At 42.6% G+C, this 143661-nt stretch overlaps 3 protein-coding genes across 5 annotated transcripts; 1 reads left to right on the top strand and 2 right to left on the bottom strand.

Annotated features, from left to right (window-relative positions):
- Positions 1 to 52382: 52382 nt before the first annotated feature.
- On the bottom strand, positions 52383 to 55469 carry SPMIP10 (sperm microtubule inner protein 10). 2 transcript variants are annotated; one of them, XM_058737554.1, is made up of 3 exons: positions 55339 to 55469; positions 54693 to 54810; positions 52383 to 52621 (listed from the first exon to the last, which is right to left on the bottom strand). In XM_058737554.1, the coding sequence occupies exons 1-3, from the start codon at positions 55449 to 55451 to the stop codon at positions 52412 to 52414; spliced, it is 441 nt and encodes a 146-aa protein (XP_058593537.1). In that variant the 5' UTR covers positions 55452 to 55469; the 3' UTR covers positions 52383 to 52411. The 2 variants fall into 2 exon arrangements, with proteins under 2 accessions (XP_058593537.1, XP_058593547.1); XM_058737564.1 differs by lacking the exon at positions 55339 to 55469 and adding an exon at positions 55199 to 55323.
- Positions 55470 to 59414: 3945 nt separating this feature from the next.
- Positions 59415 to 73299, bottom strand: PHAX (phosphorylated adaptor for RNA export). 2 transcript variants are annotated; one of them, XM_058737535.1, is made up of 5 exons: positions 73117 to 73299; positions 70336 to 70955; positions 67592 to 67712; positions 65784 to 65867; positions 59415 to 60398 (listed from the first exon to the last, which is right to left on the bottom strand). In XM_058737535.1, exons 1-5 carry the CDS (start codon positions 73210 to 73212, stop codon positions 60129 to 60131), a joined length of 1191 nt encoding a protein of 396 aa, XP_058593518.1. In that variant the 5' UTR covers positions 73213 to 73299; the 3' UTR covers positions 59415 to 60128. The 2 variants fall into 2 exon arrangements, with proteins under 2 accessions (XP_058593518.1, XP_058593527.1); XM_058737544.1 differs by having other exon boundaries at positions 70336 to 70949; positions 73117 to 73295.
- A 5066-nt stretch (positions 73300 to 78365) lies between these two features.
- On the top strand, positions 78366 to 120426 carry ALDH7A1 (aldehyde dehydrogenase 7 family member A1). The gene is made up of 18 exons (XM_058737579.1): positions 78366 to 78596; positions 80319 to 80372; positions 81551 to 81616; positions 86521 to 86601; positions 87158 to 87281; positions 92211 to 92343; positions 93441 to 93485; positions 96963 to 97040; positions 99699 to 99796; positions 105050 to 105091; positions 106109 to 106203; positions 108061 to 108145; positions 109562 to 109668; positions 112538 to 112654; positions 113412 to 113509; positions 113967 to 114040; positions 117520 to 117595; positions 118598 to 120426. Exons 1-18 carry the CDS (start codon positions 78405 to 78407, stop codon positions 118650 to 118652), a joined length of 1620 nt encoding a protein of 539 aa, XP_058593562.1. The 5' UTR covers positions 78366 to 78404; the 3' UTR covers positions 118653 to 120426.
- The last annotated feature ends 23235 nt before the right edge of the window (positions 120427 to 143661 follow it).

Below are 143661 nucleotides of genomic sequence, written 5' to 3' on the forward strand. Positions count from 1 at the left end.
TTCAAAATGCAAAAAGCAAAACACATTCCCATCTAACTCTAAATGTAAAGCCCAGAAGGGATTTTCCTTGGCCTGACTTGGGTTGCGTGCCTTTGCTTACTAAAGCCAGATAAATGGGATATTAGGAATGTCTGGAATGTTCTGTGCCCACGGAGCAGGGACCCAGTTTAGCAGCCCCACCAAAAATCACACGATTGTACTGCTGTGGGGGAGAACCAATTCCCCAAAGGAAGAGGAGCTATGCAAGCAACGTCAAAAGACATTCCGGAAGATTCCAAACCTACACTTTGAATCTGCGCTTACCTCTTGGTTCAGCCATGTTCCACTGAATGTTTGACTAATATGGTTAATATTTTTGGCTTCGTGGTTCTTCAACTGTAACTTGTACCAGAAACATCTGGAGGGCTTGTTAAAACACAGATTGTTCGGACGCACCCCACAGTTTCTGTTTCAGAAACTTTGAGTATCTAAGTGATGCTGCTGGTCGGATAACCATACTTTGAGACACTGTACTGGAATTTTATTTTTTAAATTGTTGAAGAGCTTCTTATTCGTATTAATATCATTCCTGGATATACTTCACAGGTAAAAGTTTTCTAGGGTTCAGGAACACATCATTCTGATGCTGATTAACATTGTGGTCTTGGGCAAGTTACTTAACCACTCTGCCAATTTTTTTCTTGTGTAAAATGGGAATAATGGTACTTACTTCATATGGTTGTTGCAGAGATTAAATGAACTAATATATAATATTAATATACATAATACACACTGCATACATACCCTACATTACACTTAGAAGTACATAAAATGTGGGATGCCTGGGTGACTCAGTCAGTTAAGCATCCAACTCTTGATTTTGGCTCCAGTCACGATATCTCACAGTTTGTGGGATCCAGCCTTGGGGCATCTTCTTGCTTACAGCATGGAGCCTGCTTGGGATTTTCTCCCTCCCTCTCTCTCTGCCCCTCCCCCACTTGTGCTCTCTCTTTGTCTCAAAATTAATAACTAAATTTAAAAAAAAGAAGTAAATGGTATATAATATAGAAACATTTGCAAGTGTTTAAACTGCTCCAAAAAATAGAGAGGGAAGGGGCACTTGGGTGGCTCATTTGGTTGAGTGTTTGACTTCAGCTCAGCTCATGATCTCACTATTCGTGAGTATGAGCCCCGGGTCGGGCTCTGTGCCGACACCTCAGAGCCTGGAGCCTACTTTGAATTCTGTGTCTCCCTCTCTCTCTGCCTCTCTCTCTCTCTTTCTCTCTCAAATAAAAATAAAACATTAGAAAAATAGAAAAATTGTCCAAAGTATTTTATAATGAATCAAAATATCAATATCAAGTCCTAAAAAGGATTATGTACACCTATGTCCCCGACCATGAAAATCCTAAATAAAATAGCGGCCAATGGAATCCAACCATATGTTCAAATGTTCAAAAAATACAATATCACAACCCAGAGGCTTTTATCCCAACAACGGGAAGATGGTTCAACTCAATCTACAAATTTAGTTCCTATAGCAATAGGCCTGAAGCATAAAATCATATGGTCGTTTCAAATGCTGAAAGGGTAAACATTATCGACTCCTGGGGAAATATTTTAATAAAGTCAGAATAGATGGGTAGTAGACTTCGTCATTTCTATTTGTGACTATCCAGCATCAGCATCTGATTATGGGATACGGAGTTGTGTCCGTCTTGGTGGGATATGGGGAACCACTCGAAGAGACCCCGGGAGCCGCAGTGCAAGCACCAGCCAAACCCGATCACCCAGGACGCTGCCTCAGGAGTGGTAATGCAGAGAAGTAAGGGTGAATTAGAACTGAGTCTGGTGACAGCAGAGGTGGCACAATCTCCAAGGGTGGCAGAGACATCTCAACCTAACTTGTTTTGGGGAACAACTTTGGCTACAGTCTGGATTCCCAGCTTTTTATCTTTTATGAGGTAAAGTTCAAGGGGCACCTGGGTGGCTCAGTGGGTTGAGTGTCAGATCTCAGCTCAGGTCGTGATCTCACAGTTCGTGAGTTGGAACCCCGCATCGGGCTCTCAATTGTCAGTGCAGACCCCACCTGAGATCCTCTGTCCCCCTCCCCAACTGGTGCTCTCTGAAAAATAAAATAAACATTTTTTTAAAAAGGGAAAAAGAGAAATTTTGAATTTATTTTTAAAATTTTTTAATGTTTATTTATTTTTTGGGAGACACGGAGTGTGAGCAGGGGAGGGGCAGAGACAGAGAGGGAGACCCAGAATCCAAAGCAGGCTCCAGGCTCCGAGCTGTCAGCACAGAGCCCGATTGGGAGCTTGAAATCACAAGCTGTGAGATCATGATGTGAGCCGAAGTCAGCTGCTTAACTGACTGAGCTACCCAGGCGCCCCTGATTTTATTTTTAAAAGATCAGTCTGATTGTGTCTTATGAAAAATGGTAAAAAAGCAAGGTAGGCAGGGAAAAAAAATGCATTAGGTTTGTTCTGATGACCTAAGGGATAAAAAGAGAAACATTGGGTAAATGCTACAGGAAGTCAAAGGAAATTAGCAAGACCTTTACTGGCATTTACACATATCTGATGGGTCACCGCTTGGTAGGAACCTTGTAGCAAAGACTCAATTATCAGAAGAGGTAGTTGAACCCGATGATTTCAGATTTGCAAGCCTGAGATTACTGGATGCTTCCCATGAGATACCAAGACATAAGCAATAATCCAAAACTTCAAGGGAATTCCCAGTTTCATGATTACCAGTCTTTCTTGTTTTTATAGATTACATTTAGATCTTCAGCCTTCCCAGAGATTCCATGAGTGATCAAACAGCCTTCCAAAATGTTCTTCTGGGACGTTACCCTGATTCTGTTTCTGATGGGAAAGAACCTCAAAACCAAGAATTTTCACTAGAGCAAAATGAATATCACCTTGACCTGATTTTAAGAGTGTATATCTTAAACCAAACACCAACATTATATTTAATGGTGAAACACCAGAAACCCATTAATGCCAGCAATAAAACAAGTGTAATCTCTATGATCATCCACCATAGAAGTCTCTAGTTGTGTCTGTCTGTCTGTCTGTCTGTCTGTTTTAAGTAGAGGGTGGTAGGGAACAACTTTTCTATCACCCAAGCCGTGCAAACAAGTGTGGGCAACATAAACTGAGTGGCCAGTAGAATGCCTGAATCCAGTCAAGGAGAGATTTCCAGAAATCAGGCAAAAGGAGCTGTAGCAGGGGAACTTGATAATATGTCCAAAAATGTTTAGGGGCGCCTGGGTGGCGCAGTCGGTTAAGCGTCCGACTTCAGCCAGGTCACGATCTCGCGGTCCGTGAGTTCGAGCCCCGCGTCGGGCTCTGGGCTGATGGCCCGGAGCCTGGAGCCTGTTTCCGATTCTGTGTCTCCCTCTCTCTCTGCCCCTCCCCCGTTCATGCTCTGTCTCTCTCTGTCCCAAAAATAAATAAAAAACGTTGAAAAAAAAAATTAAAAAAAACAAAACAAAACAAAACAAAACAAAACAAAAATGTTTAACAAATATTCACTCCCTCTCTCAGCAGTTTACTTCTGGGGATTCAGCCTAAGAAAACAATCAGGGCTGAGAACAAAGACTTGTGTGTAAAGGGCAGAAAATTTGCACCTGGCCACAAGAGATGACAGTCTCTTTTAAGGAGGAAACCAATTTCTTTTTCTTCTCCTTGTCCCTCCTCACTTTCCTTCCCCTTCTTTCTACTTTCTTCTTGTCCACCCCCACTTTCCCTCCAGTTCTTGGACCTCTTCCTTGTCATCCTCCTCTTCTTCCTCCTCCTTTCTGTCTCTGTCTCTTTAGCTTTCTACCTTAATTTGCCTTTTCATCGTAAGAGAGAAGGTCCTGGGCTAGTCTAAAGGGTTAAGTTGGAAAAAAAAGTAAGGTCAGTGCTTCTGAGGACAGATACACTGAGGTATGAGGAAAAACTATAATCCTAAAGACATTTCTAAAGAACAAGGAGATAACTAGTCACTATAGAAGACTAGTCCCTAAATTACTGTGTCTATACTATCCTACACGACCTTATTCTATGATTTTAGCATAAAGCATTCTGTGTGGGTATTTCCCACTTGTACTTGGGAATCTTAGGATTTTCAGCTCCTGGACCTTCTTGAGAGGCATGTGGTTTATAACCACAATTTATTGAAGGCTCATTATTTTCTAAAAATCTTCTACTTATGTGGATCACTTCATTTAATTTGCACAAGTGCCCAGTGAGGTAAATGCTATTATGATCCGTAATGGAAGGATGAGGAAGCAGAGGCTTCAAGAAGTAATGACTGAATCCAGGCAGATGGGCACCTCCCACTCCTTTTTTTTTCCCCATTAAGTTGTAAGAATTTATTTAAAAAAAAAAAACTTAAAAAAAAGTAAAAAAATTAAAAAAGTAAAGCTTTTTAATGTTTATTTATTTTTGAGAGAGACAGAGTGTGAGTGGAGGAGGGGCAGAGAGAGAGGGAGACCCAGAATACGAGGCAGGCTCCAGGCTCTGAGCTGTCAGCACAGAGCCTGACGTGGGGCTCCAACTCAGGAACCACAAGATCATGACCTGAGCTACAGTCGGACACTTAATTGGCTGAGCCACCCAGGCACCTTGTAAGAATGTATATTAAATAACCTATGGTTGATTGAAAGGGAATTCATGACACAAATAGAAGATACTTGAGGAAAGATGTGCGAAGTGGACTCTGCACACAGGGTAAATTGACACTGCCTCGAAAACTAATGATTATGGCAAAGAAAGTCTTCACATTAAAATTCTGCTTTTTATGACTTTTTTTTTCTTCATTTCTTCACACAATTACAAAAGAAAGAATAAAAGTCCTAAATTCTTGACTATTTTTCCTTTCTTGGACCAAATACTCATTTTCCTCTAAATTATTGACCTGTGGAACTTTTTACACAATAAAATCTTTCAAGGGAAGGACTGGGTTTCAAATGAAAAAGATGGATATCTGAAGGGTACAAAGAATGCTCAGAACAAAGGATGATGAGAAAATGGCTTCAGTCACTGATTATTTCATTATCCTTAGACTCAATCACCCTTCATCCCTCCCCAGCCACAATCTACACAATCTTTAAGATCAAGAAAAAGGTGTAAACAGTTTAAAATAACTAAAAGGAAATAAAAATTCACATTTAAAAAGCAACACTCCAGTCAGGAAATATTTTCCCATCATGCTTTTCTGTGACCAGGTCAGAACCCCCACTCCTAATCGTTAAGCTACAATACCCACGTTAGCTAGTAAATCCAGAATAAACTTGGAAACTAGGCGTTTGGGTCAAAGTGGCTCCCATTCTCCAAAGCGGGTTTGGTAAAATGACATGGGAATCCTTGTCCTTTTCAGGAGCCAAACTTCACGGGAATGCATCAAGTCTTTCCACATTTCTCGACTATGTCTCTCTCCCGGCTGCCCACTATAGCGTACAGAGGTTAAGCTTTGGAGGCATACAGACCAAACCAGCTTGCACCCTGGGGGCTCGCTACAATGACTGGGTCTAAAAGGTTGTCTGGGTGGTAGTCCAGGCCCTGTGACAGACAAGAGCAGGTACCTCGCAGAGCAGCCAAGAGGGTGAGACAGATCTGTGTTAGCGAGACCATTTCAGCCATGTTTCCTTGAACAGGGCAAGCAATGTCACGTGACAGACAGATGTAAGTAGAGAATTTCTTTGATTATACAGGTTTCAGATGGATACCCGACTTCCTCCTTCTGGAGGAAGCAACAGCAGGATAGAGGCTCCTTCTGATCTACAGCAACTTCTGGGTGCCTAGGTGGCTCAGTCTGTTAAGCATCCAACTTTGGCTCAGGTCATGATCTCATGGTTCATGGGTCTGAGGCCTGCAAGGACTCTGCACTGACAGCTCAGAGCCTGGAGCCTGCTTCAGATTCTGTGTCTGCCTCGCTCTCTGCCCCTCCCCGCTCACGCTCTCTGTCTCTCTCTCTGTCTCAAAACCAAAATAAACGTTTAGAGCAACTTCTTTAGATGTAGATGGTCCGTAAGGCAGGAGTGAGAAGGGTAGAGGTGTCCTAAATACATTGGGTGTGGGGATGGGGGAAATGGGATAGACACTAAACTTGCAGATCGTCTGAGGATGTGCACGTAAGAGGCATCCCTTGCACTGAAAATTATCATATGGGACGGGCACCTGGGGGGCTCAGTCGGTTAAGCACCAGACTTTGGCTTAGGTCATGATCCTTTGGCTTAGGTCATGATCTCTCGGCTCATGAGTTCAAGCCCTGCATCTGGCTCAGAGCCTGGAGTCTGCTTTGGATTCTGTGTCTCCCTCTCTCTCTGTCCCTCCCTTGCTCATGCTCTCTCTCTCTCTCTCTCTCTCTCTCCTATCCCTTAAAAATAAATAAAATGCTAACAAAAATTTTTTTTAATTATCATGCAGGATACCTCAGTTACATTTTGAAGAGAACAGAACATTTATACTGTTGCTGTGAAGTTCTGAAATCTTCATATTGGGTGCTGGAGATGACTTTAAAGATTGTCTCATTAACAGCCCACCCAATATTTAAATCTCCTTGCCAAGAATTGTCCAGCCTATTTCGACAGATCTCGAGACTGAGGTCCACTTTTTTTTTTTTTCCCAAGCCCCTCATCCTGTGTTTGGGAAACATTAATAAAATGGTATTTTGGAAATTTTGTCACAATGTATCTCCCTGCAAGGTTCAAACTTTGGTCAAGATTCCACATCCAGAGGCAATATGGGCTAGGTCTAATCAAACAGTCTTCCACAAATCACCTTTCATAACTGTAAAAGCTGGGGCTTTTATGTAAATAAAACCTCTTATAAATGTAAAAGCCTAAGTGGCTCAGTTGGTTGGGTGTCTGACTTTGGCTCAGGTCATGATCTCATGGTTTGTAAGTTCAAGCCCCACGTTGGGCTCTGGGTGGAAAGCTCAGAGGCTGGAGCCAGCTTTGGATTCTGTGTCTCCCTCCCTCTCTCTGTCCCTCACCACTTGGGCTCTGTTTCTCTCTCTTTCAAAAAATGAATAAATGTTAAAAAAATTTTTAATAAAAAAAAAAAAAAGTAAAGGCAGCCAGAGTCAGAGAGACAACTCTCTCCAAAGCTACACATGCTCAAGTTAGTTTGTGCAACTCTTCCTCGTGTGACATGTGTCAAGGCCCTTCACACTCCTGATTTCTCTCCATGAGAACTTGACAGCGGTCTCTTTTGCTTACAAGATACGACATCCAGAATTAAATGTCACACTTCTGAAGAAGGGAGCAACTGTCAACTATGCTTTCCTATTAATGCAGACTAAGAGCACACTGGCTTTTTTTTTTTTTTTTTTTTTGGTAAAAACCTCAAAATGGGTGGAAATTGCTAGAACGGCTGGCTACATTCCCTAAATCATTTTCACATGAGTTGTTTCTAAACCCTGCTTTTGCTTTGCTCAAGGCAGCTGCTGTACTCTTGTGAGACTCAAACGCCCTCAGGGGTAAGTTCCAGCAACAAAAGCAATAGTCCGTCCAATATTATTAAATCTGTGTTTCCAGGTTCAAGACAGTCTCATGTTTTCAGTCACACATTGTATCTTTTCATAAACGAATGATTTAGTATCTCTTAAAATGCCAGAGAGGGTGCCTGATTCCCTAATGTTTTAGCCATCATGCTTTGCGATGCAGATGTGGAAACAGCCTCGGGATTTATAGGCACTTTTGGGTGTTCTGATAAAATTTAGCTTTCGTTTAGAAATATCTTTTCTATTCCACTTCTAAAACGGTGGATTCTTAGGACAATGCACCAGTATTGGCATGCAGCTTAAGGACTCCTCTTTCAGACTGCAGGGAAACCGCTACTTTTACCGTCACAAAGCGCAACCTTTTTTTTTTTTTTTTTAATCTTTATATTTGAGAGACAGAGAGACAGAGCACGAGCAGGGGAGAGGCAGAGAGAGAGGGAGACACAGAATCCGAAGCAGGCTCCAGGCTCTGAGCTGTCAGCCCAGAGCCTGACGGCGAGGCTCGAACTCACGGACCGTGAGATCGTGACCTGAGCTGAAGTCGGACACTCAACCGACTGAGCCACCCAGGCGCCCCAAGCGCAACTCTTAAAATATAAAATGATAACTCGCTTTTCAGTCTCCAAGGGTTCGAAAAAAGATCAAAACTAAAGTAAGTGTTAGCGATTGTTAGGCACCCTTAAAGGATTTTTCAAGCACTAGATCGTTGCCCTTTTATCCAAGGTTAGTTTAGATAAGTACTTAAAGCCTCAGAAATCAATGTTATGCAAGCAGAGTGTCCGTGCAAGATTACTGTGCTTGGGACTGCCGGCTCGCTTCCTATCTGCCTAGCATAGCAAGTGGGATTGGTCAAGTTCTGACAAGTGTGTGAGTCTCTAGGTTTTTCCAAAACAATATTTGGGTCATTAAAGAAAAAAACTCTTACAGATAATTCAGCTGAAACTAGTTTATTAGTTCAAAACAAATGACTTCATACTTCGTCATTCTTTGGAATTGTATGTATTTTAAATCACATTTGGCGGGGGCACCGGGGTGGCTCGGTTGGTTCAGTGTCCAGCTCTTGGTTTCGGTTCAGGTCATGATCTCACGGCTCGTGGATGCAGGCCCTGCATTGAGCTCTGCTGACAGTGTGGAGCCTGCTTGGGATTCTCTGTCTCCTCTCTCTCTGCCCCTTCCCTGCTCACTCTCTTTCTAATTAAATAAATAAACATTTAAAATAAATTAATAAATCGCATTTGGCCTCCAGCGGTTCATGGCCTTATTCAATATGTAATGCTACATAAAGGGAAAAGTATGGAATATATTTGACCAACTTTGGTGTTAATAATCTTGAAATATTTAATCTTTTTTTTTTTATTTTTTTTTTAACGTTTATTTATTTTTGAGACAGAGAGAGACAGAGCATGAACGGGGGAGGGGCAGAGAGAGAGGGAGACACAGAATCTGAAACAGGCTCCAGGCTCCGAGCCATGAGCCCAGAGCCCGACGCGGGGCTCGAACTCACAGACCGCGGAGTTGAAGTCGGAGGCTTAACCGACTGAGCCACCCAGGCGCCCCTAATCTTTTTTTTTTTTTAATGTTTATTCATTTTGAGGAGAGAGAGACAGAGTACGAGCAGGGAAGTGGCAGAAAGAGACAGAGAGACACAGAATCCCAAGCAGGCTCCAGGCTCTGAGCTGTCAGCACAGAGCCTGATGCGGGACTTGAACTCGCAAACCGTGAGATCATGACCTGAGCTGACTGAGTCTGAGTCAGACGCTTAACCAACTGAGCCACCCAGGTACTCCGAAATATTTAATGTTTCTAGAAGTAATGAAAGGCAACGTGTTTCATTTGAAAACTTACTGAAAAAAATACCGAATAAAAGAATAAAACTATTCATGTTAATGTAGTCACCCTGCAAAAAGACAACTGTTTTACTCCCTGGTGTGCAGATGGCCAAAGTTACAGACACGACTGGCTCTCCTTCTTCACCTTTCCCAGAGTCCAGGGTCTGGATGGAATTCCCAGAGGCGGGGGTGGTGTTCCGGGAACAACACAGCAGAAACATCCTCACCTGACTGGAGACTAGATGGACTCTAAGAAGCAGACCCACCACAGACACTGGCTCTCCTGGCCTTTCTCCACCCCCTTCTCCCTGTGTGGTCTCTCTCCTCTTCTATCCTTTCCTATGGAAACTTAACTTGGTTGGAGGTGAGGAGGGGTGGGTGGGGAGAGGAGGGTGGGGAGCTGGAAATGTGAATCTGAATTTTTCAGTCTTCACCTAGACTTCACCAGTGGCTTTATAACCTCAAGATGCCAATAATGGAACCCATCTCTTAAAGCAAAGAATGACTCATATCTAGTTCACCCGGGAAAAGCCCTCGGGTGCAAGGGAAGAATTACAGTGAGAGCAGGGTGGGCGGGAAGCTGTCAAGATTACACACTATTTATCTTTTGAAGTTTTCTACCTCCAAATGACTTTAGAGAGAATGGCAGTGGATAACCTGCAATTAACAACAAACTAAAAATATTTACATGAGGAGTTCTTCTAGGTTCAGCATATACGCGAGATGATAGAAAAACCATAAAAATAAAAATACATCTTGAATGAAAATATGTGCAATTCTTGGGAAAAGTAATGTTGGCTGAGTGTTTGTAATATTTACCATTATATTTTTTTAAAGATTTTATTTTTAAGAACTCTCTACACCTAGGAATGGGAACTGGTACAGCCACTCTGGAAAACGGTATTGAGGTTCCTCAAAAAATTAAAAATAGGGGTGCCTGGGTGGCGCAGTCGGTTAAGCGTCCGACTTCAGCCAGGTCACGATCTCGCGGTCTGTGAGTTCGAGGCCCGCGTCAGGCTCTGGGCTGATGGCTCAGAGCCTGGAGCCTGTTTCCGATTCTGTGTCTCCCTCTCTCTCTGCCCCTCCCCCGTTCATGCTCTGTCTCTCTCTGTCCCAAAAATAAATTAAAAACGTTGAAAAAAAAAATTTAAAAATAGAACTACCCTACGACCCAGCAATTGCTAGGCATTTATCCACGGGATACAGGTGTGCTGTTTCGAAGGGGCACATGCACCCCAATGTTTATAGCAGCACTATCAACAATAGCCAAAGTATGGAAAGAGCCCAAATGTCCATCGATGGGTGAATGGATAAAGAAGATGTGGTATAGGAACGCCTGAGTGACTCGGTTAAGCGTGTGACCTCAGCCCAGGTCATGATCTCGCAGCTTGTGGGTTCAAGCCCCTCACTGGGCTCTGTGCTGACAGCTCAGAGCCTGGAGCTTCCTTCCGATTCTGTGTCTCTGTCTCCCTCTCTCTTTGCCCCTCTCCAGGTTGTGCTCTCTCTCTCTCAAAAATCAATAAATGTTAGGGGCGCCTGGGTGGCTCGGTAGGTTAAGCTTCTGACTTTGGCTCAGGTCATGATCTCACGGTCTGTGAGTTCGAGCCCCGCGTCGGGCTCTGTGCTGACAGCTCAGAGCCTGGAGCCTGTTTCAGATCCTGTGTCTCCCTCTCTCTCTGCTCCTTCCCTGTTCATGCTCTGTCTCTCTCTGTCTCAAAAATAAATAAACGTTAAAAAAAAATTAAAAAAAAATGTTCTGTCTTTAAAAAAAAATCAATAAATGTTAAAAAAAAAAGATGTGGTACACACACACACACACACACACACTGGAGTATTACTTAGCAATCAAAAAGAATGAAATCTTGCCATTTGCAACTATGTGGATGAAACTAGAGGGTATTATGCTAAGCAAAATTAGTCAGAGAAAGACAAATATGACTTCACTCATATGAGGACTTTAAGACACAGAACAGATGAACATAAGGGAAGGGAAGCAAAAATAATACAAGAACAGGGAGGGGGACAAACCATGAGAGACTCAAAAATATGGAGAACAAACAGAGGGTTACTGGAGGGATTGTGGGAGGGGGGATGGGCTAAATGGGTAAGAGGCACTAAGGAATCGACTCCTGAAATCACTGTTGCAGTATATGCTAAATGACTTGGATGTAAATTTAAAAAAAATAATAAATTAAAGGGCAAGATGTTATATTTACTAACAAAGTAATAAAAATAGTTTGAATTGATTTAAAAAAAAAAGATATTTCCCAGTTCTTTTGCCATGAGAGTTTCACTCAGCAGACTGTACTTCATACGTCGCAGCTTCACACAGGAAACCAAATCTCCTGGAATCTATAGTGGTGGAGATATCTGGTTACCTGGGGTAGCTTTTTTTTTTTTTTTTTTTAAACGTTTATTTATTTTTGAGACAGAGAGACAGAGCATGAACGGGGGAGGGTCACAGAGAGAGGGAGACACAGGATCTGAAACGGGCTCCAGGCTCTGAGCTGTCAGCACAGAGCCCGACGCGGGGCTCGAACCCACGGACCGTGAGATCATGACCTGAGCCGAAGTCGGACGCTTAACCCACCGAGCCACCCAGGCGCCCCATCCTGGGGTAGCTTTAATGCAGGTTCCACCCTGCCCTTGGATGTGCCAAACAGCAGATGGCGTCGGCAGTGGATTTCACCGAGAGCAGTCCATGTGTGGCGCAGAGCTTCTCTTTATATAATCGTTCTTGACTGTGTGGCATGCAAGCCTCAGCCCCTGACCTTCTCCAGGAGTCAGCATGAAACTAAATATTTTTAAATAGTTTGCTGTTGTCATCATAAATCCTGACCAATAAAATACTTGTCTACATAAAAAAAAAAAAAAATTCTCTACACCCAACATGGGGCTCGAACTCAGAGCCCTGAGATCAAGAGCCACATAATCTACGGACTGAGCCAGCCAGGTATCTGGATCTATTCTTAATTTCTGTTGTAGAAGGAAATTGTTCTTCTCCAGGGTCATCAAAGAGCCCATGTTGCCAAATAATCACTTTTTATCCTATTTTGTGTGTGTGTGTGTGTGTGGGGGGGTGGTGGTGGTGGTCATTCAACACAATTGACCACACTTTTGAAAAAGAATTTTTTTTTTTACATTTATTTATTTTTGAGAAACAGAGTGAGACAAAGCGTGAGTGGGGGAGGGGCAGAGAGAGAAGGAGATACAGAACCCAAAGCAAGCTCCAGGCCCCGAGCTGTCAGCACCGAGCCTGATGCAGGGCTCAAACCCACAAACTGTGAGATCATGACCTGAGCTAAAGTCGGACACTCAACCAACTGAGCCATCCAGGCGCTCCCACACTTTTTTTGTTTTTTACCAAAAATTATATATACACGGTATAAAGAGTCAAACGATTCCATAAGGCTTATTAAAAAAAAAAAAGAAATTAAAAAAATGTTTTAATCTCAGCTGTTTTACCCTCCAACCTGTCACCCTACTCACATCTTGTCGCCATTTCCCATTTCCCAGAGCTTTGAACTATTTTTTGTCATTATTTCAATACTTACCTCCAAGTCTCTAAATAATGTGTTTATACTACCACTTCTTTAATTTCCTATTTTAGGCATTACCTACTGATTTCATACTATGGGTGGTGAGGAATTAATATGGGTTTGGTTGGTCTGTCTGTCTGTCCTCTCTCTTACACACCGCCCCCCCCCCCCCCGCCCCCGGCTCCACACACACCACATACACTGCATTTGGCAACAAGCATACTTTTCATCCTCTTGACTCCAAATAGAGTTACATTACAAAAGTGTTTATTTTTTTTATGTTTATTTGTTTATTTTGAGAGAGAGCGAGAAAGGGGAGGGGGCAGAGAGAACGGAGAGAGAGAGTCCGAAGCAGGCTCCCTACGAACAGCTGGATCCCATGAACCATGAGATCATGACCTGAGCAGAAATCAAGAGCCAGATGTTTAACTGACTGAGCCACCCAGGTGCCCCTCATTATCGAAGTATTTAGATAAATGTCCAGTATTTCGTTGTTATGACTATGTAAATGCTAGCCAAGTGGTATACCTGAATATCCCCTTTTCTGTATGTCATATCTCCCTGCCTCAACTCTAGTTTTCAACCCTAGATTTAATCATTACTTCCCTCGCATTTGCTCAATCTTCTCCCTATAGAGCTTCTTACTGGGTCACCCCTGTCTTACTGCATTCGCGCTGCTGGAACAAAATCCCACAGACTGGGTAGCTTATAAACCGCAGAAAGTTCTCACAGTTCTGAAGGCTGGAGGTCCAAGATCAGAATGCCAGCACGGTCCAGTCGGGTCCTCTTCCAGACTGTAGACTTCTCATTGTACCCTCACGTGGCTGAAGGGGCTGGGAAGCTCTGTGGGGTCTGTCCTTATAAAGGTACTAATCCCATCCATGAAGGCCTCGTGACCTAATCACCCCAAAGGCCCCACCTACTGATACCATCACCATTGGGAGTTAGGATTTTAACATATAAATTTGGGAGGGGACACAAACATCCAGACCATAGCCAACCCTAAACTTTCCCTCGGTTTTGAAATTCTTTTCTCAGTAAGATCAGATACGTTAGGTATTTAGTCAGTTCCCTGTGCAGCGATCCCTCCTGGAGCTTCCCAGGGGGTTCCAGTAGGAATCAGTGGCCCTCCAGGCCTGGTGAACAGCTCTTGCTCTGGGACCTCTCTCCTTCGTTGTTCTGGAGAATCCTTTCATCTTTCCATTGCATTGGAATCTTGTTTTCTCAGAACCTATGTCTTTATCTTGGTTTAGTCCCTTAATTAAAGCCACATTGTCTGGTAGCCTCCTGAGAAAAAAATACATGAGTGATTCATCCTTTTTCATTGCTGTATGGTTGTCCACGGTGCAAACATACCACAGTTTGCTTTTTCCATTTTGCTGTTGATAGACATTTGGATTGCTTCCTTTTGAGGACTATCACAAATAGTGCCGCCATAAAAATTCTGGTGCATGTTTTTTGGTGATTTATGTAAGAATTTTTGTTGCATATATACTTAGGAGTGAAATTTTTGGTATAGGAGATGCACTATGTTCAGACTGAATAGATATCACCAAACATTTTCCAGAGTTGTTGGACTGACTTACACTCTTGACAGGACTGTCTGAGAATCCCAGTTCCTCTACAGCCTTGCCAACACTTGATATTTTCTGCCTTGTTAATATTACCCTTTTGGTGGGGGTGCCTGGGTGGCTCAGTCAGTTGAGCATCCAACTCTTGGTTTCACCTCAGGTCATGGGATCAAGCACCCACATTGGGCTTTGTGCTGAGTGTGGAGATTGCTTAAGATTCTCTCTCTTTCTCTCTCTCTCTCTGCCCCTCTTCCCCATTCATTCTCTCTCTGTCTGTCTGTCTCTCTCTCTCTCTCTCTCTCAAAAAAAAAAAAAAAGATAGCCTTTTTTGTGAGTTTTAATGGTATCTTACTGTGGTTTGAATTTGCATTTTCCTGACTACTAATAAAATTGAATGGCTTTTCATATGCTTGTTGTCTATTCAGACATCCTCCTATTTGGTGTCACTGTTTAAATCATGTCCCTATTTTCTTTTGGGATTATTTGTCCTTTTTCCTATCGATCTGTAGAAGTTATTATATATTCTAGATATAAGTCTTTATTAGATACATGTTTACCGAATATCTTCTCTCACTCTGTGAATTGCTTTTATAATCTTTTAATGGTATCTTTTGATGAACTAAAAATTCAAATATTAATAGAGTCCATTTTATAATTTTTCCTTTTATGGTTAGTGTATTTTACATCCTGTTTAAGAATTCTTTCCCTCTTCTAAGATCAAGAAGATATTCTCATATTTTTTCTTCTAAAAGCTTTACTGTTTTACCTTTCATCTGGAATTGCATCTGGAAAAAATTTTCTGCACATGTTGAAATGTTTCAATATGGTGAAATACTCTAACACATTGTCCCCTGTTGGCTCAACCTTGCAAATCCGGACTCAACCCAAATGGACTGCGAGATATTATCTTTGTTATATACTCCTGAATTCATTTGCAAATACTTTGCTTGGCATTTTTATTATCTTTATGTTAATGAGTGAGGTTAAATTGTATCCTTCTCTTATATGTCTTTTGGTATCAAGTTATGCTAGCTTATTAAAATGATTTGGGAAGGGTTTATTCTTTATCTATGGTTGATAATAAGATTGCCATTAGCTGACACTTGAATTTTTGGTAAAACTTGCTTGTAAAATTATTCAGACCAAATTGTTTGGTTTATTTTGCAGGGAAAGCTTTTAAACCTATTAATTCAATTTATTTATATGTTGTTTCTGTATTTCATCTTGATCTATTACATAAATTTATTTCATGAAATCTTTGAAACAGGTTCCTAATTTTTTCCTTTCTTATTAATCTGTCCTGCCCATGTACACAGAGAGAGAGAGAGAGAGACAGAGAGAGAAAGAGATCCCCCGTTCTCCCCCCCCCCCGCCCCCGCTGTCTCTACCCCCTCTCTCACTACCCCCTCTCGCTACCTCCCTTCGAATGAGAGGGAGAGGGAGAGAGAGAGAGGAGAGGGAGAGTGAGCGAGAGAGGGGAGAGAGGGTAGAAAGATCCCCCCCGCCCCCGTCTCCACCCCCAACCCCCCCCCCCCCCACCCTTGCTCTCGCTCTCTCCTCAAGCGGTGCTCGCAGCCTAAAACTCCTGAACTGTGAGATCATGGAGAGAGAGACAGAGAGAGAGAGAGGAAGAGAGAGAGAGAGAGGGGGGAGAGCGAGAGCGAGAGAGCGAGCGCCAGCCCCCGCAGTACTGATTGGCGGGCAGCGGGCACCTGCGCAGGTCGTGATCTCACAGTTCAGGAGTTTTAGCCTGAGGGCACGGTTTTAGCCTCTTGCTCTCCCTCTCCCTCTCCCTCCTGTCTCAGGACCTAGAAATTTATTAGTTTTTAAAATATTTCAGTGAAATTTATAGTGTTACAGAGACTGTGATCCTTTTTTTGGATGGTTCTGTGCTATATTTTGTGGCCTACCACGTAAATAAATCTTAAAAATGTTCCATATGTGCTTGACAGGAATGTATCTGATTATATGTCCATTAGATCTGGCTTGTTAATCATGTTGTCTAAATCTTTTTTTTTTTTAATGTTTATTTATTTTTAAGAGAGAGACAGAGCATGAGCATGAGCAGAGGGAGGGGCAGAATGAGCGAGGGAGACACAGAATCCGAAGCAGGCTCCAGGCTCTGAGCTCTCAGCACAGAGCCCTACATGAGGCTTGAACTCATGAATCCTGAGATCATGACCTGAGCTGAAGTCTGATGCCCAACCAATCAAGCCACCCAGGTGCCCCTTGTTTAAATCTTTAATACCCCTGCTGATTTTTTTTTTCTTCTGCTTAAGGATCATTTACTGAGAGAGATACATTAAAATCTCCTTCTTGGATAAGGAATTATCCCATTTCCTCTCAAAGTGCTCATAAATTTTGCTTTCTAGATTTGGTGCTATGTTGGTAAATTCATAAAAGTTTACAACATGTATATATCTTCTACCTAATTGAGCCTCATATTACTATGTAGTGATCCTTTTTAACTCAAATAATGCTTTTTTTCCCTTATAGCCTATTATTATAGCCTGATATTATTATAGTCTTCTCTGTTTTACACATTATTTGTATATATTTTTTCATGTTTGAAATGCAGGGAACTTTAAATCATGTCTTACTAGGAAAAAACTTTTGGGGTGCCTGGCTGGCTCTGTCTGTGAGAGCATTTCACTCTTGATTTCAGGGTCATGAGTTTGAGCCCCATGTTGGGGGTAGAGGTTACTTTAAAAAAATCATATGTATACACACACACACACACACACATTTATAATTTTCTTTTTGGTTTTTAGCAGTTTCATTGAGATATAATTTATATACCATGAATGTGACCCACTTAAAGTATACAATTCATTGGTTTTCACAGAGTTGTGCTATCAACACTATATAATATTGGAACATTTTTGTCACTCCAAAAAGACCATACCCATTAGCAGTCACTCCCCATTTTCCACCTCTCCTCTTGCTCTCCTGCGACCCCTTGTAACCACTAATCTACTTTCTTTCTCTATGAATTTGACTGTTCTAGCTATCTCATATAAATGGAATCTTATAGTATTTGTCCTTTTGGGTCTGGCTTATTTCACTTAACATATTTTCAAGGTTCATCCAAGTTAGAGCACGTACTTCATTCCTTTTCACTGATGAATATTTTATTGTCCACACATACCACATTTGTTTATGGATTCATCAGGTGATGGACATTTGAGTTATTCCTGTTTTTTTAACTATCATGAATAATGCTGTTATGAGTGTTCATGAACAAGTTTCATAAGTACATATGCTTTCCACACGTATGTTTCTTTTGGGGACTTGCCTAGGAGGGGAATTACTGAGTCTTAAAGGAAGTGTATATTTAACATTTTGAGGAATGGGCAGACTGTTTTCTAAGCAGCTTACGTCATTTTACAGTCCCACCAGCAATGTATGAGGATTTTAATTTCTCTATGTCTTCAACAATACGTGTAATGATTCATCTTTCCAATTAGAGCTATTCAAGAGTGTATTAGGTCGGGTCACCATAACGCAATCCCACAGACCAAATGGCTTAAATAACGGAAAGATTTCTCATGGTTCTAGAGGGTGGGAAGCCAAGATCATGGTGCCAGCCACTTTGGTTCCTGGTGAGACTCTATTCCTGGCTTGTAGGGAGACACCATCTTGCTGTGTGCTAACGTCGTGACTTCTTTGTATGTGTGAAGAAAGAGAGACCTATGGTCTCTCTTCTTCTTATAAGAACACTAATCCTATTGGATTAGGGTCCTGCCCTTATGACTTCAACTAACTTAGTTACCTCCATAAGGGTCCTGACTCCAAATACAGTCGCATAGGAAGTTAGGGCTTCAACATACAAATTTTGGAAGGTTACAAACATTCAGGCCAGGAGTTAGAAAATACAAAGTACTGTCTCATTGTGGGTTTGATTTGCATTTGCCTAATAATAACTACTTGAGCATCTTTTCATATGTTTTATTATCCATTCACATATCTCCTTCGGGGAAGTGTTTATTCAAATCTTCTGTCCATTTTTAAATTGGGTTTTGTCTTTAGTATTGAATTGTGAGAATTTTTTAACAAATTCTGGATACAATCCCTTTATCAGATATATGATTTGCAAAAGCATATATTTCCTAAAGTAAACATTTTAAATTATAAAATCAACAAAAATGGGGGTGCCTGCTGGCTCAGTCAGTAGAACATGCAACTCTTGATCTCGGGGTGGTGAGTCTGAGCCCCATGTGGGGTGTAGAGCTTACTTAAAAATAAAATCTTTAAAAAAGAAGTCACCAAAAATGCAAAAAAAAAAAAAAATCAGAATTATCGAAAGAACAAAAACAAATTATATCACAAAAGAATTTTAGAATTATCAAAACAAAGTATCTTTTAAAATGACATAAAAAAAGATCAAATATGGGTGTCTCTGTTGGTTGAGCATCTTACTCTTGACTTCAGCTCAGATCATGATCCCAGGATCTCAGGATCCAGCCCCATGTCAGGCTCTGCACTGAGCGTGAAAACTGCTTAGGATTCTCTCTCTGTCTCCCATTGCCCCTCTCCCTCCTTGTGCACTCCCCCCACCTCTAAAATAAATAAGTGAGGGGCGCCTGGGTGGCTCAGTCGGTTAAGCATCCGACTTCAGCTCAGGTCATGATCTTGTGGTCCGTGAGTTCGAGCCCCGCGTCGGGCTCTGTGCTAACAGCTCAGAGCCTGGAGCCTGTTTCGGATTCTGTGTCTCCCTCTCTCTCTGACCCTCCCCCATTCATGCTCTCTCTCTGTCTCAAAAATAAATAAACATTAAAAAAAATTTAATAAAAAAAGAAAAATAAAATAAATAAGTGAGCAAATAAGTAAACAAATAAATAAATAATTTTTTAAAAATCAAATATCCCTGCCACATAAAAAAAAAAAAATGAAAATGTGCTTATGCACCTTTTAGAAATAAACAGATTTTCAGATTAGATCACAAAGCAGAAACCAAACTTTATAGTATGTAAAAGAAATACACCTAAAACAAAATGATTCACAAAGGTTGAAAATAAAAGAATGGGCAAAAGTAAACTGGGCAAATGCACATTAAAAGAAAGCAGGAATTGGTATCTTAATATCAGGCAATAGGAATTCATGCCAAACACACATAAAATGAGACCAAGTGGTGCTACTTACAATATTAATTGATATGATTTACAAAGTCAGGGATAGACAGGCTCTGAAAGCACAGTGGCAATAGTCAAAGAGCAGATATTACAAAAGATACACCAGAATTAGATACACTTACCTTAGGAGACTTTAATTGCATCTCGGGGTCCAGAGCAGATCACATAGACTTTTCAAAAAGGATGTGAGGATATGGACAACACAAACAACATGATAAGGTAGAACTGGTCAATGTTATCACATCTCTTTGAATGTAAGATGTCATCAGCTGTAAAACCTATCACTTTTTTGGTAGCCCTGAGAGAAGGAATGTTATCATTCACAAGTGTGACACAAGGGGGCGCCTGGGTGACTCGGTTCGGTTAAGCGTCCTACTCTTGACTTCTGCTCAGGTCGTGATCGCAAGAGAGATCAAGCCCTGCAAGGAGCTCTGCAATGATAGTGCGGGAGCCTGCTTGAGATTCTTTCTCTTCCTCTCTCTCTGCCCCTCCCCTACTCGTTCTCTCTCTCTCTCTCTCTCTCTCTCAAAATAAATAAGTGAACTGGAAAAAATAATAAAGTGTGACACAATGCCTTAATTGTAGCCTGCAAAATGCACGAAAAAGAACATCAACTGCGTGTTGTGAAATTTATTTCAGCTCTTTTGAGGGACTTGGCAATTTCTCCTAAATTCGTTTGCTCTCTCTGGTGTGCAACAAGTATACTCCTGCACATATCTCAGGAACAAAATGTCACACAGATCCATCCACTCATACCTCACTGTCATTTATTATTTGAAGGTTCTACCAAGTCTTTGGTTATTTTTGCAAGAAAATGTGGAATTACAGCAATTCTTCCATCAACAATATTTGCTCTGCTAATATCAAGTTTATACCTTTCAGCTTTATTTCCAAGCTTTGCTCTGTGCCCAGTAACTTTTAGTTTCAGGGCCAAAACATATACTATAATCTTTTCGCCCATATTTAAAATGGTAATTAAACCCAACATGTATAGAGCCAGCAATGCAAACATAGCTCAGCTGAAATGTAATGATATAAACAGCTGTGACCACGTTTGTCCATGTGCCAGCAATAGCAACCACATTACAAGTGCCATCTGGCCAAAAGGAATTATAAGATGCCAAAAATTGAAAGATGAATCCGAATCAGGGATTTTAAAATGTAAAAGAAAGACATTGTGACTCAGATGCAATAAAACCCGGTATACCGTGTTCCCTTAAAGTCGATAATATATCTGCATTTCAAGGGCCCTTTGAACCCTAACCATATCTGGGTCCCCAAAAAAGCCTGAACAGAGTTCAAACAGTGGATGCAATTCAAGCCACACTCTGCAATCACAATTCAAGAAAGCTAGACTTACACACATTATCAGAAAAGAAAGGCCCTTCCATCCAAACATGTAAAGAAAACATATTCTCTTATATCTTGAATCAAGAGGGATGTACTGGGGCCACATGGGTGGCTCAGTCGGTTAAGTGTCCAACTTCGGCTCAGGTCATGAACTCACAGTCCGTGGTTTCGAGCCCTGCATCGGGCTCTGTGCTGACAGCTCAGAGCCTGGAGCCTGCTTCAGATTCCGTGCCTCCCTCTTTCTCTGCTCCTCCCTCGCTCTCGCTCTCGCTCTCTCTCTCTCTCTCTCTCTCTCTCAAAAATAAACAAATCATAGATTTGTTTTCTTCTAGGAGTTTTACGGTCTCACATCTTGGGTTTGAGTCTTCAATCCAGTTTGAGTTTATTTTTGTGTATGGTGTAGGATAGGAGGTCCACTTTCATTCTTCTTCTTCTTCTTTTTTAAGTTTATCCTATTTATTTTGAGACAGAGAAAGAGAGCACACAGGAGGGGCAGAGAGAGAGAGGGGATGAGAGAGAGAGAGAGAGAGAGAGAGAGAATCCCAAGCAGGCTCTGCACTGCCAGCACAGAGCCCAATGAGGGCCTTGAACTCACGAACCACGAGATCATGACCTGAACCAAAATCAAGAGTCAGACGCATAACTGACTGAGTCACCCAGGCGCCCCTCCAGTTTCATTCTTCTGTATGTGGCTGTCCAGTTTTCCCAACACTATCTATTGAATAGATAGTCCTTTCCCCCACTGTATATTCTTGGCTTCTTTGTCCTAGGTTAATTGGCCATGTAAGCTTTTGCAGGTTTATTTTGTTCCACTGATAAGATGTGACTGTTGTGGGTTTTTTTGCCAAAACCACTGTTTTGATCCCAGATTGGATTAAGCCCCACCCAAAAGGCCTCCTTTTAGCTTAATCACCTCTGTAAAGGTTCTGTCTCCAAATACAGTCACATTCTGGGGTCCTGGAGGTCAGGGCTTCAATATATGAATTCTGAGGGGACACAACTCAGCCTGTAACAAAATTCGTAATAAAATATTATGTAATTGTTCCGTATTTCAATATATCAACCATAGCGTATGGCTCCATTACCTCAGTGCCTCTCAAAAGTTAGATGCACTTAGGAATGCCCTGGCAATCTTGTCAAAAGTGCAGACTGTGATTCATTAGCTCTGGGAGGGATGTGGATTCTGCGATTCCATCGAGCTTCTAGTGAGACTGATGCTCTCACTGATATCCACACTTTGGACCACAAAATGGACCACGCTTTGGATAGTAGTAAAACACTGCAAGACAGGAAGCAGGCAGATTCTTGTACGCATTGTAATCAAAAGGATTGGATTTGAGGGGCACGTGGGTGGCTCAGTCACTTAAGCATCTGACTTTGGCACAGGTCATTATCTCCCAGTTTGTGGGTTTCAGTCCAGCATCCGGTTCTGTGCTGACAGCTCAGAACCTGGAGCCTGCTTCAGATTTGGTGTCTCCCTCTCTCTCTCTGCCCCTCCCTCACACTGTCTCTCTCTCTCTCTCTCAAAAAGAAATAAAAACATTAAAAAAAAAAAAAAAAAGGATTGGATTTGAGATATAACAGGACCAGAAGATACTCCATGGGAGAAAAACAGAAAAATTAAACAGCAGAGGAACAAATGTGATTCATATTTGAGGATGACAAGAGAAAGCGATTCAAATAAATTAATGATAACATGCCAAGACAACACACTGTCTTCGTGGAGAAGATGAGAAGGTACCATATCCCTGCCAAATGAAGACGTGAATAGTGTTAATGTACCCCATCAGGGCTGTCCGATTTCTAAAACTGCGAATTCGCAAAACACTTTTTTATGCCACTGCATAATTTCAACAATACTACAAGTGATACAACGGGAGGCTTACCATATATCATCAGTGATAACAGATACATTTTTAAAATGGGAAATTATTCAATCAGCACTAACAGCTCCCTTTCCAATTTATTTACTGCCAATTTTTTTTTTTTTTTTTTTTTTAGTATTTATAATCATGCATCACATACAGAGGAATCTCAGACTTAGTAAATTATTCAGAGACTATGTCTTTAATTCATTTGGGTTTCCTTGTCCATACCACCTTCTCCAAAATTACAGGGATTTTTTTGTAACTTTTCTTAAAACAACAACAGGGGCGCCTGGGTGGCTCAGTCGGTTGAGCGTCGGACTTCGGCTCAGGTCACGATCTCGCGGTCCATGAGTTCGAGCCCCGCGTCGGGCTCTGGGCTGATGGCTCAGAGCCTGGAGCCTGCTTCCGATTCTGTGTCTCCCTCTCTCTCCGCCCCTCCCCTGTTCATGCTCTGTCTCTCTCTGTCTCAAAAATAAATAAACGTAAAAAAAAAAAATTTTAAAAACAACAACAACAACAACAATAAACTCTTCATTATTGGGGCGCCTGGGTGGCTCAGTCAGTTAAGTGTCCAACTTTGACTTAGGGCATGATCTCGCAGTTCACAAGTTTGAGCCCCGCATCAGGCTCTGTGCTGACAGCTCAGAGCCTGGAACCTGCTTCAAACTCTGTGTCTCCCTCTCTTTCTTTGTCCCCCTCGCCCACCCCCACCATGCTCTGTTTCTCTCTCTCTCAAAAAAACAAAAAACAAAAAACAAAACAAAACAAACTCTTCACTATTAAAACATATCAAATTACCATCGATTTATATTTGTAGCACGTTGATGCTGGTGGAAGACAGGCAAATCATACAAACTGAAGGTAACTTTCAGTTGTGAGACATTCCCACACCCTACAGAAGGTTTAGCATTCCTGGTTCCCGCTCACTATAAATACTGGTGTTGAATCTTCCAATCCTTGTGAGGGATACAAAGATCTCAACAGATGGCCAAAGCTTATGAGGATGTTGACCGTCACCACATAGATCATCAACTAGACTACACTTTACATCTTGAAGATTTAGTGCAATTGCCAAATGCCTGACTTAAAAACCAAAACATCAAAAATACCAAAGCAGTAAATGCTTCACAGCTATCTTGTAATCCAAAAGTTTCATGCAGAAAGGCCAAGCCCCAGAAAAGCCTGACATATTCACTCAGGGTTTATGAGTGCAAACCTCAGGTAGTTAGTTGGCTAGCCAGTGAGCTCTGAAAGTTCTTCCCTTATAACCAGAAATACAAGAACAACAGCTTCCACTCTTTTTGTAACCTGTTTTACCCGGCTGTGAGCCTCTTTCACTCAGCTGAAAACAACATACCTGGAGACACTTTGTTTAAATTCACCGGCCTGCCAGACTTTGTAGCATATCTTATGGAAAGATAGGGCCGTATTTCATAACATAATTTCCATGCTTAATTACCCTGCCCTGAATGAGGTAACTTCAGGGGACCATCTGTTCAGAAAATAACTGGATGAACACTTCAGAGAAAATATGTGAAAGGGTAATTAATGTGGCAAGCTAAACAACAATAAGACATACAAAAACATATTTGGTTCATTTGGAAGATCTCATCTGACACTTCTTTTTCCATAGCATCTGTATACAATCATGTGATGTCTGTATCAGGCCCTCTAATTTGCAAAGCTGTGGTCTCGCCAACAAGTTAGTAAACTCTGGCTTATTTGTCCACGTGGATATTTGACCCTGAGATCAAAAGCTGGATTGATTAGTAGCATCAATAAGTTAACTCCTCATAGCCTGAGTAAATTATGAAAAAAATATTCTAGCAGTGACTTCCTAGATTCACAAGATGCCCTTGTTTTTTAAGTTCATTTATCTATTTTGAGAGACAGAGAGAGGGTTGGGGAGGGGCAGAGACAGAGGGAGAGAGGGAGAGAGTGAGAGAGAGAGAGAGAGAGAGAGAGAGAGAATTTCAAGCAGGCTGTGCACTGTCAGCACAGAGTCTGATCTGGAGCTCAATCTCACGAAACCCTGAGATCATGACTTGATCCAAAATCAAGAGTCAGACGCTTAACTGACAGAGTCACCTGGGTGCCTCACAAGATGCTCTTTTTTAATGTAAGTTAAAGCCGTGTAATTTTACAATGACTGTCACCAACAGACTTCAGTTTACTCCAGACATTAAAGTAAAAGGGTCACATTTTAATTGTTTGCTACGTCTGATTGTAAGATATCCACCTGTGCCCTGTATATGTAGAATAAAATCTGTAGGACTAAGCCACAATATGCTGATAGTACTTGTCTCTAGAAGCTCGGATTACATGTAGTCTTTGTTCTTTCTATTTTGCTGGTTTTTTTCTAAAATATTTTCAATACGCACATTTTACTTTTATAATCAGAAATACATGAGGGGCGCCTGAGTAGCTCGGTCAGTTGAGCATCCGACTTCAGCCCAGGTGGTGATCTCACGGTTAGTGGGTTTGAGCCCCATGTCGGGTTCACTGCTGTCACTGCAGAGCCTGCTTTGGATCCTCTGTCCCCCTCTGTCTCTGCCCCTCCCCCACTCATACACGCTCTCTCTCTCTCTCTCCCAAAAATTAGCATTAAAATAATAATAATAAAAAAAGAAATACATGAAGAACAATTACTTTAAAAAATATAATGCATTACCAGCAGAATGTTGACCAAGCTGGTTGTTTAAACATGTTTTACTGAATGGAAATAAATACACCCTGTAACAGGAAGTGCTGAGAACATAATGCATTGGAAAGATTAAAACCACAGACAATGCCAAGCATTACCTGGGAAAATGAAGGGCTTAGATATTGGGCAGATAAAGTATCTGGCGTGGCACCTAGGTGGCTCAGTCGGTTAAGCACCTGACTTCGGCTCAGGTCATGATCTCACAGTTTGTGAGTTGGAGCCCCATGTCAGGCTCTGTGCTGACAGCTCGAAGCCTAGAGCCTGCTTCGGATTCTGTGTCTCCCTCTCTCTGTCGCTCCCTGACTTGCGCTCTGTTTCTCTCTCTCTCAAAAAAAAAAAAATAAAAAAATAAATAAACATAAAAAAATATATATCTGGCAATAAAAGTCATAATGCAGCATTTAAACAAAACCTTTACTATTACGAATTAAGTTTAGGAGTGCCTGGCTAGCTCAGTTGGTAAAGCATGTGATGCTTGATATCAAGGTTGTGACTTCAAGCCCCATGTTGGGTACAGAGATTATTAAAAATAAAAATCTTAAAAAAAACGAATTAAGCTGAAAACTGAAGGGGAACGGGGGTGCTGAAGGAACCTAAGGACCCTCTGCGATGAGACAGAAGCTCCAATGTCAGATTCAACTCCTTAGAATGCTACCGACCTTCAAAGACCATTTTAAACGAGGCTTTCGGTCCCAGCCTCCTGTACTTTCAGAGTAGGGTACTGGCATCTTGCTTACCCCACCTACGTTATCCTATTTAGTTATTCTGGAACAAATTCAAAGGTTTTCCTCCCTGATTCCCCCTTCAGGGCTCAGGAACCCATGGCCCTGCTGTTGGAAACATTGACAACAATTGGCATCAGCTGCTGGGAGCTGCCTCTCCCAAGATTACGGCCCTCCCAGATGGTAGCCCCGGGCCAACGACTGGATACTGAGGTTTCCTTGCCTCAGCTGGGGACAATGCAGAAGAATTAAACCAGCTCCGGAGTCCCCCACACAACTGCAGGGCAGGCCAAGGCTTCGGCTGCAACTTACGAGGTGGGTCATCTCCCTCTAGTCGACGCTGCCTTCTCTGCTCCCCGGCAGGCGTTTCTCCTGAGAGCACTCCCTAGTAAACCTTCTGCACTCATTTTTGTCTCAGTGTCTATTTCCAGAAAACCGCATCCAAAATTGTTGGCAAACGGCCACCTGGGTGGCTGGGTCGGTTGAGCGTCTGACTCTTGATTTCGGCTCCGGTCATGATCCCAGGGTTGTGGGATGGCACCCCAAGTTGGGCTCTGTGCTAAGCATGCAGCCTGCTTGGGATTCTCTCTCTCTCTCTCTCTCTCTCTCTCTCTCTCTCTCTTTCTCTCTCTCTCTCTCTCTCCCAATGCCCCTCTCCCTACCACTTATATGCTTTGGGTCTCTTTCTCTCATAAATGAGTAAATAAATAAATAAAATTGTTGCTTAAAAAGCTCCTTCCCACAATTATTCTCCAGCCACCCACTTGCTTTCCAAAGGCAATCACATTTATTAGTTTGCCATACGTACTGGCAGAGATATTTCACGTAGTTATAAATATACATGCATATGATAGCTTAAAAAACAAACCATTCTTCACTTTGCTTTTTTCTTTTAATGATATATTTATCTCTTAATAGTATGTTTTGCAAGGCTGCCTTATTATTTTTAATGGATGCTTCCTATGGAGTTACCACAATTTATTTAACCATTACTCTATTATTATTGCAGATAGAAATTGTGTCCAATTTTTTTTAATACATGCCACACTGTAACATACAACTCTGTGTGTGTATCTTTTCATAAATATGTGATTACATGTCTAACATACAGAGCCAGAAGTCAAATTGCTTGGTCAGAGATACGCATTTAAAATATTGATTGATATTGCTAAATTTGCCCTTCATAGAAGTTGATTCTGAGAAGGTTTATTCTCTGAGTTATTTACGTTCTTGATCTTTATCAATCTGGTAAGGAGGAAATCATCTAATGATAGCTTTAACTTGCTATTATGAGTCATATTGAGTGTCTTACGTTTAAAAAGCATCTAGAGGGGGCTCTTTTTTCATGAACTGTCTGTTCTTATCCATTGTCAATTTTTCTTTTGGGTTTTTATCATTGTTTCTCATCTTTTTGTAGGAGCTCTTTGACTATTAGGAAACAGTATTATAGTATGAGCTACAAATACGATTTCATGGTTTGTCACTTGCATTTGACTTTGCTTTTGGTGGTTTCTGTCATGCTAATTTTTAAAATGTAGTTTAATATCACTTGTGTATGGTTTCTGAGAAAGCCTCTGAGATAAAACCCAGGGTGTGCTAACAAGGAACATTCTCATTAAAACTGTGGATGAGACCAAAACTATTTGCCATTATCGCCAAAATTTCTCCAAAGAAGACAGGCAGATGGCCAACAGACACATGAAAAATGCTCATCATCACTTACCACCAGGGAAATGAGAATCAAAACTGGAATGAGGGGCACCTGGGTGGCTCAGTCGGTTAAGCATCTAACTTAGGCTCAGGTCGTGCTCTCACCATTCATGAGTTCGAGTCCTACACCGGGTGAGCTTAAGCCCTGCTTCAGTTTCTCTCTCTCTCTCTCTCTCTCTCTCTCTCTCTCTCTCTCCCTCTCTCTCTCTGTCCCTCACTCACTTGCACCCTCTCCCTCTCTAAAAAAAAAAACAAAAACAAAAAACACTGCAATAAACTATCACCTCACGTCTGTCAGAATGGCTAAAATTAACGACTCAGGAAACAACAGATATTGGCCAGATGTGGAGAAAAGGGAACCTTTGTACCTTTGTGCCCTGTTGGCAGGAATGCAAGCCAGTGCAGCCAATCTCAGTATGGAGATTCCACAAAAAAGTTAAAAATAGAACTGCCCTACAACCTAGTAGTTGTGCTACTAGGTATTTACCCAAACCAAAAACACTAATTCAAAGGGATATATACACCCTTATGTTTTTTTGTAGCATTATTTACTATAGCCACACTACAGAAACAGTCCAAGTGTCCATCGACAGATGAATGGATAAAGAAGATGTGGTGTATATATACAATGAAATATTGTTCAGACATAAAAAAGAATGAAATCTTGCAGTTTGCAATGACGTGGATGGGGCTAGATAGTATGGTGCTGAGAAGTAAGTCCGAGTAAGACAAATACTACATATTTCATTCATATGTGGAATATAAGAAACAAAACAAATGAGCAAAGAAAAAACAAAGAGATAAACACATCCCACATTCAACCCGTCAGCAGTTCTTATTCTTATTTATTTACTTATGTTTATTTATTTTTGAGAGAGAGAGACACTCAGTGCGAGTGGGGGAGGCACATAGAGAGGGAGACACAGAATCCGAAGCAGGTTCCAGGCTCTGAGCTGTCAGCACAGAGCCTGATGTGGGGCTCGAACCCACAAACCGTGAGATCAAGACCTGATCTAAAGCTGGGCACTTAATCGACTGAGCCACCCAGGCACTCCAGGAGCTCTATTTTTAAAAAATCTCTAGAATCTGACCTCTTTTCAAAACCTTCACCATTATGCTGGTCCAAGTCACCATCATAGTTTATCACAAAGGCTCCTAAATGGTTTCCCTGCTTCTACCCTGGCCTGCACAGTTTACTTTCAAGTAGTTAGATCTTTTAAAAATATAGCAGAGATCACTGACCCCCTCTACTCAGTGCCCTGCATTGTCTCCAGCTATTTGGTTTAGGGTAGAAGCCAAAGTCTTTCCAACGGCTTTTGGTCTACTAAGACCCTCCAACCTTGTCTCCTCCCACACAGTGCCTGACTCACTCTGTAATCTTTGCTATTTATTACTAGAACACTATAAGTTCCTGCCTCAGGGCCTTTGCAGGCCTTGTGACTATCTTTAGAATGCTCAGTAGCAGCCACAAGTTCATTTTCATCCCTTTTAGTATTTTGCTCAAATGTCACTTTCTCAGTGGGACCTTCTGTGATCACCATGTTTCAACTCCCCCCCCGCCTTTCCAACCACTTCTGATATTCCTCTGATATTCCCCTTCCTACTCCATAGTTCACATCTCATATGACACTCTAAATATGTTCCTTATTTATTTATGTATTTATTTAATATCTTTATACCCTAGCACTGCCACCTCCCATTTAAGCTCCATGAGGGCAGGAACCTATTCCTGTTGGGTTCAATTTTACACCCTTTACCATAGAACAGTGTCTGTCAGATATGTATGATGGGACGGGTCTTGAATTGTACCTGAGGGATTCCATTTCCTAATTTGATTCCACAACAGCGTACTGCAAAGTAGCTATGTGGATGATGGCTCTGCATTTGGAGCAGTAGGAAAAAACAAAAAGCAAAAACAAAACAAACCCAGACCCTACTCATAGGGAAAAAGTTTCAAAGAAGAATCAAGGCAGAGTATTAAAAAAGGCACATATGTAAGAAAGCTTAAGTTTTCTCAGGTAGTTAGTTATATTTGAGTTGGATGTGTGAAATAGATACTGGGAAGTTAAAGCTGGTAAATGCAAATTTGAGCTTCGTTTTAAGAGATTCTGGGGTTGGGTTGTGCGGATTTAGACGTGCAAATGCAATAGGAAACCATGGTCAAGAATTGAGCAGAACTCGATATGATGGGAAATGGGCTTTAAATGCTTCATCTGGGGCGCCTGGGTGGCGCAGTCGGTTAAGCGTCCGACTTCAGCCAGGTCACGATCTCGCGGTCCGTGAGTTCGAGCCCCGCGTCAGGCTCTGGGCTGATGGCTGGGAGCCTGGAGCCTGTTTCCGATTCTGTGTCTCCCTCTCTCTCTGCCCCTCCCCCATTCATGCTCTGTCTCTCTCTGTCCCAAAAATAAATTAAAAACGTTGAAAAAAAAAAAAAAGAAAATGTAAATGCTTCATCTGCCAGTATGTCTAAGATGGGGCTGAAAGACTGTAGTCTCACGCTACCGTGTCAGTGACAGGGCCTGAGGTCAGTGATGGTGGCCTTAGAATGGAATGACATGAGAAACCCTGTGTATGTTGAATAATCGTAAACTTGCACATGATTGGCTATAGAAGGTAAAAGGGGGTGGGGGTCAGATGGTGCTGAGATTTTAAGCCCAGGTGATGCTTAAAGCATGTTCTAGAAGCTTTATGGAACCAGGTCTTGGATCCTTCAACACGTCCTTTAGTGGTGTGGTGTATTTGTATGTACTGAAACTTGTGATTACTCCATAGGCCCTCAATGGAGAAAGCCAGCAATGCCTTACGTCCAGGTGCTTAAGGAAATAGCTGTGCCCTTTATACTAGTAACAGGAGTGTAAGGAATAAACAGCCCAACACAGGGAAGCCAGGTCTGTAGAGGGTTGAGTAGTGCCAAACCCTTGGTAAAGAGGCTGAGAAGATCGTCTGCCTTTTCTTTTCCTTTAAGTGTTTTCATGGAATGTCATTGCTCGAGCCATAGTGAACCCCTAGAATGGGACACAATTTACCTCTTGGGGAAAGTGTAATCCCAAGCATGAATTGAATCCAGCCTCCAACCTCTGAGGATTGGTACTCATCCTCACCTGTGGGAAAATCAGCCGCATGAGAATCTGCATATTATGCAAAAGGTAAGACAAAGGCAGTCTAATAAAAGGTGAGAGAAAGCCCCAGATATTTTCCGACACCTTCCTTATATATGCTTGGCCTAAGTTTCTTACACAAACATCAAGAGACTAAATGCCCCGCCCAATACAAAAATTTAAAAAAAAAAAAAAAAAGAAGAGAAAGAAAAAGAAAATCTATGTGATTCAGAGACACAGAATGTTAGAAGACTTTTTAAGTTTTATTTATTTATTTTGGGAGAGACAGAGACAGCGTGGGGGGAGGAGGGGTAGAGAGAGAGGGAGAGAGAGAATCCCAAGCAGACTCTGCACTGTCAGTGCAGAGCCCAGTGCAGGGCTCGAATCCACGAAACCATGAGAGCTGGACGCTTAACCGCCTGAGCCACCCAGCCACCCCAGAAGACTTTATTTTTTTATGTTTATTTATTTTTGAGAGAGAGAGACACAGAGTGCGAGTGGGAGAGGGGCAGAGAGAGAGGGAGACACAGACTCTGAAGCCGGCTCCAGGCCCTGAGCTATAAGCACAGGGCTCAAACTCAAGAGCCATGAGATCATGACGTGAGCCAAAGTCAGACGCTTAGCCAACTGAGCCACCCAGGTGCCCCCAGAATGTTAGAAGACTTTATATTTACCAGGATAAAAGATTTATCTGTAATTCCTTGTGGAAATTTTTCTTTAATAATTTTGTGCCTTCTAAATGACTTTTTTTAGGTTTGTTATATTTTTAAAAAATGATTACTGAAACCTGTAAACAAAATCCTATTGGAACATAGCCATGCCTATTTGTTTATAAAGGAAACAAATCTTCATTCAGCCTATAAGCTTAACGTTGGATTAATTCTCAACATGGGCCTATATGTCATTGCCACGGTCATGGCCGAGTGCCCTGGAGTGTTTCTCGGCCTTGCCAAATACGGCCATTTCCCATTGGACTCACTTGGCCCTGTTTCCCCCTGCTCTGAAACAAATCTTCCCCAATTATGCCTTAATTGAATGGAGTATTTGAGCTATTTGAGACAACTTGACTACCTAGAGCCAAAAGCGAAGAACCTAGTGTCTTTGACTCAACTCCAAATTTTGAAGTCCAATAATAAAAGACACTCTGTGATTAAAAAGTTTATTATAGGTTAAGTTTAATGCAGTATTAATGCACTAAAGTCCTGTGCTCCCACTCCGCCCCCGGCTTATAAAAAGCTGACGCTGTATATTTCTTGAAGAGATTTGATTTTAATACAATATAGAGGATCAGTAAATATAAGCGCTAGAAGGGATCTAAGAGGTCATATTGTACATTTAATATTTAATTTGTATTTTTCAGATGATGAAACTGAGGTTTGGAGAGGTAAAGCCATATTTTACAGGACTCTGTCACAGGCTGGGAGAGGAGCTTGGAACTGGAATCCAGTTCATCTGATCCAGTGATTTTGAACTTTACCATGTTTACTACAGAATAATTAAGGGATACTGTTCAATAAAGTAAACCTCAAGTGAAATAACTCATCATGCAGCCATTTTTCAAGGAAATGTACCAGAGAATCTGTAACAGAATTGACCTTGGAAACATCCAGTTCAACGTCCTAGTATTTCAGGAATCCCCTTAGAGTTCACAGGTAAAGAGTATATTAGAATAATGCCAGCTGCTATAATGAAACAACCCACAAAGTTTAATGGCTGAACAGAATTAAAGTTTACTTCTCATTTAACAATATAAGTATGACTAATTGGGGGCAGTCTTCCACAAGGTAACTCGGATACCCAGACCCCTTGGATCTGATGGCCTCCCTACTGTAGGGTCATCTACGTGCCGGAGGAGGATGAGGGAAAGAAGAAACAGAAAAGACATCTTAATCTTGGTCTTGAGAGAATATGCCTTACCTCCTCTCACATTCCATCGGTTAGAGCCCTTCATATGGGGGTGCCTGAGTGTCTCAGTCTGGCAGGCACCCGACTCTTGGTTTCAGCTCAGCTCATAATCTCACGGTTTCTGTGTAGGTTCCAGCCCCAGGTCAGGCTCTGTGCTGTCAGTGCGGAGCCTACTTGGGAATCTCTCTCTCTCTCTCTCTCTCTCTCTCTCTGTCCCTCCCCCACTCTAAATAAATAAATAAATAAATCTTCATATGGCCCCGTCTAGTTGCAAGACAGGCTGGGAAATGTAGTCCATGGCTGGACAGCACCTCTGTGTACTGTAGAAGTGGGAGTATAGATGTTTAGAGAACCTCCCTGAAGTGAAAGGTCTGGGCCTATATTTCTGCATCAGTCAGTAAGTCATTGACTCCAGGCAATACCTTGGGTGGGAAGTGGCTTAACCTCCCAGCCATCTGTGACTTAGACAGTTTCCTTCAGCCAAATGCAAGTCTTGGGGCAGAGCATAGGTGTGAGGCATTAGCAGCCAACACTGGCACTCCAGCCTGTAAAGGGGATTTAAAGTTCTTTTTTTTTTTTTTTTTTGAGAGAGAGAGAGAGAGAGAGAGTACGTGTGTGCAGGAGGGGGAGGGGCAGAAGAGAGAAAACGAGAGGGCGCATGCACACATGCGGAGGGGGAGGGGCAGAGAGGGGGAGAGAGAGAATACCGGTGTGTACGCTCAGGAGGGGAAGGGGCACAGAGAAAGAATCCCAAGCAGGCTTCACACCATGAGCACAGAGCCCAGGGTGGGGGGTGGGGGGGCGCCAAACCCATGAACTGTGGGATCAGAACCTGAGCCGAAATCAAGAGTCAACCGACTGAGCCACCCAGATGCCGCTGTAAAGGGGATTTAACAAGACACCGGGAGCATCTGCTCCGCTCCACCCTTTGTACCACTCAGAGCCGATTGTTCCCCATGTTAATGTCACTCTGTTTGGTTGCAGGTCCTGCAGGATTCTGGCTCGTACGGTTTCTGGTTACTTATATAAGGAGGCTTTCTGGAACATACTACCGCCCTAACTGTAGTACGTGGTCCACAGTTGATGATAAATACAATTATGCGCAGGATGAATTGTTGTTCTTTCTAACATGAAGGGGGTCTGATAGGATCATTTAGCCACCAAGTAGCTGGGTGGTTTTCTCGAGGGGTTGTACCGTGTGGAGAGCTCCAGTGCTCTTTATTTCTGGTGGGTGGCTATGTGGCAGTGGCAATAGCTAGATCAGCCTTGAGGGGAGGCAGCCCACGCTGTTGAACTCACCCGTAAACCCCACTGCTGCCACCACGGCTCCCCTGTTCATAAGCCAGTTGTGCAAGGGCTTGTGTGGCTGAGGATGGAAGCTCTCTGGCATCTGCTGAGTGAGTCTTCCTGTCGCTTGGTCAGTTACTGCCTTGTCTGTAATAGATAAGATCTGGTGAACATTCGCTAGCACTTCTCGCCCCCTCCCGCTGATTCATTCGCATGCTTGCCTCTAGACCTACTTCTTCATGATTTTTTTTTTTAAGTTTGTTTGTTTATTTAGAGAGAGCATGAATGAGGGAAGGGCAGAGAGAAGGAGAGAGAGAAAATCCCAAGCAGGCTCTGCACTGTCAGTGTGGAGCCCAGTGCAGGACCCCAATCCACAAACCACAAGATCACGGACCTGAGCTGAAACCAAGAGTTGGAGGCTTAACCAGCTGAGCCACCCAGGTGCTCCTTCATGATTTTCTAATCTTGCTCTTTGCTAGGCCACTACCTGACCCACCAGGCCGTTTGCCCCTGCCCGTGAATTTCCACATAAACTTTTGGGGGGGGTGCATTTTCTCTCCATACAAAGTAGGTGACCGGGAGCACCAAAGCAGATACCTGCTGGCAGAATTTGTTTCCACCCCCGTCTTTTAGCCCAGATGGGCTGTAGTAGTAGCTGTCTATTTTCAACCCGTGTTAACATGCCAAGATGAGGATTTGTCCTCCTCCATCCATTGGTCTTGCGGAAACTTCAAGAAGCTATGAGCTTAAGGAAAAGTCCACGTAAGAGAAGCGAGAGGTATGCCATCTGAAGTACTCGTTGGTACAGCTTACCTACAATTTGGGGACCTGCGTGAGTCCTGTCTCAACACACACTGTTTCCTTCTTATAATGGAATGCTGCTGGGGTCCCCGGTCTTATGTCGGAACAAGCTTTGCCCAGGGTGGGCAGCTCTCATTGCGTAATTGCCTGATGTCTTGTAATTAAGAGCCTCTTCCGGGTCCCAACAGTGTGTCAGAAGCTCCCATTTGAAGCTTCTCAGAGAAGTGCGTAGTTCTCTGCTGCAGGTGGCATGGCCTTGCCCAAGTACCCTGCAACGGTCACCTTTGGGCTTCCTGAGTATTTCACACAGCATTTTTATTTACCACGGATCAACCTCATACCCTAGAATCCTTTGGGTCATATGGCCCAGGCAGCACTGTTTCTTATACTCTAACCTGGATCCACGACAGGGCTCTCTTCTGCTCTGAGTCCCAGTTAAACTGGTGCTAGACCAGAGCAGTGTTTCCCAGATGTGATAAATACTGCCTCCAAAATGCCTGTATGTTCTGTGCCTTTTTTAGTGGCAAGAGGCACAAGGTGCAATTTCTTATCCTTCAGCAAAGAAAAGATGTCCTGGTAAGCCCCAGAAGGCTATGCCTCTAAAAATGTTTACTTTGTGGGGGCGCCTGGGTAGCTCAGTCGGTGAAACGACTGACTTGATTTTGGCTCAGGTCATGATCTCACAGTCCATGAGTTCGAGGCCCACATCGGGGTCTGTGCTGACAGTTTGGAGCCTGCTCGGGATTCTCCTTCTCTCTGCCCCTCCACCACTCGCTCTCACTCCCTCTCTAAAAATAAATAATCAAGCTTAAAAAAAAAAAGTTTATTTTGTGGCAGACTTCTTCATCTTTTTTAGTTTTTATCTTCCAGCCTCTGAAGGGCTTGTGTCTTGCCAGCATTCCCGACCACTTGCCATTTCCTTGTTATCAGATTCACTTAACACGCTATCGATATGACTGACCAGTGTGATATTCTGTGGACCATCCACATGATCGAGGTCCCTTTGGATTACATTATGACAGAGCCTAGGTGCAATAAAATTGGCCTGAGGCAAAGTTGCAGGTGTATACTATGATCCACTCCTTCTAAATGCCAACTCTTTCTGACCCACCTTTCTGATGGGCATAGAAAAGAAGTATTTGCCACACCACATACCAAAAGCTATATTAATTTGTTTTAGTAAAGGTACCACATTCAGTCAAGCAACTTTGATTGGGGCTGCTATTTGCTTGAGTTTCTGGTAATCCAAGTCATGGGCCACAATTCATTTACTTTTCGGAGGGGACAAGCTATTGAATTGCATGGCAGTTACGTGGGAACTGTTGTCTCCGTATCTCTTACCTCCTTGAGGATGCTACTGACCCCTACCATTTCACCTAGGATACAGTGTTGTTTTCACATTATGGCAGTTTATTTCCTTGCTTTTAATTTATTTTTATTTAAAAAAATTTTTTTGAAAGTTTTATTTATTTATTTTTGAGAGAGAGGCAGAGAGAGTGAGTGGAGGAGGGGCAGAGAGAGAGGGAGACAGAGAATCCCAAGCAGGCTCTGTGCTATCAGCACGGAGCCCGATGTAGGGCTCGAACTCACACACCGTGAGATCATGACCTGAGCTGAAACTAAGAGTTGGACTCTTAACCAACTGAGCCACCCAGTGCCCTGCTTGCTTTTTATTTTTAACTTTTGATTTTGAAATAACTACAGACTCAGAAGTTGCAAAAATAATACAAGCAGTCCTGTGTCCCAAGCCTCTCCTGTTTTCCCCAAACATGTTAAACATTTGCAAGCATCCTTGCACAACTGAACTCATTCTCTTCTACCTGTATTTTGTCCCAGTTGCTACAGGTAAAAATCTCAGCAAAGGCCCCGCTCCAGCAAGTTAAAGGCTAACGTTTTTTTTACCCACTGACAATGATGGGGTTTCACACTGCCATCTAGTGGTTGATTTTCCCAATCCCAAATTCTAGATCTACTCCTCTTCTGCACCAACTAGCTTAGATTATGTTCCCGGTGAACAGAGCCAAGGGTGGGAATTCCCGTTTCAGTGATCTTAAGGAGAGTGGGAAAAGTAGCATACAGCAGGGGATGAAGTTTGGCAATTACACGTCCTCAGGAAGGAGTCTAGTCTCAGCCTGATCCCATGGGAAGCCCTGAATCATGAACTACACCAAAAAGCTGTCCCACCCAGAGGTGAGGAGGCTGGTGTCCCTCCATCACTTGGCCACGTCCCTCCCCTGGGTGGGAGGATGTAATCTTCAGCCATCGTCTCCAGGACCACCACTAGGTGAGGAGGCTCCTGTCAGCCAGGGGCAATCTTTCATAAAAGAACAAAGCCCTGAGTCTTGAGCAGCCAACACCCACAGCATCTGGGGGATGAACACACAGCCCGTTAAGAGGGATATGGGCAGACCACCCAACAGCATCCACTGTACCTCCCTAAGAAGAGGAGAGTCACTTTATGGGGTGCCTAGATGGCTCAGTCGGTTAAGCATCCGATTCTTGATTTCGGCTCAGGTCATGATCTCACGGTTTTGTGAGTTTGAGCCCCCTATGGGGCTCCATGCTGACAGGGTGGAGCCTGCTTGGGATTTTCCCTCTCTCCCTCTCTCTCTCTGCCCCTCCCCCAATCACACTGTTTCTGTCTCTCAAAATAAATAACCTAGAAAGAAAGAAAGAAAGAAAGAAAGAAAGAAAGAAAGAAAGAAAGAAACAGAGGATTGTCTCTTTAAAAACTGAATAATGAGAAGGAGTGAGCCGTGTGAATCTCTTGGGAAGAGCATCCCAGGTAGTTCTGAGATGGGGGCCAACTTGGCATGTTTGAAATACAGAAAGAAACCCCATGTGAGCAGAGTGTGGTAACAGACGCGGGGAAGGGAGAGACGGTGCTTGCACATCTCCCAGAGCAGCTGGACAAAGGGTTTTTACTCTGATTACTGCTTCCTTGAGACACGTCATATCTCTGAAGCGTGGTGGTAACTTACTTGTTTTCTGATAAATAAATAACTCGCTCCAGGAATGACTTCTTTTTAATAACTGGAGAAGTGACAGCTGAGTGATTCTCAATGAGGAAATCGGAGCTAGCAACACCGTTAGAAAGGTTTTTCCTGCTTTCATTAAAAACGCACACTCACACATCACCTCAGACCTTTTTTCCAATGCATCAGATCTTAGATATCTCCCCCTTCATGAATTTTCATAAGGTAACAAAGCGGGTCGGATCTTGACCTTGGGTGCCTTATCTATTCCTTCCTAATTAAGCTATATTTAAATGAACCGTCTCTGAAAGGGAAAACAGATTAGTCACGCTATATGGCTTTTAAAAAAATACTTCACCATTAAAAAAAGCACTTTTTGCTGCTTCCTATACCACACGTTGATTTTTTTCCTCTCTGTATGACCTGTTTTCCTCTCTGTGTTATTATCTGTTTTTTTAATTTTACAACTTTTTGTGGAGGTTAAAATGGCTCTCCCTAATACTGCCTTACCGACCTCATTTATAAAGGTAACTACTAAGTGCAACGAAACTCTTCCTGTACAGGTCTATCCTGTCTCCACGTGCACAAGCCTCTCTTGTGCACATGATTCACACTAATAATAATCTGTCCAGAGGGAGCCCCCTATTTTCCATGCACATTGCTTTGATCCTAATCTGGGCCTTCGCACCTGGATGTATTTCCAAACAAATGTCCTTATTCTCTTAATCTCCCATCCATCCTTGGAACTATTGACAGATTCATTTTTCTAAAACCCTATTTTGATCATTAACATAACTCTCCATAGTAATCTATTTTACTCACTTGTTTGAGGATTTAAAGTCCTCAATAAGCTGAATCCCTTTTCCTACGATTACCTTCTTTTATTTCCCAAGAGAAAACTCCTGCTCTGCCCAGGATATTCTCACCATCCTGCAAACACAATGGCTTTTTCCTTCCTTGTTGCCTCTGTTCATATTTCCCCACATGTAGAAACTTCTTTCCAGTACTTATCTGCTCACATCTCACCCATGATTCAAACCCTCTGCATCTCCTGTAAGCAGAAACAGTTAGGGGTGCCCAGAAAAAGAAGCTTTCTTGCAACGAGACAAGTCATTTTAGGGGCATTGGGTGGCTCAGTTGGTTAAATGTCCAACTTCGGCTCAGGTCATAATCTCATGGCTCATGGGTTTAAGCCCCGCATCAGGCTCTGTGCTGTGCCTGGAGCCTGCTTTGGATTCTGTGTCTCCCTCGCTCTGTGCTCCTCCTCTGCTCACACTCTGTGTCTCTCTCAAAACTAAATAAGCATTAAAAAATTTTTTTAAAACGTCATTTTAGGCTGCCAGCCATCATGTGAAAGAATGTAAGAACCGTGACCTTGACCTGGACCCAGACACCTTAAAATGCCTTTTGCCCCATTTCCATGCTGCATTCTCCATTGTGCAAGTTCCTTCGTGAATCTATATGCAACTTTAGCTTAAAACTTCCCCAGTTGTGTTGTTCGGGGGGATGCTGCTTTGGGAAAGATATCTGGTGTTCTCCTTTACTAACTGGTGAACCCAAACCCTTCCTTTTCCTATTCCTTGCCGAGATTGTGTCTTTTGGCTCTACACTCACCAAGTGGCAATCCCAATTTTGGGTAACACTCCTGGAATTTGTCCTGATTCCTTTCACTCTCTAAAGCTTCTCTCTCCTCTGAAAGGTAGCATGAGTCAAGGACTGGTCACCTAGCAATCAGGATAAAATGCACATGCAATTGTTCAGGAAGATTCCAGGGCAACCATGATCTTTGCCTTCCAATATCAGGATGGCAACAAGCCTTGCTGTGGTCACCCATAATTATTTTAACTCCCCAGGCAGACCAAAAGGATGAACAAGTTTGTTATTCCGAGCAACCAAAGAACAGAATACTCACAACTCATTGCTGGGGGAATCAAGCATGTTCTAGGTGACTCCACAGCAAGAAGACTCCTGGAAGCTGATGCCAACTGTCCCTGGACTTCACACCATGTGCCTTCTCCCCTCGCTGATGTTGGTTGCTTCTGTCTTTCTATTGTAGTAAATCACAGCTGTGAGTATAACTATACACTGAGTTTTGTGAGTCCCTCCTAATGAAGCCCTGGACTTGTAAGTGCTCTGGGGACCCTCCAGCATGCAAGTCAAAGGACAGTTACTGGAAGAATGGACAAACAAATTATGGTAGATCCATATGGTGGAATACTCTTCAGCAGTAAAGAACAATAAACTACTGATACGTGCAAAACATTGGATGGATCTCAACAGTATTACACCTAGAAAAGCCGATGTCAAAGGGTTGCACACTGTAGGATTCTATTACTATGACATTCATGAAGTGGCAAAATTATAGTGTTGGAACACAGATCAATAGTAGTAGATCCAGGGGAAAGACGTGACTATCAATAGGTGACGTGAGAGAGTTTCTTTGTGGTAATGAAACCGCCCTGCGTGCTAGTGGGTCATGATGGTGAGTTGAATCTACACTTTTGATAACATTTCACAGAGCTATATACTCCTCCCTGCCCCCCAAAAAAGAGTGCATGTAAGAACTGGTGAAGTCCTAATAAATTCTGTATCTCTGCACCTGAATTAATAGTGTTTTAACAAAACACTATTTTTTTCCTGGTTTTGACCAATTACTATGGTTATATAAGATACTATCATCGGGGAAGCCGAGTAAAGAATGCATGGGAACTCTTTGTCCTATTTTTACAAATTCTTGTGAGCCTCGATAATGTCAAAATAGAAACGTATTAACAGAAAAGAGAGACTGTGCGTGCGTGTGTGCGTGTGATTTGCCCAAGACTTGCCAGAGGAGACGAGAAGATTGTAGAGAATAAAGAGCATGCTTTTTCCTCACGCTGCCAGAGAGCAGAGAAGACTCCCTTTTGTTTAACACCTGTTTGTCTTTGGTCCATTTAAAAAAATGAACTGCTAATTAAGGGTAGCAGAATATGCCATTCCCAGATATGTCAGTTTGGCATAAGGATTATTTTGAGCTAAGGGCAATTGAAAAGATGCAGATACAAGAAAAGCTCTCTGCCTTCCCACTACTTGCCTAAAACAGGAAATCATTTGTTGTGTTTTTTTTAAGTTTATTTATTTATTTGAGGGGGGGATGAAGAGGGGAGGGACAGAGAGAGAGGGAGAGAGAGAATCCCATGCAGGATCCCATGCTATTGCTGTGGAGCCTCATTGGACTGGATCCCACAAACCATGAGATCATGACCTGAGCCACAATCTAGAGTCAGATGCTTAATCGACTGAACCACCCAGGCAATGCAGGAAATCCACTTGTGAAGTTGTCCCCAACTTCCATCTCTACCAAGGAAAACAGAAGTTAATCATCAGAGACAACTCTACACCCTTATCAGCCCAGGGGAATCTATATAACAAATCTTTTTTTTTTAAATTTTTTAAATGTTTATTTATTTTTGAGAGAGAGAGAGAGAGAGAGAGAGAGAGAGAACCAGGGGGGTGGGGCAGAGAGAGAGGGACACACAGAATCCGAAGCAGGCTCCAGGCTCTGAGCTGTCAGCACAGAGCCCGAGGCGGGGCTCGAACCCACAGACCATGAAATCATGACTCAAACTGAGTTGGACGCTAACAGACTGAGCCACCCAGGCACCCCCTCTATATAACAAATCTTGCTTAAATTGGCCCTTATCTACCAATGGTTTCTCCAAATACCACCCTCTTCAATCTGCAACCTCTGTAAGCTCAAAGCCCTTTTGTTTTGTCAACTCTCTAGAAAATTGTCATTCTTTTGTTAAGATGCTATAAAACTCAAGTTCCAACATTGTTTTGAGTTACTCATCACTGCATACTCCCATTTGTATGCATGTTGCATGTAGTAACAAACTTCTGTTTGTTTTCTCTTTTTTTTTTTTAATTTTTTTTTTAACGTTTATTTATTTTTGAGACAGAGAGAGACAGAGCATGAACGGGGGAGGGTCAGAGAGAGGGAGACACAGAATCTGAAACAGGCTCCAGGCTCTGAGCCGTCAGCACAGAGCCTGACGCGGGGCTCGAACCCACGGACAGTGAGATCGTGACCTGAGCCGAAGTCGGACGCTTAGCCTACTGAGCCACCCAGGCGCCCCTGTTTTTCTCTTTTTAATCAGTCCTTTGTTAGTCTACTTTACAGGGGCCCAGAAGAAGAACCTGGGAAGATACGTGAAAAAAGTTAAAAATGTCCTTCCCTACACTCATCTGTTTCCTATTATTTGAAGAAGCTCTTTACACTTTCTGAATGAAGGTCTTCGGATTTATGTATTTCATTTTCTACCAATCTGTGACTCTCTCCTTGTCCACTCTCTTAATGGAGTCTTATGATGAAAAGTTGTTTTTTTTAAATTTTTTAAAACCGATTTATTTATTTTTTGAGAGACAGAGCATGAGTGGGGGAGGGCCAGAGAAAGAGGAGGACACAGATTCCGAAGCCAGCTCCAGGCTCTGAGCTGTCACCACAGAGCCCAACGTGGGGCTCGACCTCACGAACCGCAAGATCATGACCTGAGCTGAAGTTGGACACTCAACCCACTGAGCCACCCAGGTGCCCCATGAAAATAAGTTTTTAATTTTAATGAAGTCCAACATTTCAATATTCCCTTTATGGTTAGTGCTTTCATATCCAGTTTAAGCCATCTTTGCTCCCTTCAAGTTCTTCAAGTCAATGTTGTCTCTGTTTGCCCCAGAATATACTCTCCGTGACCAGCTTCTGGTCCACTACTCAAGACTCAGCACTCCATATCTGGTAGGGAAGGATGGCTCTTCTCTCACTGTTCCTAGTACGTCCTATTTTCAAAAGACAGGTCTGAACTCTCTGGGAGGGGATGGTAATGACAATAACTTACACACCGTATGGCACTAACACCTATCCATCAGAATGCTTCCTGATGGTAAATGCCCTGAAGTAGCAGCAGCAGAAACATCATCACTGCTTCTAGGGAGTGAACACCACTTACCCATAGTCCAGATTCTCTAAGTCTGTATTAGCTGTGGGGGCTGTGGCTTTCAATGCCTTTGGACAAACTATCACGTTTAAGGAAGGACTGGCCACAGTAGGCTTCTTGCATAGCAGCCCTTTCTACAAAGATGCACTGTTACTTAGAGTCTGGTCTACACATAAACCTCACCTGGCAGTGTGTTAAAAGTGCAAATTCTTGGGCTGCCTGCATGGCTCAGTTCATTGAGTGTCTGACCCTTAATCTCAGCTCAGGTCATGATCTCATAGTTTGTGAGATTGAGCCCCTCATCGGGCTCTGCCCTGATGGTGTGGAGCCTGCTTGGGATTCTGTCTTTGTCTCTGTCCCTCCCCTGCTTTCTCTCTCTCTCTCTCTCTCTCTCTCTCTCTCAAAATAAAAAAGCAAATAAATAAATGAATAAATAAATGTATAAATAAATGCAAATTCTTGGGCCCCATCTCAGACCTACTGAATTAGAATCTCTGGATGTGGGGCCCATAAATCTGTGCTTTAATAAAATTTCCAGGCAATTCTGATGTACACTAAATTTCAAGAACCACTACAGAATAAAATTCCTTATAGAAATAGACCAGAGAGGTGCCTGGGTGGCCCAGTCGGTTAAGTGTCCGACTTCGGCTCAGGTCATGATCTCGCGGTCCGTGGGTTCGAGCCCCGCGTCGGGCTCTGTACTGACAGCTCAGAGCCTGGAGCCTGCTTCAGATTCTGTGTCTCCCTCTTTCTCTGCCCCTTCCCAACTTGCACTCTGTCTGTCTGTCTGTCTCTCTCTCTCTCTCAAAAATAAACCTTAAGAAAATTAAAAAAAAAAGAAATAATCCAGAAACTTGAAATTCATTTCCCAGATTAAGTATCTGACACCTTATATATAATAATTTATTATATTTATATTTTTAATAATTTTTAATAATAAATGTTTGATGAACAAAAACAAGAGTGCATGAATGAATGTGGGAAACTGAATAAAAGACACTAACCATACTTAATCTTATTGCACTCCATCTACATTCAGTTGTCAACATGTGTCCCCTATTCTCTCCTTAAAACTTAAAGCAAAAACATCTGTGAAAAGAGTAAGTCCAGTTCACTTGTGATTAATCCTTTTTAAAAGAATGAACTACATTTTTGAAGTTATGATAGTTGGTTATTTTGTTTTAAGCAGGGTTCATGCCCAGTGCAGAGCCCATTGTGGGGCTTGAACTCATGACCCTGAGATCGAGACCTAAGCTGAGATCAAGAGTTCGACGCCTAACCAACTGAGCCATCCAGGCACCCCTGGTTGGAACATTTTAAGGTCTTTGTGAGAAAAACCCTGTTTTCTGAAATAAAGAATTCACATTTGTATTAGATAAAGGGTCCAGTCCTCAGTTGTGATCAAAGCTCTTTGTTTTGTGGTTTTGTTTTCTTGCCATGTAAGTTAAATTTTTTCCTTATGTAAAAACGGTCCTCTTTGGGGTGCCTGGGTGGCTTAGTCAGTTAAGCATCTGACTTCAGCTCAGGTCATGATCTCACAGCTTGTGAGTTCAAGCCCCGTATCAGGCTCTATGCTGACAGCTCAGAGCCTGGAGCCTGCTTCAGATTCTGTGTCTGCCTCTCTCTCTGTGCCTCCCCTGCTCACACTCTGTCCCTCTCTCTTTCAAAAATAAATAAACATTAAAAAAAATTTTTTAAAGGTCCTCTTTTCCACTACAGTTAGGAAGTCCAGAGTCCACTATTAACCCAGACAAATCATTTACAATGAAGTTGTATCTTTACAATGGAGATTGAGACATAATACTAACTTCTGGCCTGAGGCAAAGTTATATTATGCACAAGCACACATTCTTCCAAGGTTACTTTCCTGGAAGGTAAAATATTGTTCAGCAACAGTTTATTGAAAAGATAATGATGAATAGATGTGTACAATTGTATCAACATTAGTTGACTATCTTACAAATTATGTCCTTAGACCATTCAATAGTAAAGAACTGTCAGGGCACCCAATGTGTATGTAGAATGAGAAATACAGAGTATTCCTTTCCTACAGTAGGTGTTATGGGAATCTAAGGAAGATCAACTGTTAATCCACTCCATTTTGGCCCCACAATTAACATGAAATTTCGTTATTTGGAATTTCGTGGCTGAGATGAAGCAGAAAAAAACCAAAATTCCAAAAAATAGCAAAATAAAATGTATTGCATGAAAGCACATACTTTGAATACTTTGGGGCAGTTATTGGGCGTTGGGTGCTTAGAGTCAGGCATGGTGCAAAGCTCTACAAAGATCCCAGGTGCCCTTTCCAATTCCTCCTTTTGTCTCTCGCCTCAGTCATTCAATAAACATTCACTGAAAAGTCTCCTCTGTGCCAAGCACCAAAGTCAAAGCAAGGGGAAATATCAGGAGGATTAAGGAATGGTCTCAGAATTTCAGAAGATTTATACAGTCAGAATAGCAATATAAAAGTGCCATGGGAGCCCAGAAAAAGGGAGGATTACTCCCAACATGACAGATGGAAGACTGAATGCTTCGTGGACAAAACAGGGTTGAGCTGTACTTTGAATGCATAGATCAGTGCATGGTAATATTAGAGAGGTTGAGGTGGGGGAAAAGAGGCCAAACTGAGGACAAAGCACAGGCCATGCCCAGTGACCATGGAGGGAAGTGATCTCCAAGAAAGGACAGTGAGGGGGCGCCTGGGTGGCTCAGTCGGTTGAGCGTTTGCTTTTGGCTCAGGTCGTGATCTCACGGTTCATGGGTTTGAGCTCCATGTCAGGCTCTGTGCTGACAGCTCAGAACCTGGAGCCTGTTTCGGATTCTGTGTCTCCTTCTCTCTGCCCCTCCCCCACTCACGCTCTCTCTCTCTCTCCTTCAAAAATAAATAAACATAAAAAATTTAAAAAAAAAAAAAAAAAGAAAGCACAGTGAAGGCAAGCATGTGGGGGTGGTAGTATGCGTGTCATGGGCAGTAAGATAACCACCAATGCCCCTTTCACTGTCCCGGATGCCAGACACCGTCCTAATGAAGATGACTGGGCTTGGATGGTGATGGCCCTTATATAACATTATGCTCTCCTCTTTGGATCATTGACAGGTTTTTGTGTGTGTATGTGTGTATGTGCGGTAAAGCAGACATATCAGAAAACTTACCATTTTAACCCTGTTAACGTGTATAGTTGCAGTGGCATTGAGTAATTCACATGGTCGTGCAACCAACACCACCATCCGACTCTGGAACTTTCTACGAATGATTTTTGAGCAGGAGAATGAAGGTAGCACAGAGGGCGTTAGCAAAATTACTCTAGTAGCAGCATGCGGGACGGGCTGAGCTGCCCCCAAATATCTATGGGGGAAGGTGAGAGAGGGGGCAGAGAGCAGATCAGGAGAGTACAAATAACTTGGTGCAAGGAGGAGAGTAGCTCCCTACAGGGATAGCTGTGTCTCCACCCCTGTCCACCTGCAAGGACAGATGTGATTGAACGGTTTTGTCAGAGAAGGGAGCACAAAAAGTCCAAAGTGATTTCTGAGACCCAGAAAACTGAGAATATGGGGCATTATTAATTGATGGTATCTACCAATAGTAGATAATTTTAGGAATATGCAAGTCAGGAGGGAAAAAAAAGCAGGTCTGAAAGGAAGAAAAGAGCGGGAAGATGAGCTCATCTGATGAATTTGAGACTCTTAGCGAGACAGTTGTTTGAAACAGGCAGCTTGGAGTAGAAATTCCAGCCTAGCCTGTAAAAGAGACTAGAGATGTCAATTTTTTGGTTTTCTCTTAGGCAGGAATATTTGAAGCCGAAATGGCAGAGGAAAAATGTTCCCGTTCTTGGGGTGCCTGGGTGGCTCAGTTGGTTAAGCATTGGACTTCAGCTCACTCAGGTCATGATCTGATGGTTGGTGAGTTCGAGCCCCGCTTCCAGCGCTGAGCTCATGGTGCAGAACCTGCTTGGGATTCGCTCTCTCCCTCTCTGCCCCTCCCCAACTCACTCACGTGCACACCTCTGTGCATACGCACATTCTCTCTCTTAAAATAAACTTTAAATTGAAATAAGTCAGAGAAGGACAGGTATCATATGTTTTTACTCATATGTGGATCTTGAGAAACTTAACAGAAGACCATGGGGGAAGGGAAAGGGGAAAAGTAGTTACAGAGAGAGAGGGAGGCAAACCATAAGAGACGCTTAAAATACAGAGAACAAACTGAGGGGGGATGGAGGGGGTGGGGGAGAGGGGAAAATGGGTGATGGGCACTGAGGAGGGCACTTGTTGGGATGAGCACTGGGTGTTGTATGTAAGCCAATTTGACAATAAATTATATCAAAAAAAATTTTTAACTTTAAAAGAAAGAAAGAAAAATGTTCCTCTTCTCATTTTCAAGGACTTACTATTTCCTGAATTCACTATATTCTTCCTCTCCGAAAAAGCTACTTTGTAACTAAGTCAGCCATGGTATGGCTAAAATTTGACTGGTAACCTAACCCATATGCCCATCCACAGGCCTAAGAATATGCCAAGCGGTTTACATGTTATGTAATAGACTATACACAACCACGTTCTGAATTAGCTATCGCTAGCCCCATTTTCCAGATGGGAAAGTGAGGGAGAGGCGTTGGGTATGTGAAGCTTGCTTCAAGCCACACAGTAAACAGTGGAGTCAAAATTTTACCCAATTCAGCCTATCTATAAAGCCCATACTCTCTGAAGCCCTTCACTGATGGTTTTTGATTTGTCCCTCGAAAAGCTATGTTTTCCTGTTTAAATACATTCTTCCTTGTTTTCTCTTTTTCTACTTTCAATTTTTTACATATCAGATGAAATTCGTTTGTGACTCTATAAAGTGCTAGGTACTAATGGGGGTAGTCCTAAGGGTTCAAACTCCCCTTTGTTGATAAAATACTATTGGATAATTTGTTAGGTACAGAGGCACTGAAAAACTTTTCTCTCGAACTTCTGTAACACCATACCTTCAACAGGTAAAGGCAAAATTTTCCTTAATTAAATAAATATTTTTTAAAAAAACTGTTTTTGGGGGGCACCTGGCTGGCTCAGTTGGTTAAGCATCTTGCTCTTGATTTTGGCTCAGGTTATGATCTCATGGTTTTGAGTTCGAGCCCCACATCCGGCTCTCTGCTTTCAGTGCAAAGCCTGCTTCAGATCAGATCAGATCAGATGCTCTGTGCCCCTCTCTTTCTGCCCTCCCCTTCTCGTGCTCTCTACGTCTCTCCTTCTCTCTCAAAAATAAATAAGCGTGGATATAAAATTAAATTAAATTAAATTAAATTAAATTAAAAATAATAAATTTTTGTTCTTGGGCAATGCAATGGAGACCTCTTCTGGTCAAGAAGCAGAAGTCTTAGGCTGAGAACTGACCTGAAAAAAGTTAGGGTGGGAAGAAGTGGCAAAGGAAAAGATGGAATATGAAACAGGTTTAGTAAAAGAGTTGACAGTGGCATTAAGTGAGGAATTCTGACAAGCAGAGCAGAGAGAGGGGTGATCCCACACATGGGGAGCAGTGTGTGCAGATAATTTATAAAGGTATAAGGATGTAAATAAGACTCATTCATAACTCGACCATCCGGAAATTACATTATAAACATTTTGATCCACTGGCTTCCGGCATTGTTTTCCGGTGACATACATTCTCTTTTATGCGCAAAACTGGGTAAATCCGGGTTTTTTCATTCAGTGTTTTATCACACTTCTTTTTCCATATTCTTTTTTTTTTTTAATGTTTATTTATTTGAGGGAGACAGAGCCTGAGTGGGGGAGGGGCAGAGAGAGAGGGAGACTCAGAACCTGAAGCAGGTTCCCGGCTCCGAGCTGTCAGCATAGAGCCCCCACACGGGGCTTGAACCCACGAACCATGAGATCATGACCTGAGTGGAAGTCGGACGCTTAACCCACTGAACCACCCATGCACTCATCAGTGAGTACTTTTATACTGGTGTCTATACCGCCAGGGCCCCAGTCAGTGCACTGACACACACACAGCATGGTGAGCAGGGTGCTGGCCACATTCCAGCTGCTGCTCAATTTCTTTGCCGGACTCTCCTCTGCCAGACCTGCTCTTGGTGGCCCTTTGGCCCGCCAGGAAGCTAACTAGTAAAGATCAAGTATGATCACCAATGTTCTCAGTACGTGAAAACACATCAACTGGCATTTTTGACTTTGGAAAAGTCACATCAACTGGCATTTTTGACTTTGGAAATCCCAGAGATTTCTTGTCCAGGATGGAACTGTTCCTGTCCAGGATGTCATGTCAGCACACGGAAATGCTCTTCTTGGTCAGAAACACAGTATATCCAGCCAATCTTCAAGGCCAAGCCAACCATGGATTATATACTTACTTCCTTATTTCTTATTCTTTTTTTTTTTTTAATGTTTATTTATTTTTGAGACAGAGAGATCACATGCAGGGGAGGGGCAGAGAGAAACGGAGGGGCAGAGGGAGACAGAGAATCCAAAGCAGGCTCCAGGCTCCGAGCTGTCAGCATAGAGCCCGACGCAGACCTCAAACTCACGAACTGTGAGATCATGACCTGAGCTGACCTGAGCTGAAGTCGGATGCTTAGCTGACTCAGCCACCCAGGCACCCCCCCCCCCTTGTTTCTTATTCTTTATCCTATACAAGCTTCTTGCCTTCTGTCCCATTCTGTAGTTCTCAGGGAAGGCAGTCCACCTAAAGTATTAGAGTTTTTTGTATCACCTAAATTCTCTTCTTTAATAATTTTTTAATATCCGTTATATATATATTTATCTTTATTATATGTATATATATTTATATATATATTTACTGATCTTTAAGTTGGTGCTAAGTGGACATCTATATCCTTTTTTATGATAATTTCCTTCATATGGTAATCAGATGTGAACACTGCCTGAATGAAGCATAGTTTAGACTCACTATGATCTTTTTTAAAAAAACTGAGGTGCGGGGCACCTGGCTGGCTCACTTGGCATAACATGTGACTCCTGATCTCAGGGTGGTGGGTTCAAGCCCAATACTGGGTGTAGAGATTACTGAAAAACATAAAGAAAATCTTGGGACGTCTGAGTGACTCAGTCAGTTAAGCGTCCAACTCTTGATTTCGGCTTAGGTCAGGATCTCACGGTTCGTGGGACTGAGCCACGTTGTCAGATTGGATCCGGCTCGGGATTCTCTCTCCTCTCTCTGCTCCTGTCCTGCTTGTTCTCTCTCTCTGTCTCAATGAAAAATAAGTAGTGCCTGGGTGGCTCAGTCAGTTGAATGTCTGACTTCAGCTCAGGTCATGATCTCATGGTTCACGGGTTTAAGCCCCGCATTGGGCTCCCTGCTATCAGCACACAGCCCACTTCAGATCCTCTGTCCCTTCTCTCTCTGCCCCTCCCCTGCCCACGCTGTCTCTCAAAAACAAATAAAGTCATTAAAAAATAAAAATAAAAACATTTAGCAATGAGTAAGTAAACTTTAAACAATAAAGTAAGAAGAAAATCTTTAAAAAGTTTGCGGTAAAATGTACAATTCAGTGGCAGTAACTACGTTCACCTTGTTGGGCAACCATCCACTTCCAGAACTTTTTCACCATGTCAAACTGAAACTCTGTACTCATTAGACAGTGACCCTATTCTCTCCTCCTCTGTAGCCTTTGGGACTGCTATTTCTTCCTTTCTCTAGGAATTTGACTATTCTAGGTATCTAGGTATCTCATACAAGAGAAATTATACAATGTTTGTCCTTTTGTGTCTGGCTTATTCATTAGCATATTTTCAAGATTCCTCCATGTTGTAGTATGTATCAAACTTTTACTACATTTCGTGGCTGAGTAATATTCCATTGCATGCATATACTGCATTTTATTTATATATTCATCTGTTAGTGGACATTTAAATTGTTTCCCTGTTTTGGCTACTGTGAATACTACTACTATGAACATTGACAGACAAATACCTATTTGAGTCCCTGCTTTCAATTCTTTTTTTCTTTTTTTAACTTATTTAGCTTATTTTGAGAAAGAGAGAGAGAGAGAGAGAGAGAGAGAGAACACGGGAGGGGGCATAGAGGGAATCCGAAGGAGGCTCCATACTGTCAGCGTGGAGACTGATGTGGGGCTCGAACTCACCAACCAGGAGATAATGACCTGAGCCAAAATCAAGAGTCAGGCGCCTAACCGACTGAGCCACCCAGGCATCCCAATTCTTTTTTTAAAGACTTAAAAATAATTTTTTAACATTTATTTTTGAGAGAGAGAGAGAGAGACAGAGTGTGAACAAGAGAGGAGCAGAGAGAGAGAGAGAGAGAGAGAGAGAGAGAGAGAGAGAGAGAGAGAGAGATACACAATCCGAAGCAGAGCCTGATGCAGGGCTGGAACTCACAGACCACAAAATCATGACCTGAGCCGAAGCCGGATGCATAACTGACTGAGCCACCCAGTCGCCCCTTTAAGACTTTTTAAAGTTATCTCTACACCCAATGTGGGGCTCAAACACACAACCCCAAGATTAAGAGTTGAAAGATCTACAGACTGGGCCAGGCGCGTGCCCCCCTGCCTTCAGTTCTTTTAGGCATATACCCAGAGGTGGAAATGCTGGATCATGAGGTAATTCTTCTATGTTTAACTGCCTGAGAAACCACTACACCGTCTTCCACAGTGGTGTACCATTTGCATACGGTCGTCTTTACGTTTTTAAATTATGTTTATCCATTCTTTGCTATAGGAAATTGATACTTAGATACAGTGAACCGGTAGAAAATCATGCGGTGCGTCAAAGAGGTATCTGCCAAACACTGCTAGTTACCATGGTGATGAGTTACCAGGATGCAGAGACTTGGTGGGGGGAAGTGTGTTGGCGAGGTGGGGCAGGAACATGGCGTTGGGGCAGTCAGAAAAGTAGGCAAAACAATCCCACGTCCTGCCACTCTGTTTCAACTTGGCTCATCTGAGGCTGAGTTTTGGAGGGGATGAACAATGAAGGGGTGAGGACAAGACAAAGAGGAACACGGTGGGGATAGATGGTTGGATTGGATGCATCCTCGGGTTCTTCACTATTTGGCGTGAAATTAATTTCAGGGAGAGTTTGCCTTGCCTCCCTACTTTATCTTAGATGTTCCCAGAGCCTATCTCCTTTCAAAAGCCTTTATAAAGTAGACAGGCTCTTGGGTGGGTCAGAAGGTCCGACTTCAGCTCAGGTCATGATCTCACGGTTCGTGAGTTCAAGCCCCACATTGAGCTCTCTGCTCTCAGCACAGAGCCCGCTTGGGATCCTCTGTCTCCCTCTCTCTCTGCCCCTTCCTCGTTCGCATGCTTTCTTCCTCTCTCAAAAATAAATAAACATTAAAAAAAAGCTTTCGTAATGTATAAAGTGTACAACTGACTTATAGCCTTTAAACAAATGGAACCTGTAGGTGAAATACAATTGTACGATGGCCTTCAACATTCACGGGGAAAGGAAGAGATTGAGATTGAAACACCTCGGCACTTTATTCTTTCATCAGACCAGACGCCTCCTGACGCCGTGGGAAATCACAGTGCTTTGGTATTTGGAGAGCGGTGAATGAAGAGGCATATCTGCAATTTTTATTTCTGGTGGGTCTTTCTTTAAGACAACTTCACGATCTTCCCCATGACAAAGCCTTTCGCTGTGATTCAAAAACAGAGAGTCTTCGAAAGGGCCAGCGTGGATCCCACACACTTCTGCGTGCTAAGGGGGAAAAAATCTGCTATAATTCACACCAAACAGCATTTCATTAGATAAAGATGGAGATTCCCCGATAGTTTTTCTAACTAACCCCGCTAAGGAGGAAGGTCTAAGGGACAGAGCAACCTAACATCCCCGCCTTTTTTTTAAAGCATGCTCTCTGGCTGGTGTCTGGACCATCCACAAGAGCAGTGTGGACTGCTGACTACTTATGTACTTACTTACTCACTGCTTATGACCGTGTACAAGTCATTTGCCCTGCTGTGAGACTCGATTTTCCCAAATATAAAATGGTCATTTTTTTAAATGTTTATTTATTTTTGAGAGAGAGTGCGAGTAGGGGAGAGGCAGAGAGAGAGGGAGACACAGAATCGGAAGCAGGCTCCAGGCTCTGAGCCGTCAGTACAGAGTCCACCGTGGGGCTCGAACTCACAAGAGATCCCGACCTGAGCTGAAGTTGGACACCTAACTAACTGAGCCACCCGGGCGCCCCTAGGAATCCTAATTTGAAATCTCCTATTATAGTCTGATTATTACAATAGATTCTATTCCCCTTCAAAGAAACAACTTATCTTTTCACAAGTGATCAGCTCATCTGAATTTGGAAAATGCTTTGAAAATACTGAATAGCAGCAGTGAATGGGCAGTGACTCTTATCTGTAAATCTAGCCAAACTGTTCCTGTAGCTCTCAACCCACATATGCAGGACAGCTTTAAAAATTCATGCTCTGTACCACATCTTTAATATTAATGACATACTTCATTAATATTAATTAGGTCCATTCTTTTTTTTTTTTTTTTTTTTTTTTTTAATTTTCTTTAATGTTTATTAGTTTTTGAGAGACAGAGAGAGACAGCACTTGAGTGGGGGAGGGACAGAGAGAGAGAGAGGGAGACACAGAATCGGAAGCAGGCTCCAGGCTCTGAGCTGTCAGCACAGAGCCCGACACGGGGCTCGAACCCACAGCCACGAGATCATGACCTGAGCCAAAGTCAGACGCTTAACTGACTGAGCCACCAAGGCGCCCCTTAATTTTCTTTAATGTTTATTAGTTTTTGAGAGACAGAGAGAGACAGCGCTTGAGTGGGGGAGGGACAGAGAGAGAGAGAGGGAGACACAGAATCGGAAGCAGGCTCTAGGCTCTGAGCTGTCTGCACAGTGACATCAGGACCTGAGCTGAAGTCGGATGCTCAACCGATTGAGCCACCCTGGCGCCCCTAATTAAGTCCGTTCTTAACTGTGAGTTGGCATTATGTGGACAGAAAGGTAGACAGAGAGCTCTGAAATCTTTTGGAATATCTATTTTAAGTTCATCTTTGGGTTATTTGAATAGATAATGCTATTTAACTCTTCCTTGCAAGTTCACATGAAAGTACATCAAATAGTTTTTGCCAGACAGGAGAATGGTGGTTGCCAGGAGGGAGGGGGACTGGGGAGACACAAGTCAAAGGGCACAAACTTTCCCTTATAAGAATAAGAAGGTCTGAAGATCTCATTTCAGCATGGTAACTGAATACTGTTAATAACACAGTATTGCATACTTGAAAGTTGCAGAGAGTGGATCTTATGTTCACCAGGAGAAAAAAAGAGTTAACTATGTGAGGTGATGAATGTGTTAATTATCTTGAGCCTGGTAATGATTCCACAGTGTGTATGTTTATTAAGTCATCACACTGTCCATTTAAAAAAATGTATATTTCTGTATTATTCCCTATAAAGCTGGAAAAAATAAATATGAATTTAAAAATAGCTTTTGTAGGGGTGCCTGGGTGGTTCCATTGGTTAAGTGTCTGACTCCTGATTTTGGCTCAGGTCATGATCTCAGGGTTTGTGAGTTCGAGTCCCTTGTTGGGCTCTGTGCAGACAGCGTGGAGCCTGCTTGGGATTCTCTCTCTCTCTCTCTCTCTCTCTCTCTCTCTCTCTCCATCTCTGCCCCTCTCCCACTCTCTCTCAAAATAAATAAATAAGCTTAAAAAATAGCTTTTGTATAGTTATAGATATGTCTATTCATAGATATATTAAATTATACTATAACTATGAATTTTTTTATTATGAACATTTATAGGAAAATACCTTCAGATTCATGTTCCTGAATTTCATATTTTCTTTCCAAGGCATAACATAACGTCTTGGGATCATCCCGTGCTTTACTGAAAATCGTGACAAATGAACCCCAGCATTTGGAGCACACCTGGAGATTGGGAAGGCAGGAAGGAAGGATATCTCGTGAGTTAAATATAATTGTTTTAGCATTTTTGCTGCATCCATGATGTGTGGATCTCCATAGCTTCAGGACACAGAGCTATGGCACTGTTTGAGGCTCATCTAATAATGAACCCACTAAATCTCCAAGTATCACCAAGAGCCAGAGTCCGGGCTGGATATCTGAGCCTCCAACTTCACTCTGTCCTTTACAATCTGCTCTCAGTTTTCATTTAACCTGATAGTAAGGGAAAAGGCAGCAGATTCAATGATTTTCCCCAGGCCTACAAGAAGTCTCTGACCAGCCACAAAAACCGGCTTCTGAATTTAGTATCTGCTTTACACTCACGTCAGACTTGCTTTCTCCCTGCATATACATTGTTTCCCTCTGAGACGCAAAGTCTTCCATACAGATGCCAAAGGAAGCACAAAATGTTTGTCCTTATCTTTGTAGGTCCGGGATTGCAAACAAAACAAGGAATAAACCCCCCTCAATCCAGAACGCCCAGGTCCTCACTCATTAGAAGGCTTATATGAACTCTCATCAGTGCAGCTGTTGGCAATCTTAGGTAAGATAGGACACGTGTCCTTGCCCGGAGCCATCACCTCCAGGAGGGACAGAATTCTCATCTAGAACTTCACTAACTCACTCATGTAATTATGATGACATTGCTGCCTCAGACATCACACTGTTTTGCTAACTTCATAGCAACCCACAGCAGTTACATCAGCAGTTGATTAAGAATGTGGAGTTTTCAGGGGCGCCTGGGTGGTTCAGTCGGTTGAGCATCCGGACTTTGGCTCAGGTCATGATCTCGCGGTCTGTGAGTTCGAGCCCTGCATCGGGCTCTGTGCTGACAGCTCAGAGCCTGGAGCCTGCTTCTGATTCTGTGTCTCCCCTCTCTCTGCTCCTCCCCCACCCATGCTCTTTCTCTTTCTTTCAAAAATAAATAAAAACATTTTAAAAAAGTTAAAGAATTACATGTTTGACATTTCAAAAAAAAAAAAAAGAATGCGGAGTTTTCAGCCATTTTTAGTCATGTTATAGCTGCATGACTAAAACGTTCCCATCATGAACAATTTTTCAAAAATGAGGATGCTTCCGGACATAGTACAAATTTGACACACGCATTCTAGACGACACTCTGGACTGTATCATTATTATTCACAAAGAAGCCCTCCATGTTCACATTCTTTATTTGCCCTTAGCTTATTTTCTTACTTATGCATGGTGGTTGTGTGTCATTTATGTTTGCTACCAACTGCTTACACACACACTTTATGAGTGGGAGTCAAATATGTTTTGATCCAAACCAATTCAAGCCATTTTACCCCTGAAGATCTGAGATATATAGATCTGAGATATATTGCAGAATATTGGAGATTATAAAAACTCATTTTATCACAGCAACTGTGTCTTACAGGAATGACACTTAAATCACCAAGAGAGGTGGAGGGTTATTAGTAGGTGGAAGGTTATTAGGATCGATCCCATAGCCAGCAAGTAAGAAGTTAGGCTGAGTGGCACCTGGATGGCTCAGTCAGTTAAGCATCTGACTTCGGCTCAGCTCATCATCTCACACTTTGTGAGTTCGAGCCCGACATCAGGCTCTGTGCTGACAGCTCAGAGCCTGGAGCCTGCTTCAGAGTCTGGGTCTCCCTCTCTCTCTGCCCCTCCCCTGCTCACGCTCTGTGTCTCTGTCTCAAAAATAAATAAATGTTAAAAAAAGATTAAAAAAAAAAAAAAAGCCTGAGCATAAGAATTACGGCCAGTTTGGTGAGAGTATTCACTGAATATATACCTGGCAATAGTTTGGATAGACATTTCTTTCTTATTTATTTATTTATTTATTTAATTTGAGAAGGGGTGGGTGAAGGGGCAGAGAGAATAGGAGAGAGAGAATCCCAAGCAGGCTCCACACTGTCAGCGCAGAACTGGACCTGGGGCTCGAACTCACAAACCATGAAATCACGACCTGAGCTGAAATGAAGAGTCAGACTCTTAACCGACTGGGCCACCTAGGCACCCCTCTTTTTTCTTTTTCTTTTCTTTCTTTTTTTTTTTTAAAGTAATCTCCTCACCAAACATGGGGCTCAAACTCACAACCCCAGGACCAAGAGTTGCGTTCTCTACCAACCGAGCCAGCCAGAAGCTTCTGGATGGTTAGACATTTCTAGATTTGAATGGGCAGAAAGGTTCAGAGAAGAGTAATTTTAATAGGTAAAAATATAAAGAACCTTCAACGTTGGGCACCCTGGCTTGTGCCCCAGTAGGACCCTCACTCCATTCTGACCAGGTCATCTTGCTTCTGGAGCAGGTCTGGGAGCAGAAGAGCTCGACGAACCCCCAAACTCTGCACTTTCCAGAGGGCATACCGCCTTCCCCAGCAGGACGCAGGTGTTCACCGTCAGTGGTGTGAATCATCAGGCACAAATGAACAAAAGCAGACACAGAGGTGCAGACACAGAGGTGGAGAAATTCCTTCAGGAGAATCTGGCCGTGGATGTACATCTCCGCGGGGAGCTGATGGTGAGGATTCCAGGCAGCAACAACAGGTGCTTTGAGGTGAGCGAGGAGCAGATGGGTAGATCCTCGACTGAGGTAGTGGCCACGATGCTATTTTACTTATTATTACTATTTTTTAAATGTTTATTATTGAGAGGGAGAGAATACGCAAGCAGGGGAGGGGCAAAGAGAGGGGCAGACAGAAGTTCCGAAGCAGGCTCCGCGCGGTCAGCACAGAGCTCAACTCGGGGCTCAAACCCACGAACCGCGAGATGATGCCCTGAGCTGAAGACGCTGAACTGACCGAGCCACCCGGGGCTCAAGATGCTATTTTAAAGAGGAAGGATCACAGTAAGAGTCTTTTTCATACATGTACTCAGTCCTGGGGTGACCTGGACATGAAAAGAAGGCTTATGGGGCTGTTAGAGCCATCAGCCAACAGCAGTATCCCCATCTTGGGGCTTCTTCTTCCAGAGGCTGCTTTCGGTGGAGTTCACAGGGCTCCATGTGGTACCTTTGTTCCCTAACTTGAACTTGCCACCCATTATACTGAACCTGAATTGCATCTCTTTTGTGAGGTTAAGGCAGTTCTTTCACACTAATGAATAAACCGATCTGGGACACGTCAAAAATCCTGCTGAACATTTGGCATCAATTCCCTCAGCGTATGGCTGCAATGGGTATTTGTAGAATTCCAGGAAGTCACAGTTTCTATACAGAGGTACCAGTGAACACCAATTGATATCCTTCGCTGGGTCATTTCAGAAAGATTTTGCAGTGGGGCACCTGAGTGGCTCAGTCGGTTGAGCGTCCGACTTCAACTCAGGTCGTGATCTCACTGTTGGTGAGTTCGAGCCCCGCATCAGGCTCACTGCTGTCACCCTGTCAGTGCAGAGCCTGCTTCTGATCCTGTCCCCCTCTCTCTGCCCCCTTACCCACTTGTGCTCTCCCAAAAATATTTTTTAAAAAGGAAAGATTTTGCAGAATTATTTTGACAGGTTTGTTCGTTTTTTTCGAACCTTCAGTACCTTGTGGCAGAAGTACAGGGTAAGAATCCAAGATGAAATAATAATAATATGGAATGGATTCCTAAAAAACGAAACACCTCAACTGTTGGTTTGCATTTAACGTTAGGGTTTAATCCATACCAGAAACCCGTACAGTTTCCAGATAGTAAGGTAACAACTGTTGGTGAAAATGAACCAGGATGGTCCATTTAGTGAAGATGAACTAGACTGTAATGTTAACGCTCGTCAACAAGTGTAACTAGAAATATTAGTATTTACATGAACGTGTGGCATATAAACTAGCACTTAACTGGATGTTATTTTTCCCAAAGTATCACACGTTTCTTATTATTTTTAAAGTTTATTTATTTATTTTTGAGGCAGGGGTGAAGGGGCAGAGAGAGAGGGAGACAGGGAACCCCAAGAAGGCGCCACACTGTCAGCACAGAGCCCGATGCAGGGCTTGAATTCCCGAACCGGGAGATCACGCCCTGAGCCGAAATCGAGTCCGACGCTCAAATGACTGAGCCACTCCGGCGCCCTATCCCAACGTAACATACCTTTAAGATCACCTCTCATAAAGAATCTCAGAAACAATATTCAGTTACGTATTTAAAATATTTTTCTTCCCTTGGTTATAGCAATTTTATGAAAGCATGTCTGAGGTTTCAAAAACAGTCACTTGAGGGGCACCTGGCTGAGAGGTGCCTGAGTCTCTTGAACTCACAACGCCGAGTTTGAGCCCCATGCTGGGTATAGACACTACATAAATAAATAAATCTTAAAAAAAAAAAAAAAAAGTCACTGTCCAAAATCTAGTTTTATTTTTGTGTTCGTTATGAATAAAAAGCAACCGATAACCATTTTCCTCTTCTTTTCCCACTTGTATCCTTAGATCCAACTTCAATGACTATGTATTCCAGGAACTAAAGAAAAACATCAAGTACTATCTGTAAAGAAGAGTTTACAATTGCTTCTTACATATTTTTGCCTAATCTATTTTGTAGACTAAAGTCAACCCTTGGAACACCTTAACTACTTTTATTTCCTTCAATAAGAATGAGTAATTTGACACTTCAGGCAGATGTAACATTTTTAATACCCAATTTCCTTAACATAAGGTAAAGCAGTCTTAGGCAGGCAACCACCGGGAATTTTTTAAATGTACATGGTAATTACACAGGTATGGATCACATTCAGTATTCAGTGTAAGATCGAGTTAATTTAAAGGAAGTCAAAAAAAAGTTAAGAATGAATACTTCTTTGAAAAGCTTCTGATGTTAATTTACTTCCTGACAAATAAGTTTATACTGATGAGTATAAACCTATTTTGTCTCTGTCCTTAAAATTGCTTGAAAGTTCTCAGAACATAAAAAAAACTAAATTTGAATGCATCTGTAACAGTTTAACAATTTATGTGCCTTATTAAGATCTTTTTACGGAATGTTTTGAAACCAATCATAATTCGCTACAAAGATAAATCAAAAAAAGAAAACAACTTTTTGAATGGCATGTTACAATGACCTAGACAAAAGTAATTATCAACTAGTAATAACTAACACATGCAACAGATTGAGAAATTAAATCTCTGCTATATACTTTTAAATATTTTGACATGAGAAATGTGTCTATCAATAACATTCATCTTCCCACAAATTCAACATTATTTTCAACAAGAAAACAGTTCTTTCTGTCCAGATTTTTAGGTTTATCAGTGCAAAGTAAAACGAAGCAATCTCAGTAGAAATGGCTTATTACAAGGTTATTCTAGAAAGGCTTAATCCTCAAAATGTACTAAAAGATGTCCAAGTCGTGAGAATGATCGACCTCGATGGCTTCCTCTGCATCCAACTTGGTCTCTCCGTGGCCTTCCTGCGGCTCGTCAAGAGAGGCCAGGGCCTCGTTGGTATCACTTGCGAAAGTTTCTCGTGATGTGTCATCATCTTCTTGAAAATTTAGATTTTTAATAGCTTGTTTCATCTTTTTCCCCAACACTTGTGTTCTTCTCTTCCTAGCAGCCTTTTTATTTTCATACTCCTTTTGATTTTCAATGTAGAAAATGTCCTACGATAAAGGAACAACCTTAGGAGGAAGTACCGTTTATTAAATGTTTGGTACAAGGAGGACCCTTCGTGATCCCCATCTCTCACAAAAAACAAGGAAATATTATTAGACTCGTAAATGACGCACAGAGTCTAGGACAGTAGGGGAGTCCCCACTGCAGACAGAGGATGAAGCTGTAATTCCAGCTCAACCCCATGTTCACTCCAGGGCCCACGCTCATTCAACCATAACATACCATCATAGCTACAGGTTTCCTACGTGGGACGACACAGCAGGAAAATCACGTCATTCAGGAGTTAAATAAAATCTAATGTGTCACAAGAAAAACACAAGTCTTTGAAATAAAGCGTACTAACTTTGAAATTGTCATAAAAACCATACGTGACTGCGCATGCTAAGAAACCAAGCAACGCCTGAAATGTGTGACTAAGTACGATCACGTAACCTACACAATGGAAAAAATCCATTCCTTAAAAAATGTCACTGTAATTAACGTGGGCACATAAATCTGTCAAAAACTTAGACCACAAGGCATAAACACAATATAGTCAGCACTGGGATATATTCCAGGAAGTTACAGAAAAGGGATTTTATAACACAAAAATACGAGATTGTTAGTCCAGGGCCCTTCACCTTGGCGACCGCTGTGGCAGATTGCCACGCGCACTGCAAGGTGTTCCGCAGCATGCCTGGCCTCTACCCACTAGCATATATCCACCCATCCCCAAACTGTGACAACCAAACACTTCTCCAGGCATTGCCAAACATCCTCACCTCCTCCAAGAGGCAAAACTGCCAGCAGATGAGAGCTGAAGTGGAAAATGCATTTTATTAAACTATTACACGGAAAAACGTTACAATAGCCTCTGGGAACCTTGATACAGATGGAGAAGTGTAGATTCAGAGGGTACAAAAGAAAGAAAAGTAGGTCAGGGATCTGAAGAGAAGGCCAAAAATGACTGCTAAGACAGAGCAGGTTCAAAGGTTTAAAATAGAAGGTAGGATGGGCACCCTATTATCTTCTGGGAAGGGATTATTAAAAGCTGTAACCAAGTCAGTCTCTATTATGTTCTTAATGTGCACAAATCACAAATCCCTCCTTGTTTATAAAAACCACTGTGGAAGACGGTGAAATAAAGGGGGCCCTCTCCAAAAATTTATGCTAAGTAGTTACAAGCAGCACACAGAATTAGCAGAGGAAGGAGTAAGGAACTCTCAAATTAAGGCGACAAGGGAAACCTTCAGAAGATGAACGCTTTGGTGGACAGGAGGACTAAAAGTATTTGCTAGAGAAAGGACAAGGGATTGGAGGTGGAGAAGGAGGGTACGCGTGTTAAGAAGTGGAGGAAAGACACAAGAAAGTGACGAGAGGAAAATGAGGCTGGCAACCATTTACTGAACAGGCACATTTACATGCCAGGCATGTGCTAAGAACTGTTCATTCTCACCAGAAGCTCATGGAGTGGGTATTATCCTTTTCTGACGAGGAAAGGGAGAGTGCCCGCATCGGCAGCACATACATTAAAATCCGAGGAGGAAAGTGAGGCACAAGACGGCAGAGCCAACAGGTGAAGGTATAAAAAGTTAGCTCATCTAGTAGCTCTCCAAATTCACATTCTTAAAACCGATTGCGTTGCCTTCACAGAAGAGGGACAATTCACAATCTTTTAAAGAGTCTGCTTAACCTTCAAGCGGAGAGAGAAAGAGAAGCATTTCCGTTTCATGGGAAAGCACATCTGAGCATGTTGATAACAACAATTCTAAGTAGTACAATGCTTGGCAACACTCAGTAAAATTATAAAGTTGCCCTTTTCACTCCAAATACATCAAGGCTTTTTAAAAGGAACTGCATTCCATGGGTTATGAATGTGATAGAACAAACTGGGAAACGGCCCAAAGAAATGTTGTAACCTGTTGTTAGTGTTGTTATGACAAATGCAGACAAGAGATAATCTGAGGGCAGTTTTTTCCTACATATATGTAATTAATTTTACAAGTTAAGAACCTCAACTGTATGCTATTTGCACAGGGAGACCATTACAGTCAAACTTTTAAAAAATATAGCAACTAAGGGGTGCCCGGGTGGCTCAGTCAGTTAAGTGTCTTGACTCCTGATTTTGGCTCAGGTCATGGTCTCCTGGTTTGCGGGATCGAGCCCTGCATTGGCCTCTGTGCTGACAGCACAGAGCTTGCTTGGGATTCTCTCTCCCCCTCTGTCTCTGTCCCTCCTCTGCTCATTTACATGTGCACATGTTCTCGGTTTCAAAATAAATAAATAGACATTTAAAAAAAAAGTGTGTGTGTGTGTGCATGTATATATATATAGCAAATTAATTTATTTTTAACTACTCATTCTTTTTTTTCTCTCAAACTTTATACTTTCCAAAACAAAACTTAATTACAAACCAAAACAAAATGGTACGTCACATACCAAAACACAATCAAATTTTAAAAAGGCAAAAAGACCCACTCAATTCAGCTCCCGCTTCCTTCCGAATTCTACAGACTGAGTGTTAGCATTATAGTGATCAAAGAACAATTATAACATTATCATTTGATGACACTTAAAATGACCTATGATGAAATACTATTTGCTTTAGGTTTTTTCCTCTAATAACAAAACTACTCAAGCCATGCACCATGGATAAAATTTGGAAAAACAAAGGAAAACCTTAAAAGCCAAAACATTTAAAACCCCCTTGAGTAGACCAAATCATTGGTAACTTTTTGCTATTCTACATATCAATTAATTGTCCCATGCCTCTTTTTCATTATAAATTTGTACTTTGCCTTTCAAAAAACTTGAATAATACTGCATTTTTCTCCTTTTCTTAAAAATGCTGTGAAAAGGGGTGCTTTGGGGGGGGGCTCAGCTGGTTGGGCGTCCAACTTTGGCTCATGATCTTGCCATTCTTGGGTTTGAGCCCTGTGTGGGGCTCTGTGCTGACAGCCCGGGACCTGGAGCCTGCTTCTGATTCTGTGTCTCCCTCTCTCTCTGCCCCTCCCCGATGCATGCTCTTTCTCTCCCTCTCAAAAAATAAACTAAATGTCGGGAAAAAAAAAAAATGTTTTTTAATGCTTCACAAAAATAGAGGCTAAAGGGCAGTCCTTTTAAAAATGTCCCTCTTGGGGTATGCCTGGCTGGCTTAGAAGAACATGCAACTCTTGATCTCAGGGTTGTGAGTTCAAGCCCCACAGTGGATGCAGAGATTACTTAAAATAAATAAACTTCAAAAAATGTCCCTCTTGGTCAACATTCTTTAATTATTAGGTATTCCAAATGTTTCTACCATTTGTTGTTACAACGCAATGTTTCTGGTAGTTTAACATAACCTACTAACATTAAAATCTCTTTCTCCACAATGAGTTAGAACGGAATTTCAAAGACATGTGATTCAGTGAAAAAAACCTGTTTCAAGTCAGTAGTCTGTGCAATCCCAGGCTAATCATTTTTATTACTCGTCCTGTGCATAACACAGGAACATCTACTTTGACAGAACGGGGTGCAGATTAAATCCTATAAATAAGTGGCCCAGTGCTGCAGACATGGTGAATAAATGTTATTTTCTTCTCTTCTGCTTGTGGAAACTGTCTGTCCAAAGTTTGGTTACCTAGAAGAATCTTCTCCAGATACCACTTTCTTTAATCCTTTCAGAGCTCTATTCAATAGGGCAGGGCACTTATTACAGTCCCCACTTCATAGATGACAAAATTAAGGCTGAGAGAAAGTAAGTGGTCTGTTTGTATTCATGTAATCACTAAATGGCCAAATTAAGATTAAAACCCAGATTTTGAGTGTTAGAGAATTATTTTTATCTCACCTTGCTATTTCTCTGTAAACAGGGACATTCTGCTATGAAACAATGTTTAATGTTCCTCAGAAGAACGCTCCTTGTCAGTGCACACCTTTTGTCAGGGATTACAGTGTGGGAGGAGGGAAAATGCAAGCAGTGAAGCCCAGCTCTACTACTCAGTAGGCGTGTTCCTCAGGAAAATGACATTGTTACAAATCTACCAGTCATTGTTTCAGGAGGAAAAAAAGGCAGTATGGACAAGAGATTTCAAGTGTGCGGTAACAGTAACATTTCCTGTAGCAATTTCAATAGCAGATTTAAAAAAAATGACTGGAAGTGGACAGCCAGAAAAGAGGGGAAACAAACTAACATTGAGGGGCGCCTGGGTGGCTCAGTTGGTTAAGCGTCTGACAAGATCTTGATCTCGGATCAGGACATGATCTCACGGTTCCTTGGGATCGAGTCCCAAGTCTGGCTCTGTGCTGACGGTGCGTTAGCTCAAGAGAAGTGGCTTTTATTTACCTGTCATCATTAGCATTATAAACGGCTAAACCACAATGCTGTGACATGTGCTATCCAGTTATAATAAAGAGAACACAAAGCTGATCCAATACACCATCTGTGTCCCATGTCCATCACCTCTTTCCTATGCAAGAAGCAAGTTCTTAATCTTGATTGTATCTGCTAAATGTAATCATGTTCCTTAATTAACAAATTAAAAGATAAATGCTGAGCCATGAAAAACTCACACTGCAGAAGAACGCCCAAAGAGGACATTCTAGTAACGTACAAATGATTAATAGTGAAGAGGCTAGCTTTTGTTCATAAGAACTAATGGAGACAGAGGAATGAAATGAAACAAATCCACAAGGAGACAATGACCACAATGTGGTACATTCTATTAGACAATCATCTCAGACTCTTCAAAATGTCTAAATCATGGAAGAAAATGTGGAGTTAAAGAGAGCTAAAGAGATACAATAAATGAAATGTGAAAATCTAGATGGGACCCGAGTTTGAGGGAGGGAAAAAAGGTAGAAAATACATTCTGGGGACAATTCAGGAAATTGGAATACGGTCAATACCTGATACTAAGAAATTGTTTTTCTTTCTCTTAGGTGATACAATGTAAGACAGTGTCCTTATTATTAACAGTTGCTTCCTACAATAATTAGGGCTGAGTGTCATGATGTTTGTTACTTTTTTCCAACTGGTACAGAAGAACAACTGTAAAGTAAGAATCTCAAAATATTAACAACCCCGAATCTTAAGTGCAGGAAATTCATCCCGTTATTATTTCATCTATTCTCCATGTTTGAAATCTTTCATTAGTAAAAGGCTGTAGGAGGCTAGAAAAAATAATCACATGCTAAACGACCAGGAAAATGGCCATAAAGGAAACTGTGATGCTGCTCAGCAAGGGAAGAAAACGAAGAGGAAGAGTTTATAAAGACACATGTTTTACTTGAAATGAGACAATGACAAAATTGGTCAATTTAAGGCAAAACAGGTGATGGGAATTAAAAGAAGCTGAGGAGAAGTCAAATTATGATGGGTCTTTAAAGTCAAGGGCACTATAGTTTTTATTTACCTTAATTTGTTCCTCGCTGATACTAGGAGTATTTTTCAGGAGATTCAGGAAGACCCCACCTGGTGTTCTTCTTCGACTACCGTTCTACAAAAAAAAGCAGAAATATGATACTGTATACACTCTTTCCACGAATGGCCAAAGGGTCTTTTAAACAGACAGGTACCAGGTGCCTGGGTAGCTCAGTCAGTCAGGTGTCCAACTCTTGATTTCAGCTCAGGTCATGATCTCACGGTTCGTGAGTTCAAGCCCGTGTCTGTGCTATCAGCAGCGTCCAGAGCCTGCTTCAGATTCTGTGTCTCTCCTCTCTCTCTATCCCTCCCATGCTCACGCTCTATCTCTATCAATAATAAATAAATGCTTAAAACAATTTTTTTTAATAAAATATTAATGAATCTATAACTTTGTGTTCAGCTATTAGCAGTGACACAAAAAGGGGTGCCAATACATTCATGACTGTTTTTTTTTTTAAGTTTATTTATCTATTTTGAGAGAGAAAAAGAGAGAGAACACAAGCAGGGGATCCCCAACAGGCTCCATGCTGCCAGCATAGAGCCCGATGCGGGGCTGGAACTCATCAACCTAGAAATCATGACCTGGGCTGAACCCAGGAGTCAGATGTTTACCAACTGAACGACCCAAGCGCTCTTCGTGACTATTATAACTTGTCTTGTTGTTAACTTCTATAATCTATGCTCACAGGCTATTTCCTTAGCCATTGCTATCTATTCTAATGGGTTTCTTTCCTATTTATAAAGTATAATATTGACTCACTTTCACGTGATGTTACTTTCCAAATTCATGAAGGGCAAATAAGAAAGAAGCCATTCAGACTTCATCGTCTCCCAGTGTGAAAGCTGAATTAAACGTTATCTGCAAAACCATTATATAGGATAAACTGCCACTGCGTGTGATCTGGCCTAAGCAAAAATAGTGTCTTTCTGCCACTCTCAAATGGTGGTGTTTCTCACTTCATACCTGTCAGAATGGCTAGCATCAAAAAGATAAGAAATAACAACTGCTGGTGACAATGCAGGGAAAGGGGGATTTTTGTACGCTGTTGGTGGGAATGTAAATTGGTGCAGCCACTATAAAAACCAGCATGGAGGTCCCTCAAAAAATTAAAAATAGGAATACCATATCGGGGGCACCTGGGTGGCTCAGTTAGCTAAGTGTCAGACTTTGGCTCAGGTCATGATCTCACCGTTCGTGGGTACGGTCCCCGGGATGACAGCTCAGAGCCTGGAGCCTGCTTCAGATTCTGTGTCTCCTTTTCTCTCTGCCCCTCCCGTGCTCGCACTCTGTCTCTCTCAGTCTCTCAAAAATGAATAAACATTAAAGGGGCGCCTGGGTGGCTCAGTTGGTTGAGTGTCCAACTTCGGCTCAGGCCATGATCTCACGGTTCGTGGGTTTGAGCCCTGCGTCGGGCTCTGTGCTGACAGTGCAGAGCCTGCTTGGGATTCTCTCTCGCCCTGTCTGTGTTTCTCCCCTACTTGTGCTCTCTCTCAAAATAAATAAACTTAAAAAAACATTAAAAAAAAAAAATGTTAGCCCCTACTTTCAACAAACACTGTAAGAGATGTGTTGTTGACCACACACTAACAGGATACAATTTATGGATGGTTTTTGTAAGAAAAGTAATAAACGCAAAAACCAACGATACGGAATTTTTAAATTCAGTTTTTTAAAATCTGAAACACACGGCAATAAATTGGTAAGTAAGAGATCGAAGAATCAGAGATAAGTTTATTTTGTAAAATAATCACATGAAACACAATATAAAATGGAAACAACAAAGTAGTTAGTCTTACCATTATGAAAAGGCCGCCGTTTTGTTCAACTTCAGCTGTTTCCATCAGAAGTTCAATTGCCTTTTTGTTCCCAATTATCCTCACTACTCGAGCTATCAGATCTTTCTTTGGTTCCTGCAACCTGATAAGGAACAAACAGAGTAATATTAACCTCTTTATTTGTTGTAGAAAGTTGAAGAAATCTACCTTAGTCTCCTGTGTTAGTGCCCAAGTAGGATCAAAATCGTATTCTGCTAACATCTGTGTTTTGAAATATTCAATATTTAACCTTAGAATCACTGATAGGGAAACGCTGCTACCTTGGGTTACCCAAGAAGACAGTAACCTCAAGGTTCCACCTCAAGTCTCATAACTCGCCTCCTCATTTTGCCTTCATGGATTATGGTGGTTTCAAAATAAATGTACCCATCCAGCAAAGGGAATTCAAGCCTAAAAGCAAAAGAAGGTAAGTCCACTCTTTTCAAAACAATTAAAAAACATACACTATGCTTTCAATTATTATGCCTAAAAGTCCCAGAGACGTCTGGGAGCTTTAAAATGGATAGCACCTTCCTCTTAGTCTCTCTGCCTCAGAACAAAGGCTATGGCTAATATTTACTGACTTACTATGGGATGCGCACAATCCTCAAAATTTTGTAGGCGTTATCCCAGCTAACTGTGTCAACAACCTTATGAAACAGGTACTTATCCTCATCCTACTACTGAGAGGTAAAAAGAGAGGAAGCCTAAGTAACACTTCTAACGTCAGAGTCCATACTCCATAGAGATAAAGGATTAATATGGGAGTTTTACCAGTTCTCTAACCAGACCTGGCTTCCTTGCTCCTTCTCAGCAAGAGGCACTGTATTACTGTGGAAAGAGCACTAGACTAGGAACAAAGGGACCAAGGTTTAGTTCCGGCTCTCTGACACAACCGTGACTTTGAGAAGTCATATGAACTACTGGGTCTCAGTGTCCTGATCTGTAAAGTGATGTCTTTGGTTTATAAAAATCTCTAAATTCCTTTCCAACGCTCAAATTCCAAACTTTCTCTGCAGGTTAAAAATCCAGTACTAACATTGACAGGCTTGCCTGGAAGGTAAATACTTGTTTTCCTACCACCAATATTACTCTTGAACCATATCTGTTTTCAAGTGACATTATTCATTAATGACTTAGAGCAAATAAAAAGCTAAACAAAATTTGAGCTTGTTAAAAAAATGAAATATCAATTTACTATACACCAAGAAATTCTATTCTAGGTATTTACCCGACAGAAATTAAAATGTTTCCAAATATCTGTATGTCAAAGCTCATAGAGCATTATTCATAATAGCCAAGAATTGGAACAGCAATTCAATATGGATGTTTGTATATGTATATAAATTAAAAAGGTGTTGATTCCTGCTACAACATGGACAATCTCAAAAATATTACATTAAGTGAAATAAATCTAGCACAAGAGAATACACACTGTATGAGTCCAACAATATGAAATGTCCAGAAAATGCAAATTTATGCCAACAGAAAGTAGACTGGCAGTTATTTGGGATAGGAACAAAGAATAGCTTTAAATGGGCATATGGTTATGATGGATCTTATTGGGGCAATGGAAATGTCTTAAAAGTGGTTTATGGTTATTGTTGTAAACTGATAAATTTGCTAAAAAATCAACACCCAAAATGGGTGAATTTTATCATGTGTACAATATGCCTCAATGAAATTATAAAAGAAAGGTGATGAGTATTTGAAAACACTAAAGAACAGGAGGGCCTGGGGCGCCTGGGTGGCGCAGTCGGTTAAGCGGCCGACTTCAGCCAGGTCACGATCTCGCGTCTGTGAGTTCGAGCCCCGCGTCGGGCTCTGTGCTGACAGCTCGGAGCCTGGAGCCTGTTTCCAATTCTGTGTCTCCCTCTCTCTCTGCCCCTCCCCCGTTCATGCTCTGTGTCTCTCTGTCCCAAAAATAAATAAAAAACATTGAAAAAAAAAATTTAAAAAAAATAAATAAATAAAAAAAAAGAACAGGAGGGCCTGAGTGACTCACTCAGTTAAGTGTTCGACTTTCGGCTCAGGTCATGGTATTACGGTTTGTGGGTTTGAGTCCCATGTTGGGCTCTGTACTGACAGCATGGAGCCTGGAACCTGTGGGGTTCTGTGTCTCCCTCTCTCTCTGCCCCTCCCTTACTCACTCTTTGTCTCTCAAAAATGAATAAACATTACAAAAAACTAAAAAAAAAAAAAAAAAAAAAAGAACGCTAAAGAACAAAACAAAACCCCACAATGTGAAAAGATAAGCTTTTAAAAAGATAAGCACTAAATGGGAAGAGCTGCTCAAAGTTCCTAAAAGCTTGCAAAATTATTTTATCAGGCCTGTCCAAATTTAAGGAAACACAGATATAGTCCTATAACCAAGTAAGCCCAGAGTCCATCCTTCAAATTTAAAAATCTCAAAAGAGGGGCACCTTGGTGGCTCAGTTGGTTAAGCACTCAACTCTTGGTTTCAGCTCAGGTCACACTCTCACAGTTCCTGGAATCGAGCCTGGCATGGGGCAATGACAGCACGGAGCCTGCTTGGGATCCACCGTCTCCCTCTCTCTGCCCCTTCCCTGATCACTTACACGCACGCGCGCGCACGCACGCTCCCAAAATAAATAAAAATTTTTTCAACCTTAAAAAGAAACATTCTTAAAGTACCTAGATTCATTTCCAATAAACGGAAGATTGTTGGCCAAGCACTCATTTGTAGGCCAAATTTTAATGCTCACCTGAAAGAAATTTCATCAGCTACTTTCTCTTGCGAATCATCCTCTGTGATCTCATACCGGCCTTTATAGTTCATTTCTAGTCTGTCCCCTAGTCGGTCTCTGACAGGTCGTTTTCGTTTGAGATGACCTTGCCCGTTTTCCTCTTCCTTTGATTCCATTCTTTTGCCACCGTGCATATAGTCATCTAGCTCTTTGTCTAATTCTTTTGTATGTTCTTGAGATTCCCTCTTAAGTTTCTTCGCAAGCAAATAGTTGTAAGTTTCGGACTGTCTGCTTTTGTCAATAGTACCCTCCATTCCCAAGATACCAAGTTCAGTGGCCACTGCATCTTGATTCTGTTCTTGTAGCACAGCACCCCATATGTTGTTAACCTTCTTTCCTCCAGGAACAGGTAGTTTCTGGCTGCTCTGGCCAAACTGAAAAGGCTCTGGCTTGGGAGGAGGATTAAAACATTTCTGTCGCTTGCGTTTCCAAAGGGAGCTATCATCATCGGAATCAGAGAAACTCTCCTCACTGGAATCCACACTTTTAACAGTCCGATAATGTGACACTGGTGCACAAGGCGTTGCAGTACCCTGGAAGGGCCTCACTATGCTGTCCCCACCTAGTGTCTTCTGCAACTGAAAACAAATGGAATCAATTCGCAGGAAACACATCAGCTGCACCCAGCATGCCCCAGTTTTAAACAAGTTATTTTGGGATTCAGCGGGACCACCATGAAGCAGAACAATCCTCAATGAATCTCTGAAACCGATCCAGTCCCTACTTTTCTAAAGTTCTACACGGAATCTTCCCATTTTAAAACCACAAACTCTTATTTGTAAAGCTAATACAGCACTTAGTTCTAAGGCTTTTTTCTAAAAACTTACCAAAGCTCTTAATTGCCACCTTGGAAGATTTTCTCTATTTTCAGTTATCGTCAGAATGTTCGAAAATGACATACGCCATAATTTTTAGTACCAGTTGTGAAAATTAATAAAAGGAAACCTCACTAAACTAGGGTCAGCAGGCTAGAAGAGGGAGTTCTCCTGCCCTATCATCAGGAAAAGACCATAACTTGCACCTAACACAGAAAGATGCCTATACCTTACTAACCCAGCAAGCGGAAGCTTTTCTTGTAGCCTGGCAACAGCCCAGCCACTGAGAGACTGTCCCAACTCAACCAATGAAAAGCCACTACACTTTAAACTCCCAGCTTATTCCCTCCCAACTCTTCCCCCTCCTCTATAAAGGAGCATTCCTCTTCATTATTCCCACTTGCCTACGGTTTTGCCCTAGCAACGCTTGTTCAGAGTTGTGATTCTCTGCTGTTTCAGAGTAAATCCCATTTTTGCTGGTAAAATAATTGACAAGTTTTATTTTAGGGTGAACACAGTTATGACAGAATTTTTCTTTGTTTCAAAACACGCCGTTCTTGCGCTTAGATAAATCAACTTCCTTTGTAGGGTTTTGTGACCATATTCTTTTGATATTGGATTGTAAACTCCTACACATAGGAAGCCCTGACTACTTCTAAAACTCTATTAAGCTTACCGAGTCATAGGTCAATCTATGTAAAACAACTTGGAAAAGACTGAAAACCAAAACTGAAACCTTTGTATCAATTTCCTAAGACATCATTCAAAAGGGAACAACTGTGTGTTTGTACTAAACACAAGTATGTGCTAGAAATGGCAGGCAGGGGGCGCCTGGGTGGCTCAGTCGGTTAAGCGTCCGACTTCGGCTCAGGTCATGATCTCGCGGTCCGTGAGTTCGAGCCCCGCGTGGGGCTCTGTGCTGACAGCTCAGAGCCTGGAGCCTGCTTCAGATTCTGTGTCTCCCTCTCTCTCTGACCCTCCCCCGTTCATGCTCTGTCTCTCTCTGTCTCAAAAATAAATAAACATTAGAAAAAATTAAAAAAAAAAAAAAAAGAAATGGCAGGCAGGAAGGGGAGCCAGTTTTCCCTTGTTCAAGTAAGTAAAGCATCTAAGATTCGTCAGGCATTGCTGTGCACTGTATGACTCACTAAATCCCTAACTAATACCCTATCAGCGGCGTATTCTTATCATTCCCATTACACAAATTGGGGCACGAGGCTAAATACCTTGGCACTGGTCACACAGTAGAGGCGCCAGTTTTCGAAGGCAAGCAGCCTAGCACAAAGCTCGCTCAAAGTGCTTGCTACTTAGCAGGCAATCAACACACACTCCCATTTAAAAAACGGGGAGGTTAATACAAAACCGGGTGTCACATTATTGCACGGCGAAGCGGCGTCGGTTGGGACTATGGAAAACCAGGCCCCCGTGCAGACGATGAATTTCATTCCCGGTCCTCAGTCTCCTTACTTGCCCAAGGCGAAAAGGAGTGCCACAGGCTGTTTCTGGCCGCTGTCCCCAGCTCATACATTTTTGGCAACATCTGCCGGGCCGAGACAACCTACTCGCGCCGCGGCAGGCAAACTCCGTAAATTCGGGAAACCCAGAGCACCGCAGGGCAGGCGAAGCGACCGCCGCACGCCAGTCTCCAGGAGGCCGAAAGCCACGCGATCCCGCCTGGCAACGAAATGCCGCGCCAGGGTTCGGACGGCCCGCTGTCGCGTCCCCGCCCAGCGCCTCTCCCCGCCGCCAGGGCCCGCGTACCGGGCCGGGGACGCCCGCCCGACGCTCAGCCACACCGCCGCGCGTCCCTTGTGCAGTCCGGGCTCCGCGCGCCCGCCCCTCACCCACACCGCCGCCCGTGCCTCCTCGCAGCCCGGGCTGCGCGCTCCCGGTTCCGAATTACCCGCCCGCCTTTCACACTCACAGGCACCTGCAGCGGCCTGTCGCTGGGTGCGACCGTCATGTCGGAATCCGAGTCCGAAAGCTGCCCATCTTCCATGTCGCCGGCGTCCTGCGCCATCTTCCCGCGGCGTGGCGCGGCGGGTCAGGAGAGCACTTCCGGCGGGGCGGCGGGAAGGTCCAGACGGCGGCGGCTGCTCGGGCGCCCCCGCGAGGGGCCGGCTCCCGTTTTGACCTTGCGCGCGGCCTACTCCGGATACCTGGGTCAACGCTGGCGGATATGCACAATCATTGCAAACTGTGCACCACTAGCGCCGCGCCGTGGAAAATCAATCTCCTGTTTCCCCAACAGTTTGGCACGTTTTCTCTCAAACTTTGTTTTCGTGCAAACATAAGGTTGTGCATGGACAGCGGCCGTCGGGGATTCCTACCTTGGCCTCACATCCCTCACCAGGATGCTCCACGCAAGGCGTCTTACTTCCATTCTTGCTCCTGCTCAATCCACTCTTCTCGTAGCTTCTTGGGGAGACTTTCAGACAGTGCGTGAGGTAGCTCTCCAAGCGCGCTGGGCTCAGTGCACATTGTCCCTCAAGCATCCTTTGTTGTTCACGGTTCAAGGCAATTGCAGTTGCTGTGGCCTCTGCCTTGCGGACCCTTGACACTTCCATTCTTTGCGCAGGTTGTTCTCTTCCATGATTCAGTTTTCTGATTAAATGCTGCCTTCTCAGGGAGGCCACCTTCAAACGCCTTAACTAAAACAAGATCCTCTGCTCTCACTCTTGAACAAACGTTTGTTTTTCTTCATGACATCAATAGCCATGTGTATTTGTTTTCATTTTGTTTTCTTCTCCCCCACCTGGAAAGTCTGTTTTATTTACTGTTGTTTCTCTCCAGTGTTCAGTTCCCCAAGTGGTGGGGCCGATCTAGACACTGGGTTTGAACCCACCAGCTGTGAGATCATGACCTCAACCCTTAAGTGGTCGCTGAACAGACTGAGCCACTCCCCAAGCTGAAGCATGCTACTCTTGATCTTGGCATTGTGAGTTCCAACTTCATGTTAGGGGGTAGATTGTACTTTTAAAAAAACTTTACAAAATTTAGGGGAGCTTGGGTGGCTCAGTGGGTTAAGCCTCTTACTCTTGATTTCAGATCAGGTCATGATCTCCCAGTTGGTAAGTTTGAGGCCCACATACAGCTCAGTGCTGACAGCATGGATCCTAGTTCAGATTCTCACTCTCCCTCTTTCTCTGCCCCTCTACCCCCCCCCCCCAATAAATAAACTTAAAAAAATTTTTAAAAACTAAAAAAAGAAAATACAGCAATTTATCCTGTATACTTTTTAATGTCTACCTAGTATTCCCTTGCTTGGAGATACCATCATTACCATACTTTTATAAACTTGTTTTATTATTTCCTTGGAATAAATGTCTAGACTGTATGGAATGGAATGAATGTAAATTTGTGAAATGTGAATTTAAAACCTATAAAGCAGGGCACCTGGGTGGCTCAGTCAGTTGAGGGTTTGACTTCGGCACAGGTCATGATCTCACAGCTCTATGAGTTCGAGATCGGGCTCTGTGCGGACGGCTCAGAGCCTGGAGCCTGCTTTGGATTCTGTGTCTCCCTCTCTCTCTGCCCCTAACCCACTCGCATTCTGTCTCTGTCTCTCTCAAAAATAAATAAACATTAAAAAAATTTTTTTAAACCTATAAAGGAATTTGGAAATCACCTGGTCCAATTCCTTATTTTGACAATGAAAAGAGATTGCAGCCATGCTATATAAGAGCTGAGTCTTCACTCCAGGTCTCCTAACTCTTAGACAACTTTATGGCTTTATCTTTCCTACCTAAAATTACAATCCCCCTGGAATTGCTTGTGTATGGTGTGAGGTAGGAGTCAAATTTCATGCTAGAATTAACATTTTCCTATGTAGTATGAGCTGCAGCTAAATATCATAAAATGCATAGAATAGGTCCCTTTCTAAAGATTTTCTCCATTGTTTTCCTCTAGAAGTTTTACAGTTCTCGTTCTTACTTTTAGGTCCCTGGCCCATTTGGGGTTAAGTACGGTATATGATATGAAGTGAAAGTCAAGGTTCATTTTTTTTGGGGGGGCATGTGAATATCTAATATAGCACCTTTTGTTGAAAAGACTATCCTTTCCCCATTGAATTTCCTTGACACCTTTATTGAAAATTGACTATATATATGAGAGTCTATTTCTGGGTTCTCTATTCTGTTCCATTAACCTTGATGTCTATCTTTATACCAACGTGACACTGTCTTGACTACTTAGGTTTATAATAATTGTACAACTGTATAATAATTGTTAGAATTAGGTAATGTAAATTTGTTCATTTTCCCTAGGATTGTTCAATCCTTTCCATTTAAACTTTAGATCAGCTAGCCAAATGTGGTATTGTGATTGGGACTGCATTGAATCTATCATTTAATTTGGACTCTGGGGAAACTATCTTAGCCTGATGCCATTAAATGCTGGCGTCATATTGCTAATCAATAACGCTTCTGATTCTGGGCTTGTTAAATAAATAGGTTTTGTATCCTGGGAGAGAATGCAGTGATCATAGGATGTGAATTGTTGGTCCTTTCTGAAGATAATTTTCCCAAAAAATAATATGCCAGCTTTCTAGTTGGAGCATCATTTCTTTGTGAGCTTGATTAATGAGTTTGCCCAGAGCAACGGTATCACTCACCAATGCTCTGACAAATCAGGTTTTGAGTTTGCAAAACTGAAATTGTATCCCAAGTGGTGGTGATTTCTCTAATTTATCGCTGCCTTGGGGCAAGCATTCATGTTCAGGTCACATCCCTCTGCCTCCTGGCTAGCTCTCCTTGAGGAACGAAGACTTCTAGCATTCACTGAGGACATCATAAGCACTGTTCATGTGACTCCAGAGTCCTTGTTTTAATCACCATCGTACAATGCCTTTCAGAAAGATATTTGGAAAGCAGGATTGGCCATTTGCAGACGGCCACTTCTACTACAGAATGCTTTCAAGGTGTCCTGAGTTCAGTCTGTACATTTACATTTCTGTAGGGCTTTGCAGTTTTTATATATGCTTGCATATGTGATTCATTTCATTCTCTTTCATCTATGAAATGTACTCTTCTGATACATTTAATTGTCTCTTCCTGTTCTGCTCCATCAAAATTCATTGCTTATAATTTTTCCTGACCTCCTATTGGGCAGGGCTAAGTCAGTTTTGAAAAATGGAGGTAAAAGAGAGATGCAATCTCTGTTTTCAATGTAGGCAGTTACTGGTGTCTCTTTTCCTAGAACTGGTTTAGAGAGACAGTTAGGAACTTCTCTACTTGACATAGTGGACAGAAAGAATCTGACATTCCTTGAGAACATTACGTATTGCTCCTAAAATTTAGTACATCTGGGGGCGCCTGGGTGGCTCAGGCAGTTAAGCGTCCGACTTCAACTCAGGTCATGATCTCGCGGTTTGTAAGTTCAAGTGTCGCGTCAGGCTCTGTGTTGACAGCTTGGAGTCTGGAGCCTGCTTCAGATTCTGTCTCCTCCTCTCTCTGCCCCTTGCCTGCTCATGCTGTGTCTCTCTCTATCTCTCAATAATAAATGAACATTTAAAAAAAATTTAAAATTTAGTACATCTGTGAATGTCTTGTGAATTAAATAGAGGAGAAGAAAAGGAAGACTGGGGTGTTGGGATACATGTATAAGGAATCTTACTATCTCAGCCAGAAAGTGAGGAGAATTAAATTCTCGGTTAAAATGACTGAGAAAAAAAATGAGAGTTAGAATGAAGGAAATTAGTGCTTCAGTCCTAGGGGTAGATGAAGATAGTAGCTGGGCTGTTGATAGATTACCAGTGCTGGACAAAGTATCCATGCCTACTACACCTACCGTGTATTCACGGATTCATTTGTTCATTCGTTCATGTAAGCGCACATAAGCCTGTTCAATGCTGGGAATTGTGGAGCCCTGCAAGGGTCAGTTAGAGATGATCCCTGCCTGAATAGGTACAAGTGTAACATATACAAACAGAAACACCATTTGTGTATATGCAGCACTTACATTGTAGTTTCTGGTAGTTGTTTGATACATGCAGAGTGATTTTGAAATTATTTGAGCCACAGGTTGGAACAGATAAAGGTCAATCTTGAATGCAGAAAAGGAAGGAAGAGTTTTACAGGTGGGGAGAATAGTAAGGGCAAAAGCACGGTGGGAAGAAAACAGGCTTGTATAGAAACAAAGGGACTTAGTATGTCTGGCTGCAATGTGGAAGGCCACCTCCAGTTAGAAGTAATATTTTGAAAAGGTAGGTTGGGAATCACTGAGGGAACTATTAATTGATTCAACAGTGCATGCCTATTTTTAACTCTTGGAGAAGTTAGTATTTTCCGTACACAATGTAGACCCAGTCACTGTGGAGTAAGATGGGAGATGGTAAGCGCCGGGGAGGTGGAGAGTGAGTGGAAAGGCTATTGCAGGAAAATCGAAGAAATGGGAGAATGAAGAGACTTGATCAAAATTGTCTTTGTTCTTCAAAAGCAAGAATATACACTGGCAGGGTATTTAGAAAGAAGTGTCATCATTTAACACTTTTCATTAATTAGAAAACTCTAATTTGTAATTTAACAAAGCAGTGAAAACCCTCTGCCTCCCTCCATCAAAAACCTCCTCTGGCTACTCCCGGACAACAGAGCCACCATCATTTGGGAGCTGATTAGAAACCGCGGCGGCTTTCAGACCCCAGCCCAGGGCCAGCGAATCAGAATGTGCATTTCAAAACAACAACAACAACAACAACAGAAAAAGAAAAAAAAGAAATGGTACGGGGGGGGGGGGGGCGCCTGAGTCGGTTGGGTGACCCACTTCGGCTCAGGCCGTGATCTCGCGCTTCGTGGGTTCGAGCCCCGCGTGGGGCTCTGTGCTGAACGCTTGCTCTGCTCGGAGCCTGGAACCTGCTTCGGATTCTGTGTCTCCTCTCTCTGCCCCTCTCTCGCTTGTGCTCTGTCTCACTCAGTCTCTCAAAAACAAATGAATGTAAAAAAAAAAAAGTGCATTTCTAGCTGAAGTCGCGTTCCCGGCGTCTTTCACCAGATGGCACCAGCCTGCCTTCTCGCTTCCTCCCTGTGGCACGCGCTCCGTTCTAGGCGGGCGCGAGCTCCGCGCGTCCCCGGAAGACCCAGGCCGGCCGGGCGGCGCGGCAGGGGCGAGCTCCAGGGGCGGGGCCCGTTCTGCCCAATAGGCTTCCCCGGGCGGGGGGCGGGGCGCTATTTCAGCCGCTCCCCCGGCCGCAGGCGCGCTGAGAGTCCGGGTCTCATTATGTGGCGTGTGCCCCGCCAGCTGTGTGCGCACCTCTTGAGGGGAAGCAAGCTCTCGGACGCTTGGAACAGGCCTGCCGCCTTCATGTCCACTTTGCTCATCAATCAGGCCCAGTACGCTTGGCTGAAGGAGCTGGGGCTCCGCGAGGAAAACGAGGGCGTGTATAATGGAAGTTGGGGAGGCCGGGGAGAGGTATGCGGGCGTCCCGGGAATCTGTGCGGCCTCAGTGCGCTCCGGGAGGCCGCGCGGGCACTGCCCCCGCCCGACCCCCCGCTGCAGCTGTGGACCGTTGTACTGGGTGGGAGGTTTTGAAACCACACAGTAGAAGTGCCCTTGTGTAGCGTGCCTTAAAAAATGCCCCTAGATTTCTCGGTTTTTGTATGCTGTGGAGAAGCAGTGTCATTTGGGAGCTGCTAGGGCCTGAACTTTGCATGCATGCTTACAGCCTTAGCGGCAGAGTTCTGCAATGGGTAGTGAGAAATGCCACACGCTTTAGCGGTGGGAAACTCCCTCAATTTTGTGTTTGGCTCCTCTGATGTGACACGCGCCCCAGGTAATGTGCTGCTTTAGTTTTCCACTGTCTTTTCTGCAGTCTTTTGTTGGAGTTTGCAAGCTCAGACTTGCTGGAATCCTGTTCTGTTTTCGTGGCCAGGCAGCATGACTGGCACCCAGTTAAAGCTCAATGAAATGTTTTCTAGAATACAGTGGAAAGGTAGGGTTATTATCAATCAGATGTTTTGAAAGCCGCATGCAAAAGACAGGTTTAACAAGATAATGCTACATAGGGGTGCCTGGTTGGCTCAGTTGGTTAAGCGTCAGGCTTGGGCTGAGACCATGATCTGGCGGTTAGTGAGTTCGAGCTCGCCTCTGGCTCTGTGTTGACAGCTCAGAGCCTGGAGCCTGCTTCGGATTCTGTGTCGCCCTCTGTCTCTGCCCCTCCTCCACTCACGCTTTGTCCCTGTCTCTGAAAAACGAATAAATCTTAAAAAAACAAAACAAAAACTAAACATAAAAAAAGTTACATAACATGCCACAAAGTTTGTTATGTGTGATATAATGAACTTGCTCTGTTACAGGAAACATCTTTTTGGTTTTCTGTGACTGTAGGAAATGCAGGTGTTTTAAATTATTTCCCTAATCCCCAGTCCTCTTCGGTTGGTAGTTTGAACCTGTTTTTCCTGTGGCATCGAATCATTAGGCTCCTCGATACATTAATCTCTCCTGAAGATCTTTTAGCTATGTCTTGATTTTTTTCTTTCTAATCTCTGCAGTTTGGGTGGACATAGCCCTTTCCCATAGTTGTCCATTGTTGACTATTTCACCTTCTGACCAGGGCAAAGTAAGAGAGAAGAGTAAGTAAAACTCGTCAGTTTTGTCTGTTATTAATAGAAAAAGTGGCAAAGTAATTAAGTCAGGCTATTGCTTTTAAACCTAACATTCAGAAGGCAAGGGTGGGTTTTGCAAAAAGTGCTTCTGAATGTTCAGGTCAAGAATGAAAGCTCTATAGGTGGCCTATTTGTCATAGAAGTTAGTGTAAAAATTCCCAGTTTGGGTGTGGTATCTTTTTTCCCCCTTTCTCCTCTTTTTTTTCCCTATTTGATCTTTTCTGCCAGTTTGGAAAGAATTGCATTTTCTTTTTTTTTTTTTTTTTTAAATTTTTTTTTTTTCAACGTTTTTTTATTTATTTTTGGGACAGAGAGAGACAGAGCATGAACGGGGGAGGGGCAGAGAGAGAGGGAGACACAGAATCGGAAACAGGCTCCAGGCTCCGAGCCATCAGCCCAGAGCCTGACGCGGGGCTCGAACTCACGGACCGCGAGATCGTGACCTGGCTGAAGCCGGACGCTTAACCGACTGCGCCACCCAGGCGCCCCGAGAATTGCATTTTCTAAGTCATCTTGTTTTTGTTTTAAGGTTATCACGACTTATTGTCCTGCTAACAACGAACCAATAGCAAGAGTCCGACAGGTAAGTTTTTTTTTGTGTGAGTTTGAGTCCTGAGTTGGGCTCTGTGCTGACAGTTCAGAGCCTGGAGCCCGCTTCGGATTCTGTGTCTCATTCTCTTTTTGCCCCTACCCTGCTTGTGCTCTGTCTCTGTCTCTGTGTCTCAAAAATAAATTAATGTTAGGGGCGCCTGGGTGGCTCAGTCGGTTAAGCGTCCGACTTCAGCTCAAGTCATGATCTCATGGTCTGTGAGTTCGAGCCCCGCATCGGGCTCTGTGCTGGCAGCTTAGAGCCTGGAGCCTGCTTCAGATTCTGTGTCTCCCTCTCTTTCTACCCCTCCCCTGCTCATGCTCTGTCTCTCTCTGTCTCAAAAATAAATAAAAAACAAAAAACAAAGAACAAAAAAAAAAATAAATTAATGTTAAAAAAAAAAAAAAAGCAACATGAAATTTCAAAGTCCGAGAATAATGTGTTTCTTTTTCATTTCACTTTTAAGAGTGTCTGGGAGAGACTGCCCACTCTTTGGGTCGGGTGCCTTAGAAAAGGTGGAAGGGAAAAGTCGTGAGGGTGTGTCCCTTTGAGGCCATTTTTCAGAATCCTCTCCTCTTTGAAAGAAGGTTCTGACCTGTGGAGTCTGGGATGGAGCCCATGTGTCTGAATTTCTGATAACATGTCAGGTGTTGTCCCCAGATGAGGCTAATGGACCTTGCTTCAAGAAGCAGTGTTGTAGAGGGGGACAAAACATAAGAGACTCATAAATATAGAGAACAAACAGAGGGTTACTGAAGAGGGTGTGGGGGGGGGATGGGCTAAATGGGTAAGGGGCATTAAGGAATCTACTCCTGAAATCATTGTTGCACTATATGCTAACTAATTTGGATGTAAATTAAAAATAAAATAAAATAAAAAAGAAATGTAAAAAAAAAAAAAAACCTTTCAAATGCTGCTGATGGAAGGAAATAAACCAAATGCATTTTATATATATAAAAAGAGCAATGTTGTAAAAAGCACAGCTAAATTTGAAGTTGTCTTACTGGGTTCTCATGAGTGGATACATAGGCTGTGAAAATCATTGGAATCTACGAATCTGAGGGTCACCCAGAGAGATTCCAGTCCTTTTGCAAAAATCTTGTAGCTTCTCACAAGGGGATCATTGCTTCCTTCTCTTTTTCCGTTGGTCTCCCCCCTAATTGTTAATTTAGGCCAGTGTGGCTGACTATGAAGAAACTGTGAAGAAAGCAAGGGAAGCATGGAGAATCTGGGCAGAGGTGAGTATGAAGGTCACAGCATCATGATCTGTTGTAACTGCAGGGAGATATAGAGAAATCGGATGAGGAGTCGTCTCCCTAAAATGGGAGTTCCTTGGGGGTTGTGATAATCTCCTCTGCTGTAGACCTGGGATTGTGCCTTTTCCATATTTGGCTTTCAGTAAATGGGTGATTTAAAATGGATTAAAAGTCTGTAGTGATGTAGTGTAAACTTCAGCTCTGAATACTCTATTTTCCAAATGAAGTTTCTTAAATTTCTTTTATTTTTTTGAAATTTATTAAATTTCTAATTGAACAAAAAGAAAAGAATATGTATGCTAGAAACACCCTTTTTATCGCTGTTTCTTCCCACTCCCCCTGCCAGCTTTATGCAAGGTGGGGATGTGGGAGTGTGGGAAGGAGTGTCTCACATATTCCTGGTTCAGAGGACAGGGGCTTGAGTTCCTCCACCATCTGATTAGGCCTGGAAGCAAGTTGTGCCTCCTCCGTCACTGTCTCCACCAGGGATAATATGAGCGGCTCTAGGGGCTGTGACTGGCCTGGGCTGGGTCACAGGGAGCTGTCACTAGGTGAGGGCCAGGCTCTGGAGAAGAGAGGGAAGAACTGGGGTGGCCTGGATTTCCCAGTCCTCCCTCTCCTTTCCCACCTTGAATATCCCTTTTGATCTACCACCAAAGGTTATAGGCCTGAGGCTGGAGGAATATGGGGATGGTTTAACCCAGCTCTCCCCCCTCTGTTTTGTCTTGTTAATAGAGGAGACTCAGAATTCCTCCTCCATTCCTGCAGTTTTGGTGAGGTTTAAACGAGTTACTAATTGGAATTGCTTACTGGAGAACGTGGCCTTTGCCAACCTCTGTACCTGAGTTACAGATCCCAGTGCTGCCAAGTTGCAGGCTGCTGAGCCCGTGTTTTCTCTGAATCAAAGATTGCTAGGGTGACTTGGGGAGGGGCAGGCTCTCCCAGAGAGCCCTGAATTGGATGCTCCTTAGCTGTCAGCCAGGGGACCCCCTCTGTGCAAAGCGGGAGAAACATCTTGACTTTAAATGGGGCTATAAATTGGCTCAGGGTTCCATTATGTGCTATCAGAATATCCTTGAGCAGTGAAATACCACTTCCAAAAGTAAATACAGTGGTAACTAAAGTTCACCGTACCTAAGAGAAGAGTGTCCAAAGCAGTACCAATTTATTGTTTTAAAAATAATTATTTTGAGGGCTCCTGGGTGGCTCATTTGGTTGAGCATTGGACTCTTGATTTCGGCTCAGGTCATGATCTTATGGTTTGTGGGTTCGAGCCCAGTGTCCATTCCATGCTGACATCTTCCAGACCCTGCTTGAGATTCACTATCTCAAAGTGATAGTGAAGATTCACTATCTTTCCAAATAAATACATTAAATTTTTTTTCTTTTTGATCATAAAGGTAATATCTATTCCTTACTAAAAAAATGGATAATGCACTAAATGAGATAATTAAATTTAATACCCTTACCTCTTCTAGTTTGATACAGAATGTTTGTTAGAGTTATGTTTTGGTGCATTTTCTTCCAGGCTTTTTTTATTTATTTTTTTTATTTTTCAGGGAGAGAGAGAGAGGCAAAGTATGAGCAGGGGAGAAGTAGAGAGAGAAGGAGACATGGGATCCGAAGCAGGCTGCAGGCTCTGAGCTGTCAGCACAGAGCCCGACTCGGGGCTCAAACTCACGGACCGCAAGATCATGACCTGAGCCAAAGTCAGACGCTCAACTGACTAAGCCACCCAGGCATCCCGATATATATATATATATATTTTTTGGCTTGTTTTAAGTTTATTTGAGAGCAAGAGAAAGCACGGGTGGGAGAGGGGCAGAGAGAGAGGAGAGAGCAAGAACCAAGCAGGTTCTACACTGTCAGCTCAGAGCCTGACTCAGAAACCCTGAGATCAATACCTGAGCTGAAGTCAGAGCCCCCCAAGTGACCCTCCTTCCAGTCTTTTATGTATTTCATAGTTGTGATTATTATACCTACTTCCTATGTACATGGCATGTGTAAAAGTTTGTGACCTGTCATCGTACTGAATACAAGTTTAAAGTTACTGCATAATTTTTTAAAGTCATTGTTTCTCTGTACATAAGCTATTTACAAAAATTTAATTACAGTTTATTTTTTAGAGCAGTTTTAGTTTATAGTAGTATAGAGTGATGAGGTTTTTTGAGGTCATAATGGGGTTCACGGGGTCCAGACCCAACGGCCAAGAAAATTCTTAAAGACATCTTTGGTGCAAAAAGGTGATTTTACTAAAGCACAGGGACAGGACCTGTGGGCAGAAAGAGCTGCCCCAGGACCATGAGGAAAGACTGGTTATATACTATGGAGTGGGGGGGTGGGGGTGGTAAAGTCCAGTGGAAGTTTCCAGTGAGATTTTCATATGCTAAAGAGGACTGTCGGGATACTGGAGGCCTAGCTATTGTTGAGCTAAGGTGGTTTTCCCTCTAGCAAAGCATTAGCATTAAGACCCTAGGAAGTTCCTGGAGAAGCTTTTTACTCTCCTGGCCTTATGTATTCATCAATGGGCTGCGGATTATAAGGATATTTAATTTTATCTGCCATTTCCTTCTGCCTTTGTTTCCCACATCATAGAGGAGGAAAAATTTTTTGTTTTCACTTTTGTGTATTGTGGCTGGTCTAATACCGGACATAAAACAGATTAATAGGAGGCCCTGGGTCTTAGTAGGTTAAATGACCAACCCTTGATTTCGGCTCAGGTCATGTCATGATCTCATGCTTCGGCTCCTGAGATCTGGACCCTCTCTGCCCGTTCCCTGGCATGTGCTTACTCTCTGTGTCTCTCTTAAAATAAATAAACTTAAAAAAAAAACCAACAAAAAACACTAACAGGAGAAAAACAAATTTAATTTCTTATGTGGGGCGGGTAAGGATGATGATGGTGAGCAAGATCGAGACCCAAGACTAGCCAGGCATCTAGGCTTATATACACCCAGAGCTCTGGGCCCTCATGGAGGAAGAAGGCAATTCACAGGAAGGTGAAAGGAGCAGATGTTCAGTACAGAAATGTTTTCCCTTCCATACACTAGGTCTCTCTTTATAAAAGTTCTCTTTTTTTTTAATTTTTTAAAAATTTTTATTTTTTTACATTTATTTATTTTTGTGAGACAGAGCATGAGCGGGGGAGGGGCAGAAAGAGAGGGAGACACAGAATCTGAAGAGGCTCTGGGCTCTGAGCCATCAGCAAAGAGCCCGAGGTGGGGCTCGAACTCACAAACTGTGAGATCCTGACCTGAGCTGAAGTCAGATGCTCAACCAACTGAGCCACCCAGGCACCCCTGTAAAAGTTATCTTTGGTGAGGCACCTAGATGGCTCATTTGGTTAAGCATCCAACTCTTGATCTCACTCCAGGTCACGATCTCAGGATCCTGAGTACAAGCTTGGCATTGGGCTCAGTGCTGGGTGTGAAGCCTACTTAAAAAATAAAATAAAATTGGGGTGCCTGAGTGGCTCAGTGGGTTAAGCGTCTGACTTCAGCTCACGTCACCATCTCGCGGTTTGTGAGTTCGAGCCCCGCATCGGGCACTGTGCTCACAGCTTGGAGCTTGGAGCCTGCTTCAGATTCTCTGGCTCCCCTCTCTCTGCCTCTCCCCTGCTTGTGTTCTGTCTCTATCTCTCTCTCAAAAATAAATAAAAAACATTAAAAAAAAACTATAAAAAACTAAATAAAATAAATAATAAAAGTTTACTTTATTTATTTAAATTTTTAAAATGTTTTTATTTATTTTCGAGACAGAGAGAGCACGAGCAGGGGAGGGGCAGAGAGAGAGGGAGACACAGAATCCGAAGCAGGCTCCAGGCTCTGAGCGGTCAGCACAGAGCCCGACACGGGGCTCGAACCCACAGACTGTGAGATCATGACCTGAGCTGAAGTCGGACACTCAACTGACTGAGCCACCCAGGCGCCCCAAAAGTTTACTTTGATAATAAGAGTAGTGAGATAATAATATAATACATGTTAATAATAAAGATAAAAAATAATAAAAATAATAACAGACTTCTTGGCATAGGTCCCCTTTGTAAGTTCTTTACAAAGGGGTTGAAAGCTTTCCTGAGTCTGTTTGGCCTTTGCCTTCTGCTCAAAATAATCCTCATGCCAAAGTGGCATAGTCTGGAGTGGCTTATTCTGACCCACCATCAACAAAAAGATAAGCAGAAAGTAGGGAGTTCGTGTACTTTATCACACTTTTCATGTTTCCCTCTTAACGTCATCTTGTGTTAACCCCATACATTTGTTACAGTTGGAGAGCCAATTTGGATAAATCATAATTTACCAAAGTGCACAATTTATATTAGGATTGACTGTGTGCATGCACTATTTTAAATGCCAGTGAAACTTTTGACCAGAAACCTTTAATTTATGTGTGTATTTACCCAGGTGTGTGTGAATTCAGGATCTTTCTTTTCCTGAACGGGTTTTAAAAAATTTTTTTTAACTTTATTTATTTTGACAGCAAGAGAGAGAGAGAGCATGTGTTTTGGGGAGGAAATGAGAGAATGCCAAGCAGGCTCTGTGGTGTAGTGCAGTTTGACCCATAAGAAAACGTTTCTGGGTATCATAAAGGTTTAGGGGTGTTTAAGGTATTTTAAGCCTTTTCTAAAGTCATTCCAGAGGTGTGTTCAGTCTCTGAATTTCTCTGTGCATATGGCACAGTCCCTTGCTCTCCAGGAACCAGTCATCTGGATGTTTTCTGGGTCTCTTGGTATCCGTTTACGGGATGTGTGATAACAACGTTCTTGATGTGATTAGGAAGTCATCTGATGGGTTTGTAGTTAGTTCTCTCACAGCACATTGGTCTAATACTGTGTTAGAGATGTGAGTTCACACTTTGAATCAGACACTAAGATTCCATTCTCTCCTTAGGTTCCTGCTCCGAAGAGAGGAGAAGTAGTGAGACAGATTGGGGATGCCTTGCGGGAGAAGATCCAAGTACTAGGAAGTTTGGTAAAGTATTTTTGTAGTAAATACACAGTCCTTTGAGTGGGGCATAAGACTATTGTGCATCTGTGTTTAAGATTGTGATGCTTAAGGAAAACAATTCGTACATTTAAAATCTTTTTAGGGGAAAGATGGACAAGAGGAACAAAGAAAAATAAAGACAGTTCTTGGGTTTTTTTTTTTTTTTTTTTATGTTTATTTTTGAAAGAGAGAATGGGAGACAGTGCATGATTTGGGGAGGGGTAGAGAGAGAGGGAGACACAGGATCCGAAGCAGACTCCAGGCTCTGAGCTGTTAGCACAGAGCCTGACGTGGGACTCGAACCCACGAACTGTGAGGTCATGACTTGTGCCGAAGTCGGACGTTTAACTGACGGCCACCCAGGCACCCTATTTTTGGTTTTTTAAATTGTTAAGATAATAACAGACTTTTTTAAGATCACTACCTTCACAAAAGAGACCCAAAATATGGTTTGCTTTCCTGCCCGACCTCCTCGCCCCATAAATTTAGTAATTAAACTGAATTGTGTTGGAAAAATGCTTCTTGGCTTTTTGTTTTTTAGGTGTCTTTGGAGATGGGGAAAATCTTAGTGGAAGGTGTAGGAGAAGTTCAAGAGTACGTGGATATTTGTGATTATGCTGTTGGCTTATCACGGATGATTGGGGGACCCATCTTGCCTTCTGAAAGTAAGCAATGAAGTCAGTTAAACTAAGTTTTTGACTCTTAGAGCTCCAAAACGTGCTGGCTGTGAACAGTTTGCAAAAGAGAAATTGCATATATTACATAAAAATATGAAAATGTCTTTAATCTCTGCATGAACAAATGTAAATTACAATAGGTGAGAACATCAGATGAAGATCCTTCTTAAAATTTTCTATTTTTAAAGATTAGACTGTTTTGGCAAGTCCATGGGTGAGACAGCTGTTCTTTTATGGGGACTTTTGGTAACATGAATCACTAGTCCATCAGGAAAACAATTCAAAAATATATGCAAACGGCCTGAAATATTTAATACCAGTTTCAAGAATCTAATTTGAGTAAATTCCCTGAAATGTGACAAATGTTTATATGTAAAGATGTTCCTTGTAGTGTCAATAGGAAACATTTGAAATGATCTAGGGCAGCTGGTTGGCTAGTTGGTTGGGTGTCCAACTTCAGCTCTGGTCATGATCTTGTGGTCTGTGAGTTTGAGCCCTGTGTTGGGCTCTGTGCTAACAGCTCATAGCCTGGGACCTACCTTGGGTTCTGTGTCTCCTCTCTTTGCCCGTCCCCCACTAGTGTTCAGTCTCTCTTGTCTCTTACAAATGAATAAATATTTAAAAAATATTTTTGGGGCGCCTGGGTGGCTCAGTCGGTTAAGCGTCCGACTTCAGCTCAGGTCACGATCTCGTGGTCCGTGAGTTCGAGCCCCGCATCAGGCTCTGGGCTGATGGCTCAGAGCCTGGAGCCTGTTTCCGATTCTGTGTCTCCCTCTCTCTCTGCCCCTTCCCTGTTCATGCTCTGTTTCTCTCTGTCTCAAAAATAAATAAACGTTAAAAAAAAAAAAATTAAAAAAAAATATTTTTAATGATCTGAGTGCCATTTTATATGACAAAGGTTAAGCTAATTTTGGTAGTTTGTTGGTATATATGTGTGTGTGTATATATATATTATTTTCTTTTTATTTATTTATTTATTTTGACAGAGTGTGAGCACAGGAGGGGCAGAGAGAGAGGGAGAGAGAGAATCACACGCAGGCTCCTGCACAGAGCCCAACGTGAGACACAAACACATAAACCGTGAGATCATGACCTGAGCAGAAATGAAGAGTCAGGCGTTTGGGGCACCTGGGTGGCTCAGTCGGTTAAACGTCTGACTTCAGCTCAGGTCATGATCTCACGGTCCATGAGTTTGAGCCCCACGTCAGGCTTTGTGCTGACAGCTCAGAGCCTGGAGCCTGCTTCGGATTCTGTGTCTCCCTCTCTCTCTCTGCCTCTCCCCTGCTCATGCTCTGTCTCTGTCTCAAAAATAAATAAAAACATTAAAATAAAAATATAAAAATATAACCATTCTCCTTTAAAAAAAAAAAAAAAGTCAGATGCTTAATTGAGCCACCCTGGTGCCCCAGTCTATTAGAATATATTAAAAGTCATACTTGGGAAGATTGTTTCCCACAACTGCACACTTTTATGGGAAAGTTGTGTTTACTTTTAAGTTGTTCTAGGTTTTTTTTTTCCTTTTTTTCTTAAGAGGTGATAAATTTATATCACAAAATTGAAAAAGAATGAAATGATAAAGGATGAAAAGTTATTTTCTTACCCTCCTGGATGCTCCTAAATATCCCCATGGAAGTAGTGAATGTTTCTGGTTTCTTGTATATCTTTTTAGAGCTTTTGTTTTGGGGTGGGCAAATATGTGTCTTTTGGCACACAAACATGACCAAGCTATATGTTCTATTCTGTACTTAACTTTTTACTTAAGGTGTCTCAGAGATTGTTGCTTATCATTCCAGGAGGGGACTTCCTTCATCTTTTTTTATTAGTCTGTTGGTTGTCAGGACACTGAGTGTTTTAGCCAGTTCCCAAATAATGGATACGTGGGGTATTTTTTCAGTTTTTTGCTGAAAATGACTATGTTGCAATGACTGACCTTGTACTCTGAGGAGGTTTCAACAGTGAGGATAAGGGTTTATGTGATTTGGAAAGTTTGCATTGTTGATGGAGCAAAACAGGTGACTGCACGTCTGTGTAGAAAGTACCTGGGAATGGAAGTTGGCCAAAGCAGTCCCAGTGGTTGTCTGTGTGTAGCAGAATTACTGATGGCTGCTATTGTCGTCCTTCCTCCCTCCCTGTCTTTCCTTTGTTTCTTTTAAATATTTATTTATAAGTTTTGAGAGAGAGATGTGGGGAGTGGGAGAGGGGCAGAGAGAGAGGGAGAGAGAGAGAATCCCAAGCACAGGGCTCAAACTCATGAAGTGTGAGATCATGACCTGAGCTGAAATCAAGAGTTAGACACTTAACCAGCTGAGCCACCCAGGCACCCCTGTTTCTTTTTCTTTTTATGTTTGTTTGTTTACTTTGAGAGGGAGAGAGCGAGAGCGAGCAAGCACGAGCAGGAGAGGGGCAGAGAGAGCAGGAGACAGAGAATCCCAAGCATGTTCTGTGCTTACAGTGCAGAGCCCGACATGGAGCTCAACCTTAGGAACTGCGAGATCATGACCTGAGACAAAGCCAAGAATTGGATGCTTAGCTGACTGAGCCACCCAGATGCCCCTTATTGATGATTTTTAATAGGCTTTTCTAGTTTGAAAAGTTAGTAAATTTCCAGTTTGGAGAAATATACATCTGCAAACAGGAACTTCTTTGATTTATACCTGCTGAGATGTCTGCCTCACCAATTAAAACCTTTTTCAGTTGTTTTACACATATTTTAGGAGAGTAGATTTATTCACCTCTACAGAGGCTTTGCAGGTAACTTTGACTTCATTGATGTAGTAGATGCTTACTGAGTGTCTAGCAGGTGCCAGGTGAACTGATAGGTGATACTTGATCAATAAGGCGTTGTCCTTGCCCTAAAGGAATTTATAAGGTTGAAGATTCTTCATGTTTTAGAGTGGGAGGCAAGTAATGGACAAGTAATGGGAGGAGTGTAACAGCATGGTAAGTCCTGTGGTGGGGTGCAGGGGAGGGTGGGGCCCTGAGCCAGCCTTGCAGGGGTCAGGAGAGGCCCCTGGGAGACAGTAATCCAAGGCAAGGCCTCAGGGGTGAGAGGGGTGGGGCAGGATGGTCTTAACGCTGGGCCAAAGCCCACATGAAATAAGCTGGGAGAGGGGCGCCTGGGTGGCTCAGTTGGTTGAGCGTCCGACTTTGGCTCAGGTCATGATCTCACGGTTCGTGGGTTCGAGCCCCTCGTCGGGCTCTGTGCTGACAGCTTAGAGCCTGGAGCCCGCTTCGGATTCTGTGTCTCCCCCTCTCTCTGCCCTTCCCCTGCAGATGCTCTGTCTCTCTCTGTCTCAAAAATAAATAAAAAATTCAAAAAAAAAAAAAAAAAAAGCTGGGAGAATGTGGCTTATTTGGGCAACTGCCTTGGTTGCACACAGCTTGCAGGCACCATCTGAGTGGGGAGGCAGGGTGGAGAGGGAGCCCCGGAAAGGCACTTGTCCTGTTGAAGAATTCGGACTTTGTCCTGAGGGCAGTTACGGTAGTGATCCAGATACCACAGAGTTGTAAGCAGGGGAGGGAGGTGATCAGGGCTGCACTGGCCTCTGTGGGGGGAAGGACAAAGAGGGGAGGGCAGGAGAGGAGGAGACAGGCTCTGCCAGGAAGAGTGTGTCAGCACATCATCTCAGGGAGGGGAGGAGGATTGAGGTGTGTCGAGGAAAGGGAGGGCAGCTGCTCCTGGGCACCCTGTTCCCACAGGGTGAGTGTGGCCAGAAAGATGGACGGCTGGGAGCATCACCTTCCAGTCGGTGTGTGGTTTTAACTCCATTTGTGAACTGTCCACCTCCTTGCTCCAGTTCACTGCTCCATCTGCCTTTGATTAAAATAGGCCCTTTGAGGCGCCTAGGTGGCTCAGTTGGTTAAACTCTTGCTTTTGGTTTGGGTCATGATCTCATGTTTTGTGGGAGTTTGAGCCCTGCCTAGCCTTGGGCTCTGTGCTGACAGTGTGGAGCCTGCTTGGGATTCTCTGTCTCCATCCCTCCTTCTCTCCCTCTGTCTCCCTCTCTCTTCTTTTTTTTTTTTTTTTTTTTCAACGTTTTTTATTTATTTTTGGGACAGAGAGAGACAGAGCATGAACGGGGGAGGGGCAGAGAGAGAGGGAGACACAGAATCGGAAACAGGCTCCAGGCTCCGAGCCATCGGCCCAGAGCCTGACACGGGGCTCGAACTCACGGACCGCGAGATTGTGACCTGGCTGAAGTCGGACGCTTAACCGACTGCGCCACCCAGGCGCCCCTCTCCCTCTCTCTTCTTCCCTCTCTGTCCCTCCCCTACTCATGCTTTCTCTCAAAAATAAATAAGTAAACTTTAAATAAATAAGTAAACATTAAAAAAAATAGGTCCTTTGTGGGGCGGTGGGTGATGTTACATGTAAAATTTGTATATAGCGAACACATGGTGTCTTTGTAGTTCCCATTTTTCTGTATGAATGTGAAGCCTTGTGCCGGTCATTCATTTAACGCGTATGTAATTCTTAGAACTGTTCTTGTTCCTTGTGAGTGTCGTTGTCTTCATATGGAGAGGTTGGCCAAGGGCTTTATAGGCAATATAAAGAATAGGAGTCACAACTCCTGTGTTCTGCCCTTTGCATTCACCTCACCCAGGGCACCTCTCATCACCTCTTTGAGCTTTCCTCGTCTCCTGGATGGTGCTGATGCTGCCCGGATCCACACGGAGTTCCTGTGAGCTTCAGAGGCATAATGGTATCCTTATAGTTTATAAGGTAGTGCAGTAATAGCAGCTTTTATGGTATGCCGATTAGCTGTGTAAAGTGAACCACTGCGAGATACCTGGAATCCCCTCTTGGTCTCATGCACCTTAGTTCTGAAAATGAATGATTTCAGGCTTTGTTATTATTACCATCATGTGCATTAAATCAGTATGCTTAAGCACGGTCCACTCCTTCCCTGTCCTCAGGACCTGGCCATGCCCTCATTGAACAGTGGAATCCTGTAGGCCTGGTTGGCATCATCACTGCGTTCAACTTCCCTGTGGCAGTGTATGGCTGGAACAATGCCATTGCCATGATCTGTGGGAATGTCTGCCTTTGGTAAGACCTGCTTACTTTCTTCATTTTTTTTCTTTCCTTTCTTTTTTTTTTTAAATATTTATTTATTTTTGAGAGAGAAAGACAGCATGGCGGGGGGGGGAGCAGACAAAGAGGGAGACAGAATCCAGAGCAGGCTCCAGACTCTGAGCTGTCAGCACAGAGCCCAGTGCGGGGCTTGAACGCATGAACTGTGATGTCATGACCTGAGCTGAAGTTGGACGCTTAACCAGCTGAGCCACTCAGGCACCCAAGACTGGATATATTCTTTATACCACATTCTGCAAATAGAAAACCCAGTTAGAAAGTTGGAGAAAAAAGAACTTGGGGAGAGTCCCAATCCTCTTTGTGAAACTTGACTTTTTTCCCATTCAGTAAAAATTTCATACTGAATTCCCAAGTGATTCTGCAACCCTTGACCATTGTGCCCATTGATACATTAACTTTTACCTCTCTGGAAAATATGGGATAGTAGATGTTAGTTGGGAGAATGTCTGTATTTTGTAGATGACAAAACAGTTGCTTGTTTTTAACTTCTGTGTTGAATGGGAGAAGTTAGATTAGGAAAGCCAGGACAGTTGTCTTTGCCCATTTGGCATCTGTTCCACTGGTAATTAACTAAACGTTAATGTTGTGTTCGGTTGAATGCTTTCACAGACTCTCTACAAAGGCCAGGCATCGGTGGGAGATTGATGATTTGGCACCATGTTGCCAAAGGGACCCATGCCTTTTAGTGTTTTAATCCATAAGGACTAGTCATGTGGTTTTTTTCCAGCCCCTTGAGCCTTCTAAGGAACTTGTAAAGTTCATGTTGATAGATTGCCATTTCCGTCATTGACAGAGGTTAATGTAACAGTTCCCGTGATCAGTGCAGCAAGCAGGTTCAAAATTGCTTGGTGCCATTTTTATGTTTTTCAAAGTTTTATAGTACCTGAGCTCCCAAAGACGCAAAGCTCATGGACAAATGTTGATATCACTTATTAGGCTCTGTGGTTTAATTGGACAGAACTTCTCAGAAAGACTTGTTTCTGCTTGACAATAAAAGGTATTTATGATTTCCACCAAATTAAGTTGCTTTTTTTTTTTTTGATCCTCTCAAGGAAAGGAGCTCCAACAACTTCCCTCATTAGTGTAGCTGTCACAAAGTAAGTATGTGTGGCTTTCTTTTCCTGAGTATTGAATAATCGGAAAAGGTGATCGGTAAGCACTGGCTTTTAATCCAGTGTGGAATGGTCATATTTGTTAAGCATGGAACTTGGGTAACCTTTTTTTTCTCCTTGGCTTGTAATCAGATTTTTTTTTTTTTTAATGTTTGAGAAGGAGAGAGAGAGAGGCGGCGGTGGGGGGTAGGGGTACGAGGAGGGGAGAGGGGGGATCTAGCAAGGGAGGGGCAGAGAGACAGGGAGACCAAGGATCCTAAGGAGACTCCATGCTAACAGCACAGAGCCCAATACAGGGCCTGAACTCACAATGGGCAGTTCATGACCTGAGTTGAAGTCGGCTTCTTGACTGACTGAGGCATCCAGCTGCCCCTGTAATAACTTTTACACCATTTTACGATATATGGAGCTCTTGCAGAGCCGTGTAATTGAACTCTTTGGAAACAAGCCAGATATTGATAAAGGTATTGAAATTGGGCTCTTCAAAACTTTTATGTCTTTTGGGAAATAACACCAAATCCAGTGGAAAGGAACTATCCTTACAATTTACGGACTGTATTTAGTAACTTCTAAACATGTTCATGGTTTTGATTTTTACCCAGGTGATAGTTTCCTGGCTTTTGTTTAATAGGTGGTTGGCAAAACAAAGAAATGGTTATTATACTGTTCTATTGACTCTTTTGACACTATCTAAAATGTATTTCATCTTTTGTTGACAAGAATTTTTTTAATCATTTTAGAGAACTTGACAACTCTGATTAGGTCATAAAATCAGTATTACTGGTTTATCCTTGTGACATTTAGAGTCTGTATAGAACAGGATGTCTTCCCATGTAGAGTGGTGACCGTTCTTGCTGTTCCTTTGGCTGCATGGTCCTTTCTCTGATTTAAGAATTGCTGGTAGAAAGCCTGTGGAATCTTTATGGAAGAGGGTCCTTGAGGTTAGAAGTCCATTGAGGAACAGTGGCTTAGGAATTGACACGTGGGCTGAAAGAGAGAGTAGTATGTGTTAGTATTTACTTGAAAGGAATACATAATATTGAGGAAACTCTATCCTCCAAGGCAAGATAATTAAATTTAACAATTAGATAACTACTGACTTATTTATAATAATTAAAATTTATGATTATCATTATACTTAAATTATAATTAAGTATCAAAGACAACTCTAATCTGCACGACACATGAGACAAATCACATGTATAAATATGAGATTCCTGGGCAGTTTTTAAAAATAAACCTTAAAAAACAAACCCAAAACAGTTAATGTCGACAGAGTGAACAGACTTACCGATTGTTATTAGGCAGCTTTTTTTTTTTTTTTCAAGTTCATTTTTTTATTTTGGGGGAGAGAGAGGGAGAGAGAATCCCAAGCAGGCTCTGCACTGGCAACACAGGGCCCGACCATGAGATCATGACCTGAGCTGTAATCAAGAGTGGGACACTTAACCGACTGAGCACCCAGGTGCCCCATCAGCTGGTTTAAAATATTTATTTTGATAATAGTTTCACATGTTCTATGTGATTGCTCCTTTGATCTCATTTATTTGCTCTAAATAGTTTGAAGGATTTGAAATGTTCCTATGGGAGTGTGGCTGATTTTTTAGGTAATTGAGAATGTTAGCCGATTCTGTTAGAGAAGACAGTAAATAAAATGATGCTAGATTTTGCTGGAGTTAACTAAAGGTGCTGCAGAATCAGCTAAACGTTCAGATTCCTAGATGAACACTGGCTACGCGTTGTCCCTTTTTCTATTCATAAAGATGTAGGAAAGGTCATAGTTTGCCAGGAGGGATAGCATCCAGTATTTCTCTTTATTCTGTGTCTTTGTAACATTTTATGCAGGAATACGGAGGTGAGATCTGCTTTGGAAAGGTGTGGGGGTTGCTCTGACTCACAAGCCTGCTGACTCACAAGAAGCAGAATGTCTTAGAAAAATTCCATAGGCACAGCTTTCAGGTACCCATAAGGGACATGAAGTTACAAAAGTCCCTGTGCTCGGGGAAGAGCAGAAAGCCTGAGGTTCCCATTTACAGTTCTCACGTTGTTATGCCAGTCCAGATGGAGTTCACCAGTCAGGGGTTGTTTCTACCGTAAGTCATGCTGTGTGTCTGTAGCACTGGTGACGCCCTGACATTGACCAGGTCACCTGGGCAACAGAACGAGAGACGTAACCCAAAGTCAGAGGCTCATGCAATAGGGAAAAGTGTTTTGTAAACCCACAGACACAGAGCAAAATCCTGACCCTTCAAAAACAATCCGCCTCCTTCTGCAGACAGTGTATATACCCCGAGTCTGTGGAAGAAATTGTATGACCTGAAATCTAGGTTCAGACATTACAACTGCATGTATGATCCTTGGTGGGCAGGAAAAAAGAAAACCACTATAAAGGACAGCTTCGGGGACAGTTAAAGAATTTATGTTTAACAGCGGTCCCTTTTTTTATGGAAGTGTTTGTTTTTTTAATTTGGATTTTTAAAAAAAATTTAAACAAATTAGAAAGTAGCCAGAAGGTTAGGAGGATTGATGAATAGTCTTGGCTGTATTCAGGAAGCTCAAAATGAATGAAAGAGAAACCAGAATTACCATTTTTTACAACTCCTCATCAGATTTAAGGTGTATGGAACTGTAGTCATCATTTTGATTCATAGAATAAGTTGTATTATTCAGTGTTAGAAAACTGCTAGCCCACAGTGCTTTAGCCTGGAGGGTGCTGATATTTCTTTAGTAAAGGATTTGGTGTGAAGCCAGTGGAGACTAGTCGTGAACTTGAGGTTCTGTTGGCAGGTGTAGCTCCCTCTGCTGTACCTCCTCAGCAACTACACTAGCTTTGGGGGCCTCTTTCAGTTTCCTCCTTTACCACTTCTCTGGCTGGCTGTCGCTTTGCACAGATGTGTTGGGATTTCATTTGCTGATGGGGACTACCTTTCTTCCTTTCTCTTTCTTTATTTTTTAAAATTTTTTAAGCGTTTATTTTTGAAGGAGAGAGTAAGTCATAGCATGAACACCGTAGGGGCAAGAGAGAGGGAGACACAGAATCCGAAGCATCTTTTTATTTCTTTGCCATCATCTTGATGGATTTGTGGCAAGAGACAAAAACAAAAACCAAAAACAAACGTCCTGTGATCGCTCTGTCGTCTTAAGCTAGATATGTGTTCGTAGTTTGGCCGAAAAATGTTAGAAAACAGTGAGCAGTTGAACTACCTGACCATTGCATTGTATCTTTTATTTATTTTGTATGTTTTTTTTCTTCTAAAGATTTTAGGGGGAGAATAGTTCTGCGTTTAAGTGTTGGAAAACCTCATCTGTAATATGTGAGGTGAAATGCAGGCCTGCATGTTTGGGGTCAGAGTGAGGGGGAAAGTTGGAAAAGGAAAGTCACACAGTTGGAAATTATTCCTAGTTTTAGAAAAACCCTTAGAAATTGTTTTCTTTCTTAGTAATTGCTTTTTCCTTTTTTAGGATAATAGCCAAGGTTCTAGAAGACAACAAACTGCCTGGTGCTATTTGTTCCTTGACCTGTGGTGGAGCAGATATAGGGTAGGTCAATGGGCCCTGCGTCTTTTTCTGTTGAAGGACTCTGGGTTGATTGATCTGAATCATCTTTTTTTTTTTTTTTTTTAAGTTTTTTTAATCTTTGTTTATTTTTGAGGGACACAGAATGCCAGTGGGGGAGGAGCAGGGAGAGAGACAGTGAGACACAGAATCTGAAGCAGGCTTCAGGCTCTGAGCTGTCAGTACAGAGCCCGACGCGGGCCTCAAACTCATGATCTGTGAGATCATGACCTTAGCCGAAGTCAGACCCTTAGCTGACTGAGCCACCCAGGTGCTCCAGAATCATCTTTATTACAATAATGAAACCCAGTAAAGCTGAGGAGGTGTGAGTGGTTTTTTGGAATCATTATTATTACGTACCTTATTGGGCTTTGTCTTCATTATTCTTTGTTGGAAGAAGAGTAAGAATTTTTTTTTTTTAATTACCCACAGCTACTTGTGTAAGATGTTTACAGCCTAAAATAAGAAACTGCTGGAACATTGGGACATCTATGGCTTCCTGACACTTGATTTATAAAGGTGCTTACAAAGCAAAGCTGTGCAATTGGAGTCTGGTGTATTCCTCCCCCCACATCCTATTGTCTAGGTTCTTGAGCTGAATGAAAAAAGGGGCCCCTGGGAATAGAGCCTCGTTTTAAAAATGTATTGTTTTAAGAAAATTGCTATATAATTCACATACCATGAAATTCTCTCTTTAAAAAGGTACAGTTGAGTGGTTTTTAGAATATTCACAGTGTTTTGCAACCATTACCATTATCTTATTTGAGAACATTTTCATTTCACCAGGAAGGAACTTTGTACGTATTAGCACTCATTTACCATCTTGCCTCTTCCCCCTGGCAACCACTCCTGTACTTTCTATCTCTATAGTTGGGCCTGTTTGGGACATTTCATGTAGATGGAATCATATAACATATGGCCTTTTGTGTCTGGTTTCTTTAACTCAGCATAACATCAGAGCCTGTTTTTAAGCTGGGAACTGACTCTGATTGCCCTGAACAATGATGGAAGTTGAAGTTGTTACTACTGGCTTAGACTTTGTTTATGTATTTATTTTAAGATTTTATATTTAAGTAATCTTTATGTCCAACGTGGGGTTCGAACTCACAACTCCAAGATCAAGAGTCCCATGCTCTGCCCACTGAGCCAGCCAGGTGCCCCTGGATTAGACTTTAATTAAGTGTGGTTTCATAGGAGTAAGGCCTCACAGCCCACACTGGTGTGGTTAAAATGTTGATCTCCATCCATCACTGTTACCATACTACTCCACCTACTGGTCAGTCTCAAAATGAATGACTGACTGAATGAATGAATGAATAAATCAGTTCTTTTTTATAAAAATGGGAACGTGTTAGAGAATACAACTTTCACATATAGAGTGGATAGTGAAATAACATCTAAATGTCATTTATAAAATGAATAATATATCCTTTGACCTAGTCTTTTTTGCGCTTTGTACTTTTTTTTTAATGTTTATTTATTTATTTATTTTTTTTTTTTTTAATTTTTTTTTTTTTTCCAACGTTTTTTATTTATTTTTGGGACAGAGAGAGACAGAGCATGAACGGGGGAGGGGCAGAGAGAGAGGGAGACACAGAATCGGAAACAGGCTCCAGGCTCCGAGCCATCAGCCCAGAGCCTGACGCGGGGCTCGAACTCACGGACCGTGAGATCGTGACCTGGCTGAAGTCGGACGCTTAACCGACTGCGCCACCCAGGCGCCCCTTTAATGTTTATTTTTGAGAGAGAGAAGAATCATGAGTCGGGGAGGAGCAGAGAGAGAGAGGGAGACAGATTCCCAAGCAGGGTCCGCACTGTCAGGGCAGGGCCGATGTGGGTGTTGAACCCATGAACCATGAGATCGTAACCTGAGTTAAACTCAAGAGTTGGACGCTTAGCCAACTGAGTCACCCAGGCGCCCCTCTTCTTTGGACATCAGTCCTTCACGTTAGTCTTGAGCTAGCTCAGATAGAGTAGTGTTTGCAGTCATGCATTTAATAACAGCCACTTTGAGTATCCATATCCGTGCTCACGTTTGCTGGGCTGAACCTGGGGAAGTCTCCATGCATAATCTCATCAAGCTGTTCCAGCCTTAACATAAGTCTGATGCTCTGGCTACCCTGCATGGTCCATACTGAGTCCTTTGAAGCTCTGAACCAGGAGCCAGGTGGATCAGATCGATAGTATCTGATTTATATTTCTTAGAGGTAACTGGAAATCCTAGCACAGTCTTTATTAAGTGAGATTTCATGAGAGATACTTAGGATGCTTTCCTGCAACCTTCACATTTTTAATTCTTAAAGGAATTAGTAGTTGAGGGGTCTGCAGAATAACTGGGATGTTAATCAAGGAAGTGCTAAGGTCATAATGTATAGGAAGGACTTTCATCGTTAACAATGTCCTCAAGGTGATTTCAGTTTACAGAGAGCTCCCAGACCAGGTTAGCCTATTGTGCTGTATGGCTCTGCCTGTGAACATCTAGTTCATTTTCATGAAAACTTTCCTTTGCATCCTTGGGATAGACATATTTGTATCTTTGAGTGAGTGTCTTTTCATGATGAGGAAATGTTCTGACCTGGTTCCAGCACGTGCCACTGTTGCTGGGTTTCTCTGCCTTGGGTGACTGTGTTTATTCCCCTGCAGCACTGCAATGGCCAAAGATGAACGGGTGAACCTGCTGTCCTTCACCGGGAGCACACAGGTGGGAAAACAGGTGGCCCTTATGGTGCAGGAGAGGTTTGGTAAGTGTTGCCTTTTAATGAGAATTGCAGTTCCATCAGGGATGGCTATGAAATCTAAAAGTTGGGTTTTTCCTCCCTGATCCCTTCTGAAGGGACAGCAGCCATGCTTATTTGAATATCCAGGTAACAGAGGGATACAGCTATTAATGGGGAGATTGCAAATTTAATAGCATAATTTTCAGAAGGATTTCATTTTCCCCCTAAATTACCATAGTGAAATCCTATCAAATACATTTCTTTATTTCTATCAGAAGTGTTTGGCAAATTAAAAACAGAAAATTCACGTTCCAAGCAGGACCAGGGAGTACAGGACCTAGAATAAGTATGGAACGGAAGACTTAAATCTGTTCTTGTTTACATTTTACGTATATATGACTGAAAAGGGTTTTATACACACAGCCTTGTATGCTTTATGGCTCATTAAGGCAGTTTTATTATATATTTATTTATTTACTTATTAAAAAGATTTAATTTTTTAAAGTAATCTCTACCCACAGTGTGGGGCTTGAACTCACAACCCCAAGATCAAGAGTCCCATGCTCTACCAAACTGAGCCAGCCAGGTGCCCCCACAGGCATTGGTTTTCATTTCATTTCATTTCATTTCATTTCATTTCATTTCATTTCATTTCATTTCATTGTGTGCTTATTTATTTATTTTTTTAAAATTTATACATTTATTTTGAGAAAGAGAGAGAAAGAGAATCTCAAGCAGGCTCTATGCTGTCAGCCCAGAGCCCAACACGGAGCTTGATCCCACCAACTGTGAGAAAAGACCTGAGCTGAAATCCACAGTCTAACACTTAACTGAGCCCCCAGGTGCCTGCCAAAGGCATTGCTTTTAAACAGCAAGTTTACAAGCCAGTAGAGGTAATAACTAAGGTCAGCAAGGTTACAGGATACAAGATACAATACAAAGATCACTTGCATTCCTTTACTTTGACCATAAGCATTCTCAAAATGAAATTCTGAAGACATTTACACTAGTGTCAAAAAGAGTAAAATACTTAATAAATTCAACAGGGGCTCCTGGCTGTCTCAGTTAGTAGAGCATGCAACTCTTGATCTCAGGGTTGTGGGTTCAGGCCCCACGATGGACGTGATTACTTAAAAATAAAATCTTTAAAAAATAATAAATACAACAAAGGAAGTTGGAGTCTTTCACACAGGCATTACTACAGAGTATCATTGAAAGTAATTAAAGAACACCTAAGTCAATGTAAAGACATCCCATTTTTACTGTTTGGGAAACTTAGTATTATTGTAGCCTAAGATCAATACTGTCCAAGTAATCTACAGATTCATTGCAATCCCTTTCTAAATGTCAGCTGGCTTCTTTGTAGAATTGACAGGCTGATCCTAAAATTCAGATGAAATGCAAAGGACCCCAAGCAGCCAAACAGTCTTGAAAAATACCAAAGGGGGACCCATATGTCCTAATACTGCAACTTAGTCTAAAAAATTCAGTATAAAAAATTCAAGACTATGTACTGGCATCAGGATAGACATAAAAATGAGTGGAATAACAGTCCAGAAATAAACCCTTCGAGTTATGGTTAACTGATTTTTGATAAGGGTGCCAGGACATTTCACTGGAGGGAAAAACTAGTCTTTTTAACAAATGGTGCTGGGACAACTAGATATCCAAGTATGTACATATGAAAGACCCCACCTCTTCCTGTACACAAAAATTAATTCCTAATGTATCAAAGACCTGAATGTGAGAGCCAGAACTATCAAACTCTTAGAAGAAAACATGGGGCGCCTGGATGGCGCAGTCGGTTAAGCGTCCGACTTCAGCCAGGTCACGATCTCGCGGTCCGTGGGTTCGAGCCCCGCGTCAGGCTCTGGGCTGATGGCTCAGAGCCTGGAGCCTGTTTCCGATTCTGTGTCTCCCTCTCTCTCTGCCCCTCCCCCGTTCATGCTCTGTCTCTCTCTGTCCCAAAAATAAATAAAAAACGTTGAAAAAAAAAATTTAAAAACTCTTAGAAGAAAACATAGGAATAGGTTTTTATGGCCTTGGATTAGGCAATGGTTTCTAGGATATGACCCTTAAAACATAACCAACATGAGATAGACTTCATCAAAAATAAAACTTTCGTGCTTCAGGGGCGCCTGGGTGGCTCATTCGGTTGAGCGACCGACTTCAGCTCAGGTCATGATCTCACGGTTCGTGAGTTTGAGCCCCGTGTTGGGCTCTGTGCTGACAGCTCAGAGTCTGGACTCTGATTCTGTGTTTCCCTCTCTCTCTGCCCTTCCGCCACTCATGCTGTGTCTCTCTGTGTCTCAAAAATAAATAAACAATAAAAAAATTAAAAAAATAAAATTAAAAAAAAAAAAACTTTCGTGCTTCAAAGGGTACTATCAAAAAGATGGACAGAACAACCTACAGAATGGGAGAAGGTATTTGCAAATCCTTTATCTGATAACATATTGGTATCTAGAATAAATAAAGGACTCTTAAAATTCAGCAATATAAAACACAATCCAGGGGTGCCTGAGTGGTTAGTTGGCTAAGCCTCTGGTTCTTGATTTCGGCTCAGGTCATGATCTCAGGGTTTGTGAGTTCGAGCCCAGATCGGGCTCCTCAAAGACAGCGCAGAGCCTGCTTGAGATTCTCTGTGTCCCTCTCTCTCTCTGCCCCTCCCCCATCTCAGAAATAAATAATAAACATTAAAAAAATTAACCAATATATCCAACACTAGAGCAGTAGCTAAGTAAAATTTAGTCTGCCATCATGGTGAAGTACTGTGCAGTGATTTTTTTTAAACAGCTCTTAACTTAGGTAAAAGGTGTAAGAGCAAATTAGTTTGTACAATCTCAAGTAAATAGAAATGAACATTGAAGAGATTTGAAGGCCCTATACCCAATTATGAGGATAGATTTCATTATGCTTACGAGCCATGACTTTTTGCCTGTTTGATACTTTCTGATTAAAACATTTTTTCCTGCAGTGAGCACATACTTGTTTTAAAGTTTCTTTAGTTTGAGAGAGAGTGAGAGTGAGAGTGAGCCAGCATGAGCAGGGTAGGGGCAGAGACAGAGGAGGAGAGAATCTTAAGCAGGCTCCACACTATCAGTGCAGACCCCGATGTGGGGCTTGATGCTATGAACTGTGAGATCATGACCTGAGCCGAAATCAAGAGTCGGATGCATAACTGACTGAGCCATCTGAGCACATAATTTTTTAACTTTTTTTATTGTAAAAAAATATGTGTGTGTTTGTGTGTGTAAAAACATATATGTATATATATTTTGTATTATGTATATAGTATAAACGTATCATTTTAACCATTTTAAGTGTATACTTCTGTGGCATTAAGTACATGTTCATTGTTGTGCAACCATCACCATCATCCATCTCCAGACCTTTTTTGTTTTCCCAACATCATCCCCATCAAAAACCACCTCCGTATTTCTGCCTTCTTCCAGCCCTTGGCAACCATCATTCTCCTTTCTTTCTTTTCTGGATTTGACTCTTCTAAGAACCTCCTATAAGTAGAATCACCACCCAATATTTGTCCTTTTGTGACTGGCATAGCATGTCTTAAAGGTTGCAACGTGTGTCAGAATTTTCTTCCTTTTTAGGGCGGAAGGTTATTCCCTTGTATGTATTTACCACATTTGGTTGATTCATTCATTCATTTAAATTTTTTTTAAATGTTTATTTATTTTTGAGGGAGAGAGAGAGCGTGAGCAGGGGGAGGGGCAGAGAGGGAGACACAGAATCCAAAGCAGGCTCCAGGCTCCAGGCTCCGAACCGTCGGCACAAGTCTGATGTGGGGCTCAAACTCGCAAACCATAAGATGATGACCTGAGCTGAAGTTGGACGCTTAACTGACCGAGCCACGCAGGCGCCCTGATTCGGGCATTTATTGATAGACACTTGGGCTGCTGCTACCTTGCAGCTCCTGTTTTTTGTTTTTATTTTTGTCTCCACCTTGTGGCTGTTACGAACAGCGCAGCTCTGAGCATAGGTCTCTTACCTGTTAAAGCTCCTGTTTTCACTTCAATTGGTTAGGTACCCAGAAGTGGATTGATAGGCATATGGTAATCCTGTGATTCATTTCTTGGAAAGTTACACAGTCTTCCGCAATGACTGCTCCGTTTTACACTAAATGTTTGTGGAGTTGGGGAGGGGATATAATTTCACATTTAGAGAAAAGTTACATGACTAACACAAGAAATTCCTGTATACCCTTGAACAAAATTCACCCACTACTTACTTGTTTCCCCATTTGTTTTATCTCTTTCTCTCTGGCAGCACGCACACACATAAACTGTGGGTGCATGTTGTTTTTTTAACCTTTGGGGAAAGGTGAAGACATTGTGTTGGTGTATTTCTTAAGAAGGACACTGTGCCATATAACTATGTATGATAAGGTTATTAAAATCAAGAAATTTGACATCAGTGCAATCCTTATGATAGAGTTTAAAAAATTTTTTTTCACGTTTTTTATTTTTGAGAGAGAGTGATGAAGTGGGTGAGGGGCTGAGAGGGAGGGAGGGAATCCATAGCGGTTCCTTGCTGAAAGTGGAGCGTCCGATGTGGGGCTCAAACTCACGAACCATGAAACCATGACCTTAGCTGACGTCAGACGTTAACCGACTGAGCCATCCACGTGCCCCCTTATGCTACAGTTTATTTTTTATTTTATTTTATTTTTTTTTTAAATTTTTTTTTCCACGTTTTTTATTTATTTTTGGGACAGAGAGAGACAGAGCATGAACGGGGGAGGGGCAGAGAGAGAGGGAGACACAGAATCGGAAACAGGCTCCAGGCTCCGAGCCATCAGCCCAGAGCCTGACGCGGGGCTCGAACTCACAGACCGCGAGATCGTGACCTGGCTGAAGTCGGACGCTTAACCGACTGCGCCACCCAGGCGCCCCTCTACAGTTTAAATCAGAAAGTAAATTGGGGTGCCTGGGTGGCTCAGTCTGTTAAGTGTCCAACTCTTGGTTTCGGCTCAGGTCATGATCTTGTGTTTCGTGAGATTGAGCCCCGCGCCAGGCTCTGTGCTGACATCACGGAGCCTGCTTGGGATGCTTTCTCTCCCTCTCTGTCTTTCTGCCCTTCCCCTTCTCTCTCTCTCTCTGTCTCTCTCTCTCTCTCTCTCTCTCTGTCTCTGTCTCTCAAATTAAATAAACGTTAAAAAAAGAAAACACAGTTGAGATAGGCTGTGATTTGAGGCCATCTGTAAGTGTGCGCTAAGTACTGAAGTGGGCATTAACGTGTATTTGTGTATTTTTAAAGGGAGAAGTTTGTTAGAACTTGGAGGAAACAATGCCATCATTGGTAAGGCCACTCTTTATTTGTTTGCTGTTGAGAATAGCTTCGGTAGCCATGGTGATCATACAGAACTTGGGTGGACACTTTCTTCCCTCCTCTGTTGTGTGCGTCTAAGACCTAATTTTAGGTTTCAGAGTTTCACTTGTGAGATACGACACAAAGGTTTGAAGGCAGAGATAACTAGGAAGGACAGGTGTTCATGCTGGGAAATGTTACGTGGGGCTTCTAGCCTGTGTCTGAGCCTTTGTAGCTCGTCATGATTTCTTGTTTTTCCTTCTGCTTTCTGAAAACTGGCCACATGTTTTTCTAAAGTAAGTAACTCTTACGTGACTTGTTGATTCCTTTATATATTAAAAAATTAGTTTGTCTGTAGCAAGATCTTGGTTGAGTGCTTTTTTATTGGGAAGGATCACTTCCTTAAAGCATTTTATCACTTAACCCATAGGCTTGGAGTTTACCCAATTCTCATTTTCAGTTGTCGGGCACAAAATAGGTTATCAGCCTTTTGTGGATAATGCACATCGATGGATTGAGATTTAATAGAAGCATGGACTTTGTGATAAGAAGGCAAAACCTGGTAATTTGTATATTGCCATTGTTACCATGTGTAGATGCCTATATTGTTGTGGTGAACACCAGAAGTTTAAAAAGCACATGGCGATGGGTTTGTTCGGGTTGGACTTCTTATCTAGAGAGTGTTCATTTGCAAATAGTTAGCATTTAGTGAGCCCTGGGTAGTTGCAGGGACTGTGTTCAGCTGTTTCATATGAGTTTATTTCCTTTAATCCCCACAAAAATCCTGTCAGGTGCCTGCCATTATTAATCTCCTCTGGCAACTGTACTGAGGTAAAGACCATAGAGCTCGTTATTCTGCTCTTAATGGAGGCTTCGTGGTGTGAACATGCTTACATCACTGGGGTAATGCTGACACTCTCTTCCTGAGCTTTCTGATGGCATCATCTGGTCGACTGGTTAGCCCGTCTACATGGCAACACTGACAGGTGTGTGTTTTGTTTCTCCAAGCTTTTGAGGATGCAGACCTCAGCTTGGTCGTTCCGTCGGCTCTCTTCGCAGCCGTGGGGACAGCGGGCCAGAGATGTACCACTGCGCGGCGCCTGGTGAGTGTGTCGGCTTTGGGCGCGTGACATTGTCTTCACAACCCACTTGGTTACACGTTGCGCTGTTAGGAAGTGGTATACAAGTATTGCTGGAAAAGTGTGTTCCCGTAGACACAACACATCTGTGGCCCTGATACACTCTTGTGTGCTCAAGGCTGATCAACCAGGGATTGTGCCCAAGCTACAAGTGGTGGAGCTGGACTGGGGACGGAGACCTCAAACAATATGGACAAAGTCCAATGTCACTTGGAGAATAGAATCAGCTATAAGTTTGAAGAGTTCGAAAATTATTCGCTAAAGGATATAGAGCCTTGGCTTCGTTATAAAAACACTTCAGTAAAACATAAAGATACTAATTTGGGGCCCATAAGTCTGGTCTGACATTTCTAGACTTGATGTGACATGGTTTACTGAAAAGCAAAGGTGGGTTGTCTCTGGATGAATGTATAGTCTGTGCACACATATATAGGACACATTATTAAGTGCACAGAGGGAGATGTGATTTAGCATCAGCGTATGGGGTTTGGGAAGTTTAATGTCTGTACTTATATTTGAGCTGGATTTCGGTTTTGTGTGGGGTATCAGCCTGATTTTCATGGCTCTCATGGTCCTGAAAACTCAGTACTACAACCAAGCAAGTTTTGATTAGGTACAAAGTGTGGCTACATTTGACATTTTAAAAATTATTATTGTTGAGTTTTCCTCTTGTAATTAAAAATTTCAAACAGTTGTACATTTAAATTACAGAGAAACTGGCTTTGTGTTTTTACTCTTAGCCTCAATATGAACCAATTCTTTATAAGGTTAACATAATCCAAATTAGAATAAAACGGGTCTGGAAATTAAGCCTACTTTTTCTGTAACTTTTCATACTCATTTTTTCTCTATTTTATAACAGTTGGAGATTTGTCTTTCCTTTGTTTTTCTATAGTTGTTCTCCAAAAACATCTGAGATACGATATTCATAGAATGTTTACAATTTGTTGAATTTACTTTAGACCTTTATTACACTAATGCTAAGAAGGAAACAGGTCGTCCAAAAGATTATAATTTTAATGATATGTGAAATGTGAAATGACATGGAAGTCAAGCCTTTGTATATTCAGCTAAGTTTTACTTTTCCTTTGTGTCTTGGAGCAAGTATACAAGTCCATGCTTTACATGTAGTGTTAAACATTAAAGGATGCTATTAGTCATTGCCCAGATTGGTTTTCATAGGGACAGTGATGTGTAGAAAAACCCATTCCAGTACTGTGGACCTCTCCATGACTGCCAATCCATTTGCTACATGAAAACCGACCCAGAGAATGGATGGCTGGACCAGTTCACCCCTGTCAGTGGGAACATAGCTTGGAGCTCACATCCTACCTAGTGTGAGTCCAAAGGCGGTCCTCCTGGTTGAGTCCTCCCTCTGGAGACCTAATCCGCCGAGAGCATGCTATTACACAACAGCCATACCAAGGCAGACCAAACAGCTGCCAATATGTGTTCACCACAACTGGGACAGATACACTTGAGGTTTTCTGGTAATTAAGATGTTGAATGCTTTAGAGTAAAAACAGGCATAATTGCTCTGTGAAGCTTGGCCAGACAGGTCCTTAGAAACTTGGTAAAGACAAGGCTTATGATTTCTGTTCAACATCTACCAAGTGGAAATTTATTATCTTAATGTAGTTATTAAAAGTAGGAATTAAATAATTAAAGAACGTATACTTCTGTTTGCTTTTGTTTTCAGAGGTCACAGTGTCTAAGAACTAGTATGAACTATAAATTAGTACTATTAATAAAAATCACACATTGTTGACAAATTTATGTGTTTATTTGAATCTTCCCTTGAATGTTTCTTTTATCGCTTAGTTTTTACATGAGAGCATCCATGATGAAGTTGTAAATAGACTTAAAAAGGCCTATGCACAGATCCGTGTGGGGAACCCTTGGGACTGTGAGTATCTGGTTGATTTCAAAGGTATTCCTTTTTGACAGTTGGTGTTACCAGTGTTTCTATCTCAGACTTTTTGTTTTTTCTTTTCTGAGGCCTGAGGGCATATGAAGCAGGTTATCGGGCACGTGGGGCATCAAGTCTGCTCCTAGCTTAGGATCCTGGGTGCTTGATGTAGGCTGGTGGGTGAGTCTCGGAGATGATGTTCAGATGGGATGACTTTGACGAGCTTCTTCTCTCTGCACTCTTTTTTAAAAAAATTTTTTTTTCTTTTATTAGCATTTATTTAGTTTTTGAGAGTCGGAGAGAGACAGAGTGTGAGCAGGGGAGGTGCAGAGAGAGGGAGACAAAGAATCAGAAGCCGGCGCCAGGCTCCAAGCCGTCAGCACAGAGCCAGATGTGGGGCTCGAACCCCCGAACTGTGAGATCATGACCTGACCCAAAGTCAGTCGCCCAACCAACCGAGCCACCCAGGCGCCCCTCTCTGCACTCTTATGACCCTTTTGCAAGCCACCACCATTCTCATGGAAGGCTGCAAGAGTGTCCCCTCCCTGACCTGCCTGCTTCCACTTCTGCCTTCCAGAGAAGCCAGAATGGTTTTTTAAAACATGTAATTAGATGAAATAATTCATTTTCCTGCTTCATACACTCCAGTGACTTCTTATGGCTCTTCCGCTGAAACCTGGATCCCTTCCAAGTCTCTCTGGATCAGGCTCACAGTCTCTCATGACGTGACCTCTGCCTCCTCCCCTGCCCACCCCCTGACTGGCTGTGTACCATTTCCTCCCTTGCTCCCTGAGCTCCAGCTTTCCCATCTTTCTTGTAGAGCTCCCAGTGTCCACGCTCTGTTCTGCTACTCTTTCCGCTGGAGTCCTCTTCAGCCCGCTTTTCCTGTGACTGGTGCTCTAAGATTCCCCTGAGGCCTCCCTAGATCTCCCTTCTTCCTCTGTCCCCTGGCCACTTTTAATGGTTTGGATTCCAGCAGCCATATAGGGCTGCATCTGTTTTTCCCTGTTCCGTTCCACACCAGCTCCTGAGCCTGTGAACTTCTTAGAGCATGATCTCATGGTCATGAATAAACGGATCGTATATTTTTAGTGCGGCGCTCTGATTAATTGATAGCCATTCCTTTAACCCAGGGATTGGCAGATTTCACTACCTGCTTATGTAGAGAAACTTTAAGCAGGATGCAGTCCCACCCCCTGGTTGAAGTGTCTTCTGTGACTACTGTGGCAGAGACGGCCTGTGTCATGCAGAACGTTGACTATTTCCTGTCTAGCCTTTTACCAGAAGAGTTTGCTGACTCCTTGTCTACACTGAGAGGCTGTCTGAAGGGGTGGGGCTGTTCATTGGGAAAGGTTTTCTAACAGTAATGATGCCTTTTGGGGTGAAATGACACACATTCCTTTTTCTCTGCAGCTAATGTCCTCTACGGGCCACTCCACACCAAACAGTCAGTGAGCATGTTTCTTGGAGCAGTGGAGGAAGCAAAGAAAGAAGGTGGCACTGTGGTCTATGGTGGCAAGGTAATGACAGCCCAGCTCAGTAGTGACAGACGTTTGCTTCCTTTCCTTTCAGCTTGAGCAGGGCTCTGGGCAGATGGCGAAGGGTCCCCCATCTACTGACTTTGCCTTCTCCATCTTTTCATAAGGGGGAAATAGATGTTTCAATGAGTGACAGCATAAAAGGCACGGAACACTTCTGGAAGGACACACAAGAAACTCCGAGTCGTGATGGCTGTTGAATTGAGTCCCTGGGAATTTGTATGGAAGGGAGACCTTTCCATGGGACAGTACAAGACTTTGTATTCAGAGCAATCAGAATTTGTATTTAGTGGTTACTTTTAAAAGTCAGTTAAGGCAGGAAATCAAAGGATATGAAGCAGTTTCGCTGTAGATCTCTTGGCTGCAAGCGTTTCCACCACAAACGTTACTGTTGGATAACCAATCGGTTATAAGGCAATTTGGTATAAAGGCAACAAAAATAACTGGTTGACCGTTTGGTTGGGCAGTGTGTTGGTCTAGTCACTGGGTTGACTCCGGGGTTTCTTTTTTCCATTGATGGTGTACTCCCATTTTTGTATCACATAAATCTTAGCCCTGATGATGGTCACTGTAGTGGTGCCGAGTTCTGAACTCACGTTTCCCATGGAACTTTGAACTTTGCATTTCCCATAGAGCTTTGAAACGTCTGTCAGGGGACACGCAGGGACATGTGTAGAACAACAAACACAGGGTAGAAGGTTTTCATAGCACAATACAAAGCTCTGTTAAAAATATGTATCCTAGTATTTGGGAACTGATACCTCTGTTTTTTTTTAAATGTTTATTAAAAAATTTTTTTGTTAGAGGCACCAGGGTGGCTCAGGACATGATCTCATGGTTTGTGGGTTTGAGCCCCGTGTCGGGCTCTGTGCTGACAGCTTGGAGCCTTGGAGCCTCCTTTTGATTCTGTGTCTCCCTCTCTCTCTGCCCCTCCCCCACTCACACTTTGTCTCTCTTGCTCACTTGCTCTCTCTCAATAAATAAAACATTTAAAAACATAAAAAATAAAATTTTTTTGTTAATGTTTATTTTTAGAGAGAGAGCAAGTAAGTCACATGTGGGAGTGAGGAAGGACACAGAGAGGAAGACAGAGGATCTGAAGTAGGCTCCACACTGACAGCAGAGAGCCCGATGCAGGGCTTGAACTCATGAATCATAAGTTCACGACCTGAGCTGAAGCCAGACACTTAACCGACTGAACCACCAAGGCACTCCATTACATGTTTGCTTATTTTCGAGAGAGAGAGAGAGAGCGAGAGAGAGAGAGAGAGAGAGAGTGCAAGCTGGGGAGGGGCAGAGAGAGAAGGGGACAGAGGATCAGAAGTGGGCCCTGCTGACAGCAGAGCGCGCGCGCACACACACACACACACACACACACACACACACGCCTTGTTAAATAGAGGTGTGTTTGTATATTTGTGTATTTTTTGTTACTCGTGTTTCTTTTTTTTCTTCGTGTAACATGTACGTAAGTTATGTAATGCAATGTGGTGTTACAGTAATAGATACTGCTGCCATGCATGGGATTGGGAGTTGATACAGTTGACTCTTGGAAAACACACAGCTCAAAGAATAATGCAAACACAGTGGAGACTAGACCACCCAACCATGGGCATCAAGAGTATTTTACAGAAGGAATGCAAGCATTAGTTAACTGGACATGAACTAGTAATTTGGTTCCATGGAGGTTGGTTAGGAGAGTGTCTACAGTATACTCTTGGGGCTTTTGATTTTTGTACAGTATGTATTGGTTTGCTAGGGCAGACTGGGTCATTTAAATGACAGAAATTGACACAGTTGTTGGGGGGCTGAGTCTAAAATCAAGGTCCTGGCAGAGTTTCTGCTGAGGCCTGTGTTCTTGGCATGCAGACGGCCACCATATTGGTGTGCTCACATGGCTTTTCCTTTGTGTTTCTGGTATCTCTTCCTCTTGTAGGGATGTCAGTTCTGGCTGATTAGGGCCCCTCACATGTGACCGCATTTGAACTTTAATTACTTCCGTAGAGATTCTGTTTCCAGGGGTGCCTGGGTGGCTCAGGCAGTTAAGCGTTGGACTTTGGCTCAGGTCATGATCTTGCAGTTTGTGGGAATGAGCCCCGTGTCAGGCTCTGTGCTGACAGCTCAGATCCTGGAGCCTGCTTTGGATTCTTTGTCTTCCTCCCCAGTCATGTGCGTGCACGTGCTTTCTCTCTCTCTCTCTCTCTCTCTCTCAGAAAAAACATTCAAAAATGAATAAATAGATGTTCTGTCTCCAAATTCAGTCACACTGTACCAGTTAAAGCTTCAGTATAGGAATTTGGGGATGGTGGACACAGTACTGTCTTTATTTATTTATTGTAATTTTTTTTAATGTTTATTCATTTATTTTGAGAGAGAGAGAGAGGGAGAGAGAATCCCAAGCAGGTTTCATGCTGTCAGCATAGAACCCAGTGTGGGGCTCGAACCCACAAACTGTGAGGTCATGATCTGAGCCGAAATCAAGGGTCAGACATTTAAATACCTGAGCCACCCAGGCACCCCTCACATTACAGTCTTAAAACACAGACAGTATAGATGACGTATTTTTACATTGTATAGGTTTTTTAAAAAGCCACATGTAACAGTGGTGTTTCAGTGTAACCTCATCCTTCTTTTTTCTATTTTTATCTGATTAACTTAGGAGCAATAGGAGGCAGAGAACGTTTTCATTCGTGATGACGTTATTTTTGGGAAATAATTCACCTGTAAATGGTGTTTGTCTGTTTTTTTTTTTTAATTTTCCTCCACAAGTACGGCAAAGGTTGTATCTGATGACCCAAAGTAGCAGAAAACAAAATGCTTTCATTCTTGTGATTTTACTTCTCTACTGAAGGTTATGGATCGCCCTGGAAATTACGTAGAACCAACCATTGTGACAGGTCTGGCCCACGACGCGTCCATTGCCCACACAGAAACGTTTGCTCCGATCCTTTATGTCTTTAAATTCAAGGTAAAAATGGATTCTGTTTGCTTTTTCTCTAGTTTAATGTTGAAAAAACAAATGAGAAGAGTAAAGAAAATGAAAGTATGTGAAATTTCACTGTTAGCCTATAGGGAGGTTTTAGGTAGTTACTCTGCAAAAAAAACTGCCCGTGGGGAATAAAAGACAGGCACCTATGCCCTTCTCGGCTAAGGTTAGACAAAAACTGACCGCCACCCCTCCCAGGTCCACTCTCTGCAATCCCAAGAGATTGAATCAAGATTGGAATGTGCCGTAATTAACAGTTAAAAAATAATGAGAATTGTGTCTTTTTATAGTTAGATGATGTTTAAAAAACTTAAATGGTTTATTACTGGTTTACATGATGTCACTAGAGGTATAATTTCATGTTTTATAGTGTGTGTGTGACTAAATTCTTGAGCAAATTATTTAGTGTCTCTTGCCTAATCTTTAGACCGTGGATAATATAAAACCTGTATCATCGGATGAGGATTAAATAAGTGTACTGTAAGCAGTTAGATCTGTGGGTTGTGCATAATTGGAGCTCTGTAAATTAATTCTTACATAGTAGCTTGAATGGAAGCATGTACTCCTCTGTTTCTCAGAGCACAATTAAGGGAAAAACACACAAAGCTGTGTATCAGAGAAACGGAATTAGTAGGTTAATCTTTAGTTTACTTTTGTGCACTAAAGTTACACGTCTTATGAATGTACCATTGTGAGCTTGGACCTGAATTCTGTATCATTCCACTGTCTGTCCTTTTAGAGTGAAGAAGAAGTGTTTGCATGGAATAATGAAGTAAAACAGGGACTTTCAAGTAGCATCTTTACCAAGGATTTGGGCAGAATCTTCCGCTGGCTTGGGTATAACTTTGTCTATTTTGAAAACTTATGTAAGTCTAATTTGTCTCGTGAATGGACTTATAAAAAAGAAAGTGAAGCCATCCTAGTTGAAATAAGTATTTGAGCATCTAGAGTCTTAGAGGTTTGGATTTTTTGTTTGTTGGGTTTCTTCTTCTTCTTTTTTTTTTTTTTTTTTAATTTTTTAGTGTTTATTTTTGAGAGAGAGAGAGAGAGAGAGACAGAGCTTGAGCAGAGAAAGTGTAGAGAGAGAGGGAGACACAGAATTCAAAGCACGCTCCAGGCTCTGGGCTGTCAACACAGAGTCCAATATGGGGCTTGAACCCATGGACTGGGAGATCATGACCTGAGCTGAAGTCGGCCGCTTAACCGACTGAGCCTCCCCAGACAGCCGTTGTTTGTTTTGTTTCTTAATTTCCTAATGGGTTGCTCTCAACCATGCTTCCCTTTTTACACACAGGCCGAAAGGATCAGACTGTGGCATTGTAAACGTCAATATCCCAACGAGTGGGGCAGAAATTGGAGGTGCATTTGGTATGTAAAGAATCCTTTTCCACGTTGGGGGCAGTATATTAGATGTTGGCGTTGCCATAACAAAATACCATGGACTGGATGGCTTAAACAACAGAAATTTATTTTCTCACAGTTGTGAAGGCTGTGAGTCCAACCAAGGTCAAGGTTTCGGCAGTGTTGGTTTCTCCTGAAGCCTCTTTCCTGGCTTGTGGGCCTTACGTGGCTTTTTCTCTGTGGAGGCACATGTATCACTGCTATCTCCTCCTTTTTTCTGAGGACACCAGTCCTGTTGTTTTAGGGGCCCACCTTTATGGCTTCATGGGTTTTTTTCCTTATGACTTCATTTAACCTTAATTACCTCCTTAAAGGTTCTCTTGTCAAACACAGCCACATTCTAAGTATTGGAAGTTCCGTCTTCCAGTATGGGAATTTGGGATGGGGACACGATCAAGAGAGCACAAGAAAAGCAGTAGTAGCTTTTAGAAAAGTTTGACTAGGGGCGCCTGGGTGGCGCAGTCGGTTAAGCGTCCGACTTCAGCCAGGTCACGATCTCGCGGTCTGTGAGTTCGAGCCCCGCGTCGGGCTCTGGGCCGATGGCTCGGAGCCTGGAGCCTGTTTCCGATTCTGTGTCTCCCTCTCTCTCTGCCCCTCCCCCGTTCATGCTCTGTCTCTCTCTGTCCCAAAAATAAATAAAAAACGTTGGAAAAAAAAAAAAAAAAAAAAAAAAGAAAAGTTTGACTAAGAAACTGGAATAATAGAACTCGGTAAGAACCTGGTCTTACGTGCTTGAGAGAGCTTATGTGTCATGTGCAGAGTTCTTGTCCAGGGTCTGACTTTTTTCTCCAATGCAGTATCCCATTAGAGCCAGGGCCCTTAAGATATGTGTCCCCTTGAAATGGCATCTCTTTTGGGGGGAAATGGTCCATGACCCCGACAGCATTAAGAACCCTTGGCTTTAGGCATAAGCCAGCAAGTTTCACATGAAAAATTCTGGTTTTTAATTGCTAAGCAGTGTGCTAAGTGTCCAACGTTATCTTTTATTTTAGATAAAATCCTAAATTGGTTTTTTCACTGGGTTCTGCTTGTATTTTCTAAGTCTTGAGTTTTTTGTTTGTTTTAATGTTTATTTATTTTGAGAAAGAGAATCCCAAGCATGCCCCATGCTGTCAGCACAGAGCCTGAGATGGGTTCGATCTCGTGAACCTTAAGCTCATGATCTGAGTCGAGATCAAGAATCAGATGCTTAACCAACTGAGCCACCCAGGTTCCCCTCCACAGTTAATTTTTAGATGGAAAAAGCTGTTCTCCCACTTTTCCTCCTTCATTACCAGAGGCAACTACTTTGAGATTATTACTGGGGGGGAAAAAACCAAACATAAATTTACCTTTGAATTTACTTCAATTAAAAAAAAAAGTTTTTATTTATTTATTTTTAATCAATTTTCTTTTTTTTGGATTGAGAGAGCCGGAGGGGGGAGGGATAGAGAGAGAGGGAGAGAGAGGATCCAAAGCGCGTTGTGTACTGATAGCAGCAAGTTCGACATTGGGCTCGAACTCAACAACCTTGAGATCATGACCCGAGCTGAAGTCAGATGCTCAATCAACTGAGCCATCCAGGTGCCCCTAATTTTTATTTATTTATTTTAAGCACTCTCTCCACCCATCTTGGGGCTTGAACTCTTGAACCTGAGATCCAGAGTCACATACTCTACCAGCTGACCCAGCCAGGCGTCAAAGTAGTGTTTTAACTGCTTAATCTTCCTCAATTTTAGACATTATGTGTTGACCCTCTGTTAGGATAGATGAACCTTCTTAACCCTCCTTCTCTGTGTGTGTGGCATGACATTATCATGCCAGGAGAGATTAAGGGGAGACCAGAGGAACCAACCAAGCTTCTAAGAGTGCTCTCTCTCTCAGAGTCAACACAGGATGTGCTTAATTCTTCCAGCAGTGGATTGTGACAAAATACCTAAAATGTCATCTACCAGGAAAGCTCATTAGAGATTCAGCGCCCACAGCGTTTACTGGGGGCTGGTCATCTAGGCACCCTTTCCCAAATACCAACCTTTCCCTATACCAAAATTCCAGACTCCCTGAAGGAAAGCAGGTGTTTAACATAAACCCCGTTGTATGAAAACAGGTGAGGCCCAGTGAGACACTTGTATCTTTTAGGGAAAGTTTTATAGTGTCGGGAAAGGTATAGCAGCCAGGTTCCCAGATGCAGCAAGATCACAAGCCGTGCGTTTCCTATGTAGTTGGCAATAATGTTTCCTCAGATTTGTGACGTTGTTATCCATGGGCATTATGGTTTTTGGTATTGTGGTTGGAAAGCCCAGTCCACTTTGATTTCTGATCTCTTTTCTTTTTTTTCCCATATCACAAAATTCGGGGTCTACTTTTTATGTCGGTGGAGACCACTGTAAAAAAATTTTTTTGGCAGTGGGCCAGTGATGAGCATTAGAATATTGGGGCTCATTTTCAGTACTGGGGAGTTTTGACTAGTTTTGTTTTGATAATGTTTCTTTGACAATTATTTGCCCTTCCCTTTTTTTTTTTTTTTTTTTTTTTTTTTAAGATTTTATTTTTAAGAAATCTCTACAGCTAACGTGAGGCTTGAGTTTACAACCCCAAGATCAGGGGTCGCAAGCTTTACTGACTGAGCCAGCCAGGCACCCCAATTTTTCTCTTGCTAATTACTAGAACTATTACTTGAATACTAGCTCTTGAAGACTTGTCTAATTTTGTTATCTTTTTCCTCCTATTTTTCATCTTTTTGTTTTTATGTTTTTTTTTTTTTTTTCCATATGGGAGATATCCTCAGAGTTTGTTTTTTTTTTTTTTTTTTTTTAAGTAATCTCTACATCCAGTGTGGGGCTTGAACATACCACCCCGAGATCACGAGTCTTATGCTCTTCTGACTGAGCCAGCCAGGTGCCCCCTCAGATTTTTCTCTTAGCTCTTCGGTTAACTATTTTCTCCTCTGTTTAGTATCTGTATAGTATTTAGTATCTATTACTAAACACAACATCAAGACTTAATGTCTTGTGATTTGATGGCACACTTTTACATAGTATCCTTTTCTTGTATGGAATCATTAACTTATAATCTAAGGATATTACCATAGCATTTAAAATATTATAAAAGCAGAGTATGTATATTGTAGATAATGTATAGCTAAGCATAAACGAGAAAATAAAATTTTATTTCTACCATCTAGAGGTTTCCGATTTTAACACATTGTCTCATGGTAAGGTTGGTTTTCTTTTGCTTCTTGGCAAATTTGTTTCCTCTTTATTCCTCCCCCCCGCCCCCCTTCCAGTTCTTTCTTCCTGTTTATTTGGTTTATTTGATCTCTGTTTGTAGAGGAGATACTCTGAGCTAAATGTAAACTCACTGGTTGGGTAGCTCTGGTCTTCTTTTGGTATCTTTCTGTGCTGCTGAGTAGGAGCCAGTAAAGACAAACTGCTCAAGAGATACAAGTTTCTTGTGTGTTTCTCTAGGAGGAGAAAAGCACACTGGCGGCGGCCGCGAGTCTGGTAGCGATGCCTGGAAACAGTACATGAGAAGATCCACTTGGTAAGACCAGGCTTTGGGAGGATGGGTTTGGGCTTCGAGCTGTTGGTTGGAATGCTCTTTTAAAATTAAAAGCTCTTCTACTTCCTGTTCTGTGCACAGCTTCACTTAATTTTGGTTTGCTTCACTTAGTTTTGGTTCGTTCTTTCTTTCTTTCTTTCTTTCCTTCCTTCCTTCCTTCCTTCCTTCCTTCTTTCTTTCTTTCTTTCTTTCTTTCTTTCTTTCTTTCTTTCTTTCTTCCTTCCTTCCTTCCTTCCTTCCTTCCTTCCTTCCTTCCTTCCTTCCTTCCTTCCTTCCTTTCTTTCTTTCTTTCTTTCTAAGGCTATAACTATCTTTAAAAGTTTTTTAGTGTTTGTTTATTTTTGAGAGAGAGACGGAGCATGAATAGGGGAGGGGCAGAGAGAGAGAGAGAGGGAGACACAGAATCCGAAGCAGGCTCCAGGCTCTGAGCTGTCCGCACAGAGTCCGACACGGGGCTTGAACCCACAAGCCATGAGATCGTGACCTGAGCTGAAACCAAGGGTTGGACGCCTGACTGACTGAGCCACCAGGAGCCCCGGGACCCATTTAATAGGGATATTGTTCCTCTCAGGAGAAAATCTAGGTATATAATTACTAGGCAAGATATTTATTTTCTAAAATATTGCATTGTATTTTATTTCTGTTGGAATGAGAATATCTATGTTTTTCCTTCTAGTTCAGTACAAGTTATTGAGAGATAAACGAAGAAAATTATATTCCCCATATTCTTGTGCCCTGAAGACTATGAATAACATGTTTGATAGGTGTTTTCCCAAATGTGTTTCTCTCCCTCTTTTTTTTTCCCCCCAACACTGGATCTATACTAACTTTGTCCTAATTTTGTTTTTCTTCACCAACTTGTATCTTGGACATCTCACCTTGTAATATATACAGATAGGCTAAATTTTCTTAATGGCATAAAATAGTCTATATTATGTGTGTACTACTCTTTTTGTAATTTGTTCATATTTTTTTCCCCTCTAGCACCATCAACTACAGTAAGGACCTTCCTCTAGCTCAAGGAATCAAGTTTCAGTAAAGGTGACAGTAAATCATCACAGCTCACATCACATCGCATCACATCACAGCTCACAGGCATTCTCGCAACTCTTTCTTCTGAAGACAAAGAAAAATTAAGATTTGCCCTGAATAAATAAATGCATTATTTTGAATATGCTTGGCTAATCTCTTAGCCCTGAGGCCCCAACTAAGTCAAGAGACTTATCTTTAAACAAATAAAAATACAGATGTCACAACATGAGCCATATTTAGTGACAGATTGGGTGAATTTTTATGTTGCTAGTAGTTCATGCTTTAAAAAAAATTTTATATTATAATTTAGAAGAAACTAGTAGATGCTATAGTAGGAATTTGGAAAAACACAGAATGGAGAAGAAAAAGGAAGTCTTCTTGGTAGGCTGAGTGTGAGTAAAGATTTCTGTAGTAAGTATTGATTCACCTTACCCTCGAGCATGTGCGGGGAAGAGTGGTGTTTGAAGGGAGTGTGTTGATGTTCGTGCACGTCGAGGAGCACAGCGCAATATCCGTGGGGAATGCCTTGCTTTGTGTGAAACGACTAAGGATTATTCATCGCCATTACCGCTTGCCTTGCTCATGTCCACTTGTGTCCCCACAAAAGAGCTGTGCATGGTGGACCTAGGTTTTGCTCCTGCCGTAGAACCTGTACCCGCCAAGGGCTGTGCCTGTGTCTACTGAAAGTGTGCTGGGTTTCTTACGCAACATTAGACCGTTGACTTTAGCTATTATGTTTGTGCACTTGCCCTTGGATTTGTTCCAGGAGAATGACTACAGTGTGTGTGGCAGCCTGTGGTAGTAGTGACCTGAGGAACGTTCACTCGTTCGTGGCTGAGAATCTGCCTCCTCCTCTCAGGAAGCTGAGTCTTTGGAGTGGGTCATCCCAAGGTTTCCTGTTGAGTCCGTGTTGGCTCTTGAAGGTCTCCTGTCGTCTTGGCAGTCTGTACTCTCTTGCCAGTTTGGACCTGGGCGGAAGCCTTCCAAGAAGATAACATTTGTAGATAATTTGATGCATCAGGATGTATGGACAGATTTGGACAACTGGCAAAGAATGGGTTATGACCCAGAGAAGTAATAAGCAAATGAGAAAACCAGACAGTTATAAATTTATCAGGGTGGGAAAGGTATTCGTAATATGTCCGATGGCATAGCTGTGACTGGTGTTCACCAATGCACGCTGTTGTCAACCTTGAGTATTAAGCAAAATGCTGATGATGTGTACCTCTTGAGAGCTTGTTGGCCGGAAGAAGTCAGGGGTATATCAAAGAGGTGGACGGTTCATGTTCTTCCGTGGAAAATCAATAGTGCCTAAAATTACAAAAGAAATAGTAACAAAGGCTCATGCAGGTAGGGAGGTAAACTTTTAGGAATCATATACTGACAGGCCATTATTATTTTGTAAAATTCTGCAAGGTGATTTTTTGATTGAAATATTTTCTTATATCTTGGGTTTTTCCAGCATATTATTTTTAAACAAATGTTCTAAATTACAAGCTGTATCAGTGTTTTCACTTAACATTTTTTACGTTTATAATTTCTGTTAGGAATTTCAGGAGGCTCTCCATCCTCCTGTGTATCTGTTAAAGCCATGACATGGTGGCCGATTTCCTAGCATGCTGGGGTGACTGGCGGCCCTCGTCTTAGGTGTAGAAGCCGAGTAAAACGAATTCTGAAAGCTTTTTTTGAAACCAGTTCATAATTTTTCTACATAATGTTTCTAGCAGTTACAAGGAAATGTTTTTGTCACAATGCTTATTAAAAAAAATTTTGCACTTAAATTGGCCCCCTTTGTTCTTTTTTACTGACCTAAGAAATAAAAATTGGTTATTAGTGTTTTGTTTTTTTTTTAATTTTTTTTTTCAACGTTTTTTATTTATTTTTGGGACAGAGAGAGACAGAGCATGAACGGGGGAGGGGCAGAGAGAGAGGGAGACACAGAATCGGAAACAGGCTCCAGGCTCCGAGCCATCAGCCCAGAGCCTGTCGCGGGGCTCGAACTCAGGGACCGCGAGATCGTGACCTGGCTGAAGTCGGACACTTAACCGACTGCGCCACCCAGGCGCCCCGTGTTTTTTTTTTTTTTTAATGTTTGAGAGAGCAAGCAGGAGGAGGGGCAGAGAGGGAGAGAGAGAGAATCCCAAGCAGGCTCCACACTAGGAGCCCAGAGCCCGATGTGGGGCTTGACCCCACAGACTGTGAGATCACGCCCTGAGCTGAAATCCAGAGTCGGATGTTTAACCGAGTGAGCCACCCAGGCGCAAGCACGTGGAGGTGTCCATCCGTGTGTGTTGTTACGGTCATACTTTTTCAGGTGCTAGCGATCCTGCAGCGTTTCGTGATCACCGTTTCCACGGAGCCCCTCATGACTGCTTGCATCTGCTACTGTAGTGGCACTGCCGGTTCCCCACCCGCCTGTGTGTGGACACAGGAGGTGGGGTTAGCGTGCCAGCTCCCACTCTGCCGTGAACCCTGTTTCTTGGTGTGTTGCTGTACTTCTCCAGGCCGGGGAGAGAGCATCCCGACGGCTGATCCTATGATCCTGACTCTTGTGTTTCCACTGGCAGGCGTCGGGATGCTCGATTGTTCTGGCTTCCCTTTGGGGAGGGGTGCACTCGTGATGAAGACCACACGCGGTGGTGATGGGGCAGTTTTCTCAAAGGCAATGTGGTGCAATTTTTTCACTCCTCTCTTTCCTATTGTGTGACCACAGATCATTCTTGGTGGCATTTGTTGTCCCTGGGAATGCTGAAGGGACTGAGGAGTGTGCCTCCTTGCCCTTCTGCCCTTCCCTAACACTCACAAATCTGTCTCCTGTTGCCTTCACTGTAACGTTATTTTATCTGCCTGCTAGGTGTAGACATTTGCAGTGATGACTGTGCTTTCTTCCCTTTTCCTATTTATCCCCTCTTGAACGTAACTGCTCATGTTTGGTTTTTTTCCCCTGCTGTTTGTTGACCTTAATGGGTTTTTACGAGGATATATGATGAGATTAAGTACCAGGACATTTAGTTTTCAGTTCCAGAAAATGTTCACACATTCTGATGCACTGAAGTTTTGGACTTTTCATGCAATCAAATTATTGATTTAAAAAAAAAAATCTTTATTTATTTACTTAGAGACGGGGGGAGAGAGAGAGTGAAAATCCCAAGTAGGCTCCACGTTCAGTGTGGAGCCCAATGTGGTGCTCGAACTCAAAACGGTGAGATCATGACCTGAGCCAGAATCAAGAGTCAGACATTTAACTGACTGACTCATCCAGGCACCCACTTGGTTTCTTTTTTAAAGATTTTATTTTTCAGTACTCTCTACAAACAACGTGGGGCTTGAACTTAACAACTCGGAGATCAAGAGTCACATGCTGTGCCACCTGAGCCAGCCAGGTGCCCCACATCTGTTGATCTCTTATAGTTTTAACAATTTAAGTGTAGAAAGTTAGGTTATAGTCTACAGCCATACCACCCTGAATGCACTCGATCTCGTGTGATCTCAGAAGCTAAGCAGGGTCGGGCCTGGTTAGTACTTGGATGGGAGAAAGTTAGGATATAAATTTTTCCTCTGCTTTTTCTTTTTTTAAAAGCTTTTTTTTTTTTTTAAAGAATACTTGTACACAGTTAAAAATTTAATGAACCTAGAATGCTTGAAACACAGGCTGTTCCTCTTACTTCCTGAACTGCCCCCCAATTTACCAGAATGACCTCCTGTACATTTTCTAGGGTTGCTGACCACCTCATTTCCTAAGTAATAAGATCCTCCTGCTGTTTTTCAGTAAACCAGTTGAGATGTTGTCTGCAGAGTTCTCAGTGTAATAGGTGAGGAGTAACTTTTTTATTTTTTACGATTTTATTAAGTCATCTCTACACCCAACATGAGGCTCGAACCCACAACCCCAAGATTAGGAGTTGCCTGCTCTACTAACTGAGCCATCCAGACCCCCTAGGATTAACTTCTTATCAGCTCTTCTCATTCCCCCCATTCCCCCCATTCCTCATTTCTGTTGATAGCACAGCATTTGGTTAAGTCTGTAGTCATGATGTAATTATGACTGCAAAAGGCAATAAATCCTGCCTTAAAGTCGTGCGTACTTATCTTTTGTTTTTCCTGGAGTTAATAATTGTCCTTATTGCTTAATTGGCTCTATGTTTTTTCTGTCTTAGTGTAGTAAAATCCAACATAAACTTCATTTTAACCACTTTCATGTGTGCGGCTCAGTGGCATTTTGTACATTCACTCATCGGTGCAACCATCAGCACTGTCTGGTTCCAGAACATTTTTATCACCCCTGAGGAAACCCCATATCCGTTAAACAGTCATTCCCCTTTCTCCCCTCTGTCCCAGTCCCTGGCGACCACTGTCTGCTTTCCGTCTCTACGGATTTGTCTATTCTGGATATTTCATAAAAATGGACTATTACTAATGATTTCCAAATGCCTGAGTTGTGTCACATGCCTATTAATATTTGCCAGTTACTCAGGTAGCTGTTTTTTATTTTTCCTGGAATCAGCTCTCCCAGTGCTCTTTGTCCTCTGCTTCAATTAGACTGGCCACCCTGGGCTAGCTTGCAAGTGACATCTGTGGGTATCCCTTTGCTGCTCTTTGATATAGAGACTCTTGTTTCCTGGCTCCTATGCATTCTTTCTGATGGCATTGATCATACAGTAGTTTTGGTGGGGCACATCCTGCAGAAACTTCCCGAGTATGGTGATTTGGAGGTAGTTTTTGCAAAGTCTTCTAAAGGAAAGGGCTTTGTTCCTAGTTGGAATGGAAGATTTGGTGTAGGGTTCTGGATGTAAAATACAGACTGTTTCGTTTTTGTATTGGAAAGGCCCATAAGTGTTTTGTGGTATTGACGTGTTGATCTTTAGTCCATTTGACCTTTGAGTATATGTTATGATTTGATCTGAATTGATTTTCCCCAACTCCAAATTTGATGAAATGAATTTCCCTTTCCCCACTGATGCCTTGTGTAATACAGTGCATTCTTGTGGTTACCAAGATCTGTTTGTAGGTAGTATAAACTGATTCATTGATGGGTGTATATATGTGGTTGTGTATACACAACCGGCATGGAGCCCATTGCGGGGCTCAAACCCACAAGCTGTGAGATCATGACCTGAGCTGAAACCGAGAGTCGGATGCTTAACCGACTGAGCCACCCAGGCACCCCAATGAAAATTAAAATCTTGGGGCGCCTGGGTGGCGCAGTCGGTTAAGCGTCCGACTTCAGCCAGGTCACGATCTCGCGGTCTGTGAGTTCGAGCCCCGCGTCGGGCTCTGGGCTGATGGCTCAGAGCCTGGAGCCTGTTTCCGATTCTGTGTCTCCCTCTCTCTCTGCCCCTCCCCCGTTCATGCTATGTCTCTCTCTGTCCCAAAAATAAATAAAAAACGTTGAAAAAAAAATTAAAAAAAAAAAAAAGAAAATTAAAATCTTGAAGCCGCAGGCAGTGGGCCTAGCTGGATCATTTGTGAAGTATTTTACCTGCCCGTTGTCTTTTTTTTTTTTAATTTTTTTTTAATGTTTGTTTATTTTTGACAGAGACAGAGCACAAGTGGGGGAGGGACAGAGAGAGAGGGAGACACAAAATCTGAAGCAGGCTCCAGGCTCTGAGCTGTCAGCACAGCCCTGACGTGAGGCTTGAACTGACGAACCGTGAGATCATGACATGACCGGAGCGGAAGTTGGATGCTTACTGACTGAGCCACACAGGTGCCCCTAGGCCGTTGCTTTCTAAGGAGGTGGATTACGTTTGTAAATGGAAACTCAGATCCTTTAACTGTTCTACGTTTGCTCTGGGCTGTTGAAGGTCTTTATCAAAAGCCCAGCAATTCTAAAGTTTGGGATACTATTGAGTTGTCTTTATGGTGTTGAGCTGTAGGTGGCAGTGTTGGTCAGAACAAGCGCCTCATTTTGGCAGGGACAGGACTTGTGTTGCCTGTGGTGTCTAGGTCACCATGGAAAAGGTGTTCTGCTCAGCACACAGACGTGGTAAGCACCATGCTCCACTTTTATGGGCTGTTTTACATTCCAGCACCCTTGGTAACCCCCTTTTCCTACCTCTGGTCTGCTAACTGTACAGATCACCTGAGCTTCAGTTGATTACTCATTTGGGGTAAAACCTAAGCCCCAGAATGTCAGCGGAAAAAAAACAGTGTTTGACTGTAATTGCAGATTAGTGTCTTTTGTTTTAAATTAAGAAATGTTATTAAGTTGTTTTATTTTCCATCCACTCCCCTCCCTGGTGTATGTGTGAGTTTCCCCCAGTTTGAGCAACCCCAGGGGATATTGTATTTGTTTTACTTACACTTTTATGGTACTTCCTATGTTCCAGCCACTTTCCAAAGCACTTAACAAATGTAAACCCACTTAATTCTCCTAACAAGATGTGAAGTAGGTACTATGATAATCCTCAGTTTATTAATGAGGAAACTGAGGTACAGAGAAGTTAAGTAAATTTTCCCCAAGTGAACCGGCTGATAAGCAATGGGGCTGAAATGTGAACCAAAGCAGTCTGGCTCCCTAGTTAGTACTCTGGTGACAAATCACCTAAAATGAGGGAGTGTTTTTTTAAATAATTTTTTTAAGTTTATTTATTTTGAGAGACAGAGAGTGAGCAGGGGAGGGCCAGAGAGAGGGAGAGACAGAATCCCAAGCAGGCTCTGCTGACAGCTGTGATGTGGGCTCAAACTCAAGAACCTTGAGATCATGACCTGAGCCAAAACCAAGAATCAGATGCTCAACTGACTAAGCCACCCAGGTGCCTCTAAAATTAGCAAGTTTTTGCAGGACTCTTCCTGCCTACCTCTCTTTTAATTGCTCTCCATTCATATTTTCTTCTATACAGTTCTATATTTTTTATTTTGGTATAATCACAAACTTAAAAATGGCAAATACAGTGTAAAGAACTTGTTTCCCATTAAGTATTTGAGAGTATGTTGTTGACCTCGTCTCCCATCCCCCCAAATACTCGCATGCATATTTCCCACAAACAAGGACATTTTCCTACATATCTGTAATAAGTGATCAAAATCAGGGAGTTACGGATACATTACATCTTATTCTCAGCTCCCATCCAACTTTTGCCCCTTGTAGCAGTAATGTCCTTTATCCCAAAGGACATCTTGTCTTCAGTTTTTTCTTGACTCTCATGACCTTGGCACTTCTGAAATTGCAGGCCACTGACTTGCTAGAATGCCCCTCAACTTGGTGTTTCCTCTTGAGTAGATTCAGATTTTGTGTCTTAAGTACAGTCACGGGCGATGCTGTGTTTCTCTCGCAGCATCTTCTCAGGTGGTGCCTGGTTGTAATTTGTCTATTACTGAGGACGTTAATGTCTATCTCCCTCTTAGCGTGGTGTCAGCCAGCTTTCTCCATGTAAAGCATTTCTTGCCCCCTTTGTAAATGAACATCTTTTGTGGGGAGAAACTTTGAAACTACCTATGTGGCCTGTTTTCCCTCAAATTTTTCATTTGTTTACTTATTTATATTTGTACTTAGGTTTCCCTATTTTACCCAGTAAGTTACATGTTCACAATAAATTTTGATACCTGATTTTGGCCAGCAGGATTCCTGTGAAACTGGCTACTTTTGATGTGTTCTCACTCTTTGAGCCCTTCGTTCCTTTTTGGGGAAAGACGTCTCAGGTCCTTCTTGGACCTACCTGTACCGGCCCAGGAATCAGCCATTTTCTCTGAGGAGCTCTGATGCCTCTTAGTCAAGAATCTTGTGTAGAAGCCAAGGCGCGTCAACGTGAATATGTCAGTGCTCCTGGGAGTTCAGAGTGGACAGAGCTGGGAAATAACATGCACACACAAGTACATCTGTACTTATATAACCTTACTGCATTTATGGACTACCATGAGGCCACATCAGAACTTCATGTCCAGTTCAACATCACAGTGCCTTTTCTAGTTTTTGCCTTCCAGGATTTGCTTCTCTTGTCTCTCATAGTCAGAAACCTGCCTCCCAGGACCTTTGTGGCTTGTTCTCGTTGGTTTAACCAATCTCCCATCCTCCCGAGAACACCCTGCTCACCTCACTCTGGTTCTCAGGGTGCTGGGCTCACCTCCAACATGGCCGTCTTCCTCCCCCACGTCAAGCTCTGATCTCCACCCACACTTTGTTCTGCATGGGGACGTCCTTCTTACCCATCTAATGGCTTTAGGATTGCACAGTTGAGGAAGAGAGGCACTAAAGAGGAGCTGCACAGTTTTAGGTCAGATTCCCAATGGTGTTTGAGTGCCCCTCACGTTGCCTGCCTGCCTGCCTGCCTGCCAGTCACGGAGCACAGATGCCTGGGGCTTCAGCTGGGTGTACAGGGAGACACTAATCTGGGATGTGGAACACCTGTGTCCTAGGCACAGCTCGGCTTCTAGTGGGCTGAAGGCCGTGTGAGAAATCATCTGACCTTTCTGGCCCTAGCTCTTGTGTGTGAAGTGAATGGGCTGGCCCACATCCGCAGTCACAAAGCTGGTGCCTAATAGGGGTGGGAGGTGTGGCGCACCTGGGCGGCTCAGTCTGTCAACCGTCTGACTCTTGATTTCAGCTCAGGTCATGATCTCCTGGTTTGTGGGATCGAGCTGCCCGTTGCGTTGTGTGCTGACAGTGCAGAGCCGCCTTGGGATTTTCTCTCTCCTGTTTCTGCCCCTCCCCCGCCTGTGTTCACCTGCTCTCTCTCTCTCTCAAAACAAACATTGAAATAAAAGTTAAAAACAAACAAACAAACAAAAACTGGTGCCTGATGGCCCATGACTGGCCTAGGTGCCTTTTCTGTTTGGGATTTAGCTTTTACAAAAATCAAATTAACATTTCTTACAGCGGAGGTGGTGGACTTTAATTAGCCATGCTTGGCCACAGCTCACACCTTACCCAGCTTCACACATTTCTTTCCAGCCCAAGGGCTCAGTGGCTTTATTCTTTCGGGTCTCATGAATTAGGCATATCTCGAAGAGCCCTTCTTGGCTAAGGACAGTTTTTCTACCAAGAGTGAAGCAGTTTCTAGACTGAAGTCAGGGAGCTGGCGTTACTTAGGATATTACGTTAGCTGCTTGAACAGATACTACAAAGAATAAAGGCAAAACAAAATTGTTTCTCTCCTTTAACAGTTCAGGTGTAAATAGTCCAGGATGGATCAGTGACCCATGGTGTCCAGGCCTTAGGCTTCTGTGTTGTTCCACATAGTGAGAGATGGCTCAGTGCCATCACACATTTCAGCTCATAGGTAATCAGGGGAAGGCACTCTTCCACTGGAGGGTGTGACCCAGAAGCGACACATGTTACCTCCACTCACATTACAGAGGCAGAACTTAATCACACAGCATACACAACCCATGAGAGTTTGAGAAACCTTAATTCTTTTTTCTTTAATGTTTGTTTATTTTGAGAGCGAGAGAATCCCAAGCAAATTCTGCACTGCCAACGCAGAGCCCAGTGCAGGGCTTGAACTTACGAACCATGAGATCACGACCTGAGCTGAAGCCACGACTCAGACACTTAACCCACTGAGCCACCCGGGTGCCCCACTTTCTTCTTTTTTTAAAGCAATCTCTACCCCCAGCGTTGGACTGGAACTCATGACTGCAAAATCAAAAGTTGCATGCTCTGTCGACTGAGCCAGCCAGGCACCCCCAAAGCTTGCTTCTTGGGAGCCACGTACCCAGTCAAAACTTGGGTGTTGCATTTGTTGAGAGATGATAGAAGAGTTATCGGAAAATTAACAGCTTCCAAAGCTGTATTTATTAACAAACATTCTCCTCTGGAATTGTCTGGGATATTCTCCGTCACATGTCGTGTTGCTTCTTTATGTGGGTAATCTGCCAGTTAAGAATGTATTTGGATTCTGCCTTCATCCCTTAGCAAAAAAGAGAGGTAGTGAGCTCCCAAAGCAGCTAATTAGGGAACTTTCAAAGTTGGTTAGGGAAGAGTGGGAGGAGGTGGAACAGAAATTTGGGCAGATGGGACGGGGGAGGCAGGGTTGGCAGAGGTAGGTGGGAAGCCCTGTGGAAACAATGGGCTAAAAGGAAGGAGCAAATCCTGGGGAAAGGTGGTGCTGGTACAAAAGGGGGGAATGAGAACCCAGGAACAAGGACGTAAGCTTCCACCAGTGAGGCCTCTCTGCTCCGTTTTCTACTCTCTGGCTCAGTGGATTCTTAATCTTTCGCACTGGGGGTTGTCACAAGGGTTCGATTCGATTGCCAGCTCTGGGCCATGTGATGCTGGGAAAGCCATATCTCTTCTAAGACCCACTATCTTCGTCCGTAAATTGGGCCTGATCCTCCTTCCATGCTTCTCTTCCCAACACTCCCGTAAGATACAAATGCAATTTCACATAAGAAAATTTTCTGTGCAAAGTCTAACAGACCGATGGTATCAGTAGGCGGGATAGAGCTCCCTGCGTTCTGTGTGGAAGTGGTGTAAGCCTGGGCCGTTCCAGGGGAAGGGATTTTGTTAAGACGAGGTCACGGTTGTTGACCCATAGGGGTCACCCTGATTAAAAGGTCATTCCTTTTGCACATACGGTCCAGGGGAGTAGGCCCCTATTTGACAGGTCCTGGGCTTCAGAGTAGCTACCTGTCTGGAGAGATGGAGAAGAAGATGAGTGTGTCTCAGGTGGATGGAGAGAAACACCTTAGGCTGGGCCATGGAATCGTAGCGTCTCCAGAGTGGCCTCTGATGGTGCCCAGTCCCTTTGAGGAAGTCCTAGCAGGGGACTTTTGACAGGGGCCCAAGAAACATGGCTTGAACTTGTCTGATCTTGGATTGCTGGGAGCCAAATAGCCACAGAACTGAGTGTGTCCACATTTGACCTGGTTTGAGCTGGTGATCTCGTCCCTTGTTTGGTTTTCAGCTGTGAAAATCCCCCGAGGGGACTGAGTGTGCTGCCACCTGAGGACATGCAGCCGTGAGCTAGGAAGGTGAGCTTTGCTCACTCTCTCCAACAGTGTGTGCGAGCGAAGCTTGACCTGTGTTCTTTTTCATAACCTAAGTGCCACATTGCCTTATCTTTCCTAGGGATAGAAGGAGGGGGACAGCGTCCCAGGGATGCATCTTGTTGTATTTCACACTGCAACTTGGAGAATCAGGTGTTTGTGTTAGACCACATCCCTCAGTATTAGCAGCTGTAATTTTGAAGTCTAACAGACTATTTTAAAAATAATCAAGATTCAATGAAGATTTTTTTTTCTTTGCCCTGAAGTAATCTGTTCCAACTTACAAAATTAGGCGTAATCATTGCAGTATTTCCCCAGTGTTTTGTTTTGTTTTACCGATTGATGGAGTGATTGAGTCACAGTGAGCAAGGGGCAGAGAGAGAGAGAATCCCACAAGGGGCAGAGAGAATGAGAAGTGGGGCTCACCTGGGGCTCGTGTTTTACTCGGTGGGGGTGGGGGGGGGGGGCTCATGTTCACCTGAAGTGGGGCTTGAACTCGCCCCAGACAGGGCTGCAGCTCACCAACTGTGAGATCCTGACCTGAGCAGAAGTCAGATGCTTAACTACTGAGCCACCAGGTACCCTCCCCGGTGCTTTAAATTGTGACTCCATATACCCAAAGCAGAGTGATCAAATGATTTTAACCTCTTGAGATGGAAAAGAACCTTTAAAGGAAAAGTTTCAGGACATTTTCTACAGCTTCTGGGCTGTAGACTCTTCATCTGGTGACTCCATGAATTTTTATTCTCACAGTTTGCTCCATGCAAAAAGTCAGACAAAGATAGGACGTTTTCTTGCCTCGGCCTCCCTCTGCCATTCCCCTTAGCTGCCAAGTAAATGACAAATCATTCTAGTATTTTCTGTGAGTTCAGGTAAGCTGAGGGCCTCCCAGCCTCCTTGCCCATTTGTATTTTTTGACCTCTGCACGTTTAATGATGCCTTTCTCATGATCGTACTGCCTCCTTTCCTCCTTGAGGGATTTTGTTTTATTCTTGCTCACAGAAAGCACAGCCATGTTGGCTGCAGGTGGTTTGGACTTCACCAGAACTATCTCCACCGTGGCCTTCCAGAACGTCCACACCACAGAGGGTGCGTGCCCCACTGTAGAGATTTCATGGGCTACATGCCTCTCAGGCTAAGTGGCTGGACTCATCACAGTCTTGGGCTTTTATAAATAACCTAGTCACTGTGTCATTTCCTCCGTCCTCCTACAGGATGCTTCTCTGTAACATGCTTTCTCTGAAGTAGGCAAAAGCCTGATTGCTCCCTTAGAGTTGCCTAAATGACTTGAGGAGCTTGAATTTTTAGTAGCTTTCAGAAAGAAAGGGGGCTTTTAACTATTTCCTCCAGCAAAGACTCTCTGGCTGACTTGTGTACCATCAAGGTTCATAGTGCCAGCCGCACTGTGACTCATACTCAAATAATCACTACAGGAAGTTTGCTTTAGGATGCTTCTTGGACTTACAAGGTCTACTTCTGGTTCATTGTTATTTCTTTTTTCTGTGTGGGTCCCCTAACAAGGAAGGTTACAGAAAGCTTTTTACGAGCATCTTCACCCCCAAAGTCAAATCGACTTCTCTCTCCTTTTGCCCCCAGCAGTTAGGATGTGCCCTTATTTTCAACTGTTTCCCTCAGTAAATGAAAGCTCTCTGAGGTCAAGAGACCTTGTCTAGTTGATTCAAGATTTTGTTTAGTTGTCTCTCCTGCATCTAACGAGGTGCATGGCACCTAGTGTGGAATCAGTAGATGTTTTCTGAGTAAGCAAATTAATGGATGCTTTGTCGAAGTTTTGGCTTCTTTATGTATGTATAGGGAAAGAAAAACATTTTTTTCTACCCTCTTAGGTTCGTTAACTGGGACCTGTGAATTAAACACTTCCTTCACAGTGACATGTTTATTTCTTAAACTAGTTCTTTCCTATACACACTGGTTGTCAAACCTCATTTCACTTACCCTCTTAACCATAAAGGAAGAGGTAAATGGTGTCTTTTTCAAGGGAGTGTTGATTGTGGGTGACACGCAGATGGTGGGGTGGGAGCAGTCTATGAGCTATGACTCAAGTTGAGCAAGTTTGTGAGCCATAAGAAAGTTCTTTTCCTTCATTTTTAAGAACTTTTTAAATTTTTCTATAGGAATTCTCATTAAGTTTAGACACTTGTGAAATTGGGAACTTAATAAAGTTCTTTTTGTTTCGTTTTTAAATGATCTTTTTTCTTGGGGCACCTGGGTGGCTCAGTTGGTTAAGCATCTGACTTCAGCTCAGGTCATGATCTCATGGTTTGTGGGGTTGAGCCTCATGTCAGGTTCTGTGCTGACAGCTCAGAGCCTGGAGCCTGCTTCAGATTCTGGGTCTCCCTGTCTCCCTGCCCCTGCCCTGCTCACCCTCTGTCTCTCTCAAAAATAAACATTAAAAAATTTTTTAATCTTTTTTCTTAATGTTTATTATTTTTGAGATAGAGAGCGTGAGTGGGGGAGGGGCAGAGAGAGGGAGACACAGAATCTGAAGCAGGCTCCAGGCCCAGCCTGTTAGCACAGAGCCCGACATGGGGCTCAAACTCCCAAACCGTAAGATCATGACCTGAGCCAGAGTTGGATGCTTAACCAACTGAGCCACCCAGGCACCCCTGTTTTGTTTTGCTTTTGAGAGAGAGAGAGTGAGTATGGAGGGGCAGAAGGAGAATCTTAGGCAGGTTCCCCAACTCAGTGCAGAGCCCTGTTCCATCTCATGACAACAAGATCATGACCCATGCCGGAATCAAGAGTTGGTTGCTTAACTGCCTGAGCCACCCAGATGCCTCTGGAACTTAATAAAATTCTAATTGAAATAAAGGGACATTGGGCCTCCTGGGTGGCTCTTTCAGTTAAGCATCTGACTTTGGCTTAGGTTCTGATCTCATGGTTCATGGGTTCAAGCCCGACATCAGGCTTTGTGCTGATGGTACAGAGCGTGCTTGGGATTCATTCTCTTTCTCTGTCTCTCTCCCTCTCCCTTTCTCTCAAAATGAATAAACAACAACAACAGCACAAATCATGGGACATTAAAATAAGAAGTTTTGCTCTTGGTTGGCCTCTGGACTTTGAACTAGCAGAAGGTCCCTTCAGGTTGGGCCACTTGGGGAACTTGAGACGTTTGGGCATTGCCTCAGCTGTCTCCACAGTCCAAAGTGTTAGGTGTCCTCCTGAACACTCAGGTTCAAAAACACCCTTTACATTGAATCCTGTCAAATCACCAGTTTGTTTTTAAGTTGAAAAAATGGTTAAATGTTGGCAGTTTATTTGGGCCAAACTACACATGAGGTTTTAATTTTCATGCTTTTTTTTTCGAGAAGAGTTAATTTCTTTTTTTTTTTTTAATTTTTTTTTAACGTTTATTTATTTTTGAGACAGAGAGAGACAGAGCACGAACAGGGGAGGGGCAGAGAGAGAGGGAGACACAGAATCTGAAACAGGCTCCAGGCTCTGAGCTGTCAGCACAGAGCCCGACGCGGGGCTCGAACTCACGGACCGTGAGATCATGACATGAGCCGAAGTTGGACGTTTAACCGACCAAGCCACCCAGGCGCCCCGAGAAGAGTTAATTTCTAAGAGTTAACTTAGGAGGTGTCTGGGTGGCTCAGTGGGTTACGTGTTCAACTCTTGATTTTAGCTCAGGTCATGATCTCATGGTTCATGGGATTGAGCCCCATGCGGCGCCTGCTTGGGATTTTCTTTCTCTGCCCCTCCCCCTGTTTGTCTCTCAAAATAAAGACACTTTTTAAAAAAGGAATTGGTATCATGAATATTATGAGAAGCAAAATATTATATATGAAGCAATGGCTGAAAGTTTAAGTGAATAATTTATAAATAAGGAAAACAACCTCAGAGAAATAGAGATCATTTGTCCACGTGCACGGAGCTGGGAAATAGATAATTAAGGGAACCTACATCTGGCTAAATCTGAAACCCATGAACTTTTCATGAAGTCTCACTGTCCCTTGATTTGTATTCAGTCTAGTAACCTCCTTGGTCAAGTTTAGAAGTGAGCATTCACTGGAGCTATTGGAAAGCCTTGAGCTTCTTTACAATTGTGTGGTTGCTTGAAATTAAAAAAGCATTTCAGTATGTTGTTAGCATTAACAACCATCTTTTTTAAATGTACAAATAAATTATTTTCTTATTAGGGAAGCAAGGCATTTGGAAAAACCAACAAACCAGAAAGTATATGTCGGCCGAAGAGACAAAATGCGGCAGCCATGATCTCACCACCTGGAGACTAGCACCGTCAACAGTGGGATGTTTGTCCTGATCTCTCTGTGCTCATTTATTTAACAGATATTTATGGAACACCCACTCCGTGCCATATACTGTACTAAGTGCTGGGGTGGTTTGGAGAACAAGCACACGTAGTCCTTGCCCTCAGTCTAGAGGAGGCCAAAGTCAATCAACAAGTAAACCAACAAATACATTGACTACACGTTGAGATATTGGAAACAAAATGCCATTAAAAAAAGAGGGGAGCTGTGCTAAGGAATTCTGGAGTGAGAGAGGAATAAAGAATATGCTGATTTAGACCGGAAGGTAAGGAATGACCTTGCTGAGGGGAAGGCATTTCAGCAGAGATAAGAATGGTTAAGTAGTCATGATACAAACTGCCGAATGTCTGGCCAAGGTACAGTCAGGGCAGCGAGGGGGATCAGAACAGGCCACCCCAAAAAAGGTCTGCTTTGGCGTACTGCACATTGAGAGCTGAAGGTGGTTGAGAAACAGCAGATGTGGGAAGAGCTCTCTGACTTCTCCCTTGGTGCCTAAAAGTGGAGCGTAGCTCTCCTGGAAGCAAGGTGCCCTCCCTGTGCCAGGAAGAGGAGCGCTTTCTTACTGTTTTACACAGGGCGTCAACACAAGATGAGTCTGCGCAAACAAGCCTTATGGAAACAACATTTTTTTTTTGGTGCTAACTTCCTCCTTGTATTTCCTAGGCGCTTTTTCACACTTTACTGCTTTTAGCCCCAAACCACTTTTCCTTTGTCTTGTCACCTCTCTGCAATTTATTGCTCTTTGCTGTACTGGTACCCAAGCCCCCAGGTGTAATTGCTTCTTCGGGGTTTTCACTTCTGTCTAGGAAAACACCCATGTATTTTTCTTATAATGTTTTTTATTTTTATGTATTTTGGAAGAGAGCATGAGTCGGGGAGGGGCAGAGAGAGAGGGAGAGACAAAGCCAAGCAGGTTTCCCATGAGCAGTGAGATCATGACCCGAGCCGAAACCAAAAGTCAGAGGCTTAACTGACTGAGTCAGTTCAATTCCTGGGCCCCAGCCAAACAACCTGAGAGGGTCAAGGAAAAGTCTCTCCTCCCCTTCAGCAGGAAGGAGGCTGGCAATTTGACACGCTTTCCAAAAGGAACAACAGGAGACCAAGATGGCTGGTCTGGAGTGAGGCAGGGCACATGGGCTAGAACCTGTGTCGCACATTTTCATAGGACGCAGAAGAGAGAGAGAGTTGTGTCCCATGGGGACATTAATTATACATGTAATTTTAGAAACAAAAAAAAATGGGAAAATTGTGTGCAGGATCACTGTCACTTGTTTTTGTTTGTTAGTTTTTTCGTTTTCAATGCATAGATGTTGAGTGCTTAGTCTCTGTGCATGAATGTCCTTACATGGGTAACCCTGCCTGTTCTTTGCTCTCCCACTGCCTTTGTGAGAGAAAAAACTAGGTGACCTATTTCTGCTGACATAATATAAATTGGGAAAAAGAAAAACTGCTGCTTTCTTGTACACAGAGCTATGAAATAGGTCCCTGGGACTGAGTAAAACCCACACATGGACATTTTCCTTCCTGGAAAATATTTTTTTGTTACTGGCCTATCTCCTACCCTCTTTGAAAGCTTAGGCAGAGGACAAAAATCAAATTTGTACAGTGTTAATATCATTAAATTCTAGCACCTTAAAATCACATTATCTACCTCCTCTTATTTTCTTCCAAATCTGCCATAACTCGGTGTTTAATCAGAGCCATACTCTGATTTTTCCAGGAAATTCATATGCCCCCTCTGCCCTTCTGTGGGGCATTTGGGAAGATAGTTTGTTCGCTTTGAATCACTGTGCTCTTGTTGGTCACCGTCAGTGTTTTCCATTGATCATCACTGAATGGCCACGGGGAAAATGGCACGTGCCAGTGCTGGGATGTGATTGTTTCTCCTGACAACACTGAACATCACAGTATCTGGTCCTGACAAATCCACTGTCGCAGGCTCAAGTGTGAAAGACTATGTTTTGAGAGGCAAGTACAGCAAAAATGGTTGGCGTATTTTGGGTGGTACCTAATGACAAGCTTACCCAAGACAAAGCACAGAAAGAAAACAAGCCAGGGACCATTTTTATACTTGGGTAATTTCCCAGGGTTTGCACTGGCCTCAGAGAAGAGAAATTTCTTTTCAGGTCTGTGCCCTGGAAAACTTGACTTGGTTAGACTGATTAAAAAAAAACAAAACACCTCCACATCCTCACACACCCGCTCTGAGGGAAACACCGCCTGCAATCTCCACCCAACTGGAATTCCCCGCTCGATCCACTTTTTGGTACAACTGGAATATGAGATGTGACAGGTGGCTCCAGCTCTCGTCCCATGAACCAGAACATTCCATGATTAGTGTTGGTGTGTGTGTATCGGGGGGCAAAATACACTGCAAATTCAGACCGGTCTGATGCTTAAGAGATTGGGGATCATTGTACTGGGCAGTTGTTTTCCTGAATTATCACGAAGGGAGAAAAATCTAATACAATTAGGTTATTGCTGTTAATGGATTTTCTTCAAATCCAACCTGTTTCCTGGTCGTCTGTCACCTGTGAAGGGAGGAAGACATGTGAAATGTGTTTCCTTTTAAATGTTTGTTTATTTAGAGAGAGGGAGAGAGAGAATCCCAAGCAGGTTCAGAGCTGTCAGCACAGATCCTAATGTGGGGCTTGAACCCACAAATTATGAGATCATGACCTGAGCTGAAATCAAGAGTCATATGCTTAAACGACTGAACCACCCAGGTGCCCCTTGAAATGTGTTTTATTAAGCAAGTCTGAGGCCCAGAAAGAGGGCAAGTTTCCTTGAGGAAGTAGGGGAGCTGTAAGATTCCCAGTTGGGTCCTTTGGATGCAGCATTTGAATGGATGGATGGAAGCCAGGTATGGCTATTCTTCCCTGAATGGCCTCTCAAAGCATGGGAGACTCTATTTAGTGGGGGTAACTTAGAAGCAATGCCGAATACACTTGCAAGCCTTCTTTAGAAAAATTCAGTTGTGGGGTGGTGGCTGGGTGGCTCAGTTGGTTAAGCATCTGACTCTTGATTTCAGCTCAGGTCATGATCTCATGGTTCATGAGTTCAAGCCTTGTGTTGGGCTCTGTTGCTCTCCCTCTCTGTCTCTCTTGCACTCTCTCTTCCTCAAATAAATAAATTAATAAGCTTAAAAAAAGTTAGACGGTATGATCAGTACTGAATGTGCTTTACTTGTTCTCATGGTGACTGCAAGGACAGGTTGGGCTCCAGACTATGTGCCAGGTGGAGGTCATCTCTGACACACAGTGGCCTGGGGTTGGCACTTGCAGGGTGGTGAAGCATTAGTGACTCAAACAGAGAGGGTGACCCTGTCAGCAGAGAGGCTTGCTGTCTTCTGCCTGAGTGGATGCTGGGCTCCCTGCTCACCACTCTTTCCTCTTTACTGCCTGTTTCTCCTTTCTTCTGCTTTATTTCTTATCATCTTCTGTTTCCTCATCGCATTATGGCCTCATACAGAGTCAGACCTGGTCACCAGAAAACCAGAATGCTCGGGACGCCTGGTTGGCTCAGTTGGTTAAGTGTCCCACTCTCGGTGTGGTCTGAGGTCATGATCTCATGATTTCATGAGTTTGAGCCCTGCCTTGGGCTCTGTGCTGACAATGCAGAACCTGCTTGGGATTTTCTCTCTCTCCCTCTCTCTGTCCCCTCCTGGTCCTGCTTTCTCTGTTGTCTCTCTCAAAATAAACAAACTAACAAACTTAAAAAAAAAAAAAAAAAAAAAGAAGCAGAAGAAGATGACCAGAATGCTCTTTTCCTTCTGGCAAGCCTCCAAAAATTGTGTTTTTAGTTATTCTTAGAGATGTTTCCCTTTTTAATTGGTTTTCCTGTGCTTTTTAAGTCACCAATTCTTGCTTTCTTTTCCTTTGAACTATTAGGTTCTGAGGTAGTCTGGTTGCTTGAGAATTCTGGAGGTTTGCAACCTGGATAATGGAGGTGATGTAAACGAGTTATGTAGCAATAGAAACTAATGGAACAAATGAGGATTTTCACTGTTACTGGGGAGGAAAGAATTTTTAAGATCAAAACAAAATGCCTCAGACGCTTGGAATAGAATCTGGATGTTTAAATCTTATGTGGTAGGACCAGAGTCCTAGGAGATATTCAGTAGCAGTAATACACTGATTTACATTTTCCTAAGATCCAGAAAATATTAGTTTGAAAAGACTTTGTGAACATCAATTAATTCTTTTTTTTTTTTTTTTTTTTTTTTTTTTAATTTTTATTTTTGGGACAGAGAGAGACAGAGCATGAACGGGGGAGGGGCAGAGAAAGAGGGAGACACAGAAGCGGAAACAGGCTCCAGGCTCTGAGCCATCAGCCCAGAGCCCGACGCGGGGCTCGAACTCACGGACCGCGAGATCGTGACCTGGCTGAAGTCGGACGCTCAACCGACTGCGCCACCCAGGCGCCCCAAACATCAATTAATTCTTAGCAAAGATAAGTTGGTAATGAATTTGTTCCCCTGTTAATAATGGCAACCTTCCATGTGAATTAAACTTCCTCATATTGATGCAACTGTAGGGGAGCAAAATTTACCTCTTCAAAATGTGTCTCTTTGGCGCATGGGTTATTTTAGACTGTTTTCAAGAAACAGAAGGCTCAGAAAGAACCTTTGACCTTTCCCTTAACTGCCTGAAAGGACCTAGATAAACTTCTCCAGGAAAGGAGCTACCACCATAGAAACTATAGTATAATATGAACTAGGTAGGGTAGACAGAAGGAACCTATCAGTGCCTATTCAATCAAAGTTCTCTCTCTGTCCCATTGTTTTTGGATGGCCCAGCAAATGTGTGTTTACCAAACATTGACTCTTTACGTTATTCCTATGAACTGCCTGCCTTCTCTTTATAGCACCAGACCCATAACCCCTCCTCCTTCGTCCAGAATGTCCTATAAATCTCCTCTCGCCTCACTGTCTTTGAAATCTCTCATGTTTACGTGGATTCCCTGTGTACATGTAATTAAATTTGAGTTTATCCTGTTAATCCAATTTATGTCAATTTAATTCATAGACCAGCCAGAAGAACCTTGAAGGTAGAGGAAAAATTTTCCTCCCCAACACAAATTATCAGTGGTAAAAATATAATCTGAAGCAAAGGAAAAGTCACTCTCTCCCCTTCAAGGTCTTCTGACTTACTAAGAGTTAAATTGACATGAGACAGATCAATAGAAGAAAAAGCCAAAGTTTTATTACATGCTCACAGAAGACCAGTAATGGAACTGAGACCTAAAGAAATGACCAAGGCAGGCGGGCACTTTTTTACACTTCATTTATGTATTTGCTTGTTTCTTTATATTTATTTATTTACTTATTTATTTATTTTTAAAGATAGACTTTTAAAAGTTTATTTATTTTGGGAGACAGAGAGAGGATACAGGGCAGAGAGAGAGGGAGTGAGAGAGAATCCCAAGCAAGCTCTGCACCATAAGCACAGAGCCTGATGCTGGGCTGGAACCCACAAACTGTGAGATCATGACCTGAGCCAACATCACAAGTTGGATGTTTAACTGACTGAGTCACCCAGGTTCCCCTTTATACTTTTTAGACAAAGAGACAATAAATCCCTGATGAGCTGACAAGACAGAGAAATTCTAAATGGAATTTGGGCTATGGTAGTAAAGTCATCAAAAAAACAAAAACAAAAACAAAAACAAACAAGGGGTGGTTTAAACTGACTTCTTGGCTTTAAATTTTCCATCTCTGGTGAAAAGCATGTCTCTTCCTCCTGGTATATAGGAAGGTACCTTTCACTTGGGAGATTTATTTCCTGCTTTCAGGGGGACAAAGGAGGTTCTGAGTGTCCTTGTATAACTTGTATGTAAAATAGTCAATATGCCAAAGTAGCACCTTTTGGGGGCAGCCTGCCTTTGGCCCTTACAATCATGAATACAGGCCTTAAAATTGAACCTAAACTTCTTCACACCTCCTTGAAGTCTTAGGATCATACTGCTAAATGGGTTTTGATAGGCAATTGAGCACAACATTCTGCTCTTAAGCAAAGGCAAATTGTCCCAAAAAGATCAAAATCAAATATTTGTTAAAGTTTCTGGAGAAAGTTTGCATAACCTGAGGCAAAATGTAAATTCTTGGGCTTTTGTTATATTTCACAAAAAATGGAAACTGAGTTATTTTCAGAATGGTTGAATTTATCTTGTCCATATAATAGTTTGTGTTGTGTTTGCTGGTTAATAACATGTGATATAACATGGAGTCTACAATAATGTTAATTTGGGGTATCTGTGGAATTAGTTTTTTTTTTCCTACTAGTTATAAGATTGTTCAAAGTATTATACTCTGGATTTAGGACAAGTTGATGAAGCACAGAGTATGGTATGAAGAGGCTAGCATTTTGAATTCATCACCTGGATTCAAGTGCTTTTCCCTGCCATTTAATCCCTTGGGCAAGTCCCTTAGCTTGGACTTCAGCTTTCTCATCTGTATGATGGTAATACTAATATGTGCCTTAATTTTTTTTAACCAGTTGTGTGTGTGTGTGTGTGTGTGTGTGTGTGTGTGTGTGTGTGTGTGAGAGAGAGAGAGAGAGAGAGAGAGAGAGAGAGAGTGTAAGTGTGTGTGTGGCTTGAAGGCTTGAAGGTAGATTGTATAAAGAAGGGCTTTGTAACAAGTTCCTATTTCTATTGTATAAGGAAGTTCATATAATTTGTCTCATAGGAAGAAACTGCAGGTTTTTTGTTAATTTCATTCAATTATGAGGTGCTCGTCTCCAACACAAGTGATACTTAAACACCTTTAAAAAAATAAAGGGAGAAGTATGTGCACAACATTCCTGGTAGGTGAGACTCAGGCTGTCTTCCTATCATGCCATCAACACAGCAGCCGTAAGCACTTGGTGACACTGTTAATGCATCACTGTGCTCATTATCTCAATGAATCCTCCCACTGAATCTGCAGAATTGTGAGTCATTATCCCCATTGCAAGTGATGTGACTGATGCTTCGAAAGATAGGGAACCTTGCCAAACCTCATTAGTAACCAAAAGAAAAATTTGAGTCAAGAGATTTGGGTTCTAGAATCCATGCTCTCAATAGTTGATAATTTTGCCTTTGAGCTCACAAGTCATTGGGTTTAGGAATGCTATCTTCATTGGTCTATCTCTTCTTCCAGAACTTCTGGGATTATCAAGAACACTGAGGTCCTTTGGTTGGGTCAGGTCTGATCTAAAAATGTTAAGATTCTGGAGCACCTAGGTGGCTCAGTTTGTTAAGGATCTGACTCTTGATTTCAGCTCAAGTCATGATCTCATGGTTGTGAGATTGAGCCCTGCATTGGGCTCTGGGCTGGGCATGGAGCCTGCTTAGGATTCTTTCTCTCTCCCTTTCCCCCTCCCTGCTCACATGCATCTACTTTCTGTCTCCAAAAAATAAACAAACCAACAAACCAACCAACAAATAAATAAATAAAAATGGAAAATTCGTATTTTCATTCTTTGAACAGCACAATTTTTTAATGGACTTTACTTGATACTAAAAAAGAGGGACAATTTTTCCTCTACCCTTTCAGGTCCAGTTACTGTGGCATGTGAATTAGATTGACAAACAGCACGTTAACAGGAGAAAAGATACAGATTTTAACGATGTTAATAATTTTACATGTATGAGAGACTGCATAGAAAATCAATGAAAACCCCAAAGAAGCAGTGAGACTGGAGTCTTATATACCTAACTTAGTAGGAAAAAAGGAGTGCGAGAAAGGACGTTTATGAGAGAACAAATGACTTTTTGGAAAGATAAAGGGGCCCTTAGGGAACTATATGGATATGTGCTAGTCTTGTGACAGTGTCTTTTGGGGTGTGATTAGAGTTCTCAGGGAGGGTATTTATGACAACAGTTCTTCTGGGAAGCCCTGCCTTTAGGAAGATAAGGGGTTGCAGGGACCCACATGCCTGCAGCCCACAATGATTCTTTTGTGCAAATGACGTGTTTGGAGATGGCATATTGTGATCTCTTGTAGTATGTTTGCGAACTGAGTTCTCAAGTTATCAAATAAATGTGATATTTAGAGTTACTATCACTTGGTCCAATCTTTGAAGACAGTCTTACTCCCTTTGCTGCTGGCAAGCAAATCCTTTGTAGGGAGGGCTTCATCTTTGTCCCTTGGGGACAGACGGGAAGCCTTTGGGCTGGGGAGGCTGTTTGGAGCATGCCTGTGGTGCACGCTCAGGGAAGTCACCTGGTGTGAGCAAGGACCTTGGCAACAGGCAGACTCTGAGACACTTGAGGGGGACAGGAGCGAAGGCAGAATGATAGCACAGGCCGGATAGTACATGATAAATGCTCTCCCCTGGACGTCTCACATCACAGGCAAGTCTATACGTTTAGGAACTCGTACTGGAAAATGATGAAGGAAACTGATGAAGACAGTGGTGGTCACCAGCACCCGCAGACACAGAATGGGCAACACAAGTACCACAAAGAAGTGAAGAATGGAGACATAAACGTATGAAACCAAAAAGTACATTCTTTTAGGAAAAAGAAAACTAATACTAAAGAAAAATACAACAAACTACACATATAATGGTTACTTTTATCTGTCAATTTGAACGGGCTAAGAGCTGCCCAGACACCTGGGTGTGTCTGTGCCGGTGTCTTGGGACAAGGTCAGCATTTGAATCAGTGGATTTAAATAAAAATCACCCTCATCAATGTGGGTGGACATCCAGCCCTGTGGGTACAAATAGAACAAAAAGGTAGAGAAGGGGCAATTTGTTATCTCTTTCTGAGCTGTAACAGTTATCTTCTGCCCATGAATATCAGAGCTCCATGTTCCCGGACCTTTGAACTCAGACTGAAGGATATCACGGGCTTTTCTGGTTTTGGTGCTTGCAGATGGCATATTATGAGACTTCACAACCTCCATAATTGCATGAGCCAATTCCCATTATAAATCTCCACTTATATATCTCTACATATCCTATTGGTTCTGCTTCTCTGGAAAATTCTGACTAATATAATGCACTATGCCATATAGGATGCCTTAAGAAATTCCAAAAGGAATAATATCGTCCAGGCTGTTATCTGACCTTACTTGTCAATAATATTAGAAATCAGTAACAGAAGAATAGCTTAAACATCTCGTGTTGGAAACCAAATAACATCACTAAATAAATCTTAGACTTAAAAAGAACTCAAATTAAAAAAAAAATCAGAATTAAGAAATATTTGGAACCAAGTGACGTGAGAGCTGAGATAGCTAAGGATAATGGATCCTCATGGACTGAAGTTCAGTTGACGGATCTCTGAGGCACAAGAAGGCCAAAACTCTCATGAGTGTTTAGGCACTGAAATCCGCCTATTGCAAGAGATTTCGAAGCCCGGCTTTCCGCATTTTACCACCAATAATGTTGCAAAGTTTACAAAGTTTTTACACACCTAGATACTCTGAATACCCACGTTTTTCTTGAAGGATATGTTTTTTGGCATATTATCACTTGGGTGACTCTAAGTCCTGGATCTCCTGGGACACTTCCCATTTACAGCTGCTGTCCTGGTGAAACCCTTCTCAGAAGTGGCACAGTGGGTACCTGGGTGGCTCAGTTTACATCAGTGGAAATTTGTGGTTTGAAATGTCCTCTGGCATCCCTCAGTAAACATTCTTATTCATGTTCTGTACTGATGGTGGTTTAGATCTCTGCCATTAAGAAATCCAGAATAGGCATAACCAGTGTATCGTGTAACCATGAAGGCAAGCCCTAGGTCACATCCTCAGTGCTAAAAAGAAATGCGGGATGGCCGAAAGGAATTCAGGGCCTAACCTGAGCTGTG

This window comes from Neofelis nebulosa, chromosome 1 (genome assembly GCF_028018385.1).
Source record: "Neofelis nebulosa isolate mNeoNeb1 chromosome 1, mNeoNeb1.pri, whole genome shotgun sequence".
In the NCBI taxonomy this organism is placed as follows: domain Eukaryota; kingdom Metazoa; phylum Chordata; class Mammalia; order Carnivora; family Felidae; genus Neofelis; species Neofelis nebulosa.

Coding starts and splice junctions, on each gene's coding strand:
- PHAX (XM_058737535.1), bottom strand. CDS start 73,212: ATGGCGCAGGACGCCGGCGACATGGAAGATGGGCAGCTTTCGGACTCG. Junction 65,868..67,591: donor ACGGCGGCCTTTTCATAATG/GTAAGACTAACT, acceptor TTTTTTTTGTAG/AACGGTAGTCGAAGAAGAAC. Junction 60,399..65,783: donor TCAGCGAGGAACAAATTAAG/GTAAATAAAAAC, acceptor CCTTTATCGTAG/GACATTTTCTACATTGAAAA.
- ALDH7A1 (XM_058737579.1), top strand. CDS start 78,405: ATGTGGCGTGTGCCCCGCCAGCTGTGTGCGCACCTCTTGAGGGGAAGC. Junction 78,597..80,318: donor GTTGGGGAGGCCGGGGAGAG/GTATGCGGGCGT, acceptor TTTTGTTTTAAG/GTTATCACGACTTATTGTCC. Junction 81,617..86,520: donor CATGGAGAATCTGGGCAGAG/GTGAGTATGAAG, acceptor TTCTCTCCTTAG/GTTCCTGCTCCGAAGAGAGG.
- SPMIP10 (XM_058737554.1), bottom strand. CDS start 55,451: ATGAGAATTCTGTCCCTCCTGGAGGTGATGGCTCCGGGCAAGGACACG. Junction 54,811..55,338: donor TCATATAAGCCTTCTAATGA/GTGAGGACCTGG, acceptor CCCAATCTCCAG/GTGTGCTCCAAATGCTGGGG. Junction 52,622..54,692: donor TCAGGAACATGAATCTGAAG/GTATTTTCCTAT, acceptor TTTCCCCCTTAG/CACGCAGAAGTGTGTGGGAT.